Raw genomic sequence first — 144,179 nt, forward strand, 5'->3', positions numbered from 1 at the left:
TTTTCCGGAGGTCTGCTAGGGGCCTAAAAATTGCCCAAGTCAATGGAAACAGTGCTGAAATAACATGGGAACAGCATGGAGAAAACCCCTGGAAGCTTTTCTGACTCCCAGGTCACTGCTGTGAACAATGTTGTCAGAGTATTACACCACTTTTACGGACTGACAATAAAACATACAAAAACAAAGCCAAAATGGATATTCCTGGAAAAAACGTTAAGGAACATTCTTTCCAGGATAATGACTTGTATATTAGGCAAAAAAAACACAAAAAAATGCTCCTCAACACCTTGGGCTATGTTCACAGCGTTTTTGATGTGTTTTTGCACTTTTGCATTGCTTCCTGTAGCGCCTGCGTCTCTGCCTCCTGGCGGGCCTAAACGCCGTTCCCCTCACCGCAGAGGTCCTGGTCCGGCGTCCTCCAGCCCTTCTGCTGCTTCCCAGGCACTGTGCTTAGGGCGCGTGCTCCCTCCCTCTTATAGGGGCCGCACGCGCCGTCCTAAAGAGTCCCCAGCCAATGGCTGGAGGACCACTCCTATTTAAAGCACCTTCTCCAAAATGGAGGTGCCTGTGCAAGGTTGTTGTATGTGTGCTAACACTCTCCTCAGCCCTCAGGTTCCAGTGCCCGCCAGCCTGTGTATCAGCCATGCCCGCCTGCCTGTCTATTAGCCCTGCCCATCTATCAGCCGTGCCCGCCAGCCTGTCCACCTGCTGTGCCCGCCGGCTTGCCTACCCAGACAACCTGTCTGGCTACCAGCCGTGCCCGGCTTCTCGCCTACCCAGATCACCCATCAGACTACCTGCCGTGCTCATCCGCTGTACCTGTCAGCTTCAGCCATCTGACCCGTGGGAGTCGCCTGCTCTCAGACAAGGTCGGTCCCAGAGTGGCACCTGGTCCGCCTGCCCGGTCCTTCCCTGGTTCACGGAGTCGACTAAGCCGCCGTGTGGCCAGGGTCGGTCCGAGTTGGCACTTAGTTACGCCCCTCTGGTCCCTCCTTGCATCTCAGCACAGGGGTTCCACCACCCGGATCCGTAACAGTTTGCACAGGCCATGGAACCCGCTGGCTCCCAGGCTCCTTTGCTCTCTGACCTGTACCAAGAGGCCAGTGATCCCAACAGGATACCATCGTGTCCTATCTGTGGACAGTCAACTCCCGCTTGGACACGCTGTCCAACCCCACTGTGTCCGCCTCTGACCGAGCGGCGCCCACTCCGGCAGCACCTCAACCCAGTGGCACTGTGACAGCCGGCTTTGGACCCGGGCTTTCTGCGCCTCCACATTTTGGTGGTGACCCTGTCCTATGTCGGGGCTTCATAAATCAGTGCACGCTGCAGTTTGAACTCCTGGAACACCAGTTCACCTCCAACCAGGCCAAAGTGGCATTCATCATGTCTCACCTCACCGGAGATGCATTGGCGTGGCTTAACCCTCTGTGGGAGAGAGGGGATCCTCTGGTGTCCAATCTCCAGGGTTTCCTCACGGCTTTCCGGAAGGTGTTCGATGAGCCCGGATGAAAATCTTCTACTGCCTCCTCACTTCTCGACTCTGCCAAGGGAGTCTCTCTGTGGGCCAGTATGCCGTGTGTTTCCGAACCCTCGCATCTGAACTTGCCTGGAACAATGAGGTGGTCCACCTTTTGGGAGGGACTTTCTGGACGGATCAAGGATGAGCTAGCCGGTCGTGACATACCTTCCTCCCTGGACGACTTGGTGTCATTAGGTACCCGGATTGACATCCGTTTTCTGGAACGCGCTAAGGAGATGACCCGTGAGAGGAAACCTCTGCGCCTCACTCCCGTCCTCCAAAGCCCAGTCTCGCAACCTGTACTCCTCCGGGTGTCTTCTCCAGAGCCTATGCAAATTGACCAAATAAAGATCGTCAAGTTTCGCCAGGAGACCCGTCGTGCCGAGGGGAGTTGCTTCTATTGTGGAGTTATAGAGCATCAGATCCACTCTTGTCCGGTGAGACCGGGAAACTCCAGTGTCAAGGACCGCTCTGAGAGGTCGTCCTAGGCAAGAGTTCTTCCTCTCCGCCCTTGACTCTTTCCGTTTCCGTTACCAGTGGTGAGACCCGCTTCTTCGAGACTGCCCATCTGGATTCCCCAGCCGCTGGGAATCTCATCCAACAGGCCGTTGTGGAGCGTTTTCAGATTCCTGCCATACGTCTGGTGGATCCTTTAGCGGTTTCCTCTGTGGATGGAAAGCTTCTCCCTGAAACCATCTTGTTGGTCACTGAGCCGGTAACTCTTCAGGTGGGAATGCTGCACTCGAAGAAGATCTCCTTTTACGTACTGTCTGGTCTCTCTCATCCCCTCTTGCTTGGCCTGCCCAGGTTACAGAGACATGAGCCCATCCTGAATTGGAGCTCGGGTGAGGTGCTCCGTTGGGGTCAGGAATTCCATAAGACCTGTCTGGTTCTGGTTCGTCCTGATCGATCCCTGTCTACTCCAGCTAACCTACCTAGCCTGCCAGCACCCTACTGGTCCTATGCGGACGTCTTCAATAAAAAGGAGGCAAAGACACTACCACCTCTTAGGCCGTATGATTTCCCCATCGACCTAATACCTGGTGCTTCACCTCCTACCCCTTGTCGCTGGCCGAGACCCGTGCCATGTCTGAATACATTGAAGAAAATCTTGCTAGGGGATTTATCCAGAAATCCACCTCTCTGGCTGGAGCAGGACTCTTGTTTGTCAAAAAGAAAGACGGCTCTCTTCGTCCTTGTATCGACTATAGGGGCCTAAGCCAGATTACCATCAAGAATAAGTACCCTCTGTCTCTCATCTTGGAGCTGTTTGATTGCCTAAAAGGCACAAAGGTCTTCACTAATCTCGACCTGCGTGGGGCATACAATCTGGTCCAGATTCACCAAGGAGACGAGTGGAAGATGGCTTTCAACACTCGGGATGGTCACTACGAGTACTGCGTGATGCCCTTCGGTCTCTGTAATGCTCCAGCCGTCTTCCAGGAGTTAGTAAACTATATCTTTCGAGATCTCCTGTATTCCTGCGTGGTGGTGTACCTGAACGATATCTTGGTGTCCTCCCCTGATCTGCCCTCTCACTGGAGGGATGTTCGTCAGGTCCTGCTGAGGCTCCGGAAGAATCGCCTGTATGCTAAGTTCGAGATATGCCTCTTTGAGCAGATCTCCCTGCCGTTTCTGGGGTATATCATCTCTGAGACCGGACTGCGGATGGATCCTGAGAAGGTGTCTGCTGTCTTAAAGTGGCCCCGACTGGAGAGGTTGAAGGCTATTCAACGTTTTCTGGGATTCGCTAACTATTACAGCCTCTTCATTCCTCATTTCTCCTCCCGGACAGCTCCCATCTCTGCTCTTACCCGTAAGGGAGCAAATCCCAGGGAGTGGTCTTCCAAGGTAGAGAATGCCTTTATCTCTCTTAAACAAGCCTTCTCCTCCTCTCCTGTGCTACACCGTCCGTTCTTCCTGGAGGTTTATGCCTCTTCCTCAGGAGCCGGAGCAGTGCTTACCCAGAAATCTTCGTCCGCACGAATGGTGACCTGCGGCTTCTTTTCCAAACTCTTCTCTCCGTCCGAGTGCAATTACTCCATAGGAGATCGAGAACTGCTGGCCATCAAATTAGTTCTGGAGGAGTGGCGCTACTTGCTTGAGGGGGCTGTGAAACCGTTGATCATCTACACTGACCATAAAAGCCTCGCTTACTTGCAGACCGCCCAAAGACAAAACCTGCGTCAGGCCAGATGATCTTTGTTCTTTGCTCGATTCTGCTTCAATCTCCATTACCGCCCGGCAGACAAGAACATTAAAGCCGACGCTCTATCCTGCTCTTTTCTGTCTTACGATCTGGAGTAGGAGCCTCTACACATCACTGATCCCTACAGAATTATGACTGTTGCTCCATTTGACCTGTCTCATCTACCTCCTTGTAAGATCTTTGTAGCGGCTCAGGATTGGAAGAAGGTCTTACTGTGGGGCCATTCGTCCAAACTGGCTTGCCATGCCGGCCAGAGGAAGACGCTTCTGCTCATTGCCCAGCACTATTGGTGGCCCACCCTGTGCAAAGATGTTGCGGATTTTGTCTTGGCTTGCTACTCTTGTGCCCATAACAAGATACCTGGGCACCTTACAGCCGGTCGCCTCCTTCCTCTTCCCATGCCTTCCGCTCCATGGCAACATATTGCAATGGATTTCATCACGGATCTTCCTGTATTGGCCGGTTGTGCTGTCATTTGGGTGGTCTCCGACTGCTTCTCCAAGATGGCTCACTTCATCCCTCTGGCTAAGGGCTTCATCCGTTACATCTTCCGTCTCCACGGCTTACCCCTCCACATTGTCTCGGACCAAGGAGTTCAGTTCACTTCTCACTTTTGGAGAGCCATGTTCAAGCTGCTGGATGTCTCTTTGGATTTTTCTTCAGCCTATCATCCTCAGTCCAATGGTCAAGAGGAACGTATCAATCAGATTCTTACCAGTTTTCTTCGGCACTTAATCAACGTTCACCATAGCAATTGGGTTGAGCTCCTGCCCTGGGCCGAGTTTTCCTATAACAACCATGTGAGTGAGTCTTCTGCTAAGTCTCCATTTTTTGTAGTCTACGGTCAACACCCCCGAATTCTGTTTCCCGTCTCCTCTTCAGTGGACAATCCTGCCACGGAGTCTCTCGTCTGTGAATTTTCTGCGATTTGGGAAGACACTAGATTTGCTCTCCTTCAGTCCTCCGAGCGGATGAAGAAGCATGCTGATAAGAGACGTCTGGATCCGCCTCAATTCCGTCCGGGAGACAAGGTCTGGCTTTCCTCCAAATATGTCCGCCTCAAGATACCATCTTACAAGTTGGGTCCGCGGTTCATCGGTCCGTTCGAGATTCTGAACCAAATAAATCCAGTGGCTGAAACTCCCCTCCTTATGGATCCCCAACTCCTTTAACCTGTCTCTCCTCAAACTGGTTGTCCTTAATTCTTCCTCTGACGATCCAGGTACCTCTCCAGCTCCAGTCTCTGCTGAGGACGTCTTTGAGGTAGAAAACATTTTGGCCATCAAGAGGGTAAGAGGAAAGACTTTCTTTCTTTCTTGTAGATTGGAAGGGGTTTGGTCCTGAGGAGAGATCTTGGGAGCCCAGGGAGAACATTCATGCCCCCCGTCTTGTAGAAAAATTTCTTGCGGGCCTAAAGAAGAGGGCGCATAAAGGAGGGTACTGTATCGCCGGCGTCTCTGCCTCCTGGCAGGCCTAGATACCGTTCCCCTCACCGCCGCGGTCCTGGTCCAGCGTCCTCCAGCTCCTCTCTCTTAAAGGGGCCGCACAAGCCGTCCTAAAGAGTCCCCAGCCAATGGTCGGAGGACCACTCCTGTTTAAAGAACCTCCCCCAAAATGGAGGTGCCTGTGCAAGGTTGTTGTTTGTGTTCTAACACTCTCCTCAGCCCTCAGGTTCCAGTGCCCGCCAACCTGTCTATCAGCCATGCCCACCTGCCTGTCTATTAGCCGTGCCCACCAACCCATCTATCAGCCGTGACCTCCAGTCTATCTATCAACCGTGCCCGCCAGCTTGTCCACCTGCCGTGCCCGTCGGCTTGCCTACCCGGACCACCTGTCAGGGTACCAGCTGTGCCCGCCTGCTTGCCTACCCGGATCACCTGCCTGGCTACCTGCTGTGCCCGCCTGCTTGCCTACCCAGATCACCTGTCTGGCTACCAGCCGTGCCCGCCTGCTCCCCTACCCGGATCACCCTTCAGGCTACCTGCCATGCTCATCCGCTGTACCTGTCAGCTTCAGCCATCTGACCCGTGGGACTCGCCTGCTCTCACACAAGGTCGGTCCCAGAGTGGCACCTGGTCTACCTGCCCGGTCTCTCCCTGGTTCACGGAGTCGACTAAGCCGCCATGTGGCCAGGGTCGGTCCGAGTTGGCACTTAGTTATGCCCCTCCTTGCATCTCAATACAAAGAGGTTACACCACCCGGATCCGTAACACTTTCAATGGTGAACAATACATTCACCAGTAGTGATGAGCGAGTATGTTCTGTTAACCCTTTCGCCGAGTATGCTCGGGCAAGCACCGAGTAGTTACAGCTGCTGGGTGTTATGTTGGAATCACTTGGGTGTGCATGATTTGCGACTGTTTGACAGCTTTAATACATGTGAGGAATGTCTATTTCTTAAACATTCCTCACATGTATTAAAGCTGTGTTTCAAACATAACACTGAGCAGCTGTAAATACTCGGTGCTCGCTTGAGCATACTCGGCGACAGGGTTAACAAAACATACTCGCTCATCACTATTCACCAGTAAATGTCATTTTAGCATTTAACATTTTAACAATTTACTACCTTATCTGCCCATGTGGTGTGTGAGACATGATCAGACACATCCTGTTTAATCTATGAAGGCGGAACTCTGAAAGTCACAAAGCCTATTTTTAGAGGGCCATCAGGCGGCCCTTTTTATTGTTAGAGGGCCATCAGCCGGCTATGCTTTGTTGTTCCCATTATTAAAGAGTGGGTCTCCTATACTGTTGTTGCATATCTCAGCATCAAAATCTTCTACGCCAAAAATACTGCTCCATTTGTGCGTTAAAAGCATACAGGCAGACTTGTTTGGTTGCAATAGCATCAATATATAGTGCAAGCAGTGAAAGGAGTCCATCTGAGGTGTGCTAAATTTTCTGTGATACAAATAATAAAAGTTTTCTCAGCATCCAAAAATTCTACACTATTGCACAATCCATCTGATGTGGGCAAATTTTACTGTGATAAAAAAACTGCAAAGTTTTCTCAGCATCCAAAAATTCTACTCTAAACTGCGACAGTTGTGCTTTCAAAACATAAATCCAGAATTGACCTGTAACCAGGAGCATTGCTATGTGCGGTTGTGCACGCGTCTTCTTGTGCAAAGTGGCTTCGGAGGTACAGTACAGACCAAAAGTTTGGACACACCTTCTCATTTAAAGATTTTTCTGTATTTTCATGACTTTGAAAATTGTACATTCACACTGAAGGCATCAAAACTATGAATTAACACATGTGGAATTATATACTTAACAAAAAAGTGTGAAACAACTGAAAATATGTCTTATATTCTAGGTTCTTCAAAGTAGCCACCTTTTGCTTTGATGACTGCTTTGCACACTCTTGGCATTCTCTTGATGAGCTTCAAGAGGTAGTCACCGGAAATGGTTTTCACTTCACAGGTGTGCCCTGTCAGGTTTAATAAGTGGGATTTCTTGCCTTATAAATGGGGTTGGGACCATCAGTTATGTTGTCCAGAAGTCAGGTGGATACACAGCTGATAGTCCTACTGAATAGACTGTTTGAATTTGTGTTACGGCAAGAAAAAAGCAGCTAAGTAAAGAAAAATGAGTGGCCATCATTACTTTAAGAAAAGAAGGTCAGTCAGTCCGAAAAATTGGGCAAACTTTGAAAGTGTCCCCAAGTGCAGTTGCAAAAACCATCAAGCGCTACAAAGAAACTGGCTCACATGAGGACCGCCCCAGGAAAGGAAGACCAAGAGTCACCTCTGCTTCTGAGGATAAGTTTATCCGAGTCACCAGCCTCAGAAATCGCTGGTTAACAGCAGCTCAGATTAGAGACCAGGTCAATGCCACACAGAGTTCTAGCAGCAGACACATCTCTACAACAACTGTTAAGAGGAGACTTTGTGCAGCAGGCCTTCATGGTAAAATAGCTGCTAGGAAACCACTGCTAAGGACAGGCAACAAGCAGAAGAGACTTGTTTGGGCTAAAGAACACAAGGAATGGACATTAGACCAGTGGAAATCTGTGCTTTGGTCTGATGAGTCCATATTTGAGATCTTTGGTTCCAACCACCGGGTCTTTGTGCGACACAGAAAAGGTGAACGGATGGCCTGGTTCCCACCGTGAAGCATGTAGGAGGAGGTGTGATGGTGTGGGGGTGCTTTGCTGTTGACACTGTTGGGAATTTATTCAAAATTGAAGGCATACTGAACCAGCATGGCTACCACAGCATCTTGCAGCGGCATGCTATTCCATCCGGTTTGCATTTAGACGCACCTCGCACATGCGCTGTTTGTCCCCTGTGGCGCCGTGGGCCAGACGCGTTGCTGGGGCGACGGAGGCGATGACGTTGTCCTCTCTTCCGTCTTTTCCTGGCACGCGCTGGCCGGCCGCGCCTCTAGGGGAGGAGCAACCTGACGAGCGATGCGCCGATTCGCCAGTTACCCGGACATTTTCATTTATATAGTGCCCCTTTTTAACTCTCTATACGCCTCCTGACGAAGCCGGAAGGAGAAACGCGCGTCGAGGCGCTTCTTTGGACCTCCTACCCGCCTTGGGGCACACCAGCATGTCGTCAGGTATAGTTTCGTTCATACAATACCTACAATGCTTTGTTTATTTATTAGGTGTTTGTATGTAATCGCGCATTTTTCGCATGCATAATCTTGTTTATCTTTTACCTATCCCTGAATGTGTACATGCTTTTTGCTGCCCATTTAATTACCTTTAGTGATTAGGGCTGGAGATCCAATGTGTTCTCATGGTCTCTATTTTGCACACAACTTTTTTCAAAGAATTTTAGCAATTTATTCTGTCTCACCTTCTTATGGATACTCTATTTATAGGAACATGTGTCTTCAATAAAAATTTGTTATATTTATAATTAAACTGATCCCGCAGTTTTCTTCTGATTGGAGTCATCTGGTCTTGTTTATTTAATCTTAATCATTATAAAGAACCTTTAGACACTGTTATTATCACATTATGACTTTTTCTGGTTCTTTTTGTACTGACCATATATTTTAGATCATAAGACTCTGTCACCTTTTTTGGTTTAAGGATGGACTCTACATGCCTGGTTCCCACCGTGAAGTATGGAGGAGGAGGTGTGATGGTGTGGGGGTGCTTTGCTGGTGACACTGTTGGGGACTTATTCAAAATTGAAGGCATACTGAACCAGCATGGCTACCACAGCATCTTGCAGCGGCATGCTATTCCATCCGGTTTGCGTTTCGTTGGACCATCATTTATTTTTCAACAGGGCAATGACCCCAAACACACCACCAGGCTGTGTAAGGGCTATTTGACCAAGAAGGAGAGTGATGGGATGCTACGCCAGATGACCTGGCCTCCACAGTCACCAGACCTGAACCCAATCGAGATGGTTTGGGGTGAGCTGGACCGCAGAGTGAAGGCAAAAGGGCCAACAAGTGCTAAGCATCTCTGGGAACTCCTTCAAGATTGTTGGAAGACCATTTCCGGTGACTACCTCTTGAAGCTCATCAAGAGAATGCCAAGAGTGTGCAAAGCACTCATCAAAGCAAAAAGTGGCTACTTTGAAGAACCTGGAATATAAGACATATTTTCAGTTGTTTCACACTTTTTTGTTAAGTATATAATTCCACATGTGTTAATTCATAGTTTTGATGCCTTCAGTGTGAATGTACAATTTTCATAGTCATGAAAATACAGAAAAATCTTTAAATGAGAAGGTGTGTCCAAACTTTTGGTCTGTACTGTAAGTAGCAGTTATTTCAGAGGCCATGGATTAACACCCGTCTTCTTCTCTTTTCACACAGGTACATGCTCTGCTCCTGCACAATTTCTCTTCTCGCTGTATATGTCATCATCTATTGCTCTGCTTCCTTGAATCAACTTACTGGTACATGCTCTGCTCCTGCAAAATTCTTCTGCATGCTGTATATGTCATCATCTAATGCTCTGCTTCCCTGAATCAACTTACTGGTACAATTCTCCGCTTGATATTTCTGCTTTATCTGTCACATTCCATTCAATACTCACATATGTCTGTCCTTTCCCCACTGTAGACTTTATCTGATGTTTAGAGGTGTTAAACTGCAGAGCCTAGAGTCCTAGCTCTGTCTTTGATCATGGCAATCCACTGTCGATGACGCAGGCAAACATTCCTCCCATCCTGCACCTGTCATTGCACACTTACAACCACCGTCAGCAACCACGCCCATGTCCTTGTCCCAGCGCAGTGTTCAGTTGTCCCTACCCCTGTCCTTTGAACGCAAATGTATATACACAGCCACCAAGCCACAGTCCACTATAATAAGCCACATTCCCAGACTGCTTGCACTGGAAATGTTGCCGTTTAGGCCTGTAGAGATGGAAGCTTTCTACAACCTCATGGCAGTGGACATCCCACGATACTTGGTTCCCAGCCAACACTATTTCTCCCGGTGTGCCATCCCGGCATTACACAAGCATGTGTCCCATAACATCAGCCGTGCCCTGAACAACGCTGTTACTGGGAAGGTCCACGTAACCACGGACAAGTGGACAAGGGCTTGTGGCCAGGGACCCTACATTTCCATAACGGCACACTGGATTAATATTGTGGAAGCTGGGAACCAGTCGGACTCTGGGACTGAACAAGTGCTACCGATGCCGAGGATTGCGGTCCCTGGTTCAATCAGGGTTTTCCCCTAATTCTTCAGTAGTTCCTGCACCTCCTCCTCACCCTCCATCTCTGAAACATCAACATCAGTCGCAAGCTGAAAGCACTGCAGCACTGCCTCGACCAAGCGACAACAGGCTCTGCTGAAGCTAATCTGCTTTGGTGACAAACTGCACACCGCCACAGAGTTGTTGAACGGTATAACAGACCAGACTGATCTGTGGCTCTCGCCCCTGAACCTACAGCCAGACATGGTCGTGTGTGACAATGGCTATAACCTGTTGGTGGCTCTGAAGCTTGGCAACCTCACACATGTACCATACATGGCCAACCTGCTCAACTTAGTGACGCGCCCCCTGGGCCTGTGCTGTGCAGGGGATACCCGGAGCCGGATCGCTGGGGGTTGTAATGCTCCGTGGCTGTGACCCGGTCCGTGCCCAGGGCGGTCAAACCAGTGGCAGTCTGAGTGTGATAAGAAATGGCCGACTACGCCACCCGTGGATTGAGGTCAGTGGGGACCGCCGCTGCGCTGCAGACCGCTGAGGCTGATGTTGTATGCGCAGCCAAGTATGGGATAACTCCCCACGGGAGAAGTATTGCCTCAGGGCAGCTAGTGTGGATGATGGAGTGTGAGCGTCCCAATACTGACGGTGCTGGTGCGGCGATGAAACACAGAGACGTGTGGTGCAGTTCAGGGTCTTTACTGATGGTATAACGCAGATCCTCCCGGGAGTACTGGTTAACTGTAGGGGCCTGGTCAGTCTGTAAGCAAGTAGGATCTCCCCTGGCCAGGTGGAGTTGTAGGCCTCCCCGACTATCTGCACTCTTTCCTGGCTACCTTGCTCTATGTGGGTAGAAGTAGCCCACGTCCCTGAGTCTACCGTGTGGTGCTCACCCATATGGCCGGTGACTTGGGGCCTTCCGTTAGCCTCCGCTTCACGATGGCGGTGCTGGTCCCTTGCTTGTGACCGTGCCTCCGGGCTTCTAAGGCCAGAGGACATGGAATCTCCTGCCGGTTGGATTCTGCTGCTGGACCTGGATGTCCCCACAGCCTCGGACTCCGTGTCCGGGTTTAGTGTCTTCAGCCAAGGCGAGCTTTCTAGCTTCCAGCCTCTGGCACTCGCTTCTGCTCCTACAGAGCTCCTAGTTCTTGCTTTCCCTCTCCAGGCTCTGACTCCCAGACTCTGACTCTGTCTGGGACTTCACTACCTAATCCCGCCCCAGACCCAGTTTATAAGGGCAGATTCCTCCCCTCCCAGGTCTGGGAGAGCAGTGTTGCATGCTTAGGGCTCCTGACCAGAGAAACCTCCCACTTGCTCTCAGACATAATATTTCTATTACTGTGGCAACCAGACCCCTGGGGTGCCACATTCCCCCCTAGTAAATTTTAGTACTCCGGGACTAAACACATTTTTAAAAAAACATAAATACAAGGGTATAAACGATAATACAATAACATATTTACAAGAAGCTTTAGTTCTTTAAAGGTCACGGCGTGTCCGCAACCGGGTGTCCATATCACCCAAGGTGAAGTTTGTGAAACAAGAGGGCGTCCATGTCACCCAAGGTGAAGCTTTAAGCGAAGTAGGGGACCTGTCCAAAGCAAACCCCTTGCGTTGGCCTTGGGCGTGGCTGCAAGGCTGAAGCTAGCTACTTTGGGCCGCAAGGAGGCCACGCCAGACAGGTTTTCTCTTCTGCGGCCGTCTTCGCAAGAGGCACAGTGTGCAACTATCTACAAGACTGTTCCGGTTATCCAGCGTCCATAACCTGTTAGTCCATAAAAATCTGCAGGGTAACTGAGAAACATAATTAATAACAGGCAACAAACATAAACCATAAACAGTTAAACAGATAAATTCACAGTGCATTAGTTTAGATTTTCCAGCGAGCGGGCATCTGACCTCTAGTGACTCTAGTGGACCTACGGAGCTCACTAACTGGTCCTGCACTACAGGGTGTAGGAGGTGTTATGGGTAAGCTGGGCAGCTGTCTGCGCACTCTTTGGCTCACTAGGGGCACGGCAGGCTCACTACTAGCAGAGGGTTGATCCTCCTGCGCTGCTGGTGTGGACTCTTCTGCCTCCTGGGCCGGCTGCTCTTCCAGCTCTACCTGGTCTTCTGTAGGCACTTGAGGGGCTGGCTGGAGAAAGGTGAGGACGGGCACCACGATAGCATTGTTTACTTGTGTCCAGGACCGGGGAAAGTCTCCGAGTACGGTGCTGATCATTTCCTCCTTTTCCTCTACGGGTTGAGGGTCTTCCTGATCTTCATCCGTGCTTTGCAACTTCTCAGGGCACTTTTTCAGGTGGTCTCTGGAGACAGTGGCTGTGGTCTCTCCTCCATCCTTGCTGATGACGTACACCTTTGGATTATTGTGGCTTGAGGGCAGTACGGTGTACGGGTCCTTTTCCCACTGGTCGTCCAACTTGTGGAGCCGCCTCTTCCTCTTCAAGACCTGCTCTCCAGGTACCAGGGGAACAGCGGGAGCATACTGGTTATAAGCCTTCTCTTGCCTTTCTCTAGCTTGAGACAGACTTCGCTCGACGCTCTCCTGTACTTTCCGATACTGCTGCTACCGTTCTGTATCCCAGTCTGCCTCTGGCGAGGTGTCCTCAGGCGTCAGGACTCCCATATCTAGGTCAATAGGCAGCTTACCAGGTCTTGCTCTCATTAGGTAAGCCGGGGTACAGTTGGTGGAACCTACAGGGATGTAGCTATACAGGTCCACCAGATCGGGCAGTTTCTCAGGCCACAGACTGCGTTCTTCCAGGGGCAATGTTTTTAGCAGATCTATCACCACCTGGTTCATCTTCTCGCAAAGTCCATTGGTTTGAGGGTGATAGGGCGTTGTTCTTATCTTCTTGCAGCCATACAGGTTGCAGAACTCCTGGAAGACCTCCGCTTCAAAGGCTGGTCCTTGGTCTGTCAGCACTTGGTCCGGGTACCCGTGTGGACGGCAGAAGTGCTGCTGGAAGGCTCTAGCTGCTGTTTGAGCCGTTAAGTCCTTGACCGGGTCCACCACCAGGAACCGGGAGTAATGATCTACGATGGTGAGGGCGTAGACATACCCAGATCTGCTTGGAGCCAGTTTCACATGGTCCAGGGCTACCAGTTCCAGCGGCTGTCTGGTGATGATGGGCTGCAGGGGAGTCTTCTGGCTGGCACGGTCTTTTCTTCTCAGGTGGCACGGGCCACAGTCTCTGCACCACCTCTCGATGGCTCCTCTCATGCCTACCCTGTAGAACCGTTCACGCAACAAGAACTCCAGCTTCTTCCATCCGAAGTGTCCTGCTCCATTGTGGTATGCCTCCAGAACCATAGCCGCATCTCGTCTTGGGACCACTACCTGCCAGGTCAACTCATGTGTTCGAGAGTTAACCATTCTCCGGCACAGCTTCTCCCTGTAGAGGAACAGCTTACTTTTCTCCTTCCACAGTTGCTTGGTCTCCTCCGGAGCGTCTGGGTCAAGACAGGCATCGGCTTGGGTCAGCATTTCCTTCACCAAATGGACTGCGGGATCAGTGTCTTGCGTCTCCGCCCAGTTGTAGTGGGGCAAGGGATTGAACGTCACGGAGCGCCTGTCCTTCACATGGTGGGAATACAGGGTAATCCCATGACGGTGGAAAGCAGGGAGCTCAACTTCTTCCAGATCTTCTGGTTCTTCCCCAACGTCCGGTAAGTTCGGCATTCTAGACAGGGCATCCGCATTGGCATTTGAGCGTCCTGCCCGGTATTTGATGGTGAATTCAAAATTGGACAGGCGGGCCATCCATCTCTGTTCCAGGGCACCGAGCCTTGCAGTGTCCAGGTGTGTCAACGGGTTGTTATCCGTGTACACGGTGAATTTGGAGGAGGCAAGGTAATGCTTGAAACGTTCGGTCACTGCCCACACTACTGCCAGGAACTCCAGCTTGAATGAGGTATAATTCTCAGGGTTCCTCTCCGTGGGCCGTAGCTTTCGGCTGGCGTAAGCGATTACCCGTTCTTTCCCTTGCTGGATCTGGGACAGTACGGCTCCTAGCCCGATGTTGCTTGCGTCCGTGTGGAGGATAAAGGGCTGGCTGTAGTCTGGATATGCCAGGATTTCATCCCCCATGAGGGCCATCTTCAGCTGGCAGAAGGACTCCTCTTCCAGCTTTTCCCACCTGAAGGGCGGCTTCTGGTTTTTGGCTTTCCGAGATTGACCTATCAGGAGGTCCTGCATAGGGGCTGCCATTTTGGTGAAACCGGGAATGAATCTTCAGTAGTAGCCTACCAACCCGAGGAACTGCCGCACTTCCTTTATGCTGGAGGGTCTTGGCCAGTCATTAATCACAGTGATCTTATCAGGGTCGGGAGCCACTCCGTCAGCACTCACCACGTGTCCCAGGTACTGCACCTTTGGTTTCAGGAGGTGACACTTGGAGGGTTTCACGTTTAGGCCGTAATTCGCCAGAGCTTCGAACACTTCTGCCAGGTGTTTCAGGTGGTCCTCGTAGGTCTTGGAATAGACGAAGACATCGTCCAGGTATAACAGGACCGTCTCGAAGTTCCGGTGTCCCAGACAGCATTCCATCAACCGTTGGAAGGTTCCTGGTGCGTTGCAGAGCCCGAACGGCATACAGTTAAATTCGCTGAGACCCATCGGGGTGGTGAATGCGGTCTTCTCCAGGTCCGCCTCTGCTACAGGAACCTGCCAGTACCTGCTAGTGAGATCCAAAGTAGAGAAGAAGTTAGCAGATTTTAATGCAGCTAAGGACTCTTCTATCCTTGGTAATGGGTACGCATCTTTGTGTGTGATACGGTTGACCTTCCTGTAGTCTACACACATTCTCATGGTGTTGTCTTTCTTTTTCACTAAGACTAGTGGAGCTGCCCAGGGGCTACAGCTGTCCCTGATTACCCCAGCCTCCTTCATGTCTCTAAGCATCCCCTTGGCGTGTTGGTAGTGTGCCGGGGGTACGGGTCGGTATCTCTCCTTTATGGGAGGATGGTCTCCCGTGGGGATGTGGTGTTCTACCCCCTTTACTCGCCCGAAGTCTAGCGGGTGTTTACTAAACACTCTCTCATACTCTCGAACCACCCGATAGACTCCCTGTTTCTGGTATGAGGGAGTGGAGTCAGTACCCAAATGCAGTTGCTGACACCAGTCCTCCATTGGTTTCTTAGAGCCGTTACCTTCCTCTGGTTGAGATGGAGGCAAGGGTTCCACGGCCTGTACAGAATTCTGGTTTATGGTGAACAATTTGGCTAGCGTGGCATACCGGGGCAGGTGTACGTCTCTCTCCCCGATATTTATGATGCGAACGGGCACCCTCCCATGGCGTACATCGACCACCCCCCGTGCTGTCAAAATGGTGGGCCTACTGTCTGAGTAGACGGGTTCTACCATTGCTTGGTAGTCTCTACCTCTTAGACCAATAGCTGCCCGGCACCAAATCATCATCTCACTTTTTGGGGGCATGGCAATAGGGAACGGGTCACACATTCTCACGCTACCTATCTCACCACCAGATAGTTCCACCTGTTGCCGCTTCATCAGTGCCCGGATCTCTTTTTGGAGCACACGCTGCTGGCCGGAACTGGCGTTCTTGGCAACCTGCTGTAAAATGAGAATCACCTCTGCAAGACAATTTTCAATCACATTACTTCCCAAGGTTATTCTAGGGTGACTCTCATGACGGTCTATGTCCACTATAATCAGTCCTTGTGCCGCCAGTTCCACTTTACCGATCTTAATGGTCACCTCTTTGAATCCCACCTGCGGCACGGGCTGACCATTGCTGGCGATGATACTCAGGTCGTCACCTGGGTAGCGGGTTATGTCCGAGTCATTCCAGTACTGTTTAAAAAGCACGTACGGGATGGTGGTCACCTGTGACCCAGTGTCTAGTAGGGCACTCATAGGAATGCCATCCAGTACCACAGGCAAGATTGGATGTCCCCCTACGTATTTATCACGCCAGTTTGATGGGCCTGATGGTCTTATGCCTGGGGGTTGGCCCTCTACCCCAGGTTGTGCCCGTTTAAATGACAGTACCTTGCCACATGTCCGGGTTGATTGCAGCGGCGGCAGATGGGTCGTCCGTCCTTGTTGTATCTGTCGCTGGGTCTTCCTCTGGCCGGTGGGGTCCTCCTCAGTCAGCGCCACGGGACGTCCTCCGGTCCGGATGCCAGCTGGATCTTTCCTGGAGAAGAGACCTGTAAAGACTGCACAGTTCTGGTTAGCGCGGCAACGCTCTTAGTCAGCTCTTGGACCTGATGGTGCAGGTCTGTAGCCGGGTCACTGTTTAAAGCCTGCGCATCAGCTCCCACAGGCCCTGCAGACAAGGGCGCCGTCTCCTGGTGGTAAGTGATAGCAGGGCGCCTGTGGGTCACAGCGCCACCTGGTGCCGGTTCTCGGAGCACCCGGATGGCTCTGTCCTTGAACTGTGCAAAGTCCAGGTCAGGGTCCTGTAAGGCCATTGCCCGCAACTGGGTTCGGTGGGCATTGCACAGTAGACCCTCAATAAATTGTTCAGTCAACAGCTTATCTTCATTTCCCACGCTGTCAGGGTCTGCCTGCTTAATGGCTCTCAGGGCCTCTTGTACGTTTAGAGCATAGTCTCTTATACTCTCATGTGCCCGTTGTTTGCACCCATAAAATCTTAGTTTTATTTCGGTTGAGGTGCGGGTGTCAAACGTGTCTTTCAGCCGGGCTAGTATCTCTCTGACAGTCCTCTTCCTCCCAGGTGGCCCGGACTTTACCTCCCTTTGGGCTGCCCCGATTAATTGGGCCACCAGGATGCTCACTTTTTGCTCTTCTGTGAGGGGGTATACTTGGAAGAGGCTATCCAGTCTTTCTCTAAAGTCATTTAGGGTATGTGACTCCCCTGAGTACTGGGGTAGCCAGGTTGCCCCCGGGATATAGGGCATGGTGAATGGCATGACTGCTGCAGCGGTTGCGCTGGCGGTGGCTGTGGCAGTGGAGCTCCCCTCGGTGTCCGACATCCTCCTTCCCCCCTAGTGGACCGTGGCCTACCTTGCGATGCTCTTCTTCCGTAGGCCGCGGCTCCGCAGTCGATCGTCGGGGTTGAGGACCTGGCGTCGCGCTCCGATGACGTCAGCGTCGCTCTTCCTCCCTTCCAGGACCTTGCGCAGCGTCAGAGAGTGGGGCGGAGCGTGGGGCGGAGCTTCGGATTTCGCGCGCTTTCGGCGTCCACGCCCCTCTTCTTCCCGTGCGGCGTCCCGAAGATGGGCAAGGCACGTGGCAAGGGATGGGGAACTGGATGTGATGGTGATGGTGCATGCAGAGGCCGAGGACAAAGCCATGGGCAAGCTGAAATTGTGCAACAACAAACACCCACATCTTCTCGCCCGACCTTCCTATCCCAATTCCTAGGGGACCTCAGCACACCACTATTGAACCCATAGCAGTGTCAAAAGGTTGTTGGTTGGATAGCGGATAATGCTTCCAGTCACTTAGCTACCTCCACCACCACCACACTGTCTTCCACATGGTCAAGTCTCAGTAGCCGTGAGTCTGGATCGCATATTCTGTGACGCCCTGCTGTGCATGGAGTCACAGATCCAAGGGGGGTGCATTTCAGGTTTTCTCCACAAGAGGCCCTCAGAGCATGCACACACCTCCACCCTACCTCAGAACCACCAGAGGGAGCCCTATAGGGATATATAAATAGGGATGGTGGAGCTAGGCAGGGAGCGACTCAGCAGGTTTCTGCAGAGAGAGAACATTCTGGAGTCTGCTGCAGCCAGAGAGAAAGAGACAGCTAGAGCGTTGCCGACGCTCTAGAGAGCGGCAGAAGAGGCTGCCAGCTAACTGCCAGTGTGTATAGCCTAGTGAGGGCCCAGAGTAGGCCGAAGGCTAGTGGAACAGTAGCATTGGGGACAGAGGAGCTTCATAAGCTCACCCCAGAAATATACCGGACACCGGCTCCGAGTCTGCAGAGCAGTATACCCTCTGTGGAAAACAGCCGGATCTTTCCTGGAAGGCTTCAGGTCTCAGGATAGCCCAGGAGCTGACACGTAGCAGGACCAGGAGTCACGGAGGCTCCGCAATACCAGGAGCGTGCTCTTCAGCAAAAGGCCCTAACACCAAGTCAGCCGGCGCATCACAAGGACTAAGTTAGGCCTAGTTTCAGACAAGCCATAAACTACATGAGCGGCAAGGATACAGGAGGCCCTATACCTGCTCCCTGGGGAGAGACTTGCAGTGCACCCCTCACCCTACAGTGCCCCGGGCGGTACCGCAACTCCACCATTAAAAAGGTACTGAAGCCAAACGTGAGTGTGTCTCCCATTTTTCCTGTGACCCGGCTGGGTCACCGCCATATCGTGCACCTTACCAAACACCGCTGCCCTGAGGCCTTGGTCCACCTGTGGGGAGCTACACCATCATAGCTGCCGTAACACCGGCCTCAGTGGACTGCCGCAGCGCTGCTGGTCCTCACCAGACACCACAGGTGGTGTCACGAACTTTGACATTTTCCTTTCCCCTTTTTTTTAAGAGAGACCCCAGGGTACGGGCCCGGGAGCCGACCACCGCGACATCCCCCCAAGACCAGGCATTAAGGCCCGGGTGCCGAGTAGTCCCCATCCCCTGGACGCCACATCCTCTCTAACTGGCGTCACGAACAGGATTGCGTGCCCACGGCAACGGAAGGAGTTGTGCCCATTGCCACCGGGTACTGTGCGCCTTAAGAAACTGTAAAACTCACAGTGGTGAAGCTTTTCCCGCCATTTTCTGGAGTTTCCCGCCACTGGCCGCCATCTTTCCGGTCACCGCGCGAGAAGAAGGGCGTAACCGCGGGAAAACTAGGGGGCGTAACCGCTGAAAGCGCGCGAAGTCGAGGACACGCCCCACGCGCTGACGCAGCGTCAGGTCCTGGCAGGAAAACCCAGCGAACGTGCTGACGTGGAACGTAAGCGACGCAAGGTCCTATCAGCAGACCGTCACCTGCGGAGCTGCGGCCTACAGAAGGAAGGTAGGCCACGGTTCACTAGGGGGGCACCAAGATGTTGCAGCAACAGCCCGACGTCGCTGCCCTGGCTGACAGCCCCGATGGTGTACCCGCAGCCGCCGCCGCGCAGGACGGAGCAGCCGCCCCATTACCAGGGCCTGTAGCCCCTATCGTACCATTGACTTTACCGTACATGCCTGGAGCAAAGTGGCTCCCCCAGTACAACGGCAAGCCGGACACCCTGTCTGGATTCAAGCGCAAAATATGCAGCATCCTGGACATGTATTCTATGACGGAGAGGTAAGTAGAGACTTGATCGGCCGCAGACCAGGAATCAGTGTCCGTAATTTTTGAAAAGTTACAGACTGCCTTTGAGGACCGCACTGAAGCAGACCTCCGGATGAGGTTCTACCAATGCTCTCAGAAACCGGAGGACAGCGTTCGGGACTATGCCTGCCGCTTACAAGGGGCCCTGCGGGCTCTAAAACAGGTTAGTCCAATTAGCATAACTAATGAGAGTAAAATGCCAAAAGAACAATTTGTCCAGGGGCTGAGGTCCCAAGCGGAGAGCAGGACTGTGCGTTGGTGGTCCTTGGACGATCCTGATGCTACCTTTGACACCCTTAAGGACATGGCTATCAAGGGACTGCAACCCCTGGAGACAGCAGATACGTCTATCCAGCGTTACCAGGGTGGGGCCACTCTAACGCCAGCAGCACCCACCTTTTCCCCGCTGGCTGCTGAAGCCAAAGTCCAGGTAGCGCCCCCTACTGAGCTGAACTGTCTGCGCTCAGAAGTGCGCCAGCTGACCAAAAACCTGGCCACTGCGATGAGTGCCCTGCAACTATGGACGGAGCCAGAGACGGAGGGAAAGATCCTGCTAGCCGACTGCCCTGAGGATGTCCCCTGGATGAACCGGAGGAGAAGGAGGACGTCGCCACCCCGGAGGAAGACATCGCCACACCGGAGGAGGACAACGCCACCCCCAGGAAGGACCAACAACCAGCATCATCCTCGCCAAGAGTTCGTCTGCCACCGCTGCCAGAAGGCAGGTCACACAGTGCACCAGTGTCCTTTAAACGAGCAAACCCTGGGTCCGAGGGCCAGCACCCAGGAATAGACTCAGCAGGCCCCTCAGACTGGCACCGCAGGTTCGTGGGAGGAAGACCTTTCCTATCCATCATACTGGACGGCATTGCGATACCTGCCCTGCTGGACACCGGATCCCAGGTAACAATCATACCTGATATCCTCTATAGCAAATACTGGTCCATGGACAGTCTCCAACCCCCAAACCCAGACTTTTCAGTATACGCCTCTAACGGCCTCCCTCTTGACCTACTTGGGGTTAAGTATAAGTGGGGAGAGTGGAGTTAAAGGACCAGGGACTCATTGTAGTGAAGACCGTCAATGAGGAAAATGGACTGAATATGGTACTAGGCACTAACATTGTTGGTAACTGTTTGGAGGAGGTTGTGTTTTTACTCCAACAGCTCACTGACGTTGCCAGACCAGGGCAGAAGAGAGCGATCCAGAAGGAGATCCGAGCCCTGATGTACCAGCAGCAAGTGAAGCTGACCGGTGGTGAGATTGGTAGCGTGCGGGTAACAGACCCGATACCCATTGTGATTCCCCCAATGAGTGAAATGCTTATCTGGTGTAGAGCAGCAATAGATCTTAAAGGACAGAGCTACCAGGTGGTAGTAGAACCCCTTAGCTCAGAGCACAGACCTACACTCTTAACTGCCAGGGTGGTAGTAGATGTACGCAATGGGAGGGTGCCCGTCCTTCTTCTTAACTATGGGGAAGACGAGGTCAGATTACCACGTTATGCCACTATTGACAAACTCTACACTGTAAATAATAACTCTATTCACACGGCGGAGTCCTTGACCTCCCCAGACCAAGTGGGGGATAATGACCCTACAACACAGGAGGGGGATTGGTGTCAACAGCTCCACGTTGGGACAGACACCACTCCTGCCCACCAGAAACAGGGAGTACACCGGGTGGTTCAGTAATACGCGCAGGTATTCAGCAAACACCCACTTGACTTTGGGAGGATTAAGGGGGTGCGACATCACATCCCCACAGGCAACCATCCCCCCATCAAGGAACGGTACAGGCCCATACCTCCAGCACACTACCAGAAAGCCAAGGAGATGTTGCATGACATGAAGAAGGCAGGGGTAGTAAGGGATAGTTGTAGTCCCTGGGCAGCTCCCCTAGTTCTAGTCAGGAAGAAAGATGGAAGCATGAGAATGTGTGTAGATTACCGTCAAGTAAATCGCATTACACATAAAGATGCATACCCTTTACCACATATTGAGGAATCCCTGGCTGCCTTGAAGTCTGCAAATTACTTTTCTACCCTTGTCCTCACTAGTGGGTACTGGCAAGTAGCTGTGGCTGAGGAGGATAGGGAGAAGACGGCCTTCACCACCCCGATGGGACTCTGCGAGTTCAACGGTATGCCGTTTGGACTCTGCAATGCCCCCGGAACGTTCCAGAGATTGATGGAGTGCTGCCTGGGACACCGCAACTTCGAGACTGTGTTACTATACCTGGATGACGTGATTGTGTACTCCAAGACGTATGAGGACCACTTGAAGCACCTGGCGGAGGTATTTGAGTCAATATCCCAGTATGGGATGAAGTTGAAGCCCTCCAAGTGCCACCTGCTCAAGAAGAAGGTACAGTACCTGGGACACATTGTCAGTCCAGAAGGGGTAGCACCAGACCCGGAGAAGGTCACTGCCATCCAGAAATGGCCGGAACCGAAGAACCTCAAGGAGGTGCGTCAGTTCCTGGGACTGATAGGATACTACTGGAGGTTTGTAAAAGATTACACCAAGAGAGCAACACCTCTGCAAGACCTCTTGGTAGGACAGTCCCCCAAGGGCAGAAATCCCCCATTCCACTGGGGTAAAGAACAGGCTGAATCATTTCAAGAAATGAAGAAGATATTGACAGGTGATGAGATCCTAGCCTACCCTGACTACAGCCAACCGTTCCTGCTGTATACTGATGCCAGCAATGAAGGATTGGGAGCTGTCCTAAGTCAGAAACAGAATGGCCAGGAGAAAGTAATCGCGTATGCAAGCAGGAAGCTCCGCCCCACCGAGAGGAACCCAGAGAACTATAGCAGCTTCAAGTTGGAGTTCCTGGCCTTGGTCTGGGCCATCACAGAAAGGTTCAAGCACTACCTAGCCTCCAGCAAGTTTACTGCCTACACTGACAATAACCCCTTAACTCATCTTGAAACAGCCAAGCTGGGAGCCATGGAACAACGATGGATGGCTCGGCTGTCAAACTACCAATTCACCATAAAGTACCGGGTGGGCCGCAAGAACGCCAACGCCGATGCCCTGTCCAGGATGCCTCACCAGTCAGACAAAGAAGAAGAAGTGGATGACCCACGAGCTGCGAGCCTCCAGGAGGCAACACGGTAAGACGTTAAACCCCTTGCCTCACCACAGCTGGAAAGAGACCCAGGACAGCGACCCGGTTGTCAGCCGTATCAAGGAGCTGATAACCCAAGAAGGTTCCTCCCTGGAGAAGGACGCATCTCTACAAGCCAAGCAGCTGTGGAATGAGAGAAGCCGGCTGTTTATCTACCGTGAGAAGTTGTGCCGGAGGTACGTCAATCCCAAAACCCACGAGATGGTGTGGCAGATAGTGGTCCCCAAGACGGACATCCAGATGGTGTTGGAGGCCTACAACAATCAGGCGGGGCACTTTGGCTGGAAAAAGCTAGAGACCCTGTTGAAGTGTCGATTCTACTGGGTGGGGATGCCCAGCTCCATTGAGAGGTGGTGCAGAGACTGTGGACCCTGTAGCCTCAGAAGAAAAGACTACAGCAGCCAGAAGGCACCCCTGCAACCCATCAAGACGACTCGACCCCTGGAGATCGTGGCCCTGGACCATGTCAAGTTGTCACCCAGCCGGTCAGGATACTCCTATGCCCTGACCATGGTGGATCACTACTCTAGGTTCCTGGTGGTCGCCCCTGCCAAAGACCTGACAGCAGAGACAGCAGCTAAGACGTTCCAAGCGTACTTCTGCAGACCCCATGGATACCCTGAGCAGGTACTGACTGACCAAGGCCCGGCCTTTGAGGCTGAATTGTTCAAAGAGTTCTGCCATCTGTACGGGTGTAAAAAGATCAGGACTACACCGTACCACCCCCAAACTAACGGTCTCTGTGAAAAGATGAATAACATCATCATCGATCTACTGAAGACCATACCACTAGAAGAGAGAAACCAGTGGCCAGACCTACTACCTGACCTAGTGGATCTGTATAATCACATACCAGTAAGTTCCACCAATTGCACTCCGGCATATCTCATGCGGGCAAGACCAGGGAAGTTGCCCATGGACCTGAAGCTTGGTGTGGTAGAACCTGAAGCTGATGTGACCACTGAGGACTGGGACACGGCCAGACAGGAGCAGTACAGAAGAGTACAAGCCTGTGTCGAAGACAGTCTCACTCGGGTGAGGGATAAACAAGAAGCACAATACAACAGAAGTGCACCAGCAGAACCCTTTACACCAGGAGAAGTGGTATTGAAAAGGAAGCGGAGGAACCGCAAGCTTGATGACCAGTGGGAGAGAGAACCCTACACTGTGTTGAATTCAAGGTTTGACAACAGGAAGACGTGTTTGATCAGCAAAGATGGAGGGAGAACCACTGCAACAGTATCTCGGGACCACCTGAAGTTGTGTCCGGATCTGCTCAAACCCCAAGAAGAAGTGCCTCTCTTCATCCAGGAGGAACCTGAAGAGGCAGTAATCCATACTGACTTAGGCGACTTCCCGGCAGATTGGCCTCAAATAGGAGGAGCGGTAATCGTCCCAGTACTCCACTTCTTCCAACAGCCAGAAAACTCTCCACAGCAAGTTGAACCTGCTAATGCTGAAGAAGAGCCTGCTCAAGAAGGATCACCGGTGGGAGCAGAGCAGGAAGGCCCAGCAAACGGTACACTTGCCAGTCGATTAGGGAGGTCAAAACACACCAGCAGTCCATCTATATCTAGTATTGACCACATGGGAAATAGTGCAAACACTAGTGTCTCACGCATCCCATTCCTGCGCAGATCAACACGCACCACACAAGATCAAACCCCTGCTAGATATAGAATCTAAAATAGAAGCAATGATTCATGTAGATAGTTACCCCTAAGGTATTATGTATTATACTGCATATTGTATTCATGTGTGTATTTAACTTATATTTCTTCCCTTTAATTGGGCAATCTCAGTGAAATGGACACTTTAACCCTAACCTGTTTATTCCTCATATATGAACTCTGAGGCTAGGACTTTGTGCAGTCCAAAGACTTCGTATTGTAAATATTTGCGCTCCCTGGAGTGCCCCTTTGAGCAACCTCTCCGGAAGAGACTTGGACTTTCTAGTTGCTCATTGCCAATTATTTATTGCATTATATATATGTATTCATTACTAACTTGTTATGCTACGTTCAAGTGTCCTAACCTCCCATAAAGGGAAGCTTGTTATTTTTGTAGTTACAAAATGTGCTTCAGCCCGGGAGTGCTGAGTTCAACTAGGGGGGAATGTGACGCCCTGCTGTGCATGGAGTCACAGATCCAAGGGGGGGTGCATTTCATGTTTTCTCCACAAGAGGCCCTCAGAGCATGCACACACCTCCACCCTACCTCAGAACCACCAGAGGGAGCCCTATAGGGATATATAAATAGGGATGGTGGAGCTAGGCAGGGAGCGACTCAGCAGGTTTCTGCAGAGAGAGAACATTCTGGAGTCTGCTGCAGCCAGAGAGAAAGAGACAGCTAGGAGCGTTGCCGACGCTCTAGAGAGCGGCAGAAGAGGCAGCCAGCTAACTGCCAGTGTGTATAGCCTAGTGAGGGCCCAGAGTAGGCCGAAGGTTAGTGGAACAGTAGCATTGGGGACAGAGGAGCTTCATAAGCTCACCCCAGAAATATACCGGACACCGGCTCCGAGTCTGCAGAGCAGTATACCCTCTGTGGAAAACAGCCGGATCTTTCCTGGAAGGCTTCAGGTCTCAGGATAGCCCAGGAGCTGACACGTAGCAGGACCAGGAGGCACGGAGGCTCCGCCATACCAGGAGCATGCTCTTCAGCAAAAGGCCCTAACACCAAGTCAGCCGGCGCATCGCAAGGACGAAGTTAGGCCTAGTTTCAGACAGGCCATAAACTACACGAGCGGCAAGGATACAGGAGGCCCTATACCTGCTCCCTGGGGAGAGATCTGCAGTGCACCCCTCACCCTACAGTGCCCTGGGCGGTACCGCAACTCCACCAGTAAAAAGGTACTGAAGCCAAACGTGAGTGTGCCTCCCATTCTTCCTGTGACCCGGCTGGGTCACCGCCATATCGTGCACCTTACCAAACACCGCTGCCCTGAGGCCTAGCTCCACCTGTGGGGAGCTACACCATCATAGCTGCCGTAACACCGGCCTCAGTGGACTGCCGCAGCGCTGGTGGTCCTCACAAGACACCACAGATGGGGTCACGAACTTTGACATTTTCCTTTCCCCTTTTTTTTAAGAGAGACCGCAGGGTACAGGCCCGTGAGCCAACCACCACGACATCCCTCCAAGACCAGGCATTAAGGCCCGGGCACCGAGTAGTCCCCATCCTCTGGGCGCCACAATTCATCACCCTGATCCTCCTTCCTCTCACCATGCCGAGTGCCCGGAGACAACTGATCCCACACTTGGACACTCTGAAGAGCTTTTTACTTTTCCATTCATAGATTTGGGCCTCTGACCCGGTCCACTTGAAGCGGGGCAAGAGGAGATCGCGTGTAGCGATGCCCAAATATTTGAGCTGCCACGGTCACACGAAGGTGACGGTGGGAAAGTGTCACAAGAGGTGGACGATGATGAGACACAATTGCCAGAAAGTCAGGAGGAGGACCAGGGTGCGAAAGTGGAAGACGAGGTGGTGGATGATATAGTAACTGACCCAACCTGGCAGGAGGACATGCAGAGCGAGGACAGCAGCACACAGGGGGAGGGAGGCAGAGCACACCAACAGGTAGGAAGAAGCAGTGTGGTGGCCGCAGACAGAAGGAAGGCAACCGTTCCCCGTAGCACCAACACGAAGGAAGTTGCCAGTACAACTGTTAGGTCTTCCCAAGTCTGGTGGTTTTTTAAAGACTCTGCCGATAACCCCAAAAAGGCCATTTGCACCACCTGCCAGGCCAGCATCAGCAGGGGTGGCAAAACGACCAGCCTGACCACCACCAGCATGATCAGGCACAGGGCAGCAAAGCACCCGACTTTGTGGGCCGAACCCCAGGGTCCAGGAACAGAGTGTACAGGTGGCACCATTGCTTCTTCCGCTGTTGTGCATGCAAGCCAATCCCCTGTCCATGGTGCATGCGAAGATGCCTCCTGCCCTGCACCTGTCATTGCGCACTCTCAAGTAGCAGCATCAGGAAGCACGTCCATGTCCTTGTCCCAATGCAGCGTTCAGTTGTCCATACCCTAGTCCTTGGAACGCAAGCGCAAATATGCAGCCAACGCCCCACAGGCCACACTACTAAATTCTCACATTTCACGACTGCTTGCGCTCAAAATGTTGCCTTTTAGGCTCATGGAGACGGAAGCATTCCGCAACCTGATGGCGGCGGCCGTCTCTCTGTACTCGGTCCCCAGCCACCACTATTTCTCCCAGTGTGCCGTCCCCGAATTAAACAAGCACGTGTCCCAAAACATTAGCCGTGCCCTCAACAATGCAGTTACCGGGAAAGTCCACCTAACCACGGACACGTGGACAAGTGCTTGTGGGCAGGGACGGTACATCTCGCTGACGGCACACTGGGTTAACATGGTGGAAGCCGGGACCGTCCTCCCGATGCCAAGGATTGCGGGCCCTAGGTCAATCAGGGTAGCATCCACGGTCTACAGCTCCTGCACCTCATCATCCTCATCCTCCTCAGCCTCCTCCTCCTCTTCAGCTTCCATTTCCGAAATGACCACATCAGTCACAAGCTGGAAGCACTGCAGCACTTCCTCGGCGAAGCGGCAACAGGCTGTGCTTAAGCTAATATGCTTAGGTGACAAACCGCACAATGCTGAAGAGTTGTGGACAGCTCTGAAAGAGCAGGCAGATCTGTTGCTCACACCGCTGAACCTATAGGCATGGTCGTGTGTGACAATGGCGGGAACCTGGTGGCAGCTCTGAGGCGAGTTGAGCTCACACACGTACCATGCCTGGCCCATGTGAATAACCTTGTGGTTCAGCAGTTTCTCAAATCCTACCCGGAGCTGCTGGATCTGCTTGTTAGAGTACGCCGCCTGTGTGCCCATGTTAGAAAGTCAGCTATAGCTTCCGCCGCCCTTGCCGTGTTTCGGCAGCGTTTGCAGCTTCCGGCTCACAGACTGGTGTGTGATGTCCACACGCATTGGAACTCTACACTGCAGATGTTGGGAAGGAATTGTGAGCAGAAGAGGGCAGTTGTTGAGTATCAGCATCAATAAGGACGTCGGTATTTAGTTCAGACTCCTCACATAAAACCTCAGGAGTGGACATGGATGTCAGACATATGTACCATCCTCCAAAACTTTGAGGACTCCACCAAGATGGTGAGCAGCGATGATGCCATAATTAGCGTCACCATCCCGCTTCTCTGTCTTCTGAAACGCTCTCTGCTCACAATCAAGAGGATGCATTGCAGGCGGAGCACGATGAGATGGAGCAAGGAACCATGGAGGGTGATTACACACAGCCCAGCCTCATCTCATCCCAACATGTATTTGGTGACAATGAGGAAGAGGAGGAGGAGGAAAGACAGGAGCTAGTTTCATGCGCTATAGACGGTACTACCTGCACAGCTGTCATACCATCTGTTCAGCGTGGATAGCCAGAGGACAGAGTGGAGGAGGAGGAGGAGGAGGAGAGCATGGTCAGTCATCCTCTTGGTGAGGACACGGAAGTCTTGCCTGTTGGTAGTCTGGCACGCATGGCTGAGTTTATGTTACGCTGCCTTTCCCATGACCCTCGCGTTCTCAAAATTTTGGGTGACAGTCATTACTGGTTGGTGACACTTCTAAACCCACGCTACAAGGAGAACTTTATATCTCTTATTCCTGAGGCGGACAGGTCTACAAAAATGGGGCTGTACCAGAAGGCCCTAGTTGCGGAACTATTAAAAAAAAATTCCCATCTGAAAACGCTGGTGGCAGAGGGCAACCAAGGAGTACAGGCGAGAGAGGCACAACTTCAATCCAGCAGAGGCAGGGGAACAGTGTCAAATTTCTGGGAGAGTTTTCTCAGCCCCTCCCATCGCACAGGCCCTGAGGCGCGGGGTACTCTCACAAGGAGTGTAAAGTTTGGGAAGATGCTGAGGGAGTACCTTGCCGACCGTACTAACGTCCTCCGTGACTCCTCTGTGCCTTATAATTATTGGGTATCCAAGCTGGATACGTGGAATGAACTGGCTCTCTATGCCTTGGAGGTCCTGGCCTGCCCTGCCGCCAGCGTTTTATCAAAGCGGGTTTTTAGTGCCGCTGGTGGAATTATAACTGATAAGCGCATCCGCCTGTCAACTGAAAATGCTGACAGGCTGACTCTTATAAAAATGAACAAGGGCTGGATGGGGCCAGACTTCTCAACACCACCGAATGATAACAGCATAACATAAACTCAAATCCAGTGTCTTTTCTTGGGAGGTGTATTCCCATTCACCTTTTCACAACCAGACATGGGTATACACTTCCTGATTTTGGCTTTTTGGTCTTGTCCTCCTCCTTCTCCTCATCCTCCACCACCATATCACCAGGGTGACCGTGGTCTGTGATGCAACACCCACATCATTTTTTTAAAGATTGTTTATGATGCCCGTAAAAAAAATTTTTTATACAGTATGTTCATGTATAAACCCAGGGATAAATGTTTGTCAGCACATACACTTAGTGCATGGGCATTACAAGTATAGGAGGCCTGCTCCTTTCTAATGGGAAAATTTTTTTATGAGGCCCTCCTCCACGTCTCTTCCAAGGGGCATTGGAGTGCCTCCAAATTTTTGGCAACCCTTGCATTCACTGCATAGGCCCACACTATGGGAGACCCTCTTCCTAATAATGGGAACATTGTTTTGAGGAGGCCCTCTGACCTCCATGTCTCTTCCAAGGGGCAATGAAGTGCCTCCAAATTTTTGGCAGCCCTTGCATTCACTGCATAGGCAATCATTGTGGGAGACTCTCTCCTTTCTAATGGGAATTTGTCGTTACTGTGGGGCTGCTCTATGTCTCTTTAAATTGTTAATGGGGTTTTTGGTCAGCTGGACTCACTGCATACCCTATAACTGTATACCCCCTTCCCTAATAATGCCCCATGCAGGATGTCACCCCCCCTCCCTTATAATGCCCCATGCAGGATGTCACACCCCCCTCCCTTATAATGCCCCATGCAGGATGTCACTCACCCCCCTCCCTTATAATGCCCCATGCAGGATGTCACACACCTCCCCTCCCTTATAATGCCCCATGCAGGATGTCACCCCCCTCCCTTATAATGCCCCATGCAGGATGTCACCCCCCTTATAATTCCCCATGCAGAATGTCACCCCCCCCTTATAATGCCCCATGCAGGATGTCACCCCCTCCTATAATGCCCCATGCAGGATGTCACACACCCCCACCTCACCCCCCTCCCTTATACTGCCACAGGCCTCCATACAATAAAAAAAAATCAAATACTCACCTCACGTCTCACCTGCTGCCGCTGCTCCGGACTCCAGCGTCGCAGGCCTCATCCCGCTCTGCGTTGTGACTGCTCAGGAGAGAGAGCGGTGTAAAGACGTCACCGCGCCCTCTGACCTGAGACGTCACTGTGCAGTAGCCGCGGCGGATGCAGGAGCTGCTGCGGAGGCACGGGGAGGGGTAAGTATTGTGCCGGGGCCCTGAGCAAGCGGGGGGGAGCGGGCGCTGACACCGCTCTCCTCCGCTCATGGGTCCCATGGCGCGCAGGGTGCCCGACAGTGAGGGCCCCCTCCCCCGCCTGCTCAGGGCCCTGGCATTTGCCCAGGTGCACTGGGTGCTGACGCCGGCCCTGCGGGGGTCCCATGAGGAGACGCACAAGAGGGGGGCCCCCGAGGGGGCCCCGACCAGCCAGGCCCCATACTGGAATCAGGACAGTCATGCCCTGATTGCGGCCCTGCTGGAGGCTGGAGGGGCCCCCTCTCCCTCGGGGCCCCCGTTCAATGAACGGGCTGCACGGGCGGTAGGTCCGCCCCTGGCATACCCTATAACTGTACAGCAGACTCTCTCCTTTCTAATGGGAATTTGTCGTTACTGTGGCCCTGCTCTATGTGTCTTTAATTTCTTAGTAGGGTTTTTCCTAAATTTGGTCAGCCGTTGGACTCACTGCATACTCAGCCATTGGACTCACTGCATACACTATAACTGTATAGCAGACCCTCTCCTTTCTAATGGGAACATGTCATACTTGTTACTGTGGCCCTGCTCTATGTGTCTTTAAATTCTTAGCGGAGTTTTTCCTAAATTTGGTCAGCCATTGGAATCACTGCATACTCAGCTATTGGACTCCCTGCATACACTATAACTGTATAGCAGACCCTCTCCTTTCTAATGGGAACATGTCGTACCTTGTTACTGTGGCCCTGCTCTATGTGTCTTTAATTTCTTAGTGGGGTTTTTCCTAAATTTGGTCAGCCGTTAGACTCACTGCATATCCTATAACTGTATAGCAGACTCTCTCCTTTCTAATGGGAATTTGTCGTTACTGTGGCCCTGCTCTATGTCTCTTTAATGTTTTAGTGGGGTTTTTCCTAAATTTGTTCAGCCGTTGGACTCACTGCATACCCTATAACTGTATAGCAGACTCTCTCCTTTCTAATGGGAATTTGTCGTTACTGTGGCCCTGCTCTATGTGTCTTTAATTTCTTAGTGGGGCTTTTCCTAAATTGGTCAGCCGTTGTAACTCACTGCATACCCTATAACTGTATAGCAGACCCTCTCCTTTCTAATGGGAACATGACATACTTTTTACTGTGGCCCTGCTCTATGTGTCTTTAAATTCTTAGTGGGGTTTTTCCTAAATTTGGTCAGCCGTTGGACTCACTGCATACCCTATAAATGTATAGCAGACCCTCTCCTTTGTAATGGGAACATGTCGTACTTGTTACCGTGGCCCTGCTCTATGTGTCTTTAAATTCTTACTGGGGTTTTTCCTAAATTTGGTCAGCCGTTGGACTCACTGCATACCCCAGGGGCGGACACAGACTGTAGTGCAAGAAATTTTTGCCCCCCCCCCCCCCCCGCCCTTCATAGGGCAACAAAGTTATGTAAACATAACTTCCCCATGTTCAGCTCTCATCCCCCCCATGTGCAGCTCTCATCCCCCCGTGCATCTCTAATCCCCCCCGTGCATCTCTCACCCCCCCGTGCAGCTCTCATCCCCTCATGTGCAGCACTCATCCCCCAATGTGCAGCTCTCATCCCCCCTCGTGCATCTCTCATCCCTCCATGTGCATCTCATCCCCCGCGTGCATATTTCATCCCCCCCCGTGCATCTCTGATTCCCCCCACTCCTAGTTAATTAATTGTATTTAAAAAAAAAAAAACTTGTTATACTTAACCCCATGCGATCCCTGCAGAATCCTGGCGCTCGTCCACGTCGCTGCCACTAGGTTCTCCTGACTTCCGGCCATATGACGGCGCCGTCACATGACCGGAAGTCAGGGGAATCATGAAGGCCCTGCCGCAGCAGCGCTGCACTGCTGCACAAAGGAAAGCAGCGCTGAGATGTCCGGGCGCTTAGCGCTCAGCATGGGGCCGGGGGCCCAGGGCCGGCTCCAGGTTTTTGTGGGCCCCGGGCGAAAGAGTCTCAGTGGGCCCCTTTAACACATACCACGATTCATGATGCACAGATACCGCAGAGAAATATATATATATAGTACAATGCCAAATATTTCACTTCTTACATTACATGAGTGATATCTATTGTAAATTCCACAATAGCACAGAAACCAGCAAATCGCTCCACACAGTATACTGGCCCCCATAAAATGTTCCATACAGGAGACTGGCCCCCATAAAATGCTCCATACAGAATACTGGCCCCCATAAAATGCTCCATACAGAATACTGGCTCCCATAAAATGCTCCATGCAGAATACTGGCCCCCATATAAAGCTCCATACAGAATACTGGCCCCCATATAATGCTCCATACAGAATACTGACCCCCCATAAAATGCTCCATACAGAATACTGGCCCCCATAAAATGTTCCATACAGAATACTGGCCCCCATATAACGCTCCATACGGAATACAGGCCCCCATATAACACTCCATACAGGATACTGGCCCCCATATAACGCTCCATACGGAATACTGGCCCCCATATAATGCTACATACAGGATACTGGCCCCCATATAACGCTCCATACAGAATACTGGCCACCATATAACGCTCCATGCAGGATACTGGCCCCCATATAACGCTCCATGCAGAATACTGTTCCCCATATAACGCTCCATGCAGGCTGTTCCCCACACATAATGCCCCACGCAGGCTATTCTCCCCACATAATGCCCCACACAGGCTGTTCCCCACACATAATGCCCCATGTAGGCTGTTCCCCCCATATAGGATGTCAACCCCCCTTATAATTCCCCATGCAGGATGTCACACACACCCCCCTTCCTTATAATGCCCCATGCAGGATGTCACACACACCCCCCTCCCTTATAATGCCCCTTGCAGGATGTCACACACACCCCCTCCCTTATAATGCCCCATGCAGGATGTCACACACCCCCCTCCCTTATAATGCCCCATGCAGGATGTCACACACACCCCCCTCCCTTATAATGCCCCATGCAGGATGTCACACACCCCCCTCCCTTATAATGCCCCATGCAGGATGTCACACACCTCCCCTCCCTTATAATGTCCCATGCAGGATGTCACCCCCCCTCCCTTATAATGCCCCATGCAGGATGTCACCCCCCTTATAATGCCCCATGCAGGACGTCACCCCCCCTCCCTTATAATGCCCCATGCAGGATGTCACCCCCCTCCCTTATAATGCCCCATGCAGGATGTCACCCCCCTTATAATGCCCGATGCAGGATGTCACCCCCCCCTTATAATGCCCCATTGTAACATACCTGGCGGCATCCTTGCATAGTGGTCCATCTCCCACTGTGCAAGAGCGCGCACTTGATCTCCAGTCCAGGGTGTCTCTCTGGCTTCCCTCCATGCTGTCTGTTTGCTTCTGTGTCTGCTGCTTATGGGCGGCGCCCGATCACTTCCTGCTTTTTGTACCTGCTGCAGGCACACCCTTTGTGCGTCCTCAGCCTATTGCTGTCTGTCACCTGGTATTTAAACCAGCTGCCCCATTAACCCATGCCTGAGCATCTTGCCCTGTCAGTTGGCTTTTGTCTCTGACATGCCAGGTCCTGTCTATGTTACCTTTCTTGCAGTATCTGTTCCCATGTCTGTACTGTGTCCTATCTGTGTACCTTAACCTGCAGTCTGTACTCGTTCCTTGCCTGTTCGTTCTGCCTTCCTGGAGGCTGTATTTCCAGGCCAGTCTGAACACGCTCCTTGCCTGTTCGTCCCGCCTCTCTGGGGGCCGTATTCCCAGACCCGCTCCTGTATCCCGCTGCAGTGTCGGTCTCCTCCGTACACTCAGTTCCAGTCTGAACTCTCTCCTATCTTTTACCTGTTTTTTCTCTATGTCCGTTCCGTTCCTTTTTCTGCAGAGTCTGAACTCGTACCTACTCCTGCTCGTTGTCACTGTACTTCCGTTTGTGAGTTTGTGGTCCACTCGCTACTTCTCTGCAAGTACCCTGTGGGTATCTGGTTCTGCCTTTCCCTTCTAGTCTGTTCCGTGTGAACAGAGCCCTGTTCCTTCCGCGTCTGCGGTTTTCGCTTTGCTCAGCTCTGTCCACCGCGTCTGCGGTTTTCGCTTTGCTCAGCTCTGTCCACCGCGTCTGCGGTTTTCGCTTTGCTCAGCTCTGTCCACCGCGTCTGCGGTTTTCGCTTTGCTCAGCTCTGTCCACCGCGTCTGCGGTTTTCGCTTTGCTCAGCTCTGTCCACCGCGTCTGCGGTTTTCGCTTTGCTCAGCTCTGTCCACCGCGTCTGCGGTTTTCGCTTTGCTCAGCTCTGTCCACCGCGTCTGCGGTTTTCGCTTTGCTCAGCTCTGTCCACCGCGTCTGCGGTTTTCGCTTTGCTCAGCTCTGTCCACCGCGTCTGCGGTTTTCGCTTTGCTCAGCTCTGTCCACCGCGTCTGCGGTTTTCGCTTTGCTCAGCTCTGTCCACCGCGTCTGCGGTTTTCGCTTTGCTCAGCTCTGTCCACCGCGTCTGCGGTTTTCGCTTTGCTCAGCTCTGTCTACCGCGTCTGCGGTTTCGAATTTGTCTCCCAGTCTGTACTGGACCCTACCCAGCTTGTGCTCTAGTCTGCCTGTTCCTATATTCCCCGGTGTGGGTCAACAGCCGTGTCCGGAGTCTGACCTGGAGTAGACCCTGGTTCCTCTGCTCGGTTCCTCCCTGGTGCACTGGCGTCGTATGCCGTCGTGCGACCTTGGTCGGATCGGGCAGATACTTAGTTACGCCCCTCCAGGCACTCTCCGGTTCATGGCACAGTGGAATCACTACATAAACACGCACACGCCAGTCAGTCCGGGCGTGTGCATAACACCCATGCAGGATGTCACACACCCCCATCTCACCCTCCTCCCTTATACTGCCACAGGCCTCCATACAATAAAAAAAAAATTAAATACTCACCTCACATCTCACCTGCTGCCGCTGCTCCGGACTCATCCCGCTCTGCGTTGTGACTGCTCAGGAGAGAGCGCGGTATAAAGACGTCACCGCGCCCTCTGACCTAAGACGTCACTGTGCAGCAGCCGCGGAGGTTGCAGGAGCTGCTGCAGAGGCACGGGGAGGGGTAAGTATTGTGCGGGGTGCCGGGGCCCTGAGCAAGTGGGGGGGAGCTGGCGCTGACACCGCTCTCCTCCGTTCACGGGTCCCATGGCGCGTGGGGTGCCCGACGGTGAGGGCCCCCTCCCCCGCCTGCTCAGGGCCCCGGCATTTGCCCGGGTGTGCCGGGTGCTGACGCTGGCCCTGCGGGGGCCCCATGAGGAGACGCACAAGAGAGGGGCCCCCGAGGGGGCCCCGACCAGCCAGGCCCCATGCTGGAATCAGGACAGTCATGCCCTGATTGCGGCCCTGCTGGAGGCTGGAGGGGCCCCCTCTCCCTCGGGGCCCCCGTTCAATGAACGGGCTGCACGGGCGGTAGGTCCGCCCCTGGCATACCCTATAACTGTATAGCAGACTCTCTCCTTTCTAATGGGAATTTATTGTTAATGTGGCCCTGCTCTATGTGTCTTTAATTTCTTAGTGGGGTTTTTCCTAAATTTGGTCAGCCGTTGGACTCACTGCATACCCTATAACTGTATAGCAGATCCTCTCCTTTCTAATGGGAACATGTTGTACTAGTTACTGTGGCCCTGTTCTATGTGTCTTTAATTTCTTAGTAGGGTTTTTCCTAAATTTGGTCAGCCGTTGAACTCACTGCATACCCTATAACTGTATAGCAGATCCTCTCCTTTCTAATGGGAACATGTTGTACTAGTTACTGTGGCCCTGTTCTATGTGTCTTTAATTTCTTAGTAGGGTTTTTCCTAAATTTGGTCGGCCGTTGAACTCACTGCATACCCTATAACTGTATAGCAGACCCTCTCCTTCCTAATGGGAACATGACGTACTTGTTACTGTGGCCCTGCTCTATTTGTCTTTAAATTCTTAGTAGGGTTTTTCCTAAATTTGGTCAGCCGTTGAACTCACTGCATACCCTATAACTGTATAGCAGACCCTCTCCTTCCTAATGGGAACATGACGTATTTGTTACTGTGGCCCTGCTCTATTTGTCTTTAAATTCTTAGTAGGGTTTTTCCTAAATTTGGTCAGCCGTTGAACTCACTGCATACCCTATAACTGTATAGCAGACCCTCTCCTTCCTAATGGGAACATGACGTACTTGTTACTGTGGCCCTGCTCTATTTGTCTTTAAATTCTTAGTGGGGTTTTTCCTAAATTTGGTCAGCCGTTGGACTCACTGCATACCCTATAACTGTATAGCAGACCCTCTCCCTTTTAATGGGAACATGTCGTACTTGTTACCGTGGCCCTGCTCTATGTGTCTTTAAATTCGTAGTGGGGTTTTTCCTAAATTTGGTCAGCCGTTGGACTCACTGCATATCCTATAACTGTATAGCAGACTCTCTCCTTTCTAATGGGAATTTGTCAATACTATGGCCCTGCTCTATGTGAATTTAATTTCTTAGTGGGATTTTTCCTAAATATGGTCAGCCGTTGGACTCACTGCATATCCTATAACTCTATAGCAGACTCTCCTTTATAATGGGAATTTGTCATTACTATGGCCCTGCTCTATGTGAATTTAATTTCTTAGTGGGATTTTTCCTAAATTTGGTCAGCCGTTGGACTCAATGCATACCCTATAACTGTTTAGCAGACCCTCTCCTTTCTAATGGGAACATGTAGTACTTGTTACTGTGGCCCTGCTCTATGTGTCTTTAAATTCTATGTGGGGTTTTTCCTAAATTTGGTCAGCCGTTGAAATCACTGCATACTCAGCCATTGGACTCACTGCATACCCTATAACTGTATAGCAGACCCTCTCCTTTCTAATGGGAATATGTCGTACTTGTTTCTGTGGCCCTGCTCTATGTGTCTTTAATTTCTTAGTAACATAGTAATGACGCGCCCCCTGGGCCGTGTGTGTGTGGGGAAACCCGGAACCGGACCTTTTATGGATGCTGGGGGTGGTAGTCCCGTGGGTCAGAGTGGTCAACCCAAATGGCAGTCTATATGCTGAATGTCCCACTACGCCACCCGTGGATTGCGGTCAGAGTGAACCGCCGCTGCAGGGCAGACCGCTGAGGCTGGTGTTGTGGGTGCAGCTTAGGGTAGTATAACTCCCCACGGGAGAAGTATAGCCTCAGGGCAGTAATAGGGATGTTGGTGGCGATGGTGCGTGGGAGCAGCAGTAACCACATGGAGTCTGTCATGCAATTCAGGGTCTTTACTGGAGGCCTGGTCAGTCTGAGAGCAACTGGGAAATCCCGCTGGTCAGGGGGAGTTTGTAGGCCTACCTTGCTGACTTCACTATTTCTTGGTTATCCCGCTATAGTGTAGTGGAAGCCCACGTCTCTGAGTGTACCGTGTTGTTCTCACCCGTGTGACTGGCGACTCGGGCCTTCCGTACTTCTCACCCCTCCGGGGCAGTAGTGGTCCCTTTCGTGTGGCTGAGCCTCCGGGCTTCCTTGGGCCAGAGGACTTGAAGTCCCCTGCGTGGTGGTTTTCTGCTGCTGGGCTTATAACCCTCACAGCCTCGGACTCCAGTGTCCGGCTCTGTAAGTCTCTAGCCAGGACAAGCTCTGCTGGCTCCCCTCCTGGCTTTGTGTTCTTCCTCTGCCTATAGGGACTCCTCAGCCTGCTGCTGACCTGTCCCTATTTGCAACTTCACTGGAACTTGTCTCTCACTGGTCTCACTAACCCCGCCCCAGATCCATTTTATAAAGGGCAGATTTCTCCCCTCCCTGGACTGAGGCAGGAGGTGCTGCATGCTAATTGTCCCCAACCAGGGAACCTCCCACCTGCTCTCAGACATGACATTGCTGCCACTGTGGCGACCAGACCTGGGGTGCCACAGTAACATAGTTTTTAAGATTGAAGACTAAGTCCAACTATTTCAACCCATAGCCTTACATGTTGATCCAGAGGAAGGCAAAAAAAAAACCCATGTGGCAAACACTAAGCACCACATTGGGGAAAAAAATTCCTTCCCGACTCCATACGACAATCAGACTAGTTCCCTGGATCAACGCCCTATCAAGGAGACTAGTATATATAACCTGTAATATTATACTTTTCAAGAAAGGCATCCATGCCCTTCTTAAATTTTAATAGTGAATCACTCATTACAACATCATGCGGCAGAGAGTTCCATAATCTCACTGCTCTTACAGTAAAGAATCCCCGTCTGTGATTATGATTAAACCTTCTTTCCTCCAGACGTAGAAGATGCCCCCTTGTCCCCGTCTCTGGCCTCGGAGTAAAAAGATCAGTAGAAAGGTCTTTGTACTGTCCCCTCATATACTTGTACATAGTAATAAGATCACCCCTAAGCCTTCTTTTTTCCACAGTAAATAACCCCAAGTGTAATAACCTGTCTTGGTATTGCAGACCCCGCAGTCCTCTAATAACCTTGGTCGCACTTCTCTGCACCCTCTCTAGTTCAGCTATGTCTTTCTTATACACCGGAGACCAGAAATGTACACAGTATTCTAAGTGTGGTCGCACTAGTGACTTGTATAGAGGTAAAATTATGTTCTCCTCATGAGCATCTATGCCTCTTTTAATGCATCCCATTATTTTATTTGCCTTTGCAGCAGCTGCCTGACACTGGCCACCAAACGTGAGCTTGTCGTCCACCAATACACCCAGGTCTTTTTCAGTTACAGTTTTGCCCAGTATTTTACAATTAAGCATATCATTATACATTTTATTTCCTCTGCCCAAGTGCATTACCTTACATTTATCCCCATTAAAGCTCATTTGCCATTTATCAGCCCAAGCTTCTAGTTTACATAGATCCTCCTGTTATATAAAATTGTCCTCCTCTGTACTGATTACCCTGCAGAGTTTAGTGTCATCTGTAAATATTGAAATATTACTCTGTATGCCCCCTACAAGGTCATTAATAAATATGTTAAAAAGTAGGGGGCCCAATACTGACCCCTGTGGTACCCCACTGTTAACTGAGACCCAGTTTGAGTGTTTTCCATTAATAACCACCCTTTGTTTCCTATCACTGAGCCAATTTTTAACCCACATACATATATTTTCCCCTATCCCCATTGTTCTCATTTTATGTATCAACCTTTTGTGTGGAACCGTATCAAAAGCTTTTGAAAAGTCCATATATACAACATCCACTGCATTTCCTTGGTCCAGTCCAGAACTTGCCTCCTCATAAAAACTGATCAGATTAGTTTGACAGGAACGGTCCCTCGTAAACCCATGTTGATATTGGGTCATGAAGTTATTCTTCTTCAGATACTCTAGTATAGCATCTCTTAGGAAACCCTCCAGGATTTTACCCACAGTAGAGGTTAAGCTTACTGGCCTATAATTTCCAAGTTCAGTTTTTGTCCCCTTTTTGAATATTGGCACCACATTTGCTATACGCCAGTCCTGTGGTACAGACCCTGTTATTATGGAATCTTCAAAGATTAAAAATAATGGTCTATCTATGACGTTACTTAATTCCTGCAGTACTCGCGGGTGTATCCCATCCGGACCCGGGGATTTGTCAACTTTAGTGGTTTTTAGACGCCGCCATACTTCCTGCTGGGTTAAGCAAGTGACATTTAATGGAGAATTTTTGTTATCACTAATCATGTTTTCTGTCACGCGATTTTATTGTGTAAATACGGTTGAAAAAAAATCATTTAGCATATTGGCTTTTTCCTAATCCTCATCCACCATTTCACCCAGACTATTTTTAAGGGGGCCAACACTTTCATTTTTTAGTTTTTTACTATTTATGTAGTTAAAGAATATTTTGGGGTTATTTTTACTTTCTCTGGCAATGATTCTCTCTGCCTCAATCTTTGCTGCCTTGATTTGGTTTTTACAGAATTTATTTAATTTTCTATATTTATTTAATGCCTCATCACTACCTACTTGCTTTAGTTCTCTAAATGCTTTCTTTTTGTCACTTATTGCGCCCGTTACAGCTCTATTTAGCCATAGTGGTTTCCTCCTATTTCTAGCATGTTTATTCCCATTGGGTATATATTGTGCACAGGTCCTATTCAGGATGCTAATAAATGTCTCCCATTTGCTTTGTGTAGCTTTATGTCTCAGGATATCGTCCCAGTTTATTGCACTAAGATCATCTCTCAACCGTTGGAAATTTGCCTTCCTGAAGTTTAGTGTCCTTGTAACCCCTCTACTACACATCTTATTAAAGGTTAAATGAAAACGTATTATTTTGTGATCACTATTACCCAAGTGACCCCCAACTCGTATATTTGATAGGCGGTCTGGCCTATTGGTTAATATTAGGTCTAGCAGTGGCCCCCTTCTTGTTGGGTCCTGAACCAGTTGTGAAAGGTAATTGTCTCTCATAGTTGTCAAAAAACTATTACCTTTGCTTGAACTACAGGTTTCTGTCCCTCAATGTATTTCAGGGTAGTTGAAGTCCCCCATAATAATGACTTCTCCTTGAGTCGCTGCTTCATCTATTTGCTTTACGAGAATATTCTCCACTGCTTCCATTATTTTTGGAGACTTATAACAAACCCCTATTAGTAATTTATTATTTTTTCCCCCTCCCCTTATCTCCACCCACAGGGACTCTACATTTCCATTAGATTCACATATATCCTCCCGCAAGATGGGTTTTAAGGATGATTTTACAAATAAACACACACTCCCCCCTCGATTGTTTGTACGGTCATTTCTGAACAGACTATAGTCCTGTAAATTAGCTGCCCAGTCATGGCTCTCGTCCAGCCACGTCTCAGATATCCCCACCATGTCATAATTATTTTCCAACAAAATAAATTCTTATTCCTCCATTTTGTTGGTGAGGCTTCTGGCATTAGTGTACATGTATTTTATGTATCTCTCTGTACCTCTATTCCTTCTTACTTTATTGACTGTTCTAACCCCACCCCCAATTTCTTTATTTGTGCCCAGGTCACTATCTGCACCATCTTCCCCACCTATAAAATGAATACCCTCCCCTACAATCCCTAGTTTAAACACTCCTCCAACCTTCTAGCCATTTTCTCCCCCAGCATAGCTGCACCCTCCCCATTGAGGTGCAGCTGGTCCCTAGCGTAGAGTCTGTAGCCAACTGAGAAGTCGGCCCAGTTCTCCAGGAACACAAATCCCTCCTTCCTACACCAGTTCTTGAGCCACTTATTTATCTCCCTAATCTCCCATTGCCTCTTTGGCGTGGCACGTGGTACCAGTAGTATTTCAGAGAATACCACCTTGGAGGTTCTTGCTTTCAGCTTGCAGCCTAATTCCCTGAAATCATCTTTAAGGACCTTCCACCTACCTCTAACTTTGTCATTTGTGCCAATGTGCACCATGAACGCTGGGTCCTCACCAGCCCCTCCCAGTAATCTGTCAACCCGATCATCGATGTGTCGGACTCGAGCGCCAGGTAGGCAGCACACTGTTCGACGATCCCTGTGTTTGTGACAGATTGCCCTATCTGTTCCCCTAATAATTGAGTCCCCAACTACCAGCATCTGCCTGGCCTGCCCTGCTTTCCTATTTCCCTCCTTACTGGAGCTGACACGGCTCCGGCTTTCAGGGGACATGCCTTGCTGCAGCAGTGCTACCCCTGTACAGTCACCCCCCTCATCTGCCAACTTTGCAAGCTTATTGGGGTGTTCCAGATCAGGACTAGCCTCCCTGGCACTCTTCCCTCTACCCCCCCTTCTAACTGTCACCCAGCTAGCGGTCTCACTGTCCTGCAGCTCCCTACTACCACCCTCCCCCACATCTACCCCAGTGAGCAGCTGCTCAGTGAGCAGCAGACTCCTTTCCATATTGTCAATGGATCTCAGTGTTGCCAGCTGCTCATTTAGATCCAGTACCTGGGCTTCCAAACGTACAACGTGCACACATCTCGCGCAGCAGTATGCAACCCCGACCGGCTGTTCAAGGATTGCATACATGTGGCAAGATGTAAACTGGATAGCATTGCCAATAATGGAGCTCATTTCCTAATGGGGATTGCCCTAGACAGAAATGTTAAGTAAAAAGAAATGTAAAGAATTAATAAAATACAGACTGCAATTCAGTCCAAATTCCTCCCTTCCAAACGCCCTGAATCCAAAGTCACTGAAAACAAAGTCACACACTTATTTTCGTTTGCACTTACACTCCATTCACACTCAGCTCATTCACACTCGCTAAAGTAGAAGATTTAAAGAGTTTTTTTTTTTTTTTTTCCCTTTTGCAGCAATGCACCCAACAGCTCAATGCACTTCCAAAAAAGTGGGGTTGTTCCTAAATTTGGTCAGCCATTAGACTCACTGCATACCCTATAACTGTATAACAGACTCTCTCCTTTCTAATGGTAACATGTCGTACTAGTTACTGTGGCCCTGCTCTATGTGTCTTTAATTTCTTAGTGGAGTTTTTCCTAAATTTGGTCAGCCGTTAGACTCACTGCATACCCTTTTACTGTATAGCAGACTCTCTTCTTTCTAATGGGAATTTGTCATTACTGTGGCCCAGCTCTATGTGTCTTTAATTTCTTAGTGGGGTTTTTCCTAAATTTGGTCAGCCGTTGGACTCACTGCATACCCTATAACTGTATAGCAGACCCTCTCCTTTCTAATGGGTACATGTCATACTTGTTACTGTGGCCCTGCTCTATGTGTCTTTAAATTCTTAATGGGGTTTTTCCTAAATTTGGTCAGCTGTTGGACTCACTGCATACCCTATAACTGTATAGCTTCCTATAGAGGAATAGGGGCATATGATGAGAACATTGTTCTTCCTCTGTATAAAGCGCTGGTAAGGCCGAACTTAGAATATTGTGCACAGTTCTGGGCTCCGGTGCTCAGGAAAGACATATTGGAGCTAGAGAGGGTACAAAGGAGGGCGACTAAGGTATTAAAGGGAATGGAGGGACTAGAATACCCAGAGAGGTTGTCAAAATTAGGCCTATTTACGTTGGAAAAGGGAAGGCTTAGGGGAGACCTCATAAACATGTATAAATACATCAGGGGGCAGTACAGAGATCTCTCCCATGACCTGTTTATACCAAGGATGGTGACAAAGACGAGGGGGCACACTATGCGTCTGGAGGAAAGGAGGTTCCTGCACCAGCATAGAAGGGGATTCTTTACGGTCAGAGCCGTGAGACTCTGGAACTCTCTGGGAGAGGAAGTGGTGATGTCCAACTAACTTAATGAGTTCAAGAGAGGCCTGGACGCCTTTCTTGAGAACAATAAAATTACATCTTATGCTTAGTGATAGTTAATTAATCCAGGGATTTAATCTGACTGCCAGATTGGAGTCGGGAAGTGAATTTTTCCTCAATGATGCAAATTGGCCTATACCGCATGTTTTTTTTTTTTGCCTTCCCCTGGATCAATGCTGCGGAATAGCTGCAGTGCACAAGAAATAGGTAGCACCAGACCCGGAGAAGGTCACTGCCATTCAGAAGTGGCCGGAGCCGAAGAGCCTCAAGGAGGTGCGTCAGTTCTTGAGACTAGTAGGATACTACCGGAGGCTCGTAAAGGACTACACTAAGAAAGCAGCTCCTCTGCAAGACCTCCTGGTAGGGCAGTCCCCCAAAGGCAGAAATCCCCCATTCCACTGGGGTAAGGAACAAGCCGAGTCGTTTCAGGAGATGAAGGAGATCCTGACAGGCGATGAGATCCTAGCCTACCCTGACTACAGCCAACCGTTCCTGCTGTATACTGATGCCAGCAACGAAGGACTGGGAGCTGTCTTAAGTCAGAAGCAGAATGGCCAGGAGAAGGTAATTGCATACGCAAGCAGGAAGCTCCGCCCAACCAAAAGGAACCCAGAGAACTATAGCAGCTTTAAGTTGGAGTTCCTGGCCTTGGTCTGGGCCATCACTGAAAGGTTCAAGCACTACCTAGCCTCCAGTAAGTTCACTGCCTTCACTGATAACAACCCTTGACCCATCTTGAAACAGCTAAGCTAGGAGCACTGGAACAACGATGAATAGCTCGGCTGTGAAACTACCAATTCACAATAAAGTACCGGGCGGGCCGCAAGAATGCCAACGCCGATGCCCTGTCCAGGATGCCTCACCAGTCAGACACAGAAGAAGAAGTGGATGACCTGGAAGAGATTGAGCTACCTGCCTTTCACCGGAATGGGATGATCCACGAGTAACGAGCCTCCAGGAGGCAGCGTGGAAAGACGTTAAACCCCCTGCCTCACCACAGCTGGAAAGAGACCCAGGACAGTGACCCGGTTGTCAGCCGCATTAAGGAGCTGATAACCCAAGAAGGTTCCTCCCTGGAAAAAGAAGCGTCTCTGCAAGCAAAGCAGCTGTGGAACGAGAGAAGCCGGCTGTTTATCTACCGTGAGAAGCTGTGCCGGAGGTACGTCAATCCAAAAACCCATGAGATGGTATGGCAGATAGTGGTCCCCAAGACAGACATACAAATGGTGTTGGAGGCCTACCACGATCAGGCGGGGCACTTTGGCTGGAAGAAGCTTGAGACCCTGCTGAAGTGTCGATTCTACTGGGTAGGAATGCGCAGCTCCATTGAGAGGTGGTGCCGGGACTGTGAACCCTGTGGCCTTAGAAGAAATGACTACAGCAGCCAGAAGGAACCCCTGCAACCCATCAAGACGACTCGACCCTTGGAGATCGTGGCCCTGGACCATGTCAAGCTTTCCCCCAGCAGGTCAGGGTACTCTTATGCTCTGACCATGGTGGATCACTACTCACGTTTCCTGGTGGTCGCCCCCGTCAAAGACCTGACGGCAGAGATAGCAGCAAAGACGTTCCAAGCGTATTTCTGCAGACCCCATGGTTATCCTGAGCAGGTGCTGACGGACCAAGGCCCGGCCTTTGAGGCTGAGTTGTTCAAGGAGTTCTGCCATCTCTACGGGTGTAAAAAGATAAGAACTACACCATACCACCCACAAACCAATGGTCTCTGTGAGAAGATGAATAACATCATCATCGACCTGCTAAAGACCATACCACTTGAGGAGAGAAATCAGTGGCCAGACCTACTACCTGACCTAGTAGATCTGTACAATCACATACCAGTAAGTTCCACCAACTGTACTCCGGCATATCTAATGCGAGCAAGGCCAGGAAAGCTGCCCATGGATCTGGAGCTTGGTGTTGTTGAGCCTGAAGCTTATATGACCACTGGGGACTGGGACATGACCAGACAGGAGCAGTAAAGAAGAGTACAGGCCTGTGTCGAGGACAGTCTCACTCGGGTGAGAGAAAAGCAGGAGGTGCACTACAACAAAAACGCACCCGCAGAACGCTTCACACCTGGTGAAGTAGTACTAAAAAGGAAAAGAAGGAGCCACAAACTTGATGACCAGTGGGAAAAAGAACCCTACACTGTGTTACAGTCAAGATTTGATAACAAGAAGACCTGCATAATCAGTCTAGATGGAGGTAGAACATCTGCAACAGTGTCTAGGGATCACCTAAAGTTGTGTCCAGATCTACTGAAATCCCAAGAGGAAGTGCCTCGCACTGTACCGGAGGAGCCTAAAGAAGCAGTGATCCACACTGACTTAGGAGATTTCCCGGCAGATTGGCCTCAACTAGGAGGAGCAGTAGTCATCTCTCTATTTCACCTTCTACCCACAGCAAGAAGAACCTATAAGTGCTGCAGAAGAGCCTGCTCAAGTAGAATCCCCGGAAGAAGGATTCCCGGTTGGAACAGAGCAAGAAAGCCCAGCCAATGGTATGCTTGCTAGTCCAGTAGTGAGGACTATGCAGCCTTGTAGCCCCTCCACACCTAGTACTGACACCTTGGGAGGTAGTGTACCTACTAGTACTTCACGCATGCCGGTACTACGCAGATCAACACGTAGCACGCGAGGTAAAACCCCTGTCAGGTACACTCAGTAAAATAGCCAAATTTCTGAAAATGTAGATAGTTACCCCTGAGGTATTAAATTGTAAAGTACTGTATTATTGTGTATTTTCATGCATATACGTATTATTTCGTTCTTTGCTTTATTATTGAGCAGTTTAAGTGATATGGACACTTTGCCTATTTACTTCCTTATTTACCTAAGAATTCCGTGGCTGAGGACTGTGTTCAGCCCAAAAACTATTCATTGTATATAATTGCACTCCCTGGAGTGCCCCTTTAGGTCACCTCAGAAGGAAAACCTGTCTGGAGTGGTTCTACTGGAGGTCCAACTCGGGATCTTCATGCCCTGCAGCCACCCCAAGGCCTATGTTGAGGGTTTGGGACAGGTCCCTCAAACCCCCAAGTACTCTACCCTGTGAGATGGACATCCTGTCTGGAACCTCACCACAAGAGACTTGAATTCTGAGGACGCTTTGTATTTGTTAATATTGTTATGCAACGTTTAAGCTTGGTGCCTCCCATAAAGGGAAGATTGTTCATGTTTTCTATTGTTTTATAAAATGTACTTCAGCCCGGGAGTGCTGAGCTTTGCTAGTGGGGAATGTGACGCCCAGCTGCGCTTGGTATCACGGATCCTGGAAGAGTGCATTGATGGATTCCTCCACAAGAGGCCCCCATAAACATTCACACATCTCCACCATCCACCTCAGACCAGCAGAGGGAGCTCGTTAGGGATATAAATAGGGAAGGTGGAGCCAGGCAGTTTAGTCTGTTGAGAGAGCTCCTGCAGTTGTTAGCCTGCAGTGGAGCTCATCCAAACTAAGACTCAGTTGTAGCTCAGAATAGTGAGCTTTAAGTGTGCCGGTGCCCTAAGATCAGTGAAGCACGGCAAGCTGCCGTTAGTGTGTATAGCCTAGTGAGGGCCCGAGTAGGCCGAAGGCGAGTGGAGAGTGAGTAACATAGGGGGCAGAGGAGCTCAACCAGCTCACCCCGAAGCATCTACCGGACACCGAGTCCGATCTCTATGACCCAGTAAGGTATAACCGGAATTCCTGGAGAACTACAGGTCCCAGGATCGCTAAAGTGCTGATACGTAACAGAGCCGGGAGACACATAGGCCCCGCAAGCTGAGGAGCGTGTATTCCAAGAGAAGGCCCTACCACAAGGTCAGCCAGCGCAGGACAGAAACAAAGTTAGGCCTAGCTCCAGGCAGGTCAGAAACTTACTACGCAGAGGCAAGAAACAGGAGGCCCTACACCCGCTCATTGGGGAGGATCCTGATATGCACCCTTCACGCTACAGTGCTCCGGGATGTGCCTGAATTTCCACCAGTAAAAGGTACTGAAGTGATTACCGTGTCCATCCCCGTTCTTGCTCTGACCCGGCTGGGTCTCGCCTGTCCTGCATCCCCTTCTCCGTACGCTGCCCTGAGGCCTAGCTCCACCTGTGGGGAGCTATACCATCAAGCTGCCTTATCACCGGCCTCAGTGGACTGCGCAGCGCTGGTGATTCTCACCAGAAACCACAGGTGGCGTCACGAACTTTCGTAAAACTAACAGACCTATTATCCCAGTATACAATCCCCCTTTTAAAAGCTGACCCCAGGGTACGGGCCCGGGAGCCGACCACCGCGACATCCCCAAGGCCAGGCAAAGGCCCGGGTACCGAGTCATCCCCATCCCCTGGGCTAGTCAAATTCTTAGTGGGATTTTTCCTAAATTTGGTCAGTCGTTGGACTCACTGCATACCCTATAACTGTATAGCAGACCCTCTCCTTTCTAATGGGAACATGTCGTACTTGTTACTGTTGCCCTGCTCTATGTGTCTATAAATTCTTAGTGGGGTTGTTCCTAAATTTGGTCAGCCGTTGGACTCACTGCATACCCTATAACTGTATAGCAGACTCTCTCCTTTCTAATGGGAATGTGTAGTTACTGTGGCCCTGCTCTATGTGTCTTTAATTTCTTAGTGGGGTTTTTCCTAAATTTGGTCAGCTGTTGAACTCACTGCATACCCTATAACTGTATAGTAGACCCTCTCCTTTCTAATGGGAATTTGTCATTACTATGGCCCTGCTTTATGTGTCTTTAATTTCTTAGTGGGGTTTTTCCTAAATTTGGTCAGCCGTTGGGCTCACTGCATACCCTATAACTGTATAGCAGACCCTCTCCTTTCTAATGGGAACATGTCATACTTGTTACTGTGGCCCTGCTCTATGTGTCTTTAAATTCTTATTGGGGTTGTTCCTAAATTTGGTCAGCCGTTGGACTCACTGCATACCCTATAACTGTATAGCAGACCCTCTCCTTTCTAATGGAAACATGTCGTACTTGTTACTGTGGCCCTGCTCTATGTGTCTTTAAATTCTTAGTGGTGTTTTTCCTAAATTTGGTCAGTAGTTGCACTCACTGCATACTCTATAACTGTATAGCAGACCCTCTCCTTTCTTTGCTCTATGTGTCTTTCAGAGTCCCTACATCATCAATGAAACAGGATGTGTCTGATGATGTGTCACACACCACATTGCCAGATAAGGTTGTAAAATGTAAAAATGACATTTCCCGGTGAATGCATTTGCCTTAAAAAATAACGTAAACAAAAAAAAACAGTAGGATCTTTCTTTAGTATAAAAACAGAGTTGCCTATGTAACCTCAATGTAATCACATTGCTCAGCTCCTGCACCACCTCCTCCATCTCCAAAATGGCCACATCAGTCACAAGCTAAAAGCACTGCAGCACTGCCTTGGCCAAGCGGCAACAGGCTGTGCTAAAGAAAACATGCTTAAAGCTTAGGTGACAAACAGCCCAGCGCAGCAGAGTTGTTGACAGCTGGAACACAGCAGCTTGATCTGTGGCTCTCACCGCTGAACATACATCCAGGCATGGTCGTGTGTGACAATGGACGGAACTTGGTGATGGAGAAATGACAGCCGGAGTAAATACGGTTTCCCTCTATGTCAGTCCTTTCACCGAGCTAAAGAATATGGCTGTGGTGAAATACAACTTCCACTGAGAAGCTGTTTCAGATTGAAAAACATTGTGCCCACCAGAGGATTTAATTCTGAGGGCTCACCTTTCTCCTCCGCTCAAGAGCCCCATAGCAGCTGCAAAGTTAGCGCTATCATGAATTCTCCTGAGGTAGAAGCCAGAGCACACCAGAGGATTCTCTGATGGGACCGTCCAACCCTGCCGAGAAGCAGTCCTGGCTAAGAAAAGTGTTTGGGAAAGTTCCTGGACACTCTATGGCTGCTTTTTTACTGAGGTGGGAACCCATGCAAACATGGGGAGAACATACAAAGTCCTTGCAGATGTTGTCCTTGCTGGGATTTGAACCCAGGATCCCAGCGCTGCAAGGCTTCAGTGCTAACCACTGATCCAATGTGCTGCCATTCACCGTCTGATATCTAACAGGCTGGAGAAAGTTACACCTACTGCCACTCTATCTTCAGCTCCTTTGTGAGAAACTAATGTATTTGGGCAGCCACTCAGTCTACCAAATAAAATTCCTGAGAAGGAAATTGGGGAAGGCTTCGCTACTTTCATAGTTTCATAGTTTATAAGGCCGAAAAAAGACAATCGTCCATCCAGTTCAGCCTATTTCTTGTGCACTGCAGCTATTCCGCAGCGTTGATCCAGGGGAAGGCAACAAAAAAACATGCGGTATAGGCCAATTTACATCATTGAGGAAAAATTCACTTCCCTACACCAATCTGGCAGTCAGATTAAATCCCTGGATTAATTAACTAAGCATAAGATGTAATTTTATTGTTCTCAAGAAAGGCGTCCAGGCCTCTCTTGAACTCGTTAAGTGAGTTGGACATCACCACTTCCTCTCCCAGAGAGTTCCAGAGTCTCACGGCTCTGACCGTAAAGAATCCCCTTCTATGCTGGTGCAGGAACCTCCTTTCCTCCAGACGCATAGTGTGCCCTCTTGTCTTTGTCACCATCCTTGGTATAAACAGGTCATGGGAGAGATCTCTGTACTGCCCCCTGATGTATTTATACATGTTTATGAGGTCTCCCCTAAGCCTTCTCTTTTCCAACGTAAATAGGCCTAATTTTGACAACCTCTCTGGGTATTCTAGTCCCTCCATTCCCTTTATTACCTTAGTCGCCCTCCTTTGTACCCTCTCTAGCTCCAATATGTCTTTCCTGAGCACCGGAGCCCAGAACTGTGCACAATATTCTAAGTGCGGCCTTACCAGCGCTTTATACAGAGGAAGAACAATGTTCTCATCACATGCTCCTATTCCTCTTCTGATGCATGCCATGACTCTATTTGCCTTCGCAGCTGCTGCCTGACACTGGGCACTCCAATTTAATTTGTTATTAACCAAGACGCCCAGGTCCTTCTCCATGTCAGATTTCCCCAACGGTTTCCCATTTAATATGTATGGGTGACTGCTGTTTTTCTTTCCCATGTGCATGACCTTACATTTATCGGCATTGAACCCCATTTGCCATTTTTTGGCCCAACTCCCCAATTTATCTAAATCCTCCTGTAGCTGTGCCCTATCCTCATCTGTATTAACTACTTTACAAAGTTTAGTATCATCTACAAATATTGCTATTTTACTATGCAACCCTTCCACTAGATCATTAATAAATATATTAAATAATATAGGGCCCAAGACAGACCCTTGAGGCACCCCGCTAGTAACCCTGACACACCCTGAGCTTACTCCATTGATAACCACCCTCTGCTTTCTATCACTCAGCCAGCTATTTACCCACTTGCACACATTATCCCCCAGACCAAGCATTCTCATTTTATATACCAACCTTTTGTGTGGCACGGTATCAAACGCTTTGGAGAAGTCAAGGTATACAACATCCACTGACTCTCCCCGGTCCAGCTGTGAGCTCACCTCCTCGTAGAAGGCGATCAGGTTTGTTTGGCAGGAGCGATCCCTCATGAATCCATGTTGATATGCAGTTAGACAGTTATTATCATTAAGATATTCTACAATAGCATCTCTAAGAAATCCTTCAAACAATTTACCCACAACAGATGTTAAGCTGACTGGTCTATAGTTCCCAGGGTCACTTTTAGACCCCTTTTTGAATATTGGTACCACATTTGCTTGGCACCAGTCTAGTGGGACAGACCCTGTCCATAAAGAGTGCTTGAATATAAGATACAGCGGTCTGACTATCACATTACTTAATTCTTTTAGTACCCGGGGGTGTATGCCATCTGGGCCTGGTGACTTGTCTATTTTGATATTATTTAGGCGTTTCTGAACTTCCTCCTGGGTTAGGTGGGTGATATTTAGCGGAGAGTTTACTTTATCACTCTGCATTTCCTCCGATAAATTGTTTTCTTTTGTGAAAACAGTGGAGAAGAAGCTATTGAGTAGGTTTGCTTTACCCTCATCGCCCTCTATGATTTTACCCAGGTTATTTTTCAATGGGCCAACTTCATCAGTTTTAATCCTTTTACTGTTTATATAGTTAAAGAACAGTTTGGGATTCGTTTTACTTTCTTTGGCAATTAGTCTCTCTGTCTCCTCTTTTGCTATTCTTATTTGTTTCTTACAGATTTTGTTTTTTTCCCTATAAGATATTAGCGCTTCCTCGCTGCCTTCTTGTTTAAGTTTACCGAAAGCCCTTTTTTTGTTTTCCATTGCCCTCTTGACTTCCTTATTTAGCCACATTGGCTTCCTCCTATTCCTAGCCCTTTTATTCCCATAAGGTATGTACCTTCTACAGTGACTATGTAGGACTGTTTTGAAAATTTCCCATTTTCTATCCGTGCTCCTATTACTAAAGATACTATCCCAGTCTATAAGGTGAAGGGCATCTCTTAGCTGATCAAACTTTGCCCTCCTGAAGTTCAGTGTTTTTGTGACTCCCTCGCTGGGCACCCTACTGAAGCACATGTGGAATTGTATAATGTTGTGGTCACTATTTCCCAGGTGTCCCCCGACCTGCACCTCAGTTATTCTGTCTGGCCTGTTAGTTAATATTAAGTCTAAAAGGGCCGTCCCTCTAGTTGGTTCCTGCACAAGTTGTGACAAATAATTGTCTTTGATAATTGACAGAAACCTGTTTCCTTTCTGAGATCTACAGCTTTCGGTTTCCCAGTCTATATCGGGGTAGTTGAAGTCCCCCATAATAATCACCTCGTTATTTTTTGCTACTTCGTCTATTTGTCTCATTAATAGACTTTCCGTGGCTTCTGCTATATTTGGTGGTTTATAACAGACTCCTATGATAATTTTATTATTGTTTTTTGCCCCATGTATCTCCACCCATAAGGACTCGACCTCCTCATTTCCCTCCCATACATCCTCCCGTATTGTAGGCTTTAGACACGTCTTTACATATAGACAGACTCCACCCCCTTTCCGACTTCTTCGATCCCTTCTAAACAGACTGTAAACCTGTAAGTTAACTGCCCAGTCATAGCTTTCATCTAACCATGTCTCCGTTATTCCCACTATGTCATAGTTACCTGTAGATATTTCTGCTTCCAGTTCATCCATCTTGTTTGTCAGGCTCCTGGCATTTGCTAGCACGCAGTTTACACGATTTTGTTTTGTTCCAATCTTCTCCCTGTGGATTGTATTAGAAATTTTCTTACCTCCCTTCCAAGTATCTTGTCTTGGACCTTCTTTGTCGCACTTCATATCTTTCATTAGTATGTTCTCTGGTTGCATGTTCGTGTTCTGCGTTTTTCTTCCCATCCCCTCTTCTTCTAGTTTAACGCCCTCCTGATGAGTGTTGCGAGTCTCCTGGCGAATGTGTGTTTCCCGGGTTTGTTGAGGTGTAGTCCGTCTCTGGCAAGGAGTCCGTCATAGAGGTAATTCACACCGTGGTCCAGGAATCCAAATCCTCGTTGTCTGCACCATCGTCTCAGCCAGTTGTTCACATCAAGGATCCTGTTCCATCTCCTGACGCCATGCCCGTCTACTGGAAGGATAGAAGAAAAAACTACCTGCGCATCCAGTTCTTTTACTTTCTTCCCCAATGCTTCAAAGTCCTTGCAGATTGTCGGTAGGTCCTTCTTTGCCGTGTCATTGGTGCCAACATGTATCAAAAGAAATGGGTGGAAATCCTTGGAACTGATGAGCTTCGGTATCCTATCGGTAACATCCTTGATCTTCGCCCCTGGGAGGCAGCATACTTCTCTTGCGGTTATGTCCGGTCTGCAGATAGCTGCTTCTGTTCCTCTCAGTAGTGAGTCTCCAACCACCACCACTCTTCTTCCCTTCTTGGCTGTCCTTTTTCTTGTTGCTTCTGGGTGTTTCTGGGTGCTCTTTTCTTTTTTGCTTGCTGGTAGTTCCTCATCCTTAGGTGTGCTATCTTCGTCCTCCACAAGTCCTTGGAATCTGTTACTGTTACTGGGGGCAGTGCTAATACCATTGCGTAATACCATAGTTTACTGGAAATTTTCCAGGCTGGTAGGAGGCAAGCAAATTCTTACAGAAAAGTACCAGCAGTAATGTTCAGGGATCCGCGCTTGTAGAAGGCAGAGACAACACCCGGAGTAAATAGTGACGGCTGGGGACCAAGTATGGACACGAGGCATGAGGTTGTGAAAAGCCTCCGCCTCCATGAGCCTAAAAGACCACATTTCAAGTGCAAGCAGCTGCCCAGAAATCTATCAGTTTAGTATTGCAGCCTGTGGGTGGGTGGCTAGCTGCATACTTGCGCTTTCATTCCAAGAAAACTAAGCAGATGTTGGCCTCTATCATCATCATGGCCTCACCTCGGCACTATGAACTCTCCTGAACGAGAAGCCAGGGCCCACCGGAGGAGTCTCCGGTTTTCTGGTGGGTCCGTCCTACCCTGCCGAGAAGCAGCCCTGGCTAAGAAAAGTGTGGGGCAAGGTTCCCGGACACTCTATGGCTGTTTTTTTAATGTGGATCGGACGTGTTTATGCATGTTATTTCTCAAACCGGATTGCAGATCAGGGCATTGCCCAACTCTGTAGTCATGAAATTAAGTGCGCAAAGAAAGATGTTTGTGTGTCAAAGCACCACCGAGAAGTGCGAATTGATGTTGGACGGGCTGCCATTGCTTCTGCAAAAGCTGCTTTAGAGGAATTCCTGGGAGAAATGACACCCAGAGTAGATACGGTTTCCCTCTATGCCAGTCCTTTCACCGAGCTAAAGAATATGGCTGTGGTAAAATACAACTCAGCAAAAAAAGCTGTGGACTGGCTCTGTACCATCTCTGGCCACATTCACCTGGCCACGTGTTTGTGGTTAGGCGGTCCTTCCCAGTAAGTGCACTGGGGAGGGCACGGGTAATGTTGTGGGACCCGTGCTTGTGGAATGCGGAGACGAGACCGGGAGAAACAGTGGCATCTGGGGACCGAGTATGGACACTCGGCCTCCATCGGCATGAGGTTATGAAAAACTTCTGCCTCTACGAGCCTAAAAGGCCACATTTCAAGTGAAAGTAGCTTTAGAGGACTTCCTGGGAGAAATGACAGCTGGGTAGATATGGTTTCCCAAGTACTTTCACCAAGCTAAAGAATATGGCTGTGGTGAAATACAACTCAGCAAAAAAAGCTGTGGACTGGCTCCGTACCGTCCCTGGCCACATTCACCTGTCCACGTGTTTGTGGTTAGGCGGTCCTTCCCAGTAAGTGTACTGGGGAGTGCACGGGTAATGTTGTGGGAACCGTGCTTGTGGAAGGCGCAGACGATACCGGAGAAACTGTGGCGGCTGGGGACTGAGTATGGACACCCGGCCGCCGTCGGCATGAGGTTATGAAAAACTTCTGCCTCCACGAGCCTAAAAGGCCACATTTCAAGTGAAAGCAGCTTTAGTGGACTTCCTGGGAGAAATGACAGCTGGGTAGATATGGTTTTCCAAGTCCTTTCACCAAGCTAAAGAATATGGCTGTGGTGAAATACAACTCAGCAAAAAAAGCTGAGGACTGGCTCCGTACCGTCCCTGGCCACATTCACCTGTCCACGAATTTGTGGTTAGGCGGTCCTTCTCAGTAAGTTCACTGGGGAGGGCACGGGTAATGTTGTGTGACCCGTGCTTGGGGAAGGCGGAGACGACACTGGGAGAAACAGTCACGTCTGGGGACTGAGTATGGACACCCGGCCGCCTCCGGCAAGAGGTTATGAAAAGCTTCCGCCTCCACGAGCCTAAAAGGCCACATTTCAAATGCAAGCAGCTGTCAAAAATTTGGCAGTATAGTATTGCAGCCTGTGGGTTGGTGGGTGGCTGGCTGCATACTTGCGCTTGCATTCCAAGGAATGGGGTAGGGACAACTGAATGCTGCACTGGGACAAGGACGTGGACGGTGATTGTTGCAAGTCTGCAATGACAGGTGCATGGCGGGAGGCATCTTTGCATGTGCCAAGGATCACTTATGATGGGCACACTTTTAGGCAGTGACCTGGGAGTCAGAGATGCTTCCAGGGGTCTTCCCCATGCTGTTCCCATGTCTTTTCAGCACTGTATGCATGTGTCTGATGATGTGTCACTCACCACATGGCCAGTTAAGGTTGTACAATGTTAAAATGACATTTCCCAGTGAATGCATTTGTCTTGATTGAAAGCAATGCAAAAGTGCAAAAACGCATGAAAAACGCTACGTGTGAACATAGCCCAATGTGTGGAGGAGTATTTTTGTTTTTGGTTATTTATTTTGCCTTATATACAAGTCATTACCCTGGAAAGAATGTTTCTTAACATTTTTTCCAGGAGAATCCATTTTTGCTTTGTTTTTGTATGTTTTATTGTCAGTTCGTAAAAGTGGTGTAAAACTCTGACAACATTGTTCACAGCAGTAACCTGGGAGTCTGAGTTACTTCCAGGGGTCCTCTCCATGCTGTTCCCATGTCATTTTAGCTCTTTTTTCATCGATCTGACCAATTTTTAGACCCATTGACTTACATTGAGATCGCTACTTGGGTCGAGTACCTGAGCATTATGATTTGCTCGACCAGAGCAACGAGCACCCAAGCATTTTAGTGCTCGCTCATCACTAATAACTATGCTTCTTTTAATGGTGTACGTGTGTGCCCACAAGAAGCAAGTTCATTGCATACCTCATCTTTGTATTACTGTCCTTGAGATAGGTTACATAATAAGTTAATAAAAAATCATTCTAATGTAAAATAGTAAAAGTCTTAGTTGATGTCAGGAGTTGCATTAATTAATTAATTAATTACACCCCAGAGTACTGAAGGAGATCGTAGAAGAAATTTTAGAACCACTCTCCATAATCTTTGAAAATTCTTGGAGAACAGGAGAAGTCCCAGAAGACTGGAGAAGAGCAAATGTTGTTCCTATCTTCAAAAAGGGGAAGAAGGTGGACCCAGGGAACTATAGGCCGGTGAGTCTGACTTCTATACCAGGAAAGATCTTTGAACAAATTATTAAACAACATGTATGTAAGTACATGGATAAGAATGAAGTGATTAACCAGAGTCAGCATGGGTTTGTAACTAACAAGTCATGTCAGACTAACTTAATTTCCTTCTATGACAGAATCACTGACTGGGTGGATCAGGGAAATGCTGTAGATATAGTATATCTTGACTTCAGCAAAGCATTTGACAAAGTATCTCACATCATCCTTATTGAAAAAATGACCAAGTATGCAATGGACCAGGCAACTGTTAGGTGGATTCATAACTGGCTTAGTGATCGGACTCAAAGGGTGGTTGTAAATGGCTTCACATCCAGCTGGATGAATGTCTCAAGTGGGGTACCACAGGGCTCCGTCCTGGGACCTGTATTGTTCAACATCTTTATCAATGATTTAGATGAAGGAATTGAGGGTAAACTGATTAAATTTGCTGATGACACAAAGCTAGGAGGGATAGCTAATACTAGAGAAGAGAGAGAGAGGATTCAAAAAGACCTAAATAAACTGGAGCAGTGGGCAGCAACCAACAGAATGGCTTTTAACAGGGAAACATGCAAAGTACTACATCTGGGCAATAAAAATGAAAAAAGCATATACAGAACGGGAGGAATAGAGCTAAGCAACAGTACATGTGAAAAAGACTTAGGTATACTAATAGATCATAGACTGAACATGAGTCAACAGTGTGATGCAGCAGCAAAAAAGGCAAATACAATTCTGGGATGTATTAACAGAAGCATACAGTCTAGATCCCGTGAAGTCATTATCGGTCTTTACTCCTCTTTGGTCAGACCTCATCTGGAATACTGTGTACAGTTTTGGGCACCACATTTTAAAAAAGACATAGACAAACTGGAGCAAGTTCAGAGAAGAGCGACCAGAATGGTGACTGGTCTGCAAACCATGTCCTATGAGGAACGGTTGCAGGATTTGGGAATGTTTAGCTTGCAAAAAAGAAGACTGAGAGGAGACTTAATAGCTGTCTACAAATATGTCAAGGGCTGTCACATTGTAGAAGGATCATCTTTATTCTCATTTGCACAAGGAAAGACTAGAAGCAATGGGATGAAACTAAATGGGAGGAGACACAGATTAGATATTAGAAAAAACTTTTTGACAGTTAGGGTGATTAATGAGTGGAACAGGCTGCCACGAGAGGTGGTGAGTTCCCCTTCAATGGACGTCTTCAAACAGAGGCTGGACAGACATCTGTCTGAGATGATCTAGTGAATCCTGCTTTGAGCAGGGGGTTGGACCAGATGACCCAGGAGGTCCCTTCCATGATTCTATGATTCTATGATTTTAATATCTACCAACACTTTTCTATTTATGTAGTAATTCATTTACACCCAGGTTACATGAATTATGGACCTGCTTATGCTAATGTGAAACACAATCAATCCAGGTGCAGACAACAGGAAATTCCTAACTCAGAAAATAAATGTCATTAATTCAGTGAATTAAATCAGCCAGCATTAATTACTTGAAGCATGTTGTTTTCAATGTGCTAGTGGATATGTGAGCTTGTTACTCATTCATTCATTTGCATATCTGTCTCTGGAGAACACAGTTCATCAACACAAGCTCAGTTTGTACTTAGGAGAGGAGATGTGATTAAATGCTTGCTATTAGCTAGTCTTGATCCTCAAAACAGCTTCAATCACCTCAATTCAGTAAAATATGCCCTTACCATGCATGTAATGTGTAGACAAATGTGTTTGCTAAGACCACTCAAGATGATCACTAAATACAGTGGTGCTTGAAAGTTTGCATAAACGTGACATAAAACTACATCAGATTTTCACACAAGTCCTAATTGTAGTTAAAGAAAACCAAAGCATACATATGAGTCAAAAATATAAAAGTTTCTAATTTTTTTATTGAGGAAAATTATGCAATATCACCTTAAATCTGTGACTGGTATAAGTATGTGAACCTTTTGGATTAGCAGAAAAATTGAAGGTAAAATTAGAGTCTGGTGTTTTCAATCATCACAGCGTCAATCTGTGATGTCTGTGACAGAAACTGCCCTCCCTGTTTCTGCTTCTGCTGGGCGTCTCCATGCTTTTGTTGCAAGCGAAGCAGGGGTGACAAGTTTTCTGTGACTTGTAATAAAGTCCAGCCTGGAAGCTTGGGAGTTATATTCTGCTTAACAGCCGCTCCATCTAAATTGAGCACGATAATTTGTTGAGCCAAGTGAATCCTGATAATGTCAAGGCAGTAATTAAAGGGGTTTTCTGGACTGAAACAAAAAGTCTGCAGTCACCTTATGTGACTCCAGACTGCTGAATCATGACAGTGTGCAATGCACACCTAAAGACAGGAGCCTCCCTACGTCTGCGGTCATCTTTTCTTTTGCCCATTAGTCTCGGGATGATAACCTGAGGAAAAAGACAGCTTAATACCCAATTTTGATCAAAAACTATGCCAAAAACTATGCCAGAAATCAAACCCCTCTATCGGAAATAATGTTTTTGGGAACACCATGCAATTTAACAATGTGAAAAATGAACAAGGTTACTAAGGTCTTAGCAGTTGGCAACTTTTAAAGTTGGACAAAATGATCCATTTTGCTGAAACGGTCCACCACCACGCACATGACAGCATTGCCTCCAGAATTAGGCAAATCGATGATAATGTCCATGGACAAGTGAGTCCAAGACTGTGACAGAACCCTGTTAGGCAAGAGATAACCTGCTGGAGCCTAACGAGAGGCTTTAGCCCTGGCACAAACTCTGCATTTGTGGACATACTCATGAAAATCTTTACGAGCATTCTGCCACCAAATGGACCTAGAAGGAGATCTCCAATGGCAGAAAAACCCGGATGTCCTGACAAAACGGAATCATGCTCTTCATTAAGGAGATCTAAGTGTAAAGAGGGCGGTACAAAAAGTTAGGTAAACCTTCCGGCGCACTGTCCAGAGTATCCTGAATGCACTGCCTGAGATCTATCCCCAAGGCAACCACCACCACTTCCTTACTAAGAATCTTGACTGGATTATTGTCCTGGTACAAAGTTACAGGACAAAGTGTCAGCCTTGACATTCTTAGATTCAGGAAGCTAAGTCACTGTAAAATCAAACTGAGCAAACAAAAAGGGCCCAGCTTATCTGTCTGGTGTTCAGACACTTAGCAGCATCAATATACAACAGGTTCGTATGATCAACAAAGACCGTTACCTTATGTCTTGCCCCCTTCAACCAATGTCTCCATTCCTCAAAGACTCTTTTAACCACCAGAAGCTCTCGTCACCTATATTATAATTAGACTCCACTTGAGAGAACATCTGGGAGTTAAAAACACAAGGATGTAAGTACCCATTCTTTTTTAGTGAAAGAACAGCCCCCAACCCAATAGCGGAATTTTCTACCTCCATAAAGAATGGTAGCTCGACCTCGGGTTGACTGAGAACTGGAGCCTTAGAGAAAGCTGTCTTGAAAGCAGAAAAAGCATTTACCTCATCGGCTGACCAGGAAGAAAAGTCTATTCCCTTCTTGGTAATGTCATTTAACAGCTTAACTATGATCAAAAAGTTCTTAATTAGTCATGAGCGAGCATACTCAAAAGCACTCGGTACTCGCCCGAGCATCTCAGTACTCGAGATGCTCGGAGCTCGCCGAGTAATTGCGAGATGCTCGGGCGGATGCTTGGGTCCCCTCCCTGCATGTTTGGTGCTCTTTAGAGCCCCAATCAAAATGTAGGGATTGCCTGCCACTCACTGTAATGCCGCAGCCATGTTGGTTGTGGCGTTACAGTGATTGGCTGGCCGCACAGAGTCATCAGGTCTATATCAGGCCTTGCGCATCTGTGCTCGTCAGTCTACTCCGCAATCAGGCAGTCTAGGGAGAGGTGCTGCTGAGCTAGGGAGAGATTTGGTTGTGTATTAGGTAGTGTAGGGAGAAAACAAGTACATTACACATATCCATCTCAACAAACAGTCCTTCTGAGGACTAATCTATCTGCAGAGATATCAGGCAGGCAGTGTATATCGGCAGGCAGGCAGTGTATATAGCAGACTGCAGTGCATATAGCACAAGAGGCTCCATTCCAGTTCTGCCTTCTGCTGCTGTTAGACAAAGACCCAGGTCTCAGGGGCCAAGAATAATTTTTTTTATATCTTAATCCTCATTATTTGCTTAAAAAGCAATCCAGAGAACACAGTTTATCTGCGCCATTTGCTTGTTCGCACTGCAGAATACAGTCAGGTCCTTTCCATATTACAGCGCTAAAATTCCAGCTATTTAAAACTGTTGTTTGTCCGTCATCCGGATCACATATAATTGCGCTGAAAATACTGCCATTTTTGGCCTCCATTCAAATTTTTTTTCAGTGTGTCAGCAAAGTTTTTGACACCGGTTTGCTGTTCAAAATAGTTACCTACAGGCCAGGTATTTAAAACTGTGGTTTGTCCGTCACACGGATCACATATATGTTTTCTGAAAATTCTGGCCTCCATTCTAACTTTTTTTCAGTGTGTCAGCAAAAGTTTTTGACACCGGTTTGCTGTTCAAAATAGTTACCTACAGGCCAGGTATTTAAAACAGTGCTTTGTCCATCACACGGATTACATACAGTATAACTTCACTCCAAATTCAGCCATTTGTAGTGAGCATGGAAGATATTGTCCTTCATTTAAGATGGGCAAGGCGCATGGCCAGGGACGGGGAACTGGACGTGATGGTGATGGTGCATGCAGAGGCCGAGGCCGAGGCCGTGGGCAAGCTGAAATTGTGCCACAACAAACACCCACATCTTCTCGCCCGACCTTCCTGTCCCAATTCCTAGGGGACCGTAGCACACCACTATTGAACCCACTTGAAGCGAGGCAAGAGGAGATCGCATGTAGTGATGCCCAAATATTTGAGAAGCCAAGGGCACACGAAGGTGAAGGTGGGAAAGTGTCACAAGAGGTGGACGATGATGAGACACAATTGCCAGAAAGTCAGGAGGAGGACCAGGGTGCGGAAGTGGAATACGAGGTGGTGGATGATATAGTAACTGACCCAACCTGGCAGAAGGACATGCAGAGCAAGGACAGCATCACACAAGGGGAGGGAGGCAGAGCACCCCAACAGGCAGGAAGAAGCAGTGTGGTGGCCGCAGACAGAAGGCAGGCAATGGTTCCCTGTAACACCAACACGAAGGAAGTTGCCAGTACAACTGTTAGGTCTTCCCGAGTCTGGTTGTTTTTTAAAGACTCTGCCGATAATCCCAAAAAGGCCATTTGCACCACCTGCCAGGCCAGCATCAGCAGGAGTGGCAAAACTACCAGCCTGACCACCACCAGCATGATCAGGCACATGGAAGCAAAGCACCCGACTTTGTGGGCCAAACCCCAGGGTCCAGGAACAGAGTTTGCGGGTGGCACCACTGCTTCTTCCGCTGTTGTGCATGCAAACCAATCCCCTGTCCATGGTGCATGCGAAGATGCCTCCTACCCTGCACCTGTCATTGCACACTCTCAAGTAGCAGCATCAGGAAGCACGTCCACGTCCTTGTCCCTGAGCAGCATTCAGTTGTCCATATCCCAGTCCTTGGAACGCAAGCGCAAATACGCCCCAAAGGCCACACTACTAAATTCCCACATTTCACAACTGCTTGCGCTCGAAATGTTGCCTTTTAGGCTCGTGGAGACGAAAGTATTCCACAACCTGATGGCAGCGGCTGTCCCTCGGTACTCGGTCCCCAGCCGCCACTATTTCTCCCAGTGTGCCGTCCCCGCATTAGACAAGCACGTGTCCCAAAACATTAGCCTTGCCCTCAACAACACAGTTACAGGGAAAGTCCACCTAACCATGGACATGTGGACAAGTGCTTGTGGGCAGGGACGGTACATCTCGCTGACGGCACACTGGGTTAACATAGTGGAAGCCGGGACCCAGTCGGACTTTGGGACGGAACATGTCCTACCGACGCCAAGGATTGCGGGCCCTAGGTCAATCAGGGTTGCCCCCAACATTCTACAGCTCCTGCACCTCATCCTTCTCAGCCTCCTCCTCCTCTTCAGCCTCCATCTCCAAAATGACCACATCAGTCACAAGCTGGAAGCACTGCAGCACTACCTCGGCCAAGCGGCAACAGGCTGTGCTGAAGCTAATATGCTTAGGTGACAAACCGCACAATGCTGAACAGTTGTGGACAGCTCTGAAAGAGCAGGCAGATCTGTGGCTCACACCGCTGAACCTACAGCCAGGCATGGTAGTGTGTGACAATGGCCGTAACCCGGTGGCGGCTCTGAGGCGAGGCGAGCTCACACACGTACCATGCCTGACCCATGTGCTTAACCTTGTGGTTCAGCGATTTCTCAAATCCTACCCGGAGCTACCGGATCTGCTTGTTAAAGTACGCCGCCTGTGTGCCCATTTTAGAAAGTCACCTACAGCTTCCACTGCCCTTGCCGTGTATCAGCAGCAATTGCAGCTTCCGGCTCACAGACTGGTGTGTGATATACCCACGCGTTGGAACTCTACACTGCAGATGTTGGGAAGGATTTGTGAGCAGAAGAGGGCAGTTGTTGAGTACTAGCATCAACAAGGCCGTCAGTATTCAGTTCAGACTCCACACATAAGACCTCAGGAGTGGACATGGATGTCAGACATATGTACCATCCTCCAAAACTTTGAGGACTCCACCAAGATGGTGAGCGGCGATGACGCCATAATTAACATCACCATCCCGCTTCTCTGTCTTCTGAAACGCAATCAAAGAGGATGCATTGCAGGCGGAGCACGATGAGATGGAGAAAGGAACCATACAGGGTTATTACACACAGCCCAGCATCATCTCATCCCTATGTGGATTGGCTGACAAAGAGGAAGAGGAGGAGGAGGAGGAAGAACAGGAGCTAGTTTCATGCGCTATAGACGGTACTACCTGCACAACTGCCATACCGTCTGTTCAGCGTGGATGGCCTGAGGACAGAGATGAGGAGAGCATGGTCAGTTGTCCTCTTAGGGAGGACACGGAAGTCTTGCCTGTTAGCAGTCTGGCACACATGGATGAGTTTATGTTACGCTGCCTTTCCCATGACCCTCGCGTTCTCAATATTTTGGGTGACAGTCATCACTGGTTGGTGACACTTCTAGACCCACGCTACAAGGAGAACTTTATATCTCTTATTCCTGAGGCGGACAGGTGTACAAAAATGGGGCAGTACCAGAAGGCCATTGTTGCGGAACTATTAAAAAAATTCCTATCTGAAAACGCTGGCAGCAAAGGTCACAGTTCGTTGGACAACCAAGGAGTACAGGCGAGACAGACTCAAATTCAATCCAGCAGAGGCAGGGGAACACTGTCAAAGTTCTGCGAGAATTTTCTAAGCCCCTCCAATCGCACAGGCCCTGAGGCGCGGGGTACTCTCACAAGGAGTACAAAGTTTGGGAAAATGCTGACGGAGTACCTAGCCGACCATACCAATGTCCTCCGTGATTCCTCTGTGGCTTATAATTATTGGGTATTAAAGCTGGATAGGTGGAATGAACTGGCTCTCTACGCCTTGGAGGTCCTGGCCTGCCCTGCCGCTAGCGTTTTATCAGAGCGGGTTATAACTGATAACCGCATCTGCATGTCAACTGAAAATGCTGACAGGCTGACTCTTATACAAATGAACAAGGGCTATATTGGGCCAGACTTCTCAACACCACCGAATGATAGCAGCGTAACAAACTCAAATCCAGTGTCTTTTTTTGGGAGGTGTATTCCCATGCACTTCTTCACACCCACACATGGGCATACGCTTCCTGATTTTGGCTATTTGCTCTTGTCCGCCTCCTGCTCATCCTAAGGTGACCGTGGTCCGTGATGCAACACCCACATAATTTTTTTAACTGGTGTTTATGATGCTCGTAAAAAAAATTTTTTATACAGTATGTTCATGTATACCCCCCAGGGGTAAATGTTTGTGAGCCCATACACTTAGTGCATGTGCATTACAAGTATAGGAGACCCGCTCCATTCTAATGGGAACATTTTTCATGAGGCCCTCCTCCACGTCTCTTCCAAGGGGCATTGGTGTTAGAACCCTCCTGTTAGTTTTTTCTATTTTGCTGGTCACATGACGTTTTGCCTATTTTATCCAGCTCCGCCCTCCTGGCCTTGCTGGACTTCAGTGTTACATTTACTCTTAAGCTAGCCAGGTGCCTTGTACCTTACTCTGTAGTTTGCTTGGTCTTTTGACCACTAGTACTGCTACAATTTCTGCTAGGAGGTGTCCAACTATATCCCAGTCCTTAGTTCTTGTAGGGACCACTCCCTTATATCTATAGGTCTGCGTTCAGACTAGCTGAGGACTTAGGCGGGTCTGTTCACAAGGAATAGGTCCCCCGCTGCATCGTAGGGAATCAGCTTAGTCCTATTGTAGGGTCAGTTTTCCTATCTTTCCTTAGTGTTTGTAGCAGTTCATAACAGTAAGTCCAGCCAAAAAATAAAACACTCTAAGGAAAGAAATCCTGATTTCAGCATGGTGTCGGTTCAGGAGTTGGCTCAACGCCTGCAGGGACTGTCTTTGGAGGTGGCCGAGCTCCAGCAACACGTGAGTAGCTGTCCTGGAGCGCATTTTGTCGAACCAAAGGTAGGACTGCCAGATTTTTTTTTATGGTAAACGGCAAGATTTTTTTTCCTTTAAAAACGCTTGTAAAATATATAGTTTTATTATTATCAATTAAAAAAGACTCATGATATATAAAGTGCAAATGGAGGGATACACAACTAAAATGAGGGGGTACCTGGGCAAATCAGTATATTAGTACATTATACAATTTATGTGCCTGGTCTGAACATAGTGAATTTTAAGTACATGCCATATACTGGTTACATAATAATGGTTACATAAGGTGCATACCATATAGTGGTTACCCCATATTAAAGTGCAGTGTGCCCAAATTCATTATAGAAATCAAACTCAATATACAAAAAATTCCATGAATATAGATTAAATAAATAAATAAATAGGTACCATAAGGATGAAAAAATAATAATAAATAAAGTAAACCAAGCAATTAATGAATAAATATCTTTTCCCCTCTTTCTGTCTTTATCCTCGACAAAGCTCCGGCGAAACGCGCGTTGGATTGGGGTCACCTGGGTCAGTACACATCTTAATTCTGTGTTCATTAATTGCTTGGTTTACTTTATTTATTATTATTTTTTCATCCTTATGGTACCTATTTATTTATTTAATCTATATTCATGGAATTTTATGTATATTGAGTTTGATTTATATAATGAATTTGGGCACACTGCACTTTAATATGGGGTAACCACTATATGGTATGCACCTTATGTAACCATTATTATGTAACCAGTATATGGCATGTACTTAAAATTCACTATGTTCAGACCAGGCACATAAATTGTATAATGTACTAATATACTGATTTGCCCAGGTACCCCCTCATTTTAGTTGTGTATCCCTCCATTTGCACTTTATATATCATGAGTCTTTTTTAATTGATAATAATAAAACTATATATTTTATATTGCTATATTCTTCTAGTTCTTGTGTCATATATGTAGGTTGATTTAAAATTAGACACATTTACACTCTTGACTATCACAAATTTTGATATATTTGCTTGTTCCTGTATTTTTTACAGAGGCCTTGGCATTATCCTAACATGGATTTTCAAGCCAAAGAGGCAACTTGGCATAGCCAAGCATTGTCAGTTTTTAAAGGGAAGGGTACACAAATTGTTTCCAATGATAGAACTACACATAATACAAAAAACTCTCTCAAACTACTATATCATCGCCGACTTAAAGTATGGTGGAACAGATTTACGCTTGAACAGTACTTGGAGGAAAGCCTTATTCCACGGGGCCTCAGGGTACAAGTATTCCCCTCATATGGTAGGGATGATTCAGAATTCTCATCCCAGTGGGAGGAGATTTGCAATACGTGTTCCAACAATTTTTTGAATCTGATCATTAAGAAGAACACGAGCACCTTAGCTGAAATAGATCAACAAATTAACACACTCCAAGAGAAATTGAAATCATTTATCCCAAAGGAGGAATGGGAGAAATTTTACAGTGACATGGAGGAAAACTTTCTATTATGGGAGAAACAAATTAAAATTACAAAAACATCAAAATATCAAAGAGATTGCCAAGACAAAGAAAATAACAAAATGTACAAATGGAAAAATCTCCAATACCCCCGTGGGGAACGGAAACCCTCCATATCATCGGCCATATCAACGGATAGTGAACCACTGAGATCACCCCCCAGAAGCACTCAATATAATACTAGACTTGGATTTAGAAATGTTGGGTCCAAAAAAACCAAATCGAGGGACTACATTCAGGACGACTCTGATACCAGCTCTAATTCCATGAAGGTAATTAATCTTTCTCAGCATGTCCTCACCCAAACACAATATGATGTCCTTGGTAAGGGCCTGTCATTCTCTCCGACAATCGGCTTTGACTACTTCACTGCTTTGAAAGATCTTCACCTGTTTGCACGAAAATTGACTTTTAAAAAGATATTTGATAAAAATGTTGACGTTGCTTTATTTCCCACTGCAGAAGAACAGGAAGCAGTAAACGTCCTTCAGAGCCTACTGGATGAACAGAATTACAACAAAACTAGTAAGTTGCCTGCGTCTATCATTCCGAAATCCCAAAGATTTCCACCTGTATCCATGTACCCCAACATTGAACTCTTTGTCCGATTGGTTGATGAAGAATTTAAAAAAATACCTTCATCCCTCCCCTATGACAATTGCACTAAAGAGGAGAGGAAGGCTATTAAAGAACTTCAACAATTACAGGATATAATTATAAAACCCTCGGACAAGGGGGGCAATGTTGTGTTATGGCCATCTTCTCTATATATACGAGAAGTTAGAAAGCAGCTAGGGGACGGAAAAACCTATAAAAAAATTACGTTTAATCCCTTGTCCAAATATCAGGCTGAACTACGCAATATTTTGGAAAAAGCAGAAAACACAGGCATCTTGACGAAAAAGGAATGTGACTATCTTTTCAAAAAAGAACCTCGCATTGCTACATTCTATCTATTACCAAAAGTCCATAAAAATGTGACCAACCCCCCAGGTAGGCCCATTATTTCAGGTATAGATAATTTTTGCGAACCAATTTGTAGATTTATTGACCACGTACTAAGTCCCTTGGTTCACACTCTGCCTTCTTTCATCCAGGACACTACTGACTTTCTGAGAAAGGTGGATGGATTACAGGTGGACAAGGATGTCCTCATGGTCATATGCGATGTGGAATCACTTTACACCTCTATTGACCATGAGGACGGCCTGCAGGCAGTACAAGCGTTCCTTACCATGTCAAACTACGAGAACAATTTTCAAACACTCATATTACAACTATTACGTTTTGTATTGAGTCACAATTTTTTCTTGTTTCAAGACTCCTTCTTCCTACAGCTCCGGGGTACAGCAATGGGGGCGGCTTGCGCCCCATCGTACGCAAATCTCTTCCTGGGGCTGTGGGAGAGGGAGATCTTTATGACTAATCCGCTGCCCCTTACCAATAAGATTCTATATTGGGGCAGATATATAGACGATATATTTTTCTTATGGCAGGGCTCGGCTGAGGATGTCACGTCTCTGATAAGTATGCTCAATAGAAATGAGCGCAACATCAAATTGACTTTTAAGATGGGCAGGGAAAGAATCGAGTACCTTGATGTCCTTTTGGAGATTGACTCCAACGGCTTCATTCAAACGGACGCATTTCGCAAAGCTACCTCCACGAATACATTACTTCACGCGACATCTTCCCATCCGAGAAATCTGATTAAGAATATTCCTACCGGCCAATTCATACGAATGCGACGTATCTGTTCAAATGACGTGAAATTTTGAAAAACAAGCTCGTGACCTTTCCATGAGATTTCGGAACAGAGGATATAATGATCGGACTATATATCGAGGTTACCGACATGCAAAATTCCTGAAGAGAAAAGATCTTCTATATCGTGGAAAAAACAAGAGCATGGATGACATGGTACGATTTATTTCGACATATAATGCAAGAAATGGTGAGATGTGGCGAGCCCTAAGAAAATACTGGACAGTGCTAAAAATTGATCCAACACTGAATAAATACCTACCTTCTAATCCTATGATTACGTATCGTCGCTCTAAAAATTTGAAAGACTCCTTGGTACATAGCCATTTGGAACCAAATAAGACATGCGGCCTTTTTGGCTCAAAAGGCCCAATGTGGGGATGTAGACCATGTGGCTCGTGTGTAGCCTGTGAGAACATTGAATCCACAAAAGTTTTTTTCCAACTTTAACCAGTCTAAGGAATTCAGGATTACCCACAGTATAACATGTACCACCATTGGAGTTATATACAGTGCCAAATGCCCTTGTGGAAAAATTTATATTGGCTTAACATCAAGGGAATTACGGCGACGCACAAGGGAACATGTCCTAGACATTAAGGCAGCCAGGGAAGTGGAGAACCTGGACCATCTGAAGACATTACCTCGGCACTTTAAATTGTTCCATGGATGCGACCCCTCAGGACTTAAGGTAAGTGGCATAGATAGAGTTTATCCTGGGGCCAGGGGTGGGAACTGGAAGAAAACACTGGCACAGAGAGAGACTAGGTGGATCACTACCTTGAACACTTTAGCACCTTATGGCCTTAATGAAACAAATAATTTTACTCCCTTCTTGTAAAATTGAGAGTTCTTTAATGTAGTTCTATTTTTATACCACTATTTTGTTTTTATGGTATTTTAAGTGTCACTTACTGGTTTCCTTTGTATCTTCTTTTTTAGTTCTTTCGCCTGAACATTTCAAATAGCAGTCGTGTGTTGGAGCCGATACATCGTACTTCTTGTATATTTTTTGTACTTCTATATGTTCTCAATTATTACTACACTGTTAATTATACTATACATGGCGCGGTAATTCTTTTATAAAGTCGTATAGGCTGTTGTTATATGAATTATGTTGGATAGTACTGTCACTATGCAAAGTAACTGCTGCACCATCGGGAAAGTGTCACTTGATTAATATATTACATTCACAATCTCACGTTCTTTTATAACACATATGCATAGACATATATTTATACTTATCCTTCACCCACATTGGATGTCACTTTTCTTCACAATTTGTGGTTCCTGTATATATAATTTTTCTCACCTGCACTTTCTTCTTCTTCTTTGTACACTTCCATTCTCTACTTGCGTTTCCTTCACTTTTTTCACTCATCTCTGACTATGGTGCGTCCCACGGTGGAGCGCATCCCCGGATGTGACGCCCACCACTATGGTTGGTGCGTCGCTTCCGGTCTGTGCGTTCCGCTGTGGAGCGCACGATGACACTTCACTTCCCCTTTGGTGACGGTGCGTTCCACGGTGGAGCGCATTTCCGGATGCGACGCCCACTATGACGACTATTCCATCTCTTCCGGTTTGTGCGCGCCACTGTGGAACGCACGCTGGCGATCGACTCCATCCCCCTGTCCTGCGCTCTACTTGAGTCGCGGTTCAGTGGGGTGGAACAGAGTGTCACTCCCATGGCGCCATGGTTCAAAGCACACACAGGTGTGCATATCTACAAGATAGCAGTTGATTGGCTCGGCTCCCAATAAATATCTTTTCCCCTCTTTCTGTCTTTATCCTCGACAAAGCTCCGGCGAAACGCGCGTTGGATTGGGGTCACCTGGGTCAGTACACATCTTAATTCTGTGTTCATTAATTGCTTGGTTTGCTTTATTTATTATTATTTTTTCATCCTTATGGTACCTATTTATTTATTTATTTAATCTATATTCATGGAATTTTATGTATATTGAGTTTGATTTATATAATGAATTTGGGCACACTGCACTTTAATATGGGGTAACCACTATATGGTATGCACCTTATGTAACCATTATTATGTAACCAGTATATGGCATGTACTTAAAATTCACTATGTTCAGACCAGGCACATAAATTGTATAATGTACTAATATACTGATTTGCCCAGGTACCCCCTCATTTTAGTTGTGTATCCCTCCATTTGCACTTTATATATCATGAGTCTTTTTTAATTGATAATAATAAAACTATATATTTTATATTGCTATATTCTTCTAGTTCTTGTGTCATATATGTAGGTTGATTTAAAATTAGACACATTTACACTCTTGACTATCACAAATTTTGATATATTTGCTTTAAAAACGCTTGTTTATTATATTTTCGTTTAAGACCCAGATCCTCGGGGAATGAATCACAGCGCATTGGGTTTATAATGTCACTTTTGCGCAAAGAACCACAGGGATGGGTCTTTTCTCTACAACCTAATGATCCGTGTTTTAGATCTGTGGAAGATTTTTTTCTGCTATGGGGTTGTTGTATGATGATCCTGATCGAGTCTCATCTGCTGAAACTGAATTAAGACGTTTGAAGCAGGGATCAGGTGATGTGGAAAATTATTGTACATACTTCAGAAGATGGTCGGCTGAAGTGGAATGGAATGACTCAGCATTAAAATGTTTGTTTCTTGATGGTCTAGGTGAAAGGGTTAAGGATCTGCTGATTGCCTTCCCAAAACCTGGAACCTTGCAGGAGGCAATGAAATTAGCTATACGTGTGGACAGGAGACTGCGTGCTAGGAGTAATGAAGAGAAATCTACTGCTATGGCAGCTCCTAGTTTTCAGAGGGTCTGCTCGGAGGGTGGAGAACCGATGGAGATTGGGGCGATGTCACCCCACTCTCAGGAAAAAGACCGCAGGTTTGCTAAAGGATTGTGTATTTATTGCGGTAAATCTGACCACTTTATTAAGAACTGTGTGCTTCGTTTGAACAAAGAAAAAAAAAAAGAGGTCAGTTACGCCCGCATAGCATGTTTAAACTCAAAAGGAGTATTTCTTTCTGGAAGCACCTCATTCCAGGAGGAGTTGATTAAATTTCGGGTATTTGTGGATTGTGGTTCTACACTCAATGTGATTGATGAGGGTTTTTTGGAAAAATTTAAATTAAAATCCAAACTTTTGTCATCTCCTATTTCTGTGGTTGCTGTTGATGGCTCTCCCTTGAAACGTATTACTCACAAGGTTTTTGAATTTCCCCTCACCATTAATGGTATCCACCAAGAGAATTTGGATTTGGCGGTATTAAATAATTTGCCTACTCCAGTGGTTTTGGGGTTACCTTGGTTAAAATTGCACAATCCTGTACTGGACTGGTCTACCAATGAAATTAAGTCTTGGAGTCCTAAGTGTTATGATAGATGTTGAAACGGTCGCATTGCTGCTGTGGAAAGAGGGGAATTACCTGTACCTATTCAGGATTTTTGGAAGGTTTTTTCTGAGGAGGAGTCGCAAGTTTTGCCTCCTCATAGGGACTATGATTGTACTATTGAGTTTGTCCCTGGAGCAACTCTTCCCAAGAGTCGCTTATTTAATCTTACTATCCCTGAGAGAAAGGCCTTGGAGGAATACATACAGACAAGCTTGGCCGCCGGTCACATTAGACCTTCTAAGTAAGTCACCTGTGGCTGTTGGATTCTTTTTTGTAAAAAAAAAAGGACGGCGGTTTACGTCCATGTCTGGACTTTCGCGAAATTAATAAAATTACAGTACGCAATTCCTACCCACTGCCATTAATTCCTGACTTGTTCAACCAGTTTGTGGGGGCCAAGTGGTTCTCGAAGATTGATCTCTGGGGGGCATACAATTTGTTACATATGAAGGAAGGTGATGAGTGGAAAACTGCTTTTAACACTCCGGTAGGTCAATTTGAGAATCTGGTTATGCCCTTTGGTCTTACCAACGCACCAGCGTTTTTTTCAGAACCTTATTAATGACATCCTAAGACCGTTGATCGGTAAGAATGTGGTGGTGTATTTGGATGACATTTTGATTTTTGCGCCGGATCTGGAGTGTCATTGGCAGAGCATACGTGAGGTATTGCAGTTGTTAAGCGACAATTCACTTTTTGCTAAGCTGGAGAAATGTGAGTTCGCTGTGAGGAGAATTAGTTTTTTGGGCTACATTATCTCCAGCGAGGGCTTTGAGATGGACCTGGTGAAGGTTCAGGCGGTTCAGGAATGGCCTAGGCCTATTGGTTTGAAACCAATACAGAGATTTTTGGGTTTCGCCAATTATTGCAGAAAATTCATTAAGAATTTTTCTATAATTGTTAAGCCGCTGACCGATCTCACCAGGAAAGGTGCGAATACGGTCCAGTGGACTTCTGAGGCCATTGAAGCTTTTGTGTATCTCAAGGAGAGGTTCAGTTCTGCCCCCATCCTTATGCAGCCTGATGAGACCAAGCCTTTTTTGGTCGAGGTTGATGCTTCTTCGGTGGGGGTCGGTGCTGTTTTGTCTCAGGAAAACAAGGATGGAGTACATCCCTGTGCTTTTTTTTCAAAAAAATTTTCTGAGACCGAACTTAATTATGATGTCGGTAATCGGGAATTGGAACATTGGCGTCATCTCTTGGAAGGTGCTAAATTTCCCATTCAGGTTTTTACTGATCATAAGAATCTGATCTATCTTGATGCTGCCAAGTGCTTGAATGCCCGTCAAGCTAGGTGGGCACTTTTTTTTTCGCGGTTTAATTTTTCTGTTACTTACATTCCGGGTACCAAGAATGTAAAAGCTGATGCTTTATCTCGCAGTTTTTCTCCCATGGTTGGTACCGAGGAGGAGGAGAGCATTTTACAGGAAGGTGTTGTGATAGCAGCATTGGACTCCGTTTTGGAAGATGGGATTCTGAAAGCCCAGGAGGGTGCCCCATCTAACACTCCCCATGGGAGGTTGTTTGTGCCTAGGAACTTTAGGAGAGATTTGTTTGTGGAGTGTCATGAGTCTCGGTTGGCAGGTCATCCAGGAATTTCGGAGACTAAGAGACTTGTAGGTCGCAGTTTTTGGTGGCCTGGGTGGCAGAAGGAAGTCATTAAGTGGGTGCGTCAATGTACTGTGTGTGCTAGATCTAAGTCTTCACATGCTCCTGCTGCGGGGTTGCTTTGCCCTCTGAAGGTTCCTAGTGCTCATTTGACGCATCTTGCTAGGGATTTTATTACTGACCTTCCTGCCTCTGAGGGTTTCACTGTTATCTGGGTGGTCGTGGATAGAGATGAGCGTTGTTCTACTCGAACTGTTCGCCAATCTCAAATTCGAGCTGTTTTGGGCGGTGTTCGAGCCGTTCGGCGAACACGAACAATTTGAGAAAAATTCGGCTGTTCGAGGTTATGTTCGATAACTGTTCGTGCACCAAAATCATAACTGGATTTTTTCTCAGTAATGATGAAAATTAATGTTAATACGCAGTTTGAGTGTACAGCGGGGCGGGGGGAGGGTCAGGGGATGGATCTCTGCAGGAACAATGAAGATCTCCATTTTTTTTTCTCTTTCCCGCATTTGCAGTGGGGAGGTGCAATCTGTCAGCCTATCAGCAGCGCACACACGGAGCGAAGTGCTTTTTTTCACACAAGCAAGGGCATGTGTGATTGGCAGTGTATGTCACATGTCCTTGCCCTATAAGACCAAGCCATTTTCCCCGTCGCCACCATTTTCTCACTGCTGCAGCTGCGTGTTAGACGGCACCGCTGTTGCTGTGTGCGCTATACCTTGTTAATTTCAAGCCAATTTTCGCACAAATATACAGATAGCTTGGGAGTAGGGAATAGTTGTGATTGCAGTCCTTTTAAGGACTAGGTTACAGCATTTCCTACGACTTTTATCAGGCAGGTCTGTGCTCTTAAATAGATAGATTGTGGGAGTAAAGACTAATTGTAATTGGAGTCCTTTTCAGGACTAGGTTACATCAGTTCCTATCAGTTTTTGCCAGGCAGGTCTGTGCCAGTGCTGTGCAAGTTTTTTTCACAGCATTTGGCTGAATCTAGCAAAGCTAATCCTTTTTGGCCTATTGCAGAGTGTGTTAGTCAGTGGAGTAGCCTATCTGTGTTGCAAGATATACCACCTGTGTATAGAATACCAATTTTTTTACTGCACCTAGTGAAGTAAAATCTTTTGGGCATAGCATCATTCTATTAGTCCATCAATACTGACCTCCATCAGGTTGCAAACTGAATATAATTTTTTTCTGCATCTAGCTCTGAAAAAATATTTGGGCTTCTAGCAGTGTGTGGGACTTGGTCTATTAGTCCATCTATACTGACCTCCATCAGGTTGCAAATTAAAAATAATTTTTTTCTTCATTTATCTCTGAAAAAATATTTGGGCTTCTAGCAGCGTGTGGGACTTGTTCTATTAGTCCATCTATACTGACCTCCATCAGGTTGCAAATTAAAAATAATTTTTTTCTGCATCTAGCTCTGAAAAAATATTTGGGCTTCTAGCAGTGTGTGGGACTTGGTCTATTAGTCCATCTATACTGACCTCCATCAGGTTGCAAATTAAAAATAATTTTTTTCTGCATCTAGCTCTGAAAAAATATTTGGGCTTCTAGCAGTGTGTGGGACTTGGTCTATTAGTCCATCTATACTGACCTCCATCAGGTTGCAAATTGAATAAAAAAAATTTCTGCATCTAGCTCTGAAAAAATATTTGGGCTTCTAGCGGTGTGTGGGACTTGGTCTATTAGTCCATCTATACTGACCTCCATCAGGTTGCAAATTAAAAATAATTTTTTTCTGCATCTAGCTCTGAAAAAATATTTGGGCTTCTAGCAGTGTGTGGGACTTGGTCTATTAGTCCATCTATACTGACCTCCATCAGGTTGCAAATTAAAAATAATTTTTTTCTTCATTTAGCTCTGAAAAAATATTTGGGCTTCTAGCAGTGTGTGGGACTTGTTCTATTAGTCCTTCTATACTGACGTCCAGCAGGTTGCAAATTGAATATAATTTTTTTCTGCATCTAGCTCTGAAAAAATATTTGGGCTTCTAGCGGTGTGTGGGACTTGGTCTATTAGTCCATCTATACTGACCTCCATCAGGTTGCAAATTAAAAATAATTTTTTTCTGCATCTAGCTCTGAAAAAATATTTGGGCTTCTAGCAGTGTGTGGGACTTGGTCTATTAGTCCATCTATACTGACCTCCATCAGGTTGCAAATTAAAAATAATTTTTTTCTGCATCTAGCTCTGAAAAAATATTTGGGCTTCTAGCAGTGTGTGGGACTTGGTCTATTAGTCCATCTATACTGACCTCCATCAGGTTGCAAATTGAATAAAAAAAATTTCTGCATCTAGCTCTGAAAAAATATTTGGGCTTCTAGCGGTGTGTGGGACTTGGTCTATTAGTCCATCTATACTGACCTCCATCAGGTTGCAAATTAAAAATAATTTTTTTCTGCATCTAACCCAGCCAATAGTTTTGGCCTAATACCACAGTTTGGCCACTCAGCTCTGCTCGGTTACCATCCATTGTTTTTTTGTGCAAACAACTCCAGAGTTGTGAATTAGTTAACCACCAAAATGAGTGGAAAAAGGCCTGCTGCTGGTGGAAAGGGGAATAGGCGTGTTGGGAAGGGGAAAAAAGGTTGTGTCCGTGGGGTAGGTGCAGAAGAAAGACCATCTTCCAGCCAAACTAAAATGTCTACTTCTTTTAGCGGACAATGTGATAAGATCCCTTTCTTACGGCCACGCCAATCGCTACAAATTCCAGATGAGGCACAAAAACAGCAGGTGCTTCAACGGATATCAAGTGCTCCTTTAAGTGGGCTCTCCTCCACATCAACTTCAACATCACAAATACTCCAGTCCTCAAAGGTGTCACCCAAATCGCACTTGCTTCCTCACAGCTCCCAAATCTCCAGCTGCCCGTCTGAGTATGAGGTAGAACAGATGGTTGAGTCTGCAGAGCTGTTTACTCATACTATAGCCTGGGAATCAGAGGTCGACTCCAGCGCTTCTGTGAATCCAGACGAGGAAATGATCTGCACTGATGCCCAGAATCTTTATGAGTCGGATCCAGGACCAGACGCAGAAGGTTCTGACCATAATGTAGACCCTCATTCCCAAACTGTAACTCCTGTTGGTGGAGACAATGAGGAAGACGATGATAAGACTCAAATACCTGATTGGAGCGACAACTTTAGTTTTTTGTCAGGGCAGGAACAGGTTGGCTCTGAGGACGACGGGTGTGATAACGCACAGGGTGATGATGATGAGGTCGGAGATCCCACTTACTGTCAACCCACAGTCAGCCAAGAGATGAGGTCAGCAGAGGAGGTGGAGGAAGATGCTAGTGACGACGAGGTCAGGTTGCGCCTTCCTGGACAGAGACGTAGTACTGGAAGCACGTCAACAACTGCATCCTCAAACACAACTCTGCCTCTCACCACAAGTCGTGGTGGCTCTTCAGGTCGCATGGGTGCTAAGCCTTGCATAGCCTGGGCATTTTTTCAGATCGATAAAGATGACCCAACTCGTGTTATCTGTAACATTTGTCAGCAAAAGCTAAGTAGAGGCCAAAAAATACATAGTTTGAGTACTTCATGCATGAACCGGCACATGGACATGAAGCATAAGTTGCAGTGGGAAGCTCAGTGTGCTACAATGCGGTCTAGCCGGCCGGGCCAACCACCGTCTGCCATATCTTGTGCATCCGCGGCCTCTTCATCCTCTGTGACTGGGGGGACAGCAGTCACACCTGTTTTGGGGCGCAGACCTGCCACCTCTTTACCCGCAACAGCCAGCGTGATTGGCAGGTCATCATTTTCTTTGGAGGTGGTAACACCAGCTGGTCTTGAGCGCTGTCCGACATCGATAGCACCACCTTTGGATCAAGGCAACCTAACATGTCCGCCTGCATCTTCCTCACAGACCGGCAGTTTGCCGGGGACACCCTTATCAACCCCGTCTAAGCACAATAGCCAGCCCTCGGTCCCTCAGATGTGGACAAGTAAAAGACCATTTCCTCCTAGCCATGAGAAAGCTAAGAGGTTGAATTTCACCATCTGCAAGCTCTTGGCTACAGAAATGCTGCCTTTCCGCCTGGTGGACACAGAGGATTTTCGAGACCTTATGTCCGTCGCAGTGCCCCAGTACCAGATGCCCAGTCGGCACTACTTCTCAAAGAAAGGTGTGCCTGCGCTCCACCAGCATGTCGCACACAACATCACCGCTTCTTTGAGAAACTCTGTGTGTGACAGGGTGCATTTCACCACAGACACTTGGACGAGTAGGCATGGACAGGGGCGTTACATGTCGCTGACTGGGCACTGGGTAACTATGGTGACAGCAGGACAAGGGGCTGCTGTCCAAGTCTTGCCGTCCCCACGAGTTGTGCGTCAATCCTCTTTATGTCATTTTTCCTCCACTGCTTCTGCCTCCTCAACCTCCTCTCGGTCTTCCACCTGCACCCAAAGCCTGTCTGGTCATGCCACAAGCTTTCTAACTGCGCAGAAGGGATCCTGCACACCTCCTTACTATGCTGGCAGTAGGGCTCAACGTCATCAGGCGGTTTTTACATTGAAATGTCTGGGAAATGTGAGTCACACAGCTGAGGAGTTGTGGTCAGCTCTGGAGAACCAATTTCATGAATGGTTGTCTCCACTGGACCTGAAACCAGGGAAGGCCGTGTGCGACAATGCTGCAAACCTGGGTGCGGCCCTTCGCCGGGGCAATGTCACACACGTGCCTTGTATGGCTCACGTGTTGAACCTGGTTGTCCAGCAATTTTTAGCCCACTATCCCAGACTAGATGGCCTTCTGCAGAGGGCACGGTCGCTGTGTGCTCACTTCCGCCGTTCGCATCCCGCAGCTCAGCGACTTACATCTCTACAGAAGTCGTTGGGCCTGCCACTTCACCGGCTAAAATGCGATGTGCCTACCCGGTGGAATTCAACTCTGCACATGTTGCAGCGACTGTGGCAGCACCGACAAGCCCTGGTGCAATACGTTCTGACGTATAGCCTGGGCCAACGAGATTCAGAGGTGGGGCAAATCACGCTGGAGGAGTGGTCTCAGATCAGGGACCTATGCACCCTTCTGCACAGTTTTGAAATGGCGACGAAGATGTTTAGTGCTGACGATGCCATTATCAGCATGACTATTCCGGTGATTTACATGCTGGAGCACATGTTAAACAGAATTCGGAGTCAGGTGGTGGCACAAGAGGAGGTGGAGGAAGTAGAGGAGGAGGAGTTGTATGCGGAAGGGCTAACATCTGCAAGGTCCAGACGGTCGGCAGCACCAGGGCGGCAGGCATGTGAGGGTGGGGGAGATGATTTTACCAGGGCGCATGGTAGCAGCCAAACTAGTGAGGAAGGTGCAGGAGCCCAGGAAGAAGTGGAGGACGAACTGATGGAAGACTCATCAGATGAGGGAGACCTTGATCACATTTCTGTTGTGCGAGGTTGGGGGGAGAGGACAGAGGAAGGAAGCATGATTGTTACCTCGCTACCAACACAACAGGGACTTGGTGCTCCTGGATGCGCAACACACATGAGTGCCTTCTTGCTGCACTACCTGCAACATGACCCTCGAATTGTGAGAATTAGAAATAATCCTGACTACTGGGTTGCCACACTGTTAGATCCCCGGTACAAAAGTAAATTTGCAGAAATTATTCCTGCCATAGAAAGGGATGCACGCATGCAGGAGTATCAGCAGAGACTGTTGCAGAATCTTACATGTGCTTTTCCACAAAATACCAGTGGTGCACGTAGTGAATCTCACAGTTCCAACTTGCCAACCGTGGGACCGTCAAGTGTTCAGCACTCAAACCGTAACAGAACCACAGTATCTGCTGGTAACATCAATTTTGCGGAATCATTTCACCACTTTTTTAGCCCATCCTTTGCAAGGCCACAGGAGACAAGAAGTCTGACACATAGTCAACGCCTAGAGACGATGGTACAGGAGTATCTCCAAGTAAACATTGAAGCCACGACTGTGTCACTGGACCCTTGCTCTTTTTGGGCTTCCAATCTGGATAAATGGCCGGAGCTAGCCACTTACGCCTTGGAGATCTTGTCATGCCCCGCAGCCAGCGTTCTGTCTGAACGTGTGTTCAGCGCTGCTGGTGGTGTGCTGACAGATAAGCGCACGCGGCTCTCCACTGATAATGTAGACAGACTCACGTTCATAAAGATGAACAAATCATGGATCCGAAACGACTTTTCTACCCCTGTGTCATCCTGGGGAGAGTAAAAGCTTGATGATTGGTTAAAATCACCCTACCAACCGTTTTAAGCTTTCAAATTACTAATCATGTTTATCTGTATCTTGACTGGAAAATAATTTGGGCTTTGTAGCAGTGTGCAGCACTGATCCTATTAGGCCATCTATAATAAGCTTCACCAGATTTAAAATTAAAAATAATTTTTAGCTGCATCTAGCCCGGAAAATAATTTTGGGGCTCCGAGATGCGCAAGACACATAAGTGCCTTCTTGCTGCACTACCTGCAGCATGACCCTCATATTGTCAGAATTCGAAGTAATCATGACCACTGGGTTGCCACACTCTTAGATCCCCCAAACTTTTCGATCAACCTTTTCATTTTAATAAAGACCAAAAAAATGGTCATTTTTGAAATTATAAGCATTAGCAGGTTGTTAGAAACTGAAATCAAACAGTTTTCAACTCAAAACTTTATTCTAGGTGATGTTACATTTTCACATAGGACCCCTTGTTCGAAAGGAGCTTCTGAACTCTCTCGTCCATTGAATTTGTCAGGTTTTGGATGGTTTCTGCTTCAATTGTTTTGCATGAGGACAGAATACCCTCCCAGAGCTGTTGCTTAGATGTGAACTGCCTCCCGCCATCATAGACACTCCTTTTAATGATGCTCCAAAGGTTCTGAATGGGGTAGAGGTCAGGGGAGCATGGGGGTCACACCATAAGTTTGTCCCCTTTTATGCCCATATCAGCCAGAGATGCAGATGTTTTATGTGCAGCATGAGATGGTGCATTATCATGCAGAAAAATGATCTTGCTGTGAAATACACGGTTCTTCTTCTTGAACCATGGCAGGAAGTTCTGTTTGAGAAAATCCACATACATTATGGAGTTCATCTTTAGCGCCTTCAGGGATCCTAAAGGGGCCGACAATCTCTCTCCCCATGATTCCAGCCCAAAACATTACTCCACCTCCTCCTTGTTGGCGCTGTAGCCGTGTTTGCGTGGGGTGTCCATCAACCAGCCATCCTCCACTCCATTCATCTGGACCATCGAGCGCTGCACGGCACTCATCCGTGAACAAAACAGTTTTGAAATCAGTCTTCATGTAATGTTTGGCCCACTGGAGCCGTTTCTGCTTGTGTGAAGTGGATAGAGGAGGTCGACAGGATGGCGTATGCACAGCTGCAAACCTCTGAAGGACCCTGCATCTTGTTGTTCGGGGGACGTTGGAGGCACAAGCAGCTTCAAAAACTTGTCTGCTGCTATGACAAGGCTTTTTTGCCGCTGCTCTTTCAACCTGACGTAATTGCCTGTAGGAAAGAGTCCTCAATTTGCCCTTATCAGCACGCACACGTGTGTACTGTGAATCAGCTACATACTTCTTGATTGCCAAGACACTTCATCCTGATCATCGCACAATGTTGATTGTAGTCATGCCTTGACCTAAACACTCCACAATTTGTTGCTTCTCAGCAGCCGACACATCCTTTTTCTTTCCCATTTTGGCAGAAAATGTAGGCTGCTTAATAATGTGAGAGAGCCTTCTTAAGTAGTCTTGCCTTTCATTGGACACACCTGCCAAACTAATTAGCACAGGTGTCTGCAATTGCTTACAGTGATATAAAGAGCCCTGACACACATCACCATCAATGAGTTTAACTGACAAACAAACAAATTCTTCCCTTATCACTCCTAAACACTTTTTGCATAATAATTTGGAACGCGGTGTACATGTGCTTTTCCACAAAACACCAGTGGTTCACGTAGTGAATCTTACAGTTCTAACTTGCCAACCGTGGTCTGTATGGAATTGTTCAATAAAGGGCCCAAAATTAAGATAACATAGATGGGAGAGGTCTCTATGAATAGGAATTCCTAAGTATTTGATACCCTGTGAGGGCCAGGCAAAGGGAAAGTTGGACTGGATGGAATCCTATATGGATTTAGGGAGGGAGACATCGAGGGCCTCAGACTTCGCTGCATTGATTTTAAAATTTTACCATGTAACAAAGTGATCTATTTCAGCCATAACAGCAGGGATGGATATATGTGATTGAGTGATATATACTAGGACATCATCAGCAAATAGAGAGCACTTGTACTCGGTGCCTCCCACCTCAATCCACCTAATATTGGGGTTATGGCGAATTGATGAGAGCAGGTGCTCCGTCACTAGGATGTATAAGAGAGGGGACAGAGGACATCCCTGCCTTGTCCCATTGGTGATTGTGAAAGGTGATGAAAATGTTCTGACGCACCCCCTGGGCCTTGGGACACCCGGAGCCGGACCCTTTTTGGTGGATGCTGGTGGTTGTAGTCTTCGTGGCGGCGATCCGGTTCCGTGGCTCAGGGCGGTCAAACCAGTGGCGGAACTATTTATGTGGTTTTGATGTTTAAATGTCCGACTACGCCACCCGTGGATTGCGGTCAGAGTGAACCGCCGCTACAGGGCAGACCGCTAAGGCTGGTGTTGTGGGTGCAGCAGAGCGTAGCATAACTCCCCACGGGAGGAGTATAGCCTCAGGGCAGTGTATGCGGAGGATGGGGGTGATGGTGCAGGGCAGCAGCAGTAACGACACGGAGTCAGTGATGCAGTTCAGGGCCTTTACTCACAGTTCTTATTATCCAGACCACGTCTGCAGGTAACGGCTGCCCACGTCGTACTGTGCTCACCAGGTGAGGGGCTCAGACAACTCCCAGATAACTTTGGAGCGCTTCACAGGACCCCCTTTGTGTGTCCTTTGTCTGGCCTTTCTTACCAACACTTCTGTCCGGCTGCCTCGGGCCTCCTCTTGGTAAACTTGGCGCCAGTTTCCCTGACCCTATGTGGTGCCTTCCTAGCGGGTGGAGCAAGGGGCTGCGCCACATAAAATGTCAGAGCCTCCGGTTTCTAGCTGAGGGTCGTTTCCTGCCTCCACTAGTTCGGGGACCGGTCTCCCCCTTTGGCCTGACCCCTCCACGCAGGTGGATTCGGGCGTGCGGTGGCGACTCGCCCGTCCGCACCCCTGGGATCCCTTCATTCCTCATTCCTGGAGCCTTCTCCGCTCCTCTTCCTTCCTTCTCCCTCTTGCAGGCCTGGGCCTCTGTTACTAGGCCCGCCTCCGGAGCAGAGCTCATGCAGAGCCCCTGCTCCCTGCCACTTCTGCTCAAACTTCTCTGCACTGAACTAAGATGGTGCCCACCTTTTATACTCCCTTCTCAATGCACCCAGGAACTGCTTCCTCCCTGCTCCTGCACTGCAGGGTTCCCCTTCCTCAGTGTTCCCTCCCCCCACTCCAGCCAGGGACAGGGACTGTCGTGCCCATCTCAGGGGCATATTGGTCGCCCTGCCCCACGGCAATGTGGTGTAATGCATGCAGGTGTCGGGTCCTGATCCACACTCCATCCTTATCTGAGAGTGAGATATCACACCTCTGGGTGAGGTGCAATACGTCTGTAGCAACCGAGCCCTCGGTGCTACAGTTCCATTTATCTTCAGCCTAGGTGACGTATTGTGATACAGGGCCGTGATTTTGGCTATAAAAGGGTCCCCTATGTAACATACCTGGCGGCGTCCTTGCATAGTGGTCCATTTCCCACTGTGCAGGAGCGCGCACTTGATCTCCTGTCCGGAATGTCTCTCTGGCTTCCCTCCATGCTGTCTGTTTGTGTCTGTCTCTGCTGCTTAAGGGCGGCGCCCGATCACTTCCTGCTTTTTGTACCTGCTGTGGGTCACACCCCTTGTGCGTCCTCAGCCTATTGCTGTCTGACACTTGGTATATAGCTCAGCAGCTCCCTTCTATCCCTGCCTGAGCATAAGTGTTTCCTTCAGTGTGTGCTTGCACTCTGAAGGTGCCAGGTCCCGTTCTTTGTTTCCTTGTCTGCCTTTCCTGGAGGCTGTATTTCCAGGCCTGTCTGAACTGAGTCCTGTATGTCTTCTGCTTTGCGGTATCAGCTCCCGTGTCTGAACTGAGTCCTGTATGTCTCCTGCTTTTCGGTATTAGTTCCCGTGTCTGAACTGAGTCCTTTCTGTGTTCTCTTGTCTGTCCTGTCTGAACACGCTCCTAGCCTGTTCCTCCTGCCTTCTAGGGGCCGATTACCTAGACCCGCTCCTGTATCTTGTCTGTCCTGTCTGAACACGCTCCTTGCCTGTTCGTCCTGCCTCTCTGGGGGCCGTATTCCCAGACCCGCTCCTGTATTCCGCTGCAGTGTCGGTCTCCTCCGTACACTCAGTTCCAGTCTGAACTCTCTCCTGTCCTTTACCTGTTTTGCCTCTATGTCCGTTCCCTTCCTTTTTCTGCAGAGTCTGAACTCGTACCTAACTCCTGCTTGTTGTCTCTGTACTCCCGTTCGTGAGTTTGTGGTCCACTCGCTACTTCACTGCAAGTACCCTGTGGGTGTCTGGCTCTGCCTTTCCCTTCCTGTCTGTTCCGTGTGAACAGAGCCCTGTCCCCCCTACTCAGCCTAGCCTGCTCTGACTCCTCTGCCCGCTGCTCCGGCAGTCCTGTCCTGCCCTGCTTCTGCCCGCTGCTCCGGCAGTCCTGTCTTGCCCTGCTTCTGCCCGCTGCTCCGGCAGTCCTGTCCTGCCCTGCTTCTGCCCGCTGCTCCGGCAGTCCTGTCCTGCCCTGCTTCTGCCCGCTGCTCCGGCAGTCCTGTCCTGCCCTGCTTCTGCCCGCTGCTCCGGCAGTCCTGTCCTGCCCTGCTTCTGCCCGCTGCTCCGGCAGTCCTGTCCTGCCCTGCTTCTGCCCGCTGCTCCAGCAGTCCTGTCCTGCCCTGCTTCTGCCCGCTGCTCCGGCAGTCATGTCCTGCCCTGCTTGTGCTCGCTGCTCCGGCAGTCCTGTCCTGCCCTGCTTGTGCTCGCTGCTCCTGCAGCCCCGTCCTGCTCTGTTCTTGCCCACCGCTTCGGGCGTTCCCTCTCTGCTGTGGTTGTCTACCGCATCTGCGGTTCTGTGACCCAGTCTGTACTGGGTCTTAACCTTTCTGTGCTCCAGCCCGTCCTTTCGGCCAGTACCTCCCTGCCTGCATACTCGCCTGTATCCACCCATCTGCATACCTGCCGTGTTTGCTTATATCCACCAGTCTGTGCCAGCCTAACCTGCCTGTTCCTGAGTCCCAGTGTGTACTGGGTCCTATCCCGCCTGTGTTCCTACCTGCTAGTGCCTCCCTGTCTGCACTCTAGCTGTGCTTGCCTTTACCCCCCTGCCTGCATACCCGCCTGCCTGCATACCAGTCGTGCCTGCCTATACCCTCCAGTCTGTGTGCCAGCCTACCAGCCTGTTCCTGTATTTCCCTGTGTGGGTCAACAGCCGTGTCCGGGGTCTGTCCTGGAGTAGCACCTGGTCCCTCTGCTCGGTTCCTCCTTGGTGCACTGGCGTCGTATGCCGTCGTGCGACCCTGGTCGGATCGGGTGAATACTTAGTCACGCCCCTCCAGGCATTCACTCTCCGGCACGGTCCAGTGGAATCACTACCAATCACACGCACACGCCGCTTAGCCCGGGCGTGTGCATAACAGCATGCTCAGGCCATGGTTCCCGTTGAGCCCCACGGCCTTCGCTCTCTGAGAAGTTTTCCAGCGAATATATGCATTAAAATAAATAAATAAATTTTTTTTTCCCTTAGCTGAGTTCCAGGCGAAATTACGCACCGTCCAGATGGATTTATCAGCTCTCGTTCCTGCGGATCCGCCACGTTACTATGGGGATCCAAGACAGTGTCGTGCATTTGTGGAGCAATGCATGCTACACTTTAAGGCCTACCCTCTCTACTTTCCTTCCGATTGGGCTAAAGTGGCCTTTATGATGTCTTACCTGGCGGGTGATGCCTTGGAATGGATCAACCCCCTATATGAAACACAGGATCCGATCCTCCGGGACCTAATGGCCTTCCTGGTGGCCTTTCTAATGGTCTTCGATGATCCTAACCCGGAGGCTCCTGCTGAAGCTTCACCTCCCAATATCCCGGAGCAGCCCCGATGGGTAATGTGTGTGGGTAGCGCAATAGTCCTCCAGCCCAATGAGACTACTGCCCACCCAGAATCCTCACAGGGTGACTACGCTTTCCGGAATACTTCTCTCAACCTCAAGAGGCAGTCCAGACGTGCTAGACGTAGAGGCAAGCCGTCACGCCAGGGTCTGTCCTCCCTGAGACCTCCTGACCCCAACCTTGAAGTCCCTACTGAAGCTTCATCTCCCTGTATCCCGGAGAAACCCCAATGGGTAATGTGCGTGGGTAGTGCACCAGTTCTCCTGCCCGAAGAGACTTCTGCCCATCCAGACTCCACACAGGAGAACTTCCTGCACCCGGCATCAGATGCTTCTCTCTCTTTAACCGGTGTGCATGTCCAAGGATGCTCCAAAGCTGTGGTTACCTCTGAGTCTGTGCACCTCTACTACCTGGCGGAGGATCCCCTGTTGCCTCCTGAATCCTCCGGGATACCACTCGATGACAAATGGAGAGAGACTTCTCTACACCCGGTACTCAATACTTTGTCCGCTTCGTCCTGTGAGCTTGACAAGATGTACCTCGAAGCAGAGATTACCCTCAAGTCTCTGTCCCCCTCCAACCCAGTGAACGACTGGTCCTCAAATTCCCTGCGGAAGATTCTGGCAGGTCTGAAGAAGAGGGGGCGTAAGGGGGGAGGTACTGTAACATACCTGGCGGCGTCCTTGCATAGTGGTCCATTTCCCACTGTGCAGGAGCGCGCACTTGATCTCCTGTCCGGAATGTCTCTCTGGCTTCCCTCCATGCTGTCTGTTTGTGTCTGTCTCTGCTGCTTAAGGGCGGCGCCCGATCACTTCCTGCTTTTTGTACCTGCTGTGGGTCACACCCCTTGTGCGTCCTCAGCCTATTGCTGTCTGACACTTGGTATATAGCTCAGCAGCTCCCTTCTATCCCTGCCTGAGCATAAGTGTTTCCTTCAGTGTGTGCTTGCACTCTGAAGGTGCCAGGTCCCGTTCTTTGTTTCCTTGTCTGCCTTTCCTGGAGGCTGTATTTCCAGGCCTGTCTGAACTGAGTCCTGTATGTCTTCTGCTTTGCGGTATCAGCTCCCGTGTCTGAACTGAGTCCTGTATGTCTCCTGCTTTTCGGTATTAGTTCCCGTGTCTGAACTGAGTCCTTTCTGTGTTCTCTTGTCTGTCCTGTCTGAACATGCTCCTAGCCTGTTCCTCCTGCCTTCTAGGGGCCGATTACCTAGACCCGCTCCTGTATCTTGTCTGTCCTGTCTGAACACGCTCCTTGCCTGTTCGTCCTGCCTCTCTGGGGGCCGTATTCCCAGACCCGCTCCTGTATTCCGCTGCAGTGTCGGTCTCCTCCGTACACTCAGTTCCAGTCTGAACTCTCTCCTGTCCTTTACCTGTTTTGCCTCTATGTCCGTTCCCTTCCTTTTTCTGCAGAGTCTGAACTCGTACCTAACTCCTGCTTGTTGTCTCTGTACTCCCGTTCGTGAGTTTGTGGTCCACTCGCTACTTCACTGCAAGTACCCTGTGGGTGTCTGGCTCTGCCTTTCCCTTCCTGTCTGTTCCGTGTGAACAGAGCCCTGTCCCCCCTACTCAGCCTAGCCTGCTCTGACTCCTCTGCCCGCTGCTCCGGCAGTCCTGTCCTGCCCTGCTTCTGCCCGCTGCTCCGGCAGTCCTGTCTTGCCCTGCTTCTGCCCGCTGCTCCGGCAGTCCTGTCCTGCCCTGCTTCTGCCCGCTGCTCCGGCAGTCCTGTCCTGCCCTGCTTCTGCCCGCTGCTCCGGCAGTCCTGTCCTGCCCTGCTTCTGCCCGCTGCTCCGGCAGTCCTGTCCTGCCCTGCTTCTGCCCGCTGCTCCGGCAGTCCTGTCCTGCCCTGCTTCTGCCCGCTGCTCCAGCAGTCCTGTCCTGCCCTGCTTCTGCCCGCTGCTCCGGCAGTCCTGTCCTGCCCTGCTTGTGCTCGCTGCTCCGGCAGTCCTGTCCTGCCCTGCTTGTGCTCGCTGCTCCTGCAGCCCCGTCCTGCTCTGTTCTTGCCCACCGCTTCGGGCGTTCCCTCTCTGCTGTGGTTGTCTACCGCATCTGCGGTTCTGTGACCCAGTCTGTACTGGGTCTTAACCTTTCTGTGCTCCAGCCCGTCCTTTCGGCCAGTACCTCCCTGCCTGCATACTCGCCTGTATCCACCCATCTGCATACCTGCCGTGTTTGCTTATATCCACCAGTCTGTGCCAGCCTAACCTGCCTGTTCCTGAGTCCCAGTGTGTACTGGGTCCTATCCCGCCTGTGTTCCTACCTGCTAGTGCCTCCCTGTCTGCACTCTAGCTGTGCTTGCCTTTACCCCCCTGCCTGCATACCCGCCTGCCTGCATACCAGTCGTGCCTGCCTATACCCTCCAGTCTGTGTGCCAGCCTACCAGCCTGTTCCTGTATTTCCCTGTGTGGGTCAACAGCCGTGTCCGGGGTCTGTCCTGGAGTAGCACCTGGTCCCTCTGCTCGGTTCCTCCTTGGTGCACTGGCGTCGTATGCCGTCGTGCGACCCTGGTCGGATCGGGTGAATACTTAGTCACGCCCCTCCAGGCATTCACTCTCCGGCACGGTCCAGTGGAATCACTACCAATCACACGCACACGCCGCTTAGCCCGGGCGTGTGCATAACACCCTAGACCCCTACCCCAAGCTTTTTAAGAGAATCATATATGGCGTGCCAGGAGACTCTATGGAATGCTTTCTCAGCATCCAACGAGAGTATCTACTTACAAATTTTTAACTGCATCTAGCCCAGGAAATACTTTGTGCCTAGTAGCAGTGTCTGCTAGTCAGCGGATTATCCCGGCTGTTAAGCAAGCTACACCACCTGTAGTTTGGACACTTAATTTTTTCAAAGGAAATGCTTCGGGACCACGGGATACTTAGTGAAGAGCATCAGGAGGCACCCCAAGGCATAGGGGCTGGGACTGGCACTAGGATGCCTTGCGGTGGACAGCCGAGCTCGATCCTTATAAAAGCTTTTTAACTGCAGCAGCTTTAGTGGACGCTACTGGAGCTGGAATTACGCGGCTGCTGGCATGAGACTTGCCCTCCAATAGATCCTTGTAAATGGATTTAAAGTGTATTCATTCAAATTAGAGGGACATTTTAAATTAAAAAGCTTAGAGCTGCCTCCACCACAGGGGGGCTCTCTCGACCCACCAGCGGACAGGCACCAGTATTGGGAGAGGGGGGCTGGCCGTCAGGGTTCACCGCGGCTCTGGCACAAACCCGGCGACACGGAGGTGGCACGGGCAGGAGCGGACTGGCCGTCTCGGCTTCTCACTTTTTGGATTTTAGAAGGGCATGACATGCCTATATCTGTGTCTCCCCCTCCTTTTACTCCTCCACCTCTTTTCTTTTCGCATGACTATATGTACTTGTCACTTTTCCATGTGTTAGTTGTGTCTTCTGAGCAGTTTGTCAGCTTTTGGACACCTTTGAAGGTGTTTTCTATGTGTTTCTATGTGTTTTTGTTTGCCTGCCATTGGTTTTAACGGTGTTCGAAGGTGTTCGACTAACAGTTCGACGAACAGTTCGGCGAACACACGGGTGTTCGACGAACCGAACCGAACTCGAACACTACGGGGGTGGCTCAACACTAGTCGTGGACCGTTTTAGCAAGATGTGTCACTTGGTTCCCTTCATCAAACTGCCCTGCGCCAAGACACTCGCTAAGGCTTTTGTTAAAGAAATTGTCAGGCTCCATGGCGTTCCTACCGACATTGTTTCTGATAGGGGACCTCAGTTCGTGGCTCGTTTTTGGCGTGCCTTTTGTGACAGGTTGGGAGTCCATTTGTCATTTTCATCTGGTTATCATCCTGAGTCTAATGGACAGACAGAAAGAAAGAACCAGGATGTTGAACAGTTTTTGCGTTGTTTTGTGGCAGACAATCAAGAGGGGTGGTCTGAGTTTCTACCTCTGGCTGAATTTGCTCTTAACAATCATACATCCTCTTCTGCTGGGTGTTCTCCTTTTTTTTGTTGTACTGGGAGACATCCGTCGTTTGGGTCATTCTCCAAATTGGTATCGGCTGTGCCAGAGGAGGAGAATTTTTCCGGTGATTTGGAGAGAGTTTGGACTGATGTACGTCGTAACCTTCAAGAGGCTAACAAAAAATCCAAGAGGTACTTTGACAGGAAACATGAAGAGGTTTTGTTTACTGTTGGTGACATGGTTTGGTTGTCATCTAGGAATCTGCGGTTGAGGATTCCTTCTAAGAAATTGGGCCCGAAGTTTGTAGGTCCGTTTAAGGTGCTTCAGGTAGTTAACCAATCTGCTGTTAGGTTGGAGGTTCCTACCTCCTGGAAGATTAATCCGGTGTTTCATGTTTCCTTATTGAAAAAAGCTGATGTTTCTGATAGGGACGCCACTGTCTCTGTTCCTCCGGTGGAGGAAGACGGTGAATATCAAATTTCTCGCATTCTTAATTCTAGATGGCTTAGAGGGAGATTGCAGTATCTCGTCGCTTGGAAAGGTTTCGGTCCCGAGGATAACTCCTGGGTAAGGGCGGATGATGTCTCTGCTCCTAGACTTGTCAGAGCGTTTCACAGGAGGTTTCCTGATAAACCTGGGCCTGGAGGATCCGGAGGATCCTCATAGAAGAGGGGGTACTGTTAGAACCCTCCTGTTAGTTTTTTCTATTTTGCTGGTCACATGACTTTTTGCCTATTTTATCCAGCTCCGCCCTCCTGGCCTTGCTGGACTTCAGTGTTACATTTACTCTTAAGCTAGCCAGGTGACTTGTACCTTACTCTGTAGTTTGCTTGGTCTTTTGACCACTAGTACTTCTGTTTGTTTGTTTGTCTTTGCTCTGCTACAATTTCTGCTAGGAGGTGTCCAACTATATCCCAGTCCTTAGTTCTTGTAGGGACCCCTCCCTTATAGCTATAGGTCTGCGTTCAGACTAGCTATGGACTTAGCCGGGTCTGTTCACAAGGAACAAGTCCCCCGCTGCATCATAGGGAATCTGCTTAGTCCTATTGTAGGGTCAGTTTTCCTATCTTTCCTTAGTGTTTGTAGCAGTTCATAACAATTGGAGTGCCTCACAATTTTTGACAGCCCTTGCATTCATTGCATAGGCCAACACTATGGGAGACCCACTTCCTAATAATGGGAACATTGCTTTCAGGAGGCCCTCTACGTCTCTTCCAAGGGGCATTGGAGTGCCTCCAAATTTTTGGCAACCCTTACATTCACTGCATAGGCAAAAACAATGGGAGACCCACTTCCTAATAATGGGAACATTGTTTTTAGGAGGCTCTTTGACCTCTACGTCTCTTGCAAGGGGCAGTGGAGTGCATCCAAATTTTTGGCAGCCCTTGCAGTCACTGCATACGCAATAACAGTATAGGAGACCCACTCGTTAATAATGGGAACAACAAAGCATAGCCAGCTGATGGCTCTCTAACAATAGCGAGGGCCGACTGCTGGCCCTTGAAGAATAGTAAAGGCCGCCTGATGGCCCTATAAAAATAGGCTTTATGACTTTCAGAGTCCCTCCTTCATAAATGAAACACGATGTGTCTGATGATATCTCACACATCACATGGCCAGATAAGGTTGTAAAATGTTAAAATGACATTTCCTGGCGAATCTATTTTTCACGGTTGAAAGCAATGCAAAAGTGCAAAAACGCATCAAAAATGCTACGTGTGAACATAGCCCAAGGTGTGGAGGAGTATTTTTGCTTTTGGTTATTTATTTTGCTTTATATAGAAGTCATTACCCTGGAAAGGATGTTCCTTAACATATTTCCCAGGAAAATCCATTTTGGTTTAATTTTTTGTATGTTTTATTGCGAGTCCTTAAAAGTGGTGTTATACCTCTGACAACGTTGTTGACAGAAGTGACCTGGGAGTCAGAAATGCTTCCACTGGTCTTCCCTATGCTGTTCCCATGTCATTTGAGCACTGTTCCCATCTATTTGGTCAATTTTTAGGCCCTCTGCAGACCGCCGGGGGAGCCCCCTGAAAAATGCTCGAGTTTCCCATAGACTTACATTGGGCTCCTTGCTCGGGTCGAGCACCCGAGTATTCCAATGTGCTCGACCCGAGCACCCGAGCATTTTATTGCTAGCCCATCACTATTCTTAATGAACTTCAGATAAAAATTTGCAAATCCCAGAAATCTCTGCAACGCATTTAGGTTACTTGGTTGAACACAGTCAAGGATGGCTTACACCTTAATGGGGTCCACCCAAAACCCGATACAGAAATCAAATACCCTAAGAACTGGACCTACTGTACCTAAAATTTAAATTTCTCCAGTTTAACAAATAAATAATTGTTTTGTAGAATCTGGAGAACTTGTCGAACATGTTCCTCATGAGTACGCAAGTTAATCAATATGTCATTCAGATAAATTACCACAAATCTACACACCAGAGAACAAAAAAATAAATTTATGAAACAGCCGGAGCATTGGTTAACCCTTCCATTCGTCACTCTGCCAAAAACATATGAGGTTATATGCCCCTCTAAAGTCTAGTTTGGAAAACCATTTAGCTCCAGATTATTGATTAAACAGGTCAGATATAAGGGGTAAAGGATAGAGATTGTGAACCATGATCTTAATCTCTTTAAAATCCAAGAATGAACGTAACCCTCCATCTTTTTTTTTAACAAAAAAAACCCCACGGCAACTAGAGAGGTAAATGGGCGTATGTGACCCACACTGTTTTGTATATATTCTTTCAAGGCCTCTCTATCTGGAAGAGAAGGGTTAAACAAATAAGATTTAGACCTTTTAGCTCTTGGTATCAAGTTGATAGCACAATCATATGACCTATGCAGTGGTAGAACATCACACTCAACCTTAGAAAAAACATCACCTGAATGCATTCTGGAAGGTGAAACCTTACAGAAGCCAAGGATCTCGAAAGAGATAAACAAGTCACCCCAAGACCTAATTGCTTGAGTCTCTCAATTGTTAACAGGATTGTGCTTAATTAACCATGGTAGGCCCAATACTTACTTTGAAGGTACAGAAGGAAAAACTATGAATGAAATGGACTCACAGGAGTGTAACACTCCTACTTTCAAACATACTTTCTCCACCTTCAAGGTAATGTGACTTTGTGAAAGAGAAGAATTGTCAATAGCAGAAACTTGTATGGAAAGGCTGAGAGCAGAGATTAGATATGAGCAAACCTTTCAAGGTTCGGTTCGTTTCAGCTCGGCGAACTTCCCGTTGTTCACCAAACAATTCGACGAACAGTTCGTCGAACATGTCCGAATCCCCTGCTGGAATGGTGCCAGGTCTCGTCCCTACACGTGTTTTGGCTTGTAGCCTTCCTCAGGGGGCCCCCTGAGGATGGGTACAAGCCAAAACACGTGTAGGAATGGGACCTGGCGCCATTCCAGCAGGAGGAGATGAACAGAGGTATATGAATCTATTACTTTTGTGTTCAATATGTATTATTTGAAAAGATGTATATGACATGGCCGTTTACTATCATGTGCCTTTGAGATACTTGTATATTTACTATTTTTACTTTTTTTTGTCTCCTCCTGCTGTATATGTTGCCTTTAGTGTTAGCTCACTGTGCCTTTTTATATTTAATAAAGTCTGATTCATTTATACTTATTTTGGCTATTGGATAATTCTTAATAGGTTCTTGTTAATATCCCCAGTAGATAGCTTATATATTGCTAGGTACCCAGTGCCTATCACTATTATACTGGCACATTTTTTGTCTGGCTGACAATAGGTTGTATATCCCCAGTAGTAAAGTCCATTGCAATGCTAGGAGTCAACTAAACTAAACTATTCTCTTTGATGCACCCATAAGAGACAAAAATAACATATGTCCTAGGACACATTATAGGGCAGTGGTCTCAAACTGAGCTGGGTAAAGTGGCCGCACATAGAAAAAAATAGAACATGGAAGGCCGCGTTCTCTGCGGGAGAAGATTACGTTTTCAGTGATACCATTATTTTTCTATATAATTTTTTAATCACTTTTTTTTTGCTTGTTTTTTATTCTTTTTAATGGTATTCATCATGTGGGTTATGATACAGTTCTTCCCTTTTTATTTCAATTATTATATAAAACTGCATTTTTGAGAGCCAAATATTATTCCATTATACTATTATTTTTTATTTTACATTTTTTATATGCTTTCCTTATGTTTGACCCCCAATTGGCTCCATACAGAAATATAGTTTTTCAATTAGCCCCATATAGTAGTTCTGGCCCCAATCCTTTAATAATGTCTCCAATCTTGTAATATTCCCAAGCCTGTAATAATGTCCCCTATCATGTAATAGTGTCCCCTGTTTTGTAGTAATATCCCCAAGCTTGTATTAATGGTCCCCGTCCTGAAATAATGGTCCCCTATCCAATAATAATGTCCCTCAGCCTGTAATGTCCCCTTCTTGTAACAATGTCCCCCATTCTGCTGCTCTTTACATACACATAAAAAAAATTCTCACCTGACCTTGCTCCCTTGGCGAAAACGCACATTTAGTTGAAAAGAGGTCCCAGGCTCGCAGCAGGCGATTGTCTCAAGGGCCTAAGGGCCGCACAATGGAGCCTCAGGGGCCGCATGCGAACCTCGGGCCGCGTGTTTGAGATCCCTATTAAAGGGTATCATAAGTTTCAAATCCTGTGATCAATATAATCTTAATCAACATTGATAATACATGTAGATGAGAGCAAATACTTTCTCTTGTTTATTTATACTTTGGTATATATTTTTCCATAATACAATGTAACTTTATGTGCCTTCTTTATTGTATCATTGAATGTTTCTTTATAACTTTAAATGGCTAAAAATGATTTAACCAATAAATAAATGTTAACAGAAAAAAATAATGTTCAGTAACTCTTTACAATAGCACAAAAAGAGTCAGTTTTGGATGACAGCCTACTTTTCTTGCTAAGCACATGATTTTGCTGGAACATTGCATTAATCTTTTTGGTTAAATATTAAGGAAAAGAACCACGAGGCTAATCTCTTGAAGTCACCTTGCAAAGATATTTTTCTAGCTGTACTGCAATGCTTTTATACAGGAGTGTAAGGGATTTTACTAACAGTTACATTCATGAGTTAACCACAGGATTGCAGTGATATGCATGTTCATTCACTTTTACACTTTTATGTGCCCACGATGCGTATTTCATGCGTCTTTGGTGCAGAAATTTCCGCAGCGTAAACGCATGATAAACACTTGGTAAACCTTCCCCCATGGTCTCCAATGCAATTCCGCACTTTCAATGCCCATGATGCGGATTTTTCCGCAGCGTTTATGTTGCACTCAAAAATCCGCAGCATGTCCATTAATTTTGCGGAAGCGCTGCGTTTTCGCCACCATTGACTTGCATTAGAACGTGCCAATTCCGCAAGACTGCATCTGTACTTGCGTTATTGGCGCGTTCTAATGTGCGGATGGTACCCGAGTGTGGAGAAGATGAGACTCTCCTCCACACCCAGGTACCATAAAAAGCTGTAAAAAACAAGAATAAAATAAAAAATAAATGTATACTTACCTTCTGTCGGCCCGCGCACCGCTCCTGCTTGGTTCCCGGCACTTTGCAGTGAGTTGAAGGACCTGCGCTGACGTCAGAGTCATGTGACGGGTCACGTGACGCTGACGTCGGCAGGTCTTTCAATTCACTGTTGCCGGCAAGGGAGAACGGAGTGAGCAGGACACCGGGGGCCATCAGAGGGTAAGTATATATTTATTTTTTTATTTTTACCACTCTCTCGGGTCACACTATATAAATCCATGCTGTTTGCATGGATTTATATAGTGTGACCTAGTTGTCACAAGCACTTTCCAAGTGATGCTAATCGCTTGGAAAGCGCTTGTCAATCCACATGCGGAAATATCAGTGGGACCACTTCATTTCAGCATGTCCCTGGCAGGAAAATTCATGTACAATCCGCATGTGTTTTTTTCTGCCAGGGAGATGCAGAAACGCTCAGGAAAAAATCCTGAGCATTTCTGCATCGTGGGCACATAGCTTTAATGGGAATGACAGAGCTATCTGGTTTGTCAGTCCCATAGAAGTACAAGGGGCTGTCTGTCTGACTTCTTGCAATAGCTAAAGCAGTCCCCATTTCTGTTGCTGCTTATTAAGAAATAGAAAATGAGGCTAGCTCTTCTAATGTGATGACCTAGCTAGACAGCCTCCTTCAAGCAACTGACTGGACCCTTGGACCTGTGATGAAATCTCAACATCAGGGATGCTACCTATAAGGGAACCTGTCATCAGGATTTACCCTAGTAATGTATTAACAGTGCTGTATCAGCATCCTAGTAAGGTTTCCAATCATTCTGAGAGTATATTCAAGTGTTGCAGAAATAGTAGTCCAAAACCTCAGTTTAATTCCAGCGCGCACCCTATTTAAATTATTTTGAGTAGTCAGAGAGGCTGCAACTCCTCCAGGAACAGTCAAGTCTAATCCACTATCATAATGCCCATATAGCAAGTCATGTTCATTTTCTTCCTCTTTCACTAATTTTGCACAATATAAACAGTTTGCTAAAAATATATATATTTTTTGGTCTCTAACTTTCTTTACATTTCTATTGATGGAGCTGTGTGAAGTTTTTTTGTTTTTTTTCCAGGAAGAGTAGTTTCCATTTTGGGAGATGTATAGCTTTTTGATTATTTTTTATCACATTTTATTGGAGGCAAGATACAAAAAAAAAATTCTGTCATTGTCAATTAGCTTTTCTTTTACAGCATTCACTAAGCAAAATTAAAAATATTAATTTTAGAGTTTGGTTAGTTAAAGGAATGGTCAAAGTAATTTTCATTAGCCTTTACCCCTGATGATGGTTCGTTTGAGTATCCCAGCATGCACTGGGATTCTTAAACAAAGCTTTATCAGAGAGGAACTGGGGGGAAAAATGCAATAGCAGTTAGTGTAGTTAGGGAAGGCTAGGGAATTTTTGATTCAAGTATGTTAGAAATTAGTTTAGATTATGGCACTAAATAGGCAGGGATGATTAACATTACTCTGGCCTTCGGACCACCCCTTTAAAGATATAGCAATAATAAGTATATAGCTTTTCTTTTTTAATCACTTCAAAAAAAATGATTTATTGTCACTGTATTCATACTTTTTTTTTACTGATCCGTCAACTAATCTAGAGTGATAGAGTGATATAGTGACATACCATATTGACAAGTATAAAAATTTGCAATTTATACCTACATTTCCAGGAGGAATAACAGAATAGTGTCACATTGTAAACTTCTAATAAAAAGTGGTCTAGGATATTTATTCTATAGAGAACACGTATTTCTTAATGAGATTTGCACTGGAGGTTCAATTCTGATGGCAGCCTGCTTGCATTTTTTTAGTGATTTCCTACACACATGATTTAGTTAAATAATTTTTATTGGTTAGATATTAAGGAGAAGAACCAAGGAGTTCATTTCTTGGAATTAAGGTGTTTATTTAGCTTTTACGCTAATGCTTTTATACTGGATGTTAAAGACATATTAAGTAGTTACTAATCCTACCTTTATTATGCATTGGAGGCAGTTCCATCAAATTTGATGCATGAATAACACAGCTTGCAGGGGTATTCTTGCCACCAGAATAATGTAATAATAATATTCCATTTTAAATTAATGGTTTCGCTCAAGTGTCATTGGGATCTGTCATAAGAGCCAACAAGTTCCATTTAAATCGTGTAGCAAATTGATGAAAACATTTTTAGATTAACTAATTATAATTAATTCAACTTTATTGGAAACATCTTGTCAAGATGAGATCAAGTAATCTTAAACTAATGCTATGTATGTAAAGCTGATTAAATCCTTAACTTGTTGTAGAATTTCATTTTGCAGTTTTAAAGAAATCTAGCATTTAAATTTTATGCTAGTGAGCCACAAATGCACTAGTGTCAAGCTCTCGCCACGTCATCAGGACCTCAAGCAATGGACAGTCAAGTAAGCTGATGGTATGACTTACCTATGGCTGATGCCAATGATTAGATCAAACAGGTAAATGAAAGTTGGCACAGATCCAAGCCTGTTTCATTTTACCAAATGTAAGGTTTTCCACTCTTAGAAGATAACCTGGTCCACTTGGGTGCAACAAAGCCACTGGCTGCGCTGAATTCACACACTGACATTGCACAGGAGGCTGGACATGACAGTAAACATACAGTAGCAAACTGGACTAGCTCTAGCCACTGATCCAATTTGCTAAGCCAGAACTCCATGGGATTGAGGCTCAAGGTATCTGCTGGAGAAAGGACATAGTTGGGTATGAATGAACCCAACTGTTCAGTTGATGCATTTCTGTTTGCTGACACTCGTCAAATGGTTGCAGTGGCAGATAAAATATCTGGTCCATGATGTCAAATGTACTGTATACTGTTGGCTCTGCAGGGGAGAGAGTCTCCTGGTGAGCTTTGCGAATAAGGCCGGCGTCACCCATTTGCTTCAGGGCCCCGCCACTTGCAATACTTACCTCTCCCTATTCCTCCGCAGCTCCGGCGTCTTCCGCAACTTCTGACTCTGTGATGTCTCAGGGCAGAGGGCGTGATGATGTCACTACAGCGTGCCCTCTGTGCTGAGCAGTCACAGTGTAGAGAACCAGAGGACGCTGAGGAGTCTGGAGCAGTGGCCAACGAGGAGAGGTGAGTATTTGATTTTTTTATGTATGGAGCATTATATGGGGCCCATTCTGCATGAAGCACCATATAGGGCCCATTATTCTGTATGGAGCATTATATGGGGTCTATTATTCTGTATGGAGCATTATATGGGGTCCATTATTCTGTATGGAGCATTATATGGGGTCCATTATTCTGTATGGAGCATTATATGGGGTCCATTAGTTTGTATGGAACATTGTACAAGGCCCATTATTCTGTATGGAGCATTATATGGGGTCTATTATTCTGTATGGAGCATTATATGGGGTCCATTATTCTGTATGGAGCATTATATGGGGTCCATTATATGGGGTCCATTAGTTTGTATGGAACATTGTACAAGGCCCATTAATCTGTATGGAGCATTATATTTTGTCCATTATTCTGTATGAAAAATTACATGGGGCCCATTATTCTGTATGGACCATTATATGGAGCCCATTATTCTATATGGAGCATTATATTGGGTCCATTGTTCTGTATGGAGCATTATATGAGGCCCATTATTCTGTATGGAGCATTATATGGGGCACATTATTCTCTATGGAGCATTATATGGGGCCCATTCTGTATGAAGCAATATATGGGGCTCATTATACTGTTTAGAGCACTATGTGGTGCCCATAATGCTGTATGGAGGACTATGTGGTGCACATAATACTGTATGGAGGACTATACTGTCCGGTCTAAAATGAAAACTTTTCAAATTCCCCCAGGACACGCACTGTGCGCGGCAAGGATTCGCCGGTTTCTGAGCTATTGTAGAATTTACAATAGATATCATTCATGTAATGTAAGAAGTGAAATCTTTGGTATTGTACTATACTATATTTCTCTGCCGTATCTGTGCATCATGAATCGTGGTATGTGTTAAAGGTGCCCAATGAGACTCTTTTGCCCCTGGACCCACGAAAACCTAGAGCCAGCCCTGCTTATGGACAGCAGGCATTCACTCTGTAAATAGTTTTGCCAAGCAGGGAGCACAGCTTATCCTGGTAATATGCCATTTTGTACTCTCTTTTGGAAGCCATAAAAAAATTGTCCAGTTTTCTTTCACAGTATAGCAAAGGTCTAAAGCATGGATAACCAATATTAACCCTTTTGCTTGTTGATGACAATATGCCTATCATTCAGCAAGCATTCAAGTATATAGCTCACGCTGTCAGCCTAGTCCTGTATCTCAATGTCCTCCTCCACATTGGGGGACATTGACATAAGGGGTGAGGCTGACAACTCAATGTCCCCCTGCACATTCACCTGATGCTGCTCCTTCTCTTCCTCCTCCTTTCCCTCCTGCACACCCTGCTGCATATACTGTAAGGTGGCTGTTAGACACCTAGTGGCTGGGAGATAAACTTGAAGTAATGTGTGACATGCAGAAGTAGTGCTTTTGCAGAGTGTGACATGCAGAAGTAGTGCAGGTGCTTTAAAAGCATCCAGCAACTAGAGGGGTTAACACAGTCACAGGAGAAGGGGAGTGTTTTAGCAGAGCCCCAGGGGGATTGTGGGGAAGTTGTTTACTGTCTGGCTGGAGCCGAAGAGAAAGGTGGTTTGTGTGTTCTGTATCTCACAGAAGCACCCCTACAAGTAAAAAGAATTCAAGTCAGGAGTGAAGATAAGCACAGGTCAGGTAGAGTTCCTGAACTAGCAATGCAGAGTATTGTCAGGCATAAAGATAAGGACTGGAAGAAATGGTGTCACAGGGATCATCTCCCTCAGCAAACCCTCCCCCCTCCTAAATCTCACTGTGCTGTAAAGAATGCTGTGTTCATTAATGTGCCTTTGCATTAGAACTGTGCTGTCCTGTACGACAGGGAAGACTGTGAACTGCTGTGCTGCTAAGGAAACTGTACTGTTTGTCACTAGAGCCTGTTGCTCATAAGACTTAACTTGCTCTGGCTTCGCGGCTTCTTATTAAATGCTACTGTTCTACCATTTATGAGGACTCTTGTCAAGTGTGTCTGGTCAGCAAGTGAAACAACCTACGTGTCTGTGCCTGAGGGTCAATACCCCTGTGTGCCAGAGAGAAGCTGCAGCACATGGTCTATGGTCGCCCTGAGTAAAGGTTCCCCTAGGATTCCAAAGAATTCATGTAACCTGTCTCGCCCCTATCTGAACCTAGCGGCGTGCGTGTAACATTGGTGGCCCATACAGGGAATCCTGATCTGGAATTATCGTGTACAGGGAGAAGAGGAAAAGTGTCTGGAAAACACAGCAGCAAAGCACCTCAACTCAACTCTGCTACACCAGTTAAAGGGAACCAGCCCTAAAGAAAACTCACTAGCAGTAATGGATATGTTAATACAAATGGACAGAATTAGTGAGCTGCTTCTTCAGTTAACCTGTGAAGAATTAAGAAAAGTAGCAGAACATATAAAGAGGTCAGTAGAACAGATTTCCAAAGCACACAACCGCAGGCAATTGTTAGCTGCCATTAATGCAAAAATGGATGAGCTGGGGGAGAAAGAAGCTGCAGACGTCATGGGGACATTCCTCCAGGAACTAACACAGTTTCTAACCAGGCTGAAGTTGGAGGATGGAGGGGCGGCACCAATAACCAAAAGCGGGAATCTCAGACAGAACTACAGGAATTGAAAGAACAATTCAAAGCCCTAACAACAGCCCTGCGGGAATCGACCAAGACCTCTGAAAGGGTGATAGACTTAGACAGGACCTTTGACCAACTCGGGTTAGATAAATCAGGGAGACAGTACTCTCTAACACCACAAATCACCATAAGGAAAGAATTCAAGATCCTGGGACAGATTGGAGAGTGTGAACAGAAAGAGAAACTGTCTTATATGAACTTGTTGCACCAGATCGATGCAGGATTACAGAAAGGCTACCAGCCAGATGAGATTGTTGAGGGGGTGGTGAAAGCGATCAGCCCAGGACTGAACCTCCGTAGTATGCTAGAAATGAAGTGTCAATTGACCTTGCCACAGCTGAAGATGATTTTAAAAGGGCACTATAAAGAAGAGAGTTCTTCAGAATTGTTCCACCGACTCAATAACCTTTCACAGAAAAATAATGAATCACCCAAAAGTTTCTTGTTCAGAACAATTGAACATAAGGATAGACTGTTGTCTGCATCCAGAGATGTAGAAGCGGAAGAGAAGTTTGATGCTGGACTAGTCCAGAAGAAGTTCTTGAGATCATTGGGAGCGAGATTAATCAGAAAAGATATCAAGTTGCAGCTGAAACAGTACCTAGAAGATCCTGGCATTTTGGACGAAGTCTTAATTGAAAAAATGAATGAGGCTGCTAGTTTGGAGTCAGAGAGTGAACAGAAGTTAAAGAAAGGTTCTGCTCCTAAAATCACCAAAATGAGTCAGCTGAAGTTGGAGACTAGAGATGAGCGGTGTTCGACTAGAACTGTTCGCCAATCTCAAATTCGAGCTGTTTTGGGCGGTGTTCGAGTTGTTCGACGAACCCGAACGATTTGCAAAAAATTCGGCTGTTCGAGGTTATGTTCGATAACTGTTCGTGCACCAAAAGCGTGTCCTGCATGTCTGGTGCTATTTAGAGCACCAATCATGCAGGGATTGTCTGCCACTCACTGTAATGCCACAGCCATGGTGGTTGTGCCATTACAGTGATTGCCCAAATCGATGGGAACAGTGCCAACAGTGAAACATGAAAAGCCGGCAATTCAGCAGCGGCATACACCGGTACCCGACAATTTAGAACCGAAAGAATAGAGCTTCACACATAGATTAGATAGATATAAACATGTCAGCCACATATATACGAAGTACAGTGAAAGTGCTGCTTACTGTACTTGTCATTTAGCGTAAAGGATTTATCAAAAAAAATAATAGTGTTTTCATGCACCGTCTCTTTAAAAAAGCCGGCCGGCAATTCAGCAGCGGTACCCGACAATTTAGAATAGAAGGAATAGAGAATCACACATAGATTAGATAGATAGAAACATGTCAGTCACATATATATGAAGTACAGTGACAGTGTTGATTACTGTACTTGTCATTTAGTGTAAAGGATTTATCAAAAAAAATAATAGTGTTTTCATGCACAGTCTCTTTAAAAAAGCCGGCCGGCAATTCAGCATCTGTACCCAACAATTTAGAATAGAAGGAATAGAGAATCACACATAGATTAGATAGATAGAAACATGTCAGTCACATATATATGAAGTACAGTGACAGTGTTGCTTACTGTACTTGTCATTTAGTGTAAAGGATTTATTAAAAAAAATAATAGTGTTTTCATGCACCGTCTCTTTAAGAAAGCCGGCCGGCAATTCAGCATCTGTACCCGACAATTTATAACAGACAGAATAGAGCTTCACACATAGATTAGATAGATAGAAACATGTCAGTCACATATATATGAAGTACAGTGATAGTGTTGGTTACTGTACTTGTCATTTAGTATTAAAATAAAGGATTTATTATTAAAAAAATTGGCGTGGGGTTCCCCTTAATTTTAGGCTCTAGCGGAGGTTAAGCAGACAGCTGGGGCAGATGTTTGAAGCCTGGGAAGGGGGTAATACCCACGGAGCTTCCCAGGCTACTAATATCAGCCCCCAGCTGAATACATAGCCTTTACTAGCTATTAAAATGGGGGACCCCCCCAAAAAAATGACGTGGGGTCCCCCCTAATTTAATAGCTAGCAAAGGCTAGGCAGACAGCTGGGGGCTGATATTAATAGCCCAGGAAGGGAGCCATGAATATTGGCCCCCTCCCAGGCTAGAAACACCAGCCGTCAGCCGCCCCAGAAATGGCGCATTCATGAATACTACGAGACTTAAAATTAGACTGGATGCAAAGACTGTGTTAGGTCACATCGAAACCATTAAAACTGTATATCCAGCTAGTGTGAGACCCGCCCAGGGTTCTACAGTGAATTTAGTCTCCCCACCAAAGAACAGGGGATGCCCAGGTGAAAAAATTGCATGACCCACCTCAGAGTCCTGGGATCCACCAGTACCACTGGAACACTTATGTGCTGAAGATCTAGCGGTAGCAAAACAGATGCTGAGAGAAGAATGTCATGCGTTCTCCAAAGATGACTCTGATATAGGCTGTATCCCATCGTTGCAGTTGAAAATAACCAGAAGTTACATGTCTGTGCCAAAACCATTACACAGTGAAGTGAAAAAATATTTACAAGATCTCATCAATAGAGGTTGGGTCCAAAAGTCGAAGTCGTCTTATTCCTCTCCTATGGTCTGTGTTAGGAAGAAGGACGGTACACTGATACTCTGTTGTGATTACTGGGAACTAAACCAAAAGTCAGTACCTGATCGACACCCAATACCAAAGATCCAAGATATGCTGGATAGCCTATCAGGAAGCACCTGGTTCTCTGTCCTCGATCAGGGTAAGGCGTACCACCAAGGGTTTGTCGAAGAGTCCAGAAGACCCTTGACAGCATTCATCACACCGTGGGGATTATATGAGTGGATCCGCATACCGTTTGGGCTCAGTTCAGCTCCAGCAGAATTTCAGAGGAGCATGGAGACATGTTTAGAAGGATTGAGGGACGATATCTGCCAGCCGTACTTGGATGACAATGTGGTACACAACAAAACCTTCTGAGCATGTTGAACACGTGAGGACCGTATTACAACGGTATCAACAACATGGAGTTAAGTTTACCCCAAAGAAGTGTGAACTGTTCAAAAGACAAGTCCAATTTCTAGGGAAAATTGTGTCCGGAGAAGGATATACCATGGACCCAGCAGAAATCGCTCCGATACTGGCCTTAAAAGACAAGCGGCCCTCTACCGTCGGGGAGTTGCGGCAGATATTAGGATTCCTCTCCTACTATCGTACTTACGTTCGGAACTTCTCCAGGATTGCCGTCCCACTATACCTCATCTTGGGGGGGGGGGGGGGCGACAGAGACAACAACACCCAAGGAGAAAAAGAAGAATGGGGTAGGACCGGGCTTAAAAGAAACAACGCTGTTTCGTCCCAACAGCCCATTTTCTGGACAGCAGACCACCAGGAGGTATTGGAAAAACTAGTAGACTCCCTTGTAAAACCACCCATCTTGGGATATCCTGATTTCAATTTACCATTTGTTCTTCATTGTGACCCTTCTCAAGTTGGACTGGGAGCTACCCTGTATCAGCATCAAGATGGAAAAATGAGAGTCATCGGTTACGGTTCTAGAACGCTGACAGACGCTGAGAATTACCATCTACATTCCGGAAAATTGGAGTTCCTGGCATTGAAATGTGCTATCTGTGAATGATTTAGAGATTATCTGTACTTCAGCAAAGAGTTTGAGGTATACACTGACAACAACCCTTTGACCTATGTCCTTACTACAGCCAAACTGAATGCAACGGGTCAAAGATGGGTCGCTGAACTAGCTGACTTCAATTTCAGCATCAAGTACAGGCCATGAAAATGCAATGTGGATGATGACGGATTGTCAAGAATGCCACTAGAGCCTGAGGAGATCATGCAAGAATGGTCAGAGGAAGTCAGTCTCTAAGCAATTGAGAGCACTACCCAAGCAGTACAAGCTTATCAGGAGGAAGACACACCATTGTGGTGTCCGTTGATGGTGGAAACCACCATAAAAGTGAGAGAATAAGATCACCCCCAGTCTATTCAACAACTACCAAAAGGGAAAATCCATAGAGCACAACGGGAAGATCAGATAATTGGTAGAATACTACTTTATGTAGAGCAAAATCGGTTTACAAGTAAACGAGAGAGAGAGACAATGAATAACCAGCAGTATCTGTTTTAATTAAAGAATGGACGAAGCTCTACCTCAGTGAAGATGGTATCCTGTATCGTAAAGGAGGACGAAACCGGCAGTTGGTACTACCCAGAGTATTCCGTAGGTTGGTCTTCAAAGAACTCCATGAAAACATGGGACACCTGGGAGTGGAAAGGACAACAAATTTGATCCTTGAACGTTTCTTCTGGCCGTACATGCAGAGAGATATTGAGAGGTACATGACCAGGGAGTGTGGGTGTCTGAAAGATAAACGTCCCAATATATCAACCCGGGCATCTATGGGCAACATCCAGACTACGTATCCGTTTGAGATTGTCTCAATAGACTTCTTACATCTTGAGACGTGCAAGGGTGATTACGAATACTTCTTGGTGGTGATGGACCATTTCACTCGATTTTCTCAAGTATATGCCACCACCAATTAATCGGATCGAACAGCAGCAGAGAAGATCTTCAATGATTTTGCTTTGAGGTTTGGGTTCCCTACGAGGTTACACCACGACCAAGGAAGAGAATTTGAGAACCAGCTCTTTGCCAAGCTAGGAAAGTACTGTAGAATTCAGAGATCTCACACAACGCCCTATCACCCAGAGGGTAATGGACAAGTGGGACGTTTTAACCGGACATTATTGTCGATGTTGCGCACTTTAACAGCTGACGAGAAGAAAGACTGGAAGAGTTCTCTGTCAAAAGTGGTACATGCCTATAACTGTACAAAGAGCGATGCAACGGGTTACTCACCCTTTTTCCTATTGTATGGACGATCGCCAAGACTGCCAATCGACATCATGTTTGATATTCCGGTGTCAGAGACTTACAAAACGTATCCGGAGTACGTTTGGAAATGGATGGAACGGATGGCAGAGGCATACAACATAGCGTCCAAAGTGGTTGCGCAAGGACAGAGCAAGAGTAAGGAGTACTATGATTGAAAATATTATGGAGCAGAAATGGCACCGAGAATCCGGGTGCCAGTCAAGAACGTACGTGAGAAAGGCGGTCCAGGAAAACTTTGTTCATACTGGGAAGACAAAGTGTATGTGGTCATAAGGCGGAAAGCTGATGACAGCCCAGTGTATGAAATCCGATTGGAAACGGGAGACAAGAAAACCAGAATAGTCCATCGGAATTTACTACTACCCTGTGATTATCTCCCACCACAACAAGACTTCCCAGAAGTAGACCGACATCGTCCGAGATCGACTGAGGGACCACCACAGACTGAAGCTCCGGAGGTGGATAGTGACCTTGAAAATTCCGATGAAGAAGAGCACACCATCGTATTTCATGGACCGACCGGCAAGGAGAGGTATATTTGCCTGCGGACCAGGTAAGCCCACTTGAGTGGTATTCACCACAGAGAGGCAGTATGGAAGATGTTGCCTACTGGAAAGACTTGTTTTCATGATTTGATTTTCCTTAAAGACTTTTTAGAAACAAAGAACTGTTAAAGCATAGAGAGAGAAAGCTGGTTGAAGACGTACGAAAAGATTCAGCTGAAGAAATGCTGATTGTTTCAATTGTGTTAATTGTTTATTTCTTACAGGCATCATACAAGAAAAAGGTCGTAAGATTAGGTTGTTATCAATGTTTCTGAACGTTATACCTATTTCACAATGCCAATTTGTATATAAAATTATCCATCTTTCTCCACTGTCTCAGAATTGGCCAGATTGACCAATTAAGACGAATGTCGAGGATGACATTCAAAAAGGAGGGAAGAGTGTGACATGCAGAAGTAGTGCTTTTGCAGAGTGTGACATGCAGAAGTACTGCCGTTGCTTTAAAACCATCCAGCAACTAGAGGGGATAACACAGTCACATGAGAAGGGGAGTGTTTTAGCAGAGCCCCAGGGGGATTGTGGGGAAGTTGTTTACTGTTGGCTGGAGCCAAAGAGAAAGGTGGTGTGTGTGTTCTGTATCTCACAGAAGCACCCCTACAAGTGAAGATAAGCACAGGTCAGGTAGACTTCCTGAACTAGCAGTGCAGAGTATTGTCAGGCATAAAGATAAGGACTGGAAGAAATGGTGTCACAGGGATCATCTCCCTCAGCAAACCCTCCCTCCTCCTCCATCTCACTGTGCTGTAAAGAATGCTGTGTTCATTAATGTGCCTTTGCATTAGAACTGTGCTGTCCTGTACGACTGGGAAAACTGTGAACTGCTGTGCTGCTAAGGAAACTGTACTGTTTGTCACTAGAGCCTGTTGCTCATAAGACTTAACTTGCACTGGCTTTGTGGCTTCTTATTAAATGCTACTGTTCTACCGTTTATGAGGACTCTTGTCAAGTGTGTCTGGTCAGCAAGTGAAGAAACCTACATGTCTGTGCCTCAGGGTCAATACCCCTGTATGCCAGAGAGAAGCTGCAGCACATGGTTTATGGTCGCCCTGAGTAAAGGTTCCCCCAGGATTCCAAAGAATTCATGTAACCTGTCTTGCCCCTATCTGAACCTAGCGGTGTGCGTGTAACAAATGCTTTAGTGCATATAGGACTAAAAGGGGTTATTCGACCATGACAGCTTGATTATGAGCAGCTGCTCACCATATCTCCACCCCTGGGTGGGGTTCACTAGGTAAATTGAGAGCCGTTTGTCTCACACATGGCTGGGTGCATGGAGGTACCAGTTCTCCTGGATTATTTTCCTTAGCTAAATTACTAATAAGCTGGAAACTATAATAATTTAGTTTATATAGCGCCAACATATTCCACAGGACTTTACAATTAAGCGGGGACATGTACAGACAATATATTCAATACAAGGTAAGACAGTTTAAACAGTTACATTAGGAGTGAGGTCCCTGCTCGCAAGCTTACAATCTACAAGGAAATGGGGGGACACAATAGGTGAAAAGTGCTTGTTATTTCAGGTCTAGCAATTATAATAAATAGGGATTTTCATATAAGGCTGCATGATCCGGTCATCAGCCTGTATGTTTAAGTACAATAATCAAGTATCAAGTGCAGTTATCATGTGCATGGAGGGTGTGGAGACAGATTAATAGTAGGGAACAGATTCTGAATACTATTTAGAAGGAGGGATCAGGGGAAAGTTAGTTTACTGAGTTGAGGTGGTAGGCTTGTTTTTAAAGCGCGCTTGAAGATGTGCTTGCTAGGCATCAGTCGGATCGTCTGGGGTAGAGCATTCCAGAGAACTGGCGCAGCACAAGAGAAGTCTTGGAGACGGAGGTGCGAGGTTCGGATTATGGGGGATGTTAGTCTTAGGTCATTTGTAGAACGGAGGACACGTGTAGGGAGATAGACATAGATGAGAGAGGAGATAGAAGGCGGTGCAGAACTGTGGAGAGCTTTGTGGGTGAGAGCGATGACTTTATATTGAACCATGTAGCGAATGGGTAACCAGTGTAATGACTGGCACAAGATGGAGGCATCTGTGAAACGGCTGGACAGAAATACGACCCTGGCTCCCGCATTCAGGACAGATTGGAGAGGAGTAAGTTTTTTAAGAGGGAGACCGATCAGAAAAGAGTTGCAGTAGTCCAGACGAGAGTGAATAAGAGAGACAGTAAGAGTTTTAAAGGTGAGAAACTGTCAGATTTTGGAGATGTTTTTAAGATGCAGGTGACAAGAGCGGGTGAGTGATCGGATATGGGGAGTAAAGGAAAGTTTAGTGTCGAATATGGTTGAACCATCCAAAGTAATTTCACTGTTAGGTAGAGTTAGGTTAGTAGAGGGAGGAAACACAAGATGTTCAGTTTTGGAGAGATTCACTTTAAGATAGAGGGAGAACACGATGTTAGAGACAGCAGACAGAGAATCCTTGGTATTTTGTATTAGGGTAGGGGTGATGTCAGGGGAAGAAGTTTATAATTGGGTGTCGTCAGCATAGAGATGATACTGGAACCCAAATCTGCTGATTGTTTGTCCAAGTGTATAGAGAGAAGAGGAGGGGGCCTAGGATTGAGCCCTGTGGAACCCCGATAGTAAGGGGACGAGGAGAGGAAGAGGAGCCGGCAAAAGATACCGTGAAGGAGCGGTCAGAGAGGTAGGTTAGCCAGGTGGGCTAACCAGCAATATTGGATGGACTTGTTACTTTATGTTTTACCTGGTGCCGGACAACGACTGTGTCTAAGTTTTCTGTGATGTGGTTTATGAAGACTGAAATAAATCAGCTGGACTTTAAATAGAAGCGGTTCCTGTTAGGCTATGTGCCCACAATGCAGAAATGAAGCAGAAAATTTCTGCAGCATTTCTGCATCTCCCTGGCAGAAAAAACGTATGCAGATTGTGCATGCGTTTTTCCTGCAGAATACATGCGGATTCACATGCGTATCCACATGCGTTAACGCATGTGTTTCCGCATGCGGACTGACAAGCACTTTACAGGCAATAGCATCACTTGGAAAGTGCTTGACAACTAGGTCACACTGTATAAATCCATGCAAATGGCATGGATTTATACAGTGTGACCGTAAAAATAAAAAAAATAAAGCTATACTCACCCCCGATGCACCGGCGTGTGCTGCAGCGCTCGTCCTGGCTTCTTCCGGGTTGCCGGCACATCGCGAGACAGCCTGCGGTCACATGACCGCGACGTCATCTCAGGTCCTGGAAGGAGAAGCGCTGCCGGCAAGCAGAGAGAAGCCGCCGGACAGGTGAATATAAACTTTATTTATTATTTTATTCTTTTTTTTACAGATACAATGGTACCCAGGTCTGGATGAGAGTCTTCTCTCCTCCAGAACTGGGTACCATCCGCACATTGAGACGCATGTTATCCGCTTGTACAAATGTACAGACGTGGATATTATGCGTCTCAATGCAAGTCAATGGCGGCGCTTCCGCTGCGCTGCCGCAAAATTAATGAGCATGCTGCGGATTTATGAGCGCTGCAGAAACGCTATGGAAAAATCCGCAGCATGTGCATTGACATTGCGGAATGCCATTGGGGACCATGGGGTGCGGATTACCATGCGTTTTTGAAGCGTTTCCGCTGTGGAAATTCCGCAGCGGAAACGCATGAAAAACACATCGTGTGCACGCAGCCTTATAGCTCGGATCGCTCCCAAGTGAGTAGCATTGTTACAATATATGGACCTTGAATGTCCACAACAGCCACAGGGCGGCAATAAACATGTACAAATTGCTGTTCTTCCTCCATCCCCTCTTGCATTCTGGTAAGTATTTTTTCCTAAATATGTATGAGGGGGATAACATCGATAATGCCACAGTTGTCACTAATGACAAATTTTGTAGCCTTTCTGAAAGGCTTTAGTAAGTGACCCGTGTCAGCTGCCATGCTCCAGTTTGGCTGCTATATGTCTTAAATTCCATCAGTGCTTTTGAGCTGATTGTATGATTTTCCAACATATGCAGCGACAAATTCTAACAAGTGGTGATTTCGCAAATCAAGCAGCGCTCTGGCACACCATTCTGTTTTTGCAAAGCCAGGGAGATCGGCTTTCCTACGTAAGAACGGTTGAAATAAGCAGACAATTTTCTGACTATAGCCACCACCTTCTTCAAGTAGATATATTTCTGAAAGAAATGTGGCACACTTAAATTCAGAACGTGTGCCATCTAGGGAGCATGAGTTACTTTGCTCAACCGCAATGAGGACAGAATGTTTCAGGTCACTGTATGGCTTTTGTCCTTGATGATTTTAAATTGTAAAACACTTACCTTGCATTACCAAAAAGATTGCGGGTGGTATTTGGAATCCATGCTGTGCCCTGTGACTATTGACAATGGGGTCATATCTATTGAGCAGATGAGCCGCATGGTGATGGATATAGATGTAGCTCCCATTCATGGAGTCTTGACCACCAGTCATAGTTGTGGTGGTTTAGCACTTCCACTCAAAACATTCATCAATTTGACCGTGCAATGCATTTATTCTCTCTGCCTATAATTGATGCTCCATTTCTCTATGGTGCAGTGAATTTTGGAGTTAGAAGACAAGTTGAGGGAGCAGCCCACATTCTCCAGAAAGTAGAAGCACAGAGTAGGCACCCATTTCTGCAAGAAATAATGTCGGCTGGGTATCTTAAAGTGAGACATATAAGTGGATGACTGGAAGCGTACACCAGCTTACTCGACAACAATCAAGGATTGATGTCTGGCTGTGCATCAGAAAAGGAAGAGTACTTGGAGTTTGCCAAACATTAGTGGATGATGATGATGAAATAAAAAACATTGTATACTCACCTAACGTCTAATCCGCTGAAGCCAATGTCCCGTGTAAAAAACAGAAAATAATAAACAACAAAAATACTCACCTAATGCCTAATTTGCTAAAGCCACTGTCACTAGTGATGAGCGAATAGTGAAATATTTGGATTCGGGAAAATCGGCACGAATAATTTCTAATATCCATGTATTCGTACCGAATAATGAATTCAATGCAAGTCAAAGAATGGAAAAAGCCAAATATTTTTCTGCTGGACCCAACAAACAGGTCTGGTGGCCTGTTAAAAAAGCTGAAATGGATGGGAAAGTGCTAAAACTAAATGGGAACAGCATGGAGAAGATGCCTGCAAGCCTTTGTGACTAACATATGGTATCTCGGAATAATGTCAGACTATTGCGCCGGTTTTACAGATTTATAAGAATACCTACCAAACCAAACCTAAATTTTTTTTAAAGGGAAAAATGCTAAGAAACATTTTTTCCTTCATAATTACTTGTATATAACGCAAAATAAAAAAAATAAAAAAATAATAAAAAATATATATACCTCCCCTTTAGCATATGTTCACACGTAGCGTTTTGGCTTTAGTTTTTCCTCTTACATTTGTGAGGGCTCTCACTCCTACATTTGGGAGGCTCCTCCCCCATTCAAAATTGTTAGCTAGATAGGGGAATACATATTCCCCAGCACTTTACAAATTTGGCCTTTGCCCGCCACCATCACCACGTCCACCGCCATGTCATTATGTGGCCCTCGCTTCACATTTTCAGAGGGCCAGCAGGTGCCGTGAAACCTGAGTTTTTAGAAGGGCCCTCAGGTGGCCCTGTATCATACATTTCGGAGAGCGCTCACTCCTACAATATTCTCAGGCCACATTGGGTGATGACGAGGAACAGGTGGAGGAGGATGAGGAGGAGCAGGAGCTTTTGGTCTGCGCTACAGAGGGGACTCCCAATCCCAGCTTCATGCCTGTCCAGCATGGATGGCCTGAAGAGGAGGAGGCGATGCATCTTGAGGAGGAGATGATTGTTAGTGTTCGTCCTGGTGGGGATACTGATTGTTTGACTGTTTGTAGTCTTCCACACATGGCACAGTTCATATCCAGATGCCTTTCCCAAGGCCCTCACGTGAAAGACATTTTGTACACCATGAAAAACTGCTTGTGCACCTTTCTTGACCCATGGTACAAGGAGAAATTTCCCTCATTTTGGAGGCAGACGTGCTATTTTCAGTGCATGTATGCCAGAGGGCTGTTGTTGAAGAGTTGCTGAAAAGATTACCCTCAGACAACGCTGTTGGCAGAGGTACCGGTTCTTTTCACCCACAAGGATTACAGGGGAGGGACACGCACACCAGGTGCAACCCGGGGGGAAAGATGTCCACCAACTGGGCCATTTTCATGAAACCGTCACATCAGCAAGGGCTATCTGTGGGTGTAACTATGACAAGGAGGGAGAGGTTGACCAAGATGGTGAAGGAGTACTTAAGTGACCATACCAGTGTCCTTCCTGATTTTTCAGTGCCCTTTAACCCCTTTCTGACCCAGGGCGTATTAGTACGTATCTGTGCCCTGGGCCTTATGGGCCTGATACGTATTAATACGCCCTGGCAATTTCGCCCGCACACAAGCGGTGAGGGCGAGATCGCCGCCGGGTGTCAGCTGATTGTCACAGCTGACACCCTGTGCTATGTGCAGGGAGCGGTCCCGCACTACTCCCGGAACATTAACCCCCAAAATGCTGCGATCGAAATCGATCGCAGCATTCCGGTGGCAAGAGGAAGTAAGAGTGATGCTTACCTTCTCTGCCGGCGTCCAGCGGAGTCTGAATTCGGTCCCGGATGTTGCCATGGTGACCCGACGTCATCATGACAACATCCGGGTCACCAGGAGGCAGGAAGTTTCTTTGGTCATGTGCAGTGAACGACCAAAGTAACTTCTCCCTGTGCAGCGCTGACAGGCTGCATGGCATAGGGAGCTGCTGCTCTCTATGCCATGCAGGCGATCGGGCTGCAAAAAGTGAAAGTCCCATAGTGGGACAATGTGAATAAGTAATAAAAATGTCAGTAAGTGAAAAAAAAAAAACATTTTTTTTGTAAAAATATAAAAAAAAAATGAAAAAAATAATAATATATATATATATATATATATATATATATATATATATATTGTACCCATAAATAAATAATCTTATGAAAAAAAAAATAAACCAATAAAAGTACACATATTTGGTATTGCCGCGTCCGGAACGACCTGACCTATAAAACTGTCCCACTAGTTAACCCCTTTAGTGAACACGGTAAAAAAAAAAAAAAAAACGAAATATAAAACGATGTTTTATCATCATACCGCCAAACAAAAAATGGAATAAAACGCGATCAAAAAGAAGAATGTAAATAAAAATGGTACCGCTGAAAACGACATCTTGTCCCGCAAAAAACAAGCTGCAATACAGCTCCAACAACAGAAAAATAAAAAAGTTATAGCTCTCAGAATAAAGCAATGCAAAAACAATTCTTTTTTCTATAAAATAGTTTTTATTGTGTAAAAGCGCCAAAATATAAAAAAAAAAAAAAAAATGCGGTACCGCTGTAAATGTACTGACCCAAAGAATGAAGCTACCTTAGCAATTTTACCACACGCAAAACGGCATAAAAAATAAAAAATAAATAAAAATTCTGAATTGTTGGCTTTTGTTTATTCTGCCTCCCAAAAATCGGAATAGAAAGCAATCAAAAAATGTCATTTGCCCGAAAATGATACCGATAAAAACGTCAACTTGTCCCACAAAAAACAAGCTGTCAGCCAAAATATGGAAAAATTATACCTCTCAAAATATGGCGATGCAAAAACTAGTCTTTGCAAAAAAATGCGTCTTTTAGTGTGTGACAGCTGTCAATCATAAAAACCCGATATGAATCTGGCATCGCTGTAATTGCACCGACCCGAAGAATAACGTCGTCTAATCACTTATACCACACAAGGAACGGCGTAAAAAATAAACTAAAAATAAACTGTAGGGTTAGGGTTGTGCTAGGGTTTAAGTTAACGTTGGGCTAGGGTTAGGGTTGGGCTAGGGTTGGGGTTAGGGTTGGGGCTAGGGTTGGGACTAGGGTTGGGGCTAGGGTTGGGCTAGGGTTGGGCTAGGGTTGGGCTAGGGTTAGGGTTGGGCTAGGGTTAGGGTTAGGCTAGGGTTAGGCTAAGGTTAGGGTTAGGCTAGGGTTAGGGTTGGGCTAAGGTTCGGGTTGGGGTTGGGATTTTTTCAGAAGTAAAGAAAAAAAAATGACGACGATATGGCGACTAGTGAGCGCAAGTACTCGCTACTTGAGTTTGCATCGGGTGCTTGGGTATGCACCGAGTATGGCGGGTGCTCAAGTGACATGCTCGAGTCTCCTCCCCAAATGTTTTGCAGCTGTTATACAGCTAAAAAAACCTTGCGGGGATTGCCTGCCACGCACGAGCGATCCCCGCATGTTTTTTTTTGGGTGTCTAATAAAAAAAACATGCGGGGCAGGGACTCGAGCATGTCACTTGAGCACCCGCGATACTTGGTGCATACCCTAGTACCTGATGCAAACTCAAATAGCGAACACTTGCACTCAAGACTAATGACAACTTATTCAATATGATGACCTAATGTTATCAAATTCTGTGTCGTACCTCTGGGTTCAAAATGTTCACTATACCCCTTGATAAAATCCTGGAGGCGTGTAGCTTCCAAAATGGAGTCACTGGGGGGAGGGTGGGGTGGTTTCCACTATTTAGGCACATCAGGGACTCCCCAAACGCAACCTGTTACCCTTGTGAAAATGCAAAATTGGGGGCTGAAAAACATTTTTTGTTGAAAAAATGTGAAAATGTTATTTTTACAGTTCAATGTTATAAACTTCTGTGAAGCACCTGGGGGTTCAGGGTGCTCACCACACATCTAGATAAGTTCCCTAAGGGGTCTAGTTTCCAAAATGGTGTCACTTGTGGGGGGTTTCCACTGTTTAGGCACATCAGGGGCACATCCGCCAATTATTCAAGCAAATTTTACATTCAAGAAGTCAAATGGTGCTCCTACCCTTCCGAACTCTGCCGTGCGTCCAAACAGTGGTTTTCCCCCACATATGGGGTATCGGCGGACTCAGGAGAAATTGCACAAGAAACTGCATGGTGCAATTTCTCCTGATACCCTTATGAAAATGAAAAATTGGGGGCTGAAAAACATTTTTGTTGGAAAAATGTGAAAATTTTATTTTTACGGCTCAATATTATAAACTTCTGTGAAGCACCTGGGGGTTCAAGGTGCTCCCAACACATCTAGATAAGTTCCTTAAGGGGTCTAGTTTCCTAAATGGGGTCATTTGTTGGGGGTTTCCACTGTTTAGGCACATCAGGGGCTCCCCAAATGCAACATGGTGTCCGCTAATTATTCAAGCAAATTTTACATTCAAAAAGTCAAATGGCGCCCCTTCCCTTCCAAACCCTGCCGTGCGCCCAAACAGTGGTTTTTCCTCACATATGGGGTATCTGCGTGCTCAGGGGAAATTGCACAACAAATTTTGGGGTCCATTTTTTCCTGTTACACCTGCAAAAATAAAAAAATTTGGGTAACATTTTTGTGAAAAAAGTTAAATGTTAATTTTTTTCTTCCACATTCCAAAAATTCCTGTGAAGCACCTGAAGGGTTAATAAACTTCTTAAATGTGGTTGTGAGCACCTTGAGGGGTGCAGTTTTTAGAATGGTGTCACTTTTGGGTATTTCTGTCATAAAGGCCTCTCAAAGTCATGTCAAATGTTATGTGGTTTCTAAAAAAATGGTTTTGGAAATTTTGTTGGTAAAATGAGAAATCGCTGGTCAACTTTTAACTTTTATAGCTCCCTACTAAAAAAAAATTTTTGTTCCAAAATTGCGCTGATGTAAAGTAGACATGTGGGAAATGTTATTTATTAACTATTTTGTGTGACATATCTCTTTGATTTAAGGGCATGCAAATTAAAATTTTGAAAATTGCAAAATTTTCAAAATTTTTGACAAATTTCCGATTTTTTCACAAATAAAGGCAAGTGATATCGAAGAAATTTTACCACTATCATGAAGTACAATATGTCACGAAAAAACAGTCTCAGAATCAGGGGGATCCGTTGAAGCGTTCCAGAGTAATTACCTCATAAATTGACAGTGGTCAGAATTGTAAAAATTTGCCTTGTCATTAATGTGCAAACCACCCTCGGGGGTAAAGGGGTTAACTATTGGTTGTCCAATAATTTCAGCCTTACACAGAATAATAATATGAGTAACTAAACATGCTCTATATATATGCTGCTAGTTCGAAAATCTTACCCACACATCCCTTTATAAAGGGAAATTCGTCATAATACCTCTGTTAGCATACTCTATATACTGCTGATGACTCGCCCCCTGGGCCGTGGGGCACGCGGATCCGGGCGATAGGGGAACGATGGGGGTAGTAGTGGCAGCCCGGTCCCGCGGCTCAGGGTGGTCAGACCAATGGTAGTCTGCTACTGTACTTTAGATAATGTCCGACTACGCCACCCGTGGATTGCGGTTATTAGGAACCGCCGCTGCAAGGCAGTCCGCTGGGGCCGATGATGAATGCAGCTGGGATGGTGTGACTCCCCACGGGAAGAGTGCGGCCCCAGGGCAGTGTAGTGGATGGTGGGAGTGATGGTGGTGAGAGTCCCAGTACCGGTAGTGCCGGAGGAGCGAAAAAGCGCACAGACAACGTACTGCAGTCCAGGGTCTTTACTCACGGTTAATATCCAAGTCACTTCTGCAGGGAATGACTGCCTGAGCCGTGCTGCGTCCACCAGGTGAGGGGCTCGGTCAACTCCCAGGCAGTTCAGGAGCATGGCACAGGACCCCCTTTAATCCTTTCTCTGGCCTGCCTCACCAGTGACCCACTTTTGTCCAGCTGCCGCGGACTTGTGCGGGTAAACGTGGGCCCCGTCCTCCGCTGTCCTATATGGTGCCTTCCTAGCAGGTTTGGTGAGGTGTCGCACCAATAAATTATCACGACGACCGGTCTTTGGCTGAGGGTAGTTTCTCCTCCACCAACTTGGGCTCCGGTACCCTTAATCTGCCTGACCCTTCACCCTGGATTCTCGTGGGTTCTTAGGGTCCCTTCCACCTTCTTGTTCCTGAGCCCTTCTGTTTCTCTCTCTCTTCTCCTTCTTTCCTGTTCTGTCTTCTCCTCCTTCCCTTGGCCTCTTCTCCAGGCCCACTTCTCCTTCTCCTCTCAGGCTCCGGCCTCTTCTCTAGGCCTGCCTCTGGAGCAGCACTCAGCCTGAGCTGCTGCTCCCTGTCAGCTCTCCTCTCCTCACAGACTGAACACTGTTCTAAGATGGTGCCCACCTTTTATACCTCCCTCTGACCATGAGCCCAGGTGACCAGCAACCAATGAGCTCCTATCTACGCTCAGGAACCAACCCCTATCTGCCCCTACAGCACTGGGTGTTCCACCCCCCTCACCACTCCAGGCAGGGACATAGTCGGTCGTGCCTGCACTTCTGTCTAGTGGGAGCACCGTTGAGCTGTCCCTCGGAAATGGGGTGTGTGTGCTGTATGCAGCTAACTGAGCCCTGGTCCATACTCCATCCTTACCCGGGAGTGGAATATCACACCTCTGGACTGAGGTGCAATACCCCTGTAGCGGCCAAACCCTCGGGGCGCTACACTGACATACGCCGCACCAGCACTCCAGTAGGTGGGCGGAACGCCTGGGCACAAAATCTGTGTCTGAGGGTGAAACCACTAGCCCTTCCCCTGTGTTACGTCCTTCCCAATCTGCTGTCCAGGAAGTAGGCGCTGATGCATCTTGCCCTGCAGTTGCATATACAGTAAGAACATTCAGCAACCACGTCCACTTTTTGGTCTCAGCGCAGTGTTCAGTTTTCCCTTGTCTGCGTATATTTCTCTTCCCAAATTGTTAGTTAGATAGGGCATACATATTTGTTAGCACTTTACATTGTCCGGTGCTGGACAAGGACCATTCCTGGCTTTTCCAGGCTCCTAAATTAGACTTAAAATGGTGGTGGAGTATTGGCCAGTTTCTGTACATTTTAAGCAGGTCTAAGAGACTGGGTTAATACGCTCCACAGACCTATCCAGGCCGCAGCCTTACACATATTGGAACATGGTCATTGCCACGCTAAGGCCTTTACCTGATCTCTGTAGCACTGCCTGTCACTTGAGTAATACACTCCACAGACCTCATCACTCTCTGGGACATATCCTGTAATTACTTCATTGTTGCTCAAAACCATGCAAAAGATACATTCAGCCTGGCTGGGTAGTTTTCGGAAGAAGTACGTAGGCTTGTGCAGATTGGCCAATGACACTCCTGTCTCTTTCCCTTGAGGAGGCTGCTTCAAAGTAAAATGAGGTTTGTACAGTACATGTTCCTAACATGGGTTTCAGGCCTGACAGACTGACCACAATACAGGCCCTCGCTTGCATACAATGCATTTAGAAATTAATTCAAATGCTTTTGGTGTCTGGTAGAATCCAATTTACTGACATTGATCATACTACTCCCCCAACTCCTGTATTATATTCATCTTACAGCGGCTTCACCCGCTATAACAGTGGCTCCATTGGGATCCGGTGACCAAAATGAACTGTGGAGCTCACAAGAAGGAACTTTCAATCTTATATTCCTTGGAGACAACCACACAAAGTCATTTACATTCAGGTCCGGACCTGGCAAGCGTTTTCTGTCAGCCATACGTTTATACCTGTCTCCCATGATCTTTAAATTACTCAGTACACCCTGCCATACCAAGGAGAATGACGAAGCAAACCGTTCCTCCTCAGGAACTCCTGAAGCTCCTCCCACACTAAAGGTACCAAACTGTGGGTGATAACAGTATGCACCGAAGAACAGTGACCTGCCAGTGGATTCTTGCCGATGATTATTAATGGCAAATTCTGCCAGCGGTAGGTAGGATGCCCAATCTTCCTGATTTTCAGAAATGAAACACCTGAGGTAGGTCTCCAAATTCAGATTGACACGCTCGGTCTGACCAATTCGACTGAGGATGGAAGACAGAGGAAAATGACAGCTGCAGCCCCAGTCGAGAAAAGAATGCCTTCCAGAACTTGGAAACAAACTGGGTCCCCTGATCTGAGACTACATCTGAGGGAACCCCGTGAAGCTTCACGATCTCATTTATGAACATCTGAGCAAATGTCTTGGCATTTGGAAGTGCAGGCAATGCGACAAAATGAAACATTTTACTGAACCTATCTACTACCACCAAAACCACAGTTTTTCCTGCAGAAAGCGATAGGTCAGTTATAAAATTTATTGACAAGTGTGTCCGTGGCCTACTAGGAATAGTTAGCAGAAGAAGAGTACCAGATGTACGGTTATGCGAAACCTCAGAACGCGAGCAAATACTACAAGTAGCTACGTGTTCACTTACATCCCGATTCAACCCCGACCACCCAAAACAACAAGAGAGGAGGTCCGCGGTTGCCTTACCAACTGGATGCCCAGCAAGCCCTGAGCTATGATGTTCCTTAATTACTTTGTGGTGCAGATTAGATGGTACAAATAACTTTCCTGAAGGGCAGGAGGCAGGGACGTCCCCCTGTGCCTCCAACACCTCACCCTCCAGTTCAGGATACAGTGCCAAAATGACTACCCCTATCTGTAATATCGGGGCAGGCTTCTCATGGTCACCACCACCAGGGAAGCTCCAAAACAAAGCATCAGCCTTGACATTTTTGACCTCGAAAAGTGACAACAAAATTGAACCTAGTAAAAAAAACAGGGACCATCTGGCTTGCCTAGGGTTGAGACGTTTATCTGACTGGAGATATGACAGGTTCTTATGGTCAGTAATAACAGTAATAGGATGGACAGCCCCCTCCAACCAATGTCACCATTCCTCGAACACCAATTTGATCGCCAGAAGTTCCCTATTACCCACGTCATAATTTCTCTCAGCCGAAGACAATTTTTTAGAAACGAAGGCGCAGGAACACCATTTACTAGGGGACGAACCCTGAGACAACACAGCCCTAACCCCAACATCCGACGCATCAACCTCCACAATAAAGGATTGAGAAACATCAGGTTGACTGAGTATAGGTGCAGTGGCAAAATGATTATTTAAGGAAGAAAAAGCCTGGAGGGAAGCACCCGATCATTTGGAAAAATCAGACCCCTTCTTAGTCATGACAGTAAGGGGTTTCACTATGACAGAATAATTTTGGATGAATTTCGGGTAAAAATTAGTAAAGCCCAAATAACGTTGTAGAGCCTTCGGGTTCTCAGGATGTTCCCAGTCAAGGACTGCACGGATCTTCTCCGGATCCATCCGAAAACCCGAAGATGACAACAAGTACCCCAAAAACTGCACCTCCTGAACGAAAATACATTTTTTTAGTTTGGAATAAAGTTTGTTATTCCTTAATATCTGGAGCACCTGCTTAACATGCCCCTGATGAGTCTCAAAATCAGGTGAGTAAACCAAAATATCGTCCACATAGATCACCACAAACCACCAAATGATGAAAAATGTCATTTATGAAATGCTGGAATACCGCAGGTGCATTGGTCAAAGCAAAAGGCATAACCAGACTCTCAAAATGTCCTTCCGGGGTATTGTACGCTGTTTTCCATTCGTCCCCTTCTCTGATTCTAACCAGGTTGTAGGCTCCCCTTAAATCCAACTTGGAGAATACCTTAGCTACCACAACCTGGCTGAACAAATCAAGAATCAGAGGAAGAGGGTATGGATCATGGATGGTAATTTGATTTAATTCCCAGAAATCTATACAGACCGCCATCACAAAGAAGAACCCTGCCACCATGGGCGAAGATGAGGGTCGGATATGTCCCTTCTCCAGACTTTCCGCAATGAAATCCTTCATGGCTTGTCTCTCAGGGCCAGAAAGATTATACAGTCTGGACTTCGATAGTTTAGCTCCGGGGGTCAGGTTATTTGATTGGACAGACATTATCACAATGAGGAGGCAAATCCTGACACCCCCTGTCAGAAAAAACGTCCTCAAAACCAGACAGAAAAGCAGGTAATATTTCCGCAGCGACAGTAGCAAGGGAAATATCTAAACAGTTCTCATGGCAGTAATCTCCCCATTCAATAATCTCCCCGACTTGCCAATCCACCAACGGATTATGTTTAACAAGCCAAGGGATACCCAAGACAATCTGTGTGGGAAGATTGTCCAGAACATAGCAAGGGATTATTTCACAATGAACTGAACCCACCCTCAGTTTTACATTATGTACAATCTGAGTAAATGCTTTCTGTGCAAGTGGCGCCGAGTCGATGGCGAAAATATCTAAAGTACAGCAAGCAAGACCATGAGTTTTCACAAACTCAGCATCCACCATGCTGACTGCGGCTCCACTGTCAACAAAGAGAGACATTTTCTCGGTTTTGCTCTCTAGCATCACCTCTGCTGTCAGGACAAAGCGGGAACTGCAGTTTGGCCACAAATGCACCCTTTGTTTATTAAAACTACTGACTACCGAGAGTTAATCGAGTCTCCTTTTGTTTAGGCATTGAAGGACAGGTCCCAACAAAGTGTCCCTTTTTCCCACAAGAAAAACATATGCCTTTTTTCTTGCGAATCTCCAGGGAGATGTATGATGCAGAGACATCCCCCACTGCATGGGTTCCTCCACCTTCCCCAGTACTGGTTCACCCCCAGACTGCTCCCCTGGCAGAGGAACACAACCCCGACAAGAAGGCCCCGGAGAAGGTGGTCTCACCCGTCTATCCTGAAGGTGTCTATCAATATGACTTATGGCCAAAGACATGGCAGCCTCCAAGGACTGAGGGGTTTCATATACTGCCAAGGCAACTTTTAACCTTTCAATAAGCCCCTCACAAAATTGTCTTCTACGGGCTGAGTCATTCCATTTGGAATCCGTTGCCCATCTGCGGAATTCCAAACAAGGTGACTCGGTCAGGGTCATCATAGATAAGGGCCAGAGCCCTGAAAAACCCCTCCACAGACTGAAGACAAAGCGAGTCCTGCGGTAAAGAAAACGCTCAAGATTAAGGATCGCCCTGCAGTAGAGAGATCACAATTCTAACCCGTTGCTCCTCATTTCCAGATGAATAGGGACGAAGTTTAAAATACAATTTTCAGGCATCCTTGAATTCAAAAAAACTTGTCCATACCTTCAGAAAACCTGTCCGGGAGGGCAAACTTGGGTTTAGGCTGGGCAGGCCTACCTGCAGAGACCCTCATATTGGCAACCTGTAGCCACTGATGCTGCTTCTGTACCTCGCCACGGAGGTCATTCACCTCCAGTCACCTCCAGAGACAGCTTGTGCAATCGCTCTGCAAGCTCTGCAACTGAACCTATGACAAAGGAGAAATGGAAAAAAAAAAGGTCCACGCCCAAAAGCACAGAGAAAAAAAAATGTCTTTTTTTTTTCCTTTTCAAAACCTGCTCGGCTGGCGATAATGTCACTCAAGGTGTGGGAAAGACTTGCAACACAGAGGGAAGAGGGAAAGGGAGCCCAGAAACTAGGGAAAGGGGGCAGTGGAGGCCTCCTAGTCTGGTCTAGTGTCACCCTGTCTCAACTACCATCCCTATATTGGCTCTTCACTAATCGCTGGATGCGTGCCTCGCCCTGACTTTCCCTGGCGTATGGCTAAGGCTAGGGAAGGAAGGAGATGAGCACTAGTCGATCTCCACTAAACTCTATAGACAACAAGGGTAGACAAACAGGGGAGAATTGCTTAGCTTTAGATGACTCCAAACAAATGCGCACACAGCTTCAAGCTCCAGAGAGGACGAAGTACTCAGACACACCAGGTATTTATACACCCAGGCCAGGGAGCTAATTAGCCAGAGGGAGGTAGCCGCTGGGACTTAGAGACAGCCAGCCTCTAAGAAGATGTCTATAATGCCAAATGTAGAGATCTCCTGCAACCAACTGTAGGGCAACTGTCTGTCACACAGCTGCTTGTCAACACACTGGAGCCTTTGTCTGCCATCCAACCCACAACTTCCTGGCACTTATCTGGGTTCGACAGTGTTGTAGCGCGCTGGCCAAATTTTGACAGGAAGCTAGAACCAGATACAGTCACCTTATGATCGGTCACGCGGCTTTGGCGTGCACCACCACATTCATGTCTACGTTCCTTAACGTCACCTTTTCCCATATTGAATGGGTTATGAAAAAATTATTTCCTCACAGAAGTGTTATGTACAAATTCCCTGTATCTAGCAATATGTGGGTATTTTTTTTTTCAGACATCAGCTTTATTGCACACAGCAACAGCGGACTCAGGGAAATTACTGGTAACTAGTGACATTTGCGTATCTCTGCAGGTTTTGCGCCAGTCGCACAACAGCTAGATAAAGAGACTCTATTTATTTAACCAATATACCTTTTTTTTTTTTTTATATTGCCTTTATGACACACGCCAACAGCAGACTTAGGGAAATTACTGGTAAATAGTGACGTTTGCGTATCTCTGCAAGTTTTGCGCCAGTTGCACAACTTCTAGATAAATATTAGCTGTTTCAGCAATAAGCTAGGAATATTATTTAGCAATTAGCTTTTAAAAAATATGTTTACTATATGCTGGCACTGACGATTACTATTTAGCTATAAAAAAAAAAACGTTTTTTTATATGCTGGTACGCAGGAATATTATCTAGCTCCAAAAAAATTGGTTTAGTATATGCTAGTACTATTAAGTAATATTATTTCCCTCTGCTTTATACAGGGTTGGACTGGGGTGCCTAGGGCCCACCAGGTGAACTAACTCTAGGGGCCCACACTACAGCCCACCATAAACGGTTTTATTACTTGTTATGTTTTTCAATAATGTACGATAGCTACATGATTGGCCGCGTTGTGGAGCACCAAGCGGCAGGACTTTGTTCGAACAGTCATTTCGTACTGCCAGAGTCCCTTTAATGGTAACTTGTCGCCTTGAAAAACGCTATTTATTTGAAGATATAGAGGTAATCTACAGGTAAATAGGGTTTAAAGCCTGGTTAGACGGCTTAATGGAAAAGAGTTGGCTACTGTCACGCTGTCTCGGCGTTCAGGAGGTCAGGGGCCTATGCTGACCCTACACTAAGGCCCTGCCTAATCCCTTTACCTGGAGGTACTGTTGATGGTACAGAGGTCCAGGCCGCCAGCGTAAACCTACCTCCTGAGAATCCCTGAACCTCAGTAATCTAGTCCTGAGAAGGACCCCGATCACAACAATTGGGGAGAGGACCGTATATGCCAAACACAGAACAAGACGAACGGACAGTACAAGGGGCAAACCCAAAACCACCTTGCATACAAAAACTTACACCACTACAACGGAGGGAACACCAACGGGTAAGGGGATAAAGAATAAAGCGAGGAAGGGAAAAAACCACACCGAGTACACTTCGCTCCTAACTCCACAATACCACGAATCACTCTGATAGTCTGCATGAAAAGCTTTCACCGACAACTACCCTATCAGAACGGCAGGTATTTGAAGGAGTCCCAATACTGCAGAATTAACTGCAGCTGGGCGAGGCTGGGCCTCGTGTAGCACAGAGAGAGAGAATTAACTCCCTCCCTGCCGAAAAACACCAAGCACCAAAAACTCAGCTGCGAGAAGTCAGGCTGTGTAGTCGCGACGATCTTCATGGCGACACACCCGTGACAGCTACACAGAGAAAATTACGTTTTATTCTCCCTGTCGCCACTCACTTCCTGTTATAGGGTCGGTGCAAGGAGGGGGACATTACAGTCACCACTAACTACAAAGTGAGCGTGCTGCAATAACGTCCGGCACCTTGATTGTGACATCTTCCATGGAGCCCAACCTCAGGCTGAGCTTCATTGAATGACTAACATAGCAGCAGCACCTGGCAACTAGTGATGAGTCAACGTGGTCGGATAAGGTGTTATCCCAGAATGCTCGGGTGTTATCCGAGTATCTTGTAGTGCTCTGCTACTATGCTCGAGTCCCCACGGTAGCATGTTTTGTGGCGGTAGACAGACGTAACACATGCAGGAATTGCCTGTTTGTTAGGTAATCCCTGCATGTGTTGCTTCTGTCTACCGCCGCAAAACATGTTACCGCAGGGACTGGAGCATATTAGCAGAGCACTACAAGATACTCGGATAACACCCGAGCATGCTGAGATAACACATTATCCGACCACACTCATTCAGCACTCAGCACTACTGGCAACCCATCAGCAACTGCATCACAGGGGGCTGAAGGGAACAGGTGACTGCATGCACCGGCCATCGTGCTATCTAAATGCCGCCGTCAGTGATTGACAAGGGCACTTAAATACCCATAACAGCAGCAATCAAGGCGAGCTCTGAACACTGCTGTTTCTTACAGATGCCGGCTATGTAACACAGCCTACATGTGCCCGGTATGGAGCAGACTCAGCTCCTGAACCCGCTCCATAAAAGCACATCCCTATGGTGACAGTTATAACAAGGCTAGCAAATTTCACTTGTCTGTTCCTAAATGTGGAAAGACAAATGGAATTCCCTAACACATGTGAAAGAGCCCTAATAGATTTAGTAAAGGTGCCCCAAGCATATGAATGTTATTACACACCACAATGCACTCTTACATACAGGCATCTTACAAAACTACATATTATTCGAGATACGCAGGTGCACACAAACACACAGACGCGCACAAACACGCAGACGTGCACAAACACGCAGACGCGCACAAACACATCAGTACATGAATACATCATCTGAACCACCATCACTTGTAATGTCAGGTCAGCCCCATATATCTTTGTATCACATAAACCTACAACTCCCAGTATGTAATTAACAATAGAGATACTGGGAGTTGTTATCAGTCATCATCAGACTGCGGACCATACAGGAACCACAGTACTGATGAGACACAGGCAGTATCACAAATGAACATTTACATCCAGGTATCTTACCTGAGACGTCTTCTCTGATTAGAGTCATTCTCTTTCTTCTCCATCTTGTCCTGACTCCATGATGACTTTTCTCATCCACAGCTCGTCTCTGCAGACTTCCATCTTCTCCGGTCTTCTGCAGTAGAGTTGAGCCACCCCCGTAGTGTTCGAGTTCGGTTCAGTTCGTCGAACACCCGTATGTTCGCCGAACTATTCGTCGAACTGTTCGTCGAACACCGTCGAACACCGTTAAAACCAATGGCAGGCAAACAAAAACACATAGAAACACATAGAAAACACATAGAAAACACTTCAAAGGTGTCCAAAAGCTGACAAACTGCTCAGAAGACACAACTAACACATGGAAAAGTGACAAGTACATATAGTCATGCAAAAAGAAAAGAGGTTGAGGAGTAAAAGGAGGGGGAGACACAGCTATAGGCATGTCATGCCCTTCTAAAGCCAAAAAAGTGCAAAGCTGACACGGCCAGTCCGTTCCTGCCCATGCGACCTCCGTGTCGCCGGGTTTGTGCCAGAGCTGCGGTGGACCCTGACGGCCAGCCCCCCTCTCCCAATACTGGTGCCTGTCCGCTGGTGGGTCGAGCGAGCCCCCATGTGGTGGAGGCAGGTCTAAGCTTTTTAATTTAAATTGTCTCTCTAATTTGAATGAGTACACTTTAAATCCTTTTACAAGGATCTATTGGAGGGCAAGTCTGATGCCAGCAGCCACGGGAATTACAGCTCCAGTAGAGTCCACTAAAGCTGCTGCAGTTTAAAAGCTTTTATAAGGATCGAGCTTGGCGGTCCACTTCAAGGCGTCCTACCGCCAGTCCCAGCCCCTGTGGCTTGGGGTGCCTCCCAATGCTCTTCACTGAGTGTCCCTGGGGCCCGAAGCATTTCCTTTGAAAAAATTAAGTGTCCAAACTACAGGTGGTGTAGCTTGCTTAACAGCTGGGATCATCGGCTGACTAGAGACACTGCTACTAGGCACAAAGTATTTCCTGGGCTAGATGCAGTTCAAAATTTGTAATTAGATACTCTCGTTGGATGCTGAGAAAGCATTCCATAGAGTCTCCTGGCATGCCATATATTATTCTCTTAAAAAGCTTGGGATAAGGGTCTAGGGGACCCTTTTATAGCCAAGATCATGGCCCTGTATCGCAATCCGTCAGCTAGGCTGAAGATAAATGGAACATTTTCATCACCTTTCATAAACACCAATGGGACAAGGCAGGGATGTCCTCTGTCCCCTCTCTTATACATCCTAGTGACGGAGCACCTGCTCTCATCAATTCACCATAACCCCAATATTAGGTGGATTGAGGTGGGAGGCACCGAGTACAAGTGCTCTGCATTTGCTGATGATGTCCTAGTATATATCACTCAATCACATATATCCATCCCTGATGTTATGGCTGAAATAGATCACTTTGTTACATGGTCAAATTTTAAAATCAATGCAGCGAAGTCTGAGGCCCTTGATGTCTCCCTCCCCAAATCCATACAGGATTCCATCCAGTCCAACTTTCCCTTTGCCTGGCCCTCACAGGGTATCAAATACTTAGGAATACGTATTCATAGAGACCCCGTCTATGTTATATTAATTTTGGGCCCTTTATTGAACAACTCCATACAGACCACGGTTGGCAAGTTAAAACTGTAAGATTCACTACGTGAACCACTGGTGTTTTGTGGAAAAGCACATGTACACTGTGTTCCAAATTATTATGCAAAAAGTGTTTAGGAGTGATAAGGTAAGAATTTTTTTGTTTGTCTGTTAAACTCATTGATGGTGATGTGTGTCAGGGCTCTTTAGATCACTGTAAGCAATTGCAGATACCTGTGCTAATTAGTTTGGCAGGTGTGTCCAATGAAAGGCAAGACTACTTAAGAAGGCTGTCCCACATTATTAAGCAGCCTACATTTTCTGCCATAATGGGAAAGAAAAAGGATGTGTCGGCTGCTGAGAAGCAACAAATTGTGGAGTGTTTAGGTCAAGGCATGACTCCAATCAACATTGCCAAGACACTTCATCCTGATCATCACACAATCAAGAAGTATGTAGCTGATTCACAGTACACACGTGTGCGTGCTGATAAGGGAAAATTGAGGACTCTTTCCTACAGGCAATTACGTCAGGTTAAAAGAGCAGCGGCAAAAAAGCCTTGTCATAGCAGCAGACAAGTTTTTGAAGCTGCTGGTGCCCCGAACAACAAGATGCAGGGTCCTTCAGAGGTTTGCAGCTGTGCGTAAGCCATCCTGTCGACCTCCTCTATCCACTGTACACAAGCAGAAACGGCTCCAGTGGGCAAAACAATACATGAAGACTGACCTCAAAACTGTTTTGTTCACCGATGAGTGCAGTACAACGCTCGATGGTCCAGATGGATGGAGTGGAGGATGGCTGGTTGATGGACACCCCATGCAAACATGGCTACGGCGCCAACAAGGAGGAGGTTGAGTAATGTTTTGGGCTGGAATCATGGGGAGAGAGATTGTCGGCCCCTTTAGGATCCCTGAAGGGGTAAAGATGAACTCCATAATGTATGTAGAGTTTCTCAAACAGCACTTCCTGCCATGGTTCAAGAAGAAGAACCGTGTATTCCGCAGCAAGATCATTTTCATGCATGATAATGCACCGTCTCATGCTGCACATAACACATCTGCATCTCTGGCTGATATGGGCATAAAAGGGGACAAACTTATGGTGTGACCCCCATGCTCCCCTGACCTCAACCCCATTGAGAACCTCTGGAGCATCATCAAAAGGAGTGTCTATGATGGCGGGAGGCAGTTCACATCTAAGCAACAGCTCTGGGAGGGTATTCTGTCCTCATGCAAAACAATTGAAGCAGAAACCATCCAAAACCTGACAAATTCAATGGACGAGAGAGTTCAGAAGCTCCTTTCGAACAAGGGGTCCTATGTGCAAATGTAACATCACCTAGAATAAAGTTTTGAGTTGAAAACTGTTTGATTTCAGTTTCTAATAACCTGCTAATGCTTATAATTTCAAAAATGACCATTTTTTTGTTCTTTATTAAAATTAAAAGGTTGATCGAAGAGTGTGGGGGATCTAAGAGTGTGGCAACCCAGTAGTCAGGATTATTTCGAATTCTGACAATCTGAGGGTCATGTTGCAGGTAGTTCAGCAAGAAGGCACTCATGTGTCTTGCGCATCTAGGAGCCCCAAAATTATTTTCTGGGCTAGATGCAGCTAAACATTATTATTAATTTGAAAGCTGGTGGAGCTTAGTATAGATGGCCTAATAGAATCAGTACTGCAAACTGCTACAAGGCTAAAATTATTTTACAGGCAAGATAGAGATAAACAGGATTAGTAATAATTTGAAATCTGGAGGAGCTTACTATAGATGACCTAATAGAATCAGTACTGCACACTGCTACTATGCCCAAAAGTATTTTCCAGGCAAGATCCAGATAAAAATGATAATTAATTTGAAAGCTTAAAATGGTTGGTGAGGTGATTTTACCAAATCCTCAAGCTTTTACTCTCCCCAGGATGACACAGGGATAGAAAAGTCCTTGCGGATCCATGATGTGTTCATCTTTATGAACGTGAGTCTGTCTACATTGTCAGTGGACAGCCGCGTGCGCTTATCTGTCAGCACACCACCAGCAGCGCTGAACACACGTTCAGAGAGAACAAAAATTATTATTAATTTGAAATCTGGTGGAGATTAGTATAGATGGCCTAAAAGAATCAGTACTGCAAACTGCTACAAGCCCAAAATTATTTTACAGGCAAGATGCAGATAAACATGATTATTAATAACACTGGTGTACAAAAAAAAAAATTTTCTGGCATGGACTTTAAGAACAGTTTTAGACTAATTTGAGGGTGCTGAATTCAAATCTGATCTTAGAATTTCTCTATCACATCACATTTTTGCGCTATAGGTATATAGCCCATTTTCAATAATTCCAAGAAAAATATAAGTAGTGTATGAAAAGTGCCGGTTTATACGGTTCACTAAGGTAAATTTAGTTTTCATTTAGTCTCCCAATAAATGTGAGAATATCTTTGTTTTCTTTGAACATGCATAATTCCCATTTGTTATGAGAAGAAAGTAAAAAAACAGTTTTCAAACACCCTTGTTTTCTGTGCTACTGGGACAGTAGAGCTACAGCAGAGCATTGGGTGAAAACTGAATGGCCTCAGCGACAGAGTTTGGCATCTGGCGATAAGAATGTCATCCATTATCCTCTAGTGGATACGAAGAACATTGTCTTTCCTCCCTTGCACATAAAACTTGGATTGATGAAGCAGTTCGTCAAAGCTCTCAATCACAGTGGAGAATGCTTTAACTATATATGTTCAACTTTTCCTGGTCTTAGTGAAGAGAAGAAAAAGGCTGGAATATTTGATGTACCTCAAATAAGAACACTTATGAGAGACCCAAACTTTATCACATCAATGAATGAGACAGAAGAAAGAGCTTGGAATGCATTTTGTAATGTGGTGCAGAATTTTCTAGGGAATAAGAAAGCAGACAACTATGAAGAGATTGTGGAAGAGCTACTAATGAGTCTGCAAAATCTTGGATGTAGAATGAGTATCAAGATTGACTATTTACACAGCCATTTGGACTTTTTTCCAGAGAACCTTGGGGATGTGAGCGAGGAACAAGGGAAGTGTTTTCATCAGGACATTAAAACAATGGAAGAACGGTATCAAGGCCGGTGGGACTCACATATGATGGCTGACTATTGCTGGAGCTTGATGAGAGACAACCCAGAAGCTGTACATCACAGATCAGCCAAGAAAAGAAAGTTCAAATAACTGCCATTTGCCATTCATCTGTGTGCCATATATATGTGTTTTTATATTTTATAGTTTAATTTTGTAAGTATATTTGATTTGCTGTACACAGACTTTGTAATTTTTGTTATTCCTTGATTAAAAATATACAAAATGTAGTAACGAAAATCATGAGGTTTTTATCAAAAAACATTCGATAGGAGTAATTTCCATCAAAAATATCTCGAAATCCTGATGTGATAGCCAAAAACGGAGTTCGTATTAGTAATCAGCAGCCAAAATTGACTTAAAATATGTTTTAAAACCTTTTGACAGAAAAATTGTGTTGACCAGTAATTTTAAATCTGGTGGAGCTTAGTATAGATGGCCTAATAGAATCAGTACTGCAAACTGCTACAAGGCCCAAATTATTTTCCAGTCAAGATACAGATAAACATGATTAGTAATTTGAAATCTGGTGGAGTTTAGTAGAGATGGCCTAATAGAATCAGTACTGCACAGTGCTACAAGGCCAAAATTATTATACAGGCAAGATACAGATAAACATGATTAGCAATTTGAAAGCTTAAAACGGTTGGTGAGGTGATTTTAACAAATCATCAAGCTTTTACTCTCCCCAGGATGACACAGGGGTAGAAAAGTCCTTTCGGATCCATGATTTGTTCATCTTTATGAACGTGAGTCTGTCTACATTATCAGTGGAGAGCCGCATACGCTTATCTGTCAGCACACCACCAGCAGCGCTGAGCGCATGTTCAGACAGAACGCTGGCTGCGGGGCATGACAAGATCTCTAAGGCGTAAGTGGCGAGCTCCGGCCATTTATCCAGATTGGAAGCCCAAAAAGAGCAAGGGTCCAGTGACACAGTCATGGCTTCAATGTTTACTTGGAGATACTCCAGTACCATCGTCTCTAGGCGTTGACTATGTGTCAGACTTCTTGTCTCCTGTGGCCTTGCAAAGGATGGGCTAAAAAAGTGGTGAAATGATTCCGCAAAATTGATGTTACCAGCAGATACTGTGTTTCTGTTACGGTTTGAGTGCTGAACACTCGACAGTCCCACGGTTGGCAAGTTGGAACTGTGAGATTCACTACGTGCACCACTGGTGTTTTGTGGAAAAGCACATGTAAGATTCTGCAACAGTCTCTGCTGATACTCCTGCATGCGTGCATCCCTTTCTATGGCAGGAATAATTTCTGCAAATTTACTTTTGTACCGGGGATCTAACAGTGTGACAACCCAGTAGTCAGGATTATTTCTAATTCTCACAATAAGAGGGTCATGTTGCAGGTAGTGCAGCAAGAAGGCACTCATGTGTCTTGCGCATCCAGGAGCACCAAGTCCCTGTTGTGTTGGTGGCGAGGTAACAATCATGCTTCTTTCCTCTGCCCTCTCCCCCCAACTTCGCACAACAGAAATGTGATCAAGGTCTCCCTCATCTGATGAGTCTTCCATCAGTTCGTCCTCCACTTCTTCCTGGGCTCCTGTACCTTTCTCAGTAGTTTGGCTGCTACCATGCACCCTGGTAAAACCATCTCCCCCACCCTCACATGCCTGCCGCCTTGGTGCTGCCGACCGTCTGGACCTTGCAGATGTTAGCCCTTCCGCATACAACTCCTCCTCCTCTACTTCCTCCACCTCCTCTTGTGCCACCACCTGACTCCGAATTCTGTTTAACATGTGCTCCAGCATGTAAATCACCGGAATAGTCATGCTGATAATGGCATCGTCAGCACTAAACATCTTCGTCGCCATTTCAAAACGGTGCAGAATGGTGCATAGGTCCCTGATCTGAGACCACTCCTCCAGCGTGATTTGCCCCACCTCTGGATCTCGTTGGCCCAGGCTATACGTCAGAACATATTGCACCAGGGCTTGTCGGTGCTGCCACAGTCGCTGCAACATGTGCAGAGTTGAATTCCACCGGGTAGGCACATCGCATTTTAGCAGGTGAAGTGGCAGGCCCAACGACTTCTGTAGAGATGTAAGTCGCTGAGCTGCGGGATGCGAATGGCGGAAGTGAGCACACAGCGACTGTGCCCTCTGCAGAAGGCCATCTAGTCCAGGATAGTGGCCTAAAAATTGCTGGACAACCAGGTTCAACACGTGAGCCATACAAGGCACGTGTGTGATATTGCCCCGGCGAAGGGCCGCACCGAGGTTTGCAGCATTGTCGCACATGGCCTTCCCTGGTTTCAGGTCCAGTAGAGACAACCATTCATGAAACTGGTTCTCCAGAGCTGACCACAGCTCCTCAGCTGTGTGACTCACATTTCCCAGACATTTCAAAGTAAAAACCGCCTGATGACGTTGAGCCCTGCTGCCAGCATAGTAAGGAGGTGTGCAGGATCCCTTCTGCTTGTGGCATGGCCAGACAGGCTTTGGGTGCAGGTGGAGGACCGAGAGGAGGTTGAGGAGGCTGAAGCAGTGGAGGAACTTCGAGATAAAGAGGATTGACGCACAACTCGTGGGGACGGCAAGACTTGGACCGCAGCCCCTTGTCCTGCTGTCACCATAGTTACCCAGTGGCCAGTCAGCGACATGTAATGCCACTGTCCATGCCTACTCGTCCAAGTGTCTGTGGTGAAATGCACCCTATTACACACAGAGTTTCTCAAAGAAGCGGTGATGTTGTGTGCGACATGCTGGTGGAGCGCAGGCACACCTTTCTTTGAGAAGTAGTGCCGACTGGGCATCTGGTACTGGGGCACTTCGACGGACATAAGGTCTCGAAAATCCTCTGTGTCCACCAGGCGGAAAGGCAGCATTTCTGTAGCCAACAGCTTGCAGATGGTGAAATTCAACCTCTTAGCTTTTTCATGGCTAGGAGGAAATGGTCTTTTACTTGTCCACATCTGAGGGACCGAGGGCTGGCTGTTGTGCTTAGACGGGGTTGAGTAGGGAGTCCCAGGCAAACTGCCAGTCTGTGAGGAAGATGCAGGCGGACATGTTAGGTTGCCTTGATCCAAAGGTGGTGCTATCGATGTCGGAGAGCGCTCAACACCAGCTGGTGTTTCCACCTCCAAATAAAATGATGACCTGGCAATCATGCTGGCTGTTGCGGGTAAAGAGGTGGCAGGTCTGCGCCCCAAAACAGGTGTGACTGCTGTCCCCCCAGTCACAGAGGATGAAGAGGCCGCGGATGCACAAGATGTAGCAGACAGTGGTTGGCCCGGCCGGCTAGGCCGCATTGTAGCACAGTGAGCTTCCCACTGCAACTTATGCTTCATATCCATGTGCCGGTTCATGCATGAAGTACTCAAACTATGTATTTTTTGGCCTCTACTTAGCTTTTGCTGACAAATGTTACAGATAACACGAGTTGGGTCATCCTTATCGATCTGAAAAAATGCCCAGGCTATGCAAGGCTTAGCACCCATGCAACCTGAAGAGCCACCACGACTTGTGGTCAGAGGCAGAGTTGTGTTTGAGGATGCAGTTGTTGACGTGCTTCCAGTACTACGTCTCTGTCCAGGAAGGCGCAACCTGACCTCGTCGTCACTAGCATCCTCCTCCACCTCCTCTGCTGACCTCATCGACTGGCTGACTGTGGGTTGACAGTAAGTGGGATCTCCAACCTCGTCATCATCACCCTGTTTGTTATCACACCCGTCGTCCTCAGAGCCAACCTATTCCTGCCCTGACAAAAAACTCAAGTTGTCGCTCCAATCAGGTATTTGAGTCTCATCATCGTCTTCCTCATTGTCTCCACCAACAGGAGTTACAGTTTGGGAACGAGGGTCTACATTATGGTCAGAACCTTCTGCGTCTGTTCCTGGATCCGACTCAAAGATTCTGGGCATCAGTGCCGATCATTTCTTTGTCTAGATTCACAGAAGCTCTGGAGCCGACCTCTGATTCCCAGGCTATAGTATGAGTAAACAGCTCTGCAGACTCAACCATCTGTTCTACCCCATACTCAGACGGGCAGCTGGAGATTTGGGAGCTGTGAGGAAGCAAGTGCGATTGGGGTGACACCTCTGAGGACTGGAGTATTTGTGATGTTGAAGTTGAGGTGGAGGAGAGCCCACTTAAAGAAGCACTTGATATCCGTTGAAGCACCTGCAGTTTTTGTGCCTCATCTTGAATTTGTAGCGATTGGCGTGGCCGTAAGAAAGGGATCTTATCACATTGTCCGCTAAAAGAAGTAGACATCTTAGTTTGGCTGGAAGATGGTCTTTCTTCTGCAGATGTTACTGTTGCTTTAACACCTACCCCACGGACACAACCTGTTTTTCCCTTCCCAACACGCCTATTCCCCTTTCCACCATCAGGAGGCCTTTTTCCACTCATTTTGGTGGTTAACTAATTGACAACTCTGGAGTTGTTTGCACAAAAAACAATGGATGGGAACCGAGCAGAGCTGAGTGGCCAAACTGTGGTATTAGCCCAAAAGTATTGGCTGGGTTAGATGCAGTAAAACAATTTTATTACATACACAGGTGGTGGAGCTTAGTATAGATGGACTAATAGAACAAGTCCCACACACTGCTACAAGCCCCAAAAAAAATTTCAGAGCTAGATGCAGAGAAAAATTATTTTTAATTTGCAATCTGGTGGAGGTTAGTATAGATGGACAAATAGAACAAGTCCTACACACTGCTACAAGCCCAAAAAAAATTTTCAGAGCTAGATGCAGAGAAAAATTATTTTTAATTTGCAACCTGGTGGAGGCTAGTATAGATGGACTAATAGAACAAGTCCCACACACTGCTACAAGCCAAATTTTTTTTTCAGAGCTAGATGCAGATAAAAATTGTTTTTAATTTGCAACCTGGTGGAGGTTAGTATAGATGGATTAATAGAACAAGTCCCACACACTGCTACAAGCCCACATTTTTTTTTTCAGAGCTAGATGCAGATAAAAATTAATTTTAATTTGCAACCTGGTGGAGCTTAGTATAAATGGACTAACAGAACAAGTCCCACACACTGCTACAAGCCCAAATTTTTTTTCAGAGCTAGATGCAGATAAAAATAATTTTTAATTTGCAACCTGGTGGAGGTTAGTATAGATGGACTAATAGATTGATGCTATGCCCAAAAGGTTTTACTTGGCTAGTTGCAGTAAAAAATTTGTATTCTATACACAGGTGGTGTAGCTTGCATCACAGATAGGCTACTCCACAGACTAACACACACTGCAAGAGGCCAAAAAGGATTTGCTTAGCTATATTTAGCCAAATGCTGTGAAAAAAACTTGCACAGCACTGGCACAGACCTGCCTGGCAAAATATAATAAATCTTCGGAAGACCACACAGACCCCGGAGCTGCGCTCAACAAGCGGTGCCCTGTCATTCACTAAGCGCAGCTCCGGGGCCCGCTTGCTACAAGAGTCATTCTCCTCGGCGTCAGCGCTTGCACGTATTACTGCGGGTGATACTTAGGATAGGTGAGTATAAGGATTTTCTTATTTTTACAGTTGAACACAGACTACTACTCTCATCATTGACCCTGCTGCTGCTGATCGCAGTGCTGTCATGGATCTATGATGAGGGCAACCCTGAGCACCCGGCTCTTGGGAACAGTGCTAACTGTACACTGATTCCCAAGCGCCAGTATGTGTCACATGGATGACACACAGGTGGACACTAATATCTCCAGTCCCGTAAAAACACACAAAAATGCAGACAAGCAGGGAAGCACGCACACGTGTGAAGACACATATATACACGTAGACACGCACACACAGACATGCAGGCACTCAAATACATACACACAGACACACAAACACATGCAGGCATATACACACACACGCATACAGGCATATACACACACACACATATATGCAGGCATACACACACGCAGTCATATACACACACGCATGCAGGGATATATATACACACACATGCAGGCATATACACACACACACACACTGTACACACATGCAGGCATATACACACACACATGCAGGCATATACAAACACATGCAGGCATTTACACACACACACACTGTACACACACACAGGAATATACACACACACAGGCATATACACACACACTGTGCACACACACAGGCATATACACACACATGCAGGCAGCATATACATAAAAATTCATACAAACACACACAAATTGTACACTACCTTGGCTTGTCTCCAGTCCAGCCCATATAGTGTTCAGACGCGCTCCTAAGGCGGGAGACTGCAGTGCAGGGCGCGCTGTGACATCACTTTTAGCAGACGTGCGGACCTGTCTGCTAAGTGTGACGCTGCAGTGCAGCCCCTGTTCTCCTGTCCCCAGGCCCTGCCCGCTACTGTCCTGGGCATCGCGGTGGTGAAAGTGCGTGCGCGCGCCCTTAAAGGGCTCGCGACCACTTTTTTTTTCCTTTTTTTTTTTTTAAATTGTCCTCTGTCTTCTCTGCAGGGGGCGGGCCCACCGGGAAATTTCCCGGCACCCCGCCAGGCCAGTCCAAGCCTGGCTTTATATATTATGCTAGTGGATGAAACCCTGCCTCTCTCCCTATTTCCACAGTCTGTTCCTACACTATACAACACAATGCAAAGTAGCAGAGATCTGCAGCATGTACTTGCAAACACTCAGGTGCCTGACTTTCACTCTCCCTCGGTTTAAATCTCTCCCTACACTATCTCCCCCTAACAGAGAACTAATCTTCACCCTCATTAGCTCTTAAAAGAGCTTTTTGTAATCACTAACTTTCCCTATACGCTGCTTTCACTCTCCCTACGCTCACACTATGCACTCACTACGGTGTTTCCGGCTGTAATGTGCGCAAGATGGCACCAGCGGGGATTAAATATCCCTTATGACGCTGTAAGACCAGCCAATCACAGTAATGCCTCACCAAAGATGGCGCCCAGCATGCAAATAGAGCGCCAAGCATGCTGGGCGGGTCACTCGAATATACCGAGGCGAATAGCTAATTACTCGCCTCACTGATGTGACTGTTCTAGAGGACAGCACTCTATACACTGACAGGAGTGTAATCACTGAGCTGACGGGACAAAGGTCACGTGAGTTCATCAGCTGATGATAAGCTGTTACTGCACCGCTGCGTGAGAATTTTCTCATGCAGCATCAGTGCAGTAAGTGTGGTCACCAGAGCTCATCAGCTAATTATCAGCTGATGAACTCATGTGACCTCTGTCCCAGCAGCTCAGCGCTATACACTGCGGGGCGCAATCGCACTTCTGTCAGTGTATAGCGTGCTGCCGGGTGATCGGGACGCCATGGGACACTCGGCGGATAGGTGAGTATAAGTTTTTTTTTTATTTTAACATTCATTTATTTTAACTTTTTTTTTTTACTGCAAGCACAGACACCGGCTGATGACAGCTTCCATCAGAGGCACCTGCTCTCGCTATTATCAGCGGCAGCAGCCATAGACTGTCACCAGCGGTCAATTCTTTGTGCGTTTTTGCCGCGTTTTCAACCCATTGACTTCAATTGAGTCAGTCAAATACGCAGCAAAAATTGGCAGCAAATCCGCAAATATTTTTATACTTGCGTTTTTTCTGCAGATTTGACTGACTCAATTGAAGTCAATGGGTGAAAAATGCGACAAAAACGCACAAAGAATTGACATGCTGCAGATTTAAACGTAATGCTTATCCTGACAGGAAAATCCCTGATCATGTGCACAGTACTTCAGGATTGTCATTGCGTTAGCTGGCACAAGGATTCCCTAGCATTTTTGGCCCATTTCTGAGCCGAAAAAACGCACCAAAAAATCTACCGTATATACTTGAGTATAAGCCGACCTGAGTATAACCCAAGGTACCTAATTTTACCACAAAAAACAGGGAAAACTTATTGACTTGAGTATAAGCTTAGGGTGGGAAATGCAGCAGCTACTGGTAAATTTCCCCATCCTGGTACACATTGCTCCCTCATCCCCCAATCCTGGTATGCATGGCCCTCTCATCCCCAATCCTGGTATGCATGGCCCCCTCATCCCCAATCCTGGTATGTATGGCCCCCCACCCCAATCCTGGTATGCATGGTCCCCTCATCCCCAATCCTGGTATGCATGGCACCCTCATCTCCAATCCTGGTTTGCATGGCACCCTCATCCCCCAATCCTGGTATGTATGGCCCCCTCATCCCCCAATCCTGGTATGTATGGCCCCCTCATCCCCCAATTCTGGTATGCATGGCCTTCTCATCCCCAATCCTGGTATGCATGGCCCCTTCATCCCCCAATCCTGGTATGCATGGCCCCCTCATCCCCAATCCTGGTATGCATGTCCCCCTCATCCCCCAATCCTGGTATGTATGGCCCCCTCATCCCCCAATCGTGGTATGCATGGCCCCTCACCCTTCAATCCTGGTATGCATGGCCCCTTCATCCCCAATCTTGGTATGCATGGCACCCTCATCCTTCAATCGTGGTATGCATGGGCCCCTCATCCCCCAATCATGGTATGCATGGCCCCCTCATCCCCAATCTTGGTATGCATTGCCCCTTCATGCCCAATCCTGGTATACATGCCCCCCTCATGCCCAAATTCTGGTATGTATGGCCCCCTCATCCCCCAATCCTGGTATGTAGGGCCCCATAACTGCACACATAAAAAATAAACACTTATACTCACCCGTGCTGCGTTCTGTTCTCCTGCAGCAGCTCATGTCAGCATCTGAGCAGCGCATAGCGTCACTGCCATGCGCTTTCAGACGTTGATGTGAGCTGCCGGCATATTCACTCCTCTCCATGCCGGGACTATGGGCGTGCAGAAGAGTGAATATGCATTCTCTTTAGTAGCGGGCACTGTCAGCAGGAGCCGCAGCTCAGCGCCTCTGTGCCCGCTATTAAAGAGAATGAATATTCATTTTTCTCCATGCCCATGGAAGTGGAAAAGAGGGAATATTAATTTCCTTTTAGCAGCGGGCACACGTAATAGCTGCAGCAGCTGCTACTGCGTGTACCCCGCTCTTCTGCCGCCGCAACCCTCCCCCCCAATATCCACCAACAGAATTTCTATATACTCGAGTATATACCCGAATATAAGCCGAGGAGGGTTTTTCAGCACAAAGTGTGCTGAATAACTCGGCTTATACTCAAGTATATACAATATATTTTTCAGAGATCCCTGGTGTCAGCAATGGAAACTTTTATTTTTAAATACAACAAAATCATATTGGCACTATTAATCCCTTAAGGACTCAGTCAATTTTCATTTGTGCATTTTAATTTTTTCTTCTCCTTGTTAAAATAGTCATAGCTTTTTTATTTTTGCACCGACATATACATATGAGGCAAAAAAAATTCCAAGTGTTGTGAAATGGTGAAAAAATGTTTTTCTTTTTTTGAGGTGTTATTTTTACTCCGTTAATTGTGCAGTAAAAATTACCTGGATGCATCATTTTCCAGATCAGTACAAGTATGGAGATACCAAACATGTATATTTTTTTACCATTTTATTGGTTTTAAAATATAATGATAATAGAAAAGGTGTACATATACTATGTGATATACGTTATATGCTATATTTACACATTTTCTATTACTATGCAGCATGCCTCACCTCCCCCCATTTTATCCTTGGCACATGTAATTTTTATCAACCCTATCATATGTTGTGCCCGTCTTCCCTTTTTGTTTGTGTGTCCCCCCACTTTTGATACTTGAATAATAAAAATCATTTTTTAAACATTACTTGCTTATTGACTTTTTATCAGTTTCCTTTTATGGTTTTGAGTTTTATTTGCTGATTTGTCCTGTTATTCCGTTTGACATATGCACATATTTTTTATCCTCATAAATTATTGTCTTTACATATATAATTTTGTACCTATGTGCATATACACTGCTCAAAAAAATAAAGGGAACACTTAAACAACAGAATATACCATATTTTTCGGACTATAAGACACACCGGACCATAAGACGCACCTAGGTTTTAGAGGAGGAAAATAGAAAAAAATTTAAGCAAAAAATGTGTTCACGATGCCCTGTTAAGGGGGAGGGGGAGTGCTGCTGACACTGGTATAGGGGTAATGTCCCCCAATTCTGATAATATCCCCCATCCTGGTAGATCTGAGACCACTCCTCCAGCGTGATTTGCCCCACCTCTGGATCTCGTTGGCCCAGGCTATACGTCAGAACATATTGCACCAGGGCTTGTCGGTGCTGCCACAGTCGCTGCAACATGTGCAGAGTTGAATTCCACCGGGTAGGCACATCGCATTTTAGCAGGTGAAGTGGCAGGCCCAACGACTTCTGTAGAGATGTAAGTCGCTGAGCTGCGGGATGCGAATGGCGGAAGTGAGCACACAGCGACTGTGCCCTCTGCAGAAGGCCATCTAGTCCGGGATAGTGGCCTAAAAATTGCTGGACAACCAGGTTCAACACGTGAGCCATACAAGGCACGTGTGTGATATTGCCCCGGCGAAGGGCCGCACCGAGGTTTGCAGCATTGTCGCACACGGCCTTCCCTGGTTTCAGGTCCAGTGGAGACAACCATTCATGAAACTGGTTCTCCAGAGCTGACCACAACTCCTCAGCTGTGTGACTCACATTTCCCAGACATTTCAAAGTAAAAACCGCCTGATGACGTTGAGCCCTGCTGCCAACATAGTAAGGAGGTGTGCAGGATCCCTTCTGCTTGTGGCATGGCCAGACAGGCTTTGGGTGCAGGTGGAGGACCGAGAGGAGGTTGAGGAGGCTGCAGCAGTGGATGAACTTCGAGATAAAGAGGATTGACGCACAACTCGTGGGGACGGCAAGACTTGGACCGCAGCCCCTTGTCCTGCTGTCACCATAGTTACCCAGTGGCCAGTCAGCGACATGTAATGCCCCTGTCCATGCCTACTCATCCAAGTGTCTGTGGTGAAATGCACCCTATTACACACAGAGTTTCTCAAAGAAGCGGTGATGTTGTGTGCGACATGCTGGTGGAGCGCAGGCACACCTTTCTTTGAGAAGTAGTGCCGACTGGGCATCTGGTACTGGGGCACTTCGACGGACATAAGGTCTCGAAAATCCTCTGTGTCCACCAGGCGGAAAGGCAGCATTTCTGTAGCCAACAGCTAGCAGATGGTGAAATTCAACCTCTTAGCTTTTTCATGGCTAGGAGGAAATGGTCTTTTACTTGTCCACATCTGAGGGACCGAGGGCTGGCTGTTGTGCTTAGACGGGGTTGAGTAGGGAGTCCCAGGCAAACTGCCAGTCTGTGAGGAAGATGCAGGCGGACATGTTAGGTTGCCTTGATCCAAAGGTGGTGCTATCGATGTCGGAGAGCGCTCAACACCAGCTGGTGTTTCCACCTCCAAATAAAATGATGACCTGGCAATCATGCTGGCTGTTGTGGGTAAAGAGGTGGCAGGTCTGCGTCCCAAAACAGGTGTGACTGCTGTCCCCCCAGTCACAGAGGATGAAGAGGCCGCGGATGCACAAGATGTGGCAGACAGTGGTTGGCCCGGCTGGCTAGGCAGCATTGTAGCACAGTGAGCTTCCCACTGCAACTTATGCTTCATATCCATGTGCCGGTTCATGCATGAAGTACTCAAACTATGTATTTTTTGGCCTCTACTTAGCTTTTGCTGACAAATGTTACAGATAACACGAGTTGGGTCATCCTTATCGATCTGAAAAAATGCCCAGGCTATGCAAGGCTTAGCACCCATGCAACCTGAAGAGCCACCACGACTTCTGGTCAGAGGCAGAGTTGTGTTTGAGGATGCAGTTGTTGACGTGCTTCCAGTACTACGTCTCTGTCCAGGAAGGCTCAACCTGACCTCGTCGTCACTAGCATCCTCCTCCACCTCCTCTGCTGACCTCATCGACTGGCTGACTGTGGGTTGACAGTAAGTGGGATCTCCAACCTCGTCATCATCACCCTGTTTGTTATCACACCCGTCGTCCTTAGAGCCAACCTATTCCTGCCCTGACAAAAAACTCAAGTTGTCGCTCCAATCAGGTATTTGAGTCTCATCATCATCTTCCTCATTGTCTCCACCAACAGGAGTTACAGTTTGGGAACGAGGGTCTACATTATGGTCAGAACCTTCTGCGTCTGTTCCTGGATCCGACTCAAAGATTCTGGGCATCAGTGCCGATCATTTCCTCGTCTGGATTCACAGAAGCTCTGGAGCCGACCTCTGATTCCCAGGCTATAGTATGAGTAAACAGCTCTGCAGACTCAACCATCTGTTCTACCCCATACTCAGACGGGCAGCTGGAGACTTGGGAGCTGTGAGGAAGCAAGTGCGATTGGGGTGACACCTCTGAGGACTGGAGTATTTGTGATGTTGAAGTTGAGGTGGAGGAGAGCCCACTTAAAGAAGCACTTGATATCTGTTGAAGCACCTGCAGTTTTTGTGCCTCATCTTGAATTTGTAGCGATTGGCGTGGCCGTAAGAAAGGGATCTTATCACATTGTCCGCTAAAAGAAGTAGACATCTTAGTTTGGCTGGAAGATGGTCTTTCTTCTGCAGATGTTACTGTTGCTTTAACACCTACCCCACGGACACAACCTTTTTTTCCCTTCCCAACACGCCTATTCCCCTTTCCACCATCAGGAGGCCTTTTTCCACTCATTTTGGTGGTTAACTAATTGACAACTCTGGAGTTGTTTGCACAAAAAACAATGGATGGGAACCGAGCAGAGCTGAGTGGCCAAACTGTGGTATTAGCCCAAAAGTATTGGCTGGGTTAGATGCAGTAAAACAATTTTATTACATACACAGGTGGTGGAGCTTAGTATAGATGGACTAATAGAACAAGTCCCACACACTGCTACAAGCCCCAAAAAAAATTTCAGAGCTAGATGCAGAGAAAAATTATTTTTAATTTGCAACCTGGTGGAGGTTAGTATAGATGGACTAATAGAACAAGTCCCACACACTGCTACAAGCCCAATGTTTTTTTCAGAGCTAGATGCAGATAAAAATAGTTTTTAATTTGCAACCTGGTGGAGGTTAGTATAGATGGACTAATAGAACAAGTCCCACACACTGCTACAAGCCCACATTTTTTTTTCAGAGCTAGATGCAGATAAAAATAATTTTTAATTTGCAACCTGGTGGAGGTTAGTATAGATGGACTAACAGAATGATGCTATGCCCAAAAGGTTTTACTTGGCTAGTTGCAGTAAAAAATTTGTATTCTATACACAGGTGGTGTAGCTTGCATCACAGATAGGCTACTCCACTGACTAACACACACTGCAATAGGCCAAAAAGGATTTGCTTAGCTAGATTTAGCCAAATGCTGTGAAAAAAACTTGCACAGCACTGGCACAGACCTGCCTGGCAAAAAGTCCTAGGAAATGCTGTAACCTAGTCCTGAAAAGGACTGCAATTACAATTAGTCCCTTCTCCCAACCTATCTATTTAAGAGCACAGACCTGCCTGATAAAAGTCGTAGGAAATGATGTAACCTAGTCCTCAAAAGGACTGCAATCACAACTATTCCCTACTCCCAAGCTATCTGTAGATTTGTGCGAAAATTGGCTTGAAATGAACACTCAAAATATAGCGCACACAGCAACAGCGGTGCCGTCTAACACGCAGCTGCAGCAGTGAGAAAATGGTGGCTACGTGGAAAATGGCTGGGTCTTATAGGGCAAGGACATGTGACATACACTGCCAATGACACATGCCCTTGCTTATGTGAAAAAAAGCACTTCGCTCCGTGTGTGCGCTGCTGATAGGTTGACAGATTGCACCGCCCCACTGTAAATGCGGGAAAGAGAAAAAAAAAATGGAGATCTTCATTATTTATGCAG

The sequence above is a fragment of the Phyllobates terribilis genome, unplaced genomic scaffold (genome assembly GCF_046119375.1).
Source record: "Phyllobates terribilis strain yellow unplaced genomic scaffold, ASM4611937v1 Scaffold_1__5_contigs__length_1240528914, whole genome shotgun sequence".
NCBI classification, from domain to species: domain Eukaryota; kingdom Metazoa; phylum Chordata; class Amphibia; order Anura; family Dendrobatidae; genus Phyllobates; species Phyllobates terribilis.